This window comes from Homalodisca vitripennis, chromosome 8 (assembly GCF_021130785.1).
Source record: "Homalodisca vitripennis isolate AUS2020 chromosome 8, UT_GWSS_2.1, whole genome shotgun sequence".
NCBI classification, from domain to species: Eukaryota; Metazoa; Arthropoda; class Insecta; order Hemiptera; family Cicadellidae; genus Homalodisca; species Homalodisca vitripennis.
In genome coordinates, this window is record NC_060214.1 from 126,583,891 (window position 1) to 126,704,222 (window position 120,332).

Genomic DNA, 120,332 nt, shown 5'->3' on the forward strand with positions numbered 1-120,332 from the left:
CAGAAACTTTAACTCTGTCTGTCTGTCCATACAATATCTCAAAAACAAAAAGATGTATACAGTAGAATTGAAATTTTTCATAAAGCTTCAATTCTATATAGGCAACACTAAATTCAATGATGGTGCAATATTTGTACATTGCTCTTATGGGCAACCATGATGGCAACAAGAAAATGGCAGAATAAAAATATTTGTAAATAAACTGAGTACAATCAATACAATACAATATGAGATTTTAACATGTGGCATTTTGTTCATTGATTAAAAGACAAAAATAAAAGTTTAAAGCCAATGATTGAGAAAGATTTCATCTGTAGATTTTAAATTTTGCATGAAACTTATTTCTACATAGAAAAGAGTGGGTTTTATCATGGTGTATATCCAATCATGGTATTTGGCTGAGTATCATTGAAGCCTATCGCTGAGTAAACAACAGTTTCTCTCGTCTGCCGGAGATGTAACATTTCTTTCCTGTATGATTGTCTGTCTGTCTGCAGAACATCTTGAGAATATAATGAGCTATAGATTTAAAGTTTTACAACCAACCTGCCAAGCCTGTTACGCGACACACTGTGTGGCATACTTCTGCGTTGTTTTATTGGGATAATAATTTCAAAACAATTTTTTAGGTAGAATACTTCATCAAATTATATTTTTGCAATGTAAATGATTGTATATATGTATGATCCAGAATCTTTCCCTTACATTTTCAAAATTTCTGCAGTTATAAATCTTAAAGCAATTTAAAATGCAGGTAAAATAAAATAATAACTTTTGTTAAACCAAGCAATTTAATGTTACTATAGTATGTAAGTTTCTTGTTCACTTTGCATAGATACAATGGTTAATAATGTTAACTAAAATTTAGTCAAATTTAATCTTAAACATTTCAATATATATTTTTTGAGGGTTCAATATGGAAAATATCAAAAGTTAAAAAAATAATTACATATCACCTATAAAATGCTGTAGACCAGTATTGAAATTGTTTTATGATCCTTATACATTTGCAACAACTTTTGGTCCTCTTGTAAGATTTCAAATAAAGTAACATTTTGTAGATGACAAATCAGCATATAAAACCATTGGCATTTTACATCAAATGTTTTACTTTTATAAGTTAAATCACTAAAAGATTGTTGAACAACTGGTTAAAAAAACAGAATATGTATAATTCTGGATAAACTCAGTTAATGTACCAAATATAAAGATGTCAAGACAACAACAAGCAATTTTATATTTCTTAAGAGTCACATAGATTTATTAACAACATTAAAATAGCAGTAAAATATTATATCTTTAGCCACAAGTATGTCTGTAACAGAATTGTTTGTGATGTTGTATAATTAAAATCTAAAATGTTATCTAACCTGATACACAGCTGCCAACCTATATAGTTATATTGGTCTATTATCAGGGATTAACACCTTAATGTTTTACAGTGTTGCCACTATCTTCTATACTTGTAAAGCCCTTGACAACACCTTTTGTAAGTTTTTTACTACCATGCAGTTGTCTAACCAACAGTATTTTCTTCTAATATTAAGTACTTTTGATATCTAGTGTTACAAATGGGGTAGCAAATCATTACATACTAGGAATCTAATAATCTTCTTTTGCAGAGTCAGTATGGATTCAGAAAATATCATAAACTACTTCTTGTGATACCATACTTGGATTTTATACAAGACTATTTAGATGGCCTTGAAAAACATTTTTGACCCTGCTAATTTTTTTGACGTCTCAAAAAAATGCATGACTCTTTATAGTTGTTAGTAATATATTATGAACACAAATACCCATGGTCAGTGACCTTCTTTCAAGCCCGCCACTTCACAACATTGGAATTAGATTTTGTGTTTCATAATTATGTTTATTATTAAATTTATCATACAAATTTGGGCAATGAACTAAATTTCAAAATTATACAAACACGGCAGTGTGAGTATTTGCATTCTTCTAAAAATTGGGTGAAAGTTTCTTCTAAAGCCAGCCCTTGTCCAGGTTCGTATCAAAGATTTTAAAGCAATAAATATTTTTTTGAAATTAGGTGAGAGGGACCTTACCAAACAGAGAACAATACCAAACTTTAGAGTTGATTGTATGTATGTGAAACATACCATTTTATAAGCTGATTTGGTCACGGAATTAACTAAGACGTTCATTGCAAATCTAATAGCATTAAGATTATTTATTAAAATTTCAATGTGGTATTTCCAGTTAAGATTTTTATCAATATCCACTTCTAGAAATTTATGAGAATCAACTATTGTACAAACACGTTTTTCTAAACACTTCTTTGGGTTATTTCTAGCTTTGATGTGTAGTACATCTTATATGTAAACACAGTGAAACAAGAGAAAAGTTACAACTATTTTGACATCCCAATATTGTTAAGATTAAGAAATGGTCTTTAATAATTGTTGTGTTGGAATAAAAAGTTAAAGCCCCTCCCCCTCCCCCCCACTTTTCCTGGTGTGTGGAGTGGTCTGCAGTCTCGAGTACAGGGCGAGTCAGATAACAACGTCATATCACCTTATCAGTGTATTACCTGGCAGTAGTGAGGTGAGCAGATGCTTGCACACAGAGAGTGACTCAGTTTCACTATGAATTAGTGCTGTAGCCTGTGATTGTCCCACACACTGTGAGAATGTGGCCCTACTTGGAGTCTGAGGACTTCAGTGTCCTTCCCCCGGACCAGAATCGCCGGTGAGTTCCATTTTGATTATATTCAAATATTATGTAATACTCCAGAACCAAAATAAATACTGGTTTTAAATGTTATAATAAAGCAATGTTTCCAACACTGTTCCCATAAAGACCGACTGATGGTGTATTAATACAATTGCATCGTTTGTGATCCTAAAGATTAACGAGTGTTACGGATAGTGAAGTTTTGTTCCCATTGTGTAGCTTTCTAGGGAACTGCTGACGTAAATTTGGTATGCGTGATAATTTTTACATCATTATAAAATTATCCATATGCAAGTAACAAATGCTGAAATGATTGAAGTGAATTCCTGAACATACAGACCAACATGCTGGACTTTCAAGTTTTGCTGGGTCAAGAAACAGGATAAAGGTAAAGAGAGACCCAAAGCATCGAGCACATAATTAATTCTTATCTACCAGTTCAAAACTGACTAAATTTTTCAAAAACCTATTCAAGTTAGAAAGACAGTAGAGTTGTACGTTTCCTCAAGTAGGAATTCTCAGATTTAAATGTTTGTATAAAAGCTTCCTCAAATATATTTTTCCAAAACGATCTTCTTTTTAATATTGTTTTGCCAGTTAACATCCGATATAAATTTACACATGTGGTGTAATGCACACATACTCACTTACACATCGGCTTTACAAGGTACCAAGAAACCTTGGAACAGCCGAATAATAATAACAACTACAGAAAAGTTTGCAGCAATTAAAATGTTTTGAATATTGGATCATAATACGTCAAATTTCATACATATTGTTTATTTTAAAACAGACTTCGGAATAAGTTTAAGATGAACACAGCTAATAACTGTTTCACGCTCAAAACTACTTTCAGTGTCCGAGGGGAGTATTTGGAAGTAAACATTTATTTTGATAGATATCACACTTGCACTCACCATGTGTTCTTTCCATGTATTCTTAATTATTTTTGTGAGCCCATTTTCAGATAAACATCAAATACAAAATTTGATAGACTATCAGTTCCAAATATCAGAAAAGGTTTAAATCATCACTCTTGTATCAGTGTTTTATGTTTTATATAATCGTGTTTGTGTTATTATGACTTATACAATTATATACTACTCATTTCAGAATTTGTACTGTTCTTCATGTGTCATTCCTCTGAGAAAAAGAGTTACTGAGGATACATAAAGTAGCATCCTAGTAAACCACTATTAATGTATCCCAGAAATGTGTGAACATATTGAGTGCACACACACACCTGTTTTAATAACCGTTCAGTACTTGTTTTAAACTCTAGGTTGGTCTAGGAACCAAGAACCAATTTGCACAGTATAAGCACGTACAAACTGGTTTTTCTTGGAATCAATAAAAACAGTTTTCTTGAGAAAGATATCGATCATCAGCCACTTGTTGTGTGCTTATGCGTTGTAAATTGGCTCTCAGATCATGTATTACCACGTACATTCTCTACAACCAAGCTTGGATGAGGAGAATTACAGTAGCTTATATTCTTTGTATGAATTCACTAATAAGAAGTAAAAACGTTTTGTCACTTGAAAAATTTAGATAATATAAATACCGTGGAGTATTGGTAAAATTAAGTTGTAAATGATGTACATGATGCTGGTAGTAATAAATGTTAAACATCAACAAGAGGAGGATATTTCTACAAGGAAGAAATAAACATTAGTAGGCAGCTTAGTCTTGATTATCAGCAGTCAAGGTCAATTGCTTCATTGTGGTTGTTGGTGTAACTGATATAAATCAAGTGGCTGTGATAACAGCTCCATAGAAATCATTTATTCATGTAATTTGTTTGTAACATGTGTAGTAGCTGCATCCCACATATGAGTATGTGTAGCAAATAAATGGATATTCCTAGGGATACAGAACTTCATTTTATATTCTAGGATTAATCTCATTACTCTTTAATCTAGTTAAATTCAAAAGTTTAGAACGGATGGGATTCACCTTATCATCTCCTTCTCAATCGGATGCACACACAATACATTGCCAGAGGTGTAACTTAGAGCGACAGAATCCCCTCAAAAGTCCTAAGAGATTTTAAAATTTACGTATCTCAGCAATCCGACTTGTTGAAATACAGCAGTTAAATATTTTACTTTGAGTTAGTGCTATACAATTTATTAAAATTTAGATTAATTCAGATTAAGTTCATACCCCTCTGGTGTGGTGTGCTCTTCTATTAGAATCTTCCTGCTTTAAAGTCCTAGTTACCGCTTTGTCAGATCATCTTCCATTAGAATGTATAAGTCCATAAGTTATGTATTTTTCTTATTTATTTGTAAAATTAGAACATTCAATTTTGACTAAGAAGAGGCATTTGAATAAACATTTTATTTATAGCAATTTTATGATCATCAATTGAATATAGCAATCAAGCGTCATCAATTTTTGTCTTCGTCAGAATGGTCATGCGATGCGACCTTCTGTCTTTGCGGATGATGCCCTTTTAGAGGATACAGATTCCACAAAGTTTCTGGGGATGTTCCTTGACAGAGGACTGACCTGGAATAATCATGTTGATAGCATCTGTGCTAGTGTTACCACAGGCATATTTGCCCTACGGCACCTAGCAAAGTTCTGTACCCTAGAGGTTCTAAAAACGGCCTATTACGGCCTAATCCATCCACATCTTGTGTATGGATTAAGACTCTGGGGAGGATGTGCCAAAAACAAAATGGAACGGGTTTTCAGGCTTCAAAAAAAAAGCAGTCAGGATAATTTTAAAACTGAATTATAGAGAGTCGTGCAGGGCATCTTTCGGGGAGCTGGGATTGATGACATTGCCCTGCCTTTACGTTTTTTGAGGTGATCGTGTACTGCAGATCGAGATGTGCCTTGATAAGTGGCAGGGGCGTTCACCAATATGAAACTAGAGGCAGGGACAACTTGCGAACTCATCAACGCAGACTGACATTATCGCAACACCTCCCTCAGCAGGTGGGTGTCAGACTAATCAACAAGCTCCCTGAGGATATCAAAAACTCCAACAACCTCAATCAATTCAAAACTCGTCTCAGACGCCTGTTGGTGTCTAAAGCGTTTTACTCGGTTGATGAATTCATGACGAGCCGTTGGGATGATTGAAAATCATGGATCCGAAGTCGGTGTGATTGTGTCGTGAGAATGCTGAGATGTAAGTATGACTGTGAGTGAATGTGTAGTTAGGAAATATTTTATGATGCATTTGACTATTGCAATACAATGTTATATATTGTCAAACACGCAATAAAGAGATTATGAATTATGAATATGACTAAAAATTTCATTTTTATAGTGTCTTACGAACTGTTGGTGAAATTTTTATGTTCCAAATTTTACTAAAGAACTAAAATGCTTATGTTCACCAAATAAAAGGCGGTCCAAAAATTACTTAACCCACAAGGTGAGGGGGAGCTTTTGGCAGTATTATGCACCGTTACGGAGGAAGATAGGGGTGTTCGACACAGTGTTACGTAACCATTAAACCTCAACTATTACTTGCTTGAATTTGATCACAAAATTTGCCGGGTTGCCCCCAAATATTTTAAAGTTAGTGTTATATTTTTCTCCCATAAAAGCAAATGGAAAGAAATCTGAATCCTCCATCCAAATGACTCCCTAAATGGTAAAGCATTTTGTTTAGATCTTGTTGAACATTGCATTGGCTGGAAAAATCACTATCTGACTGAACGGAACCTTTGAAGAAAACACGTGTTGATTGAGTCATCAATCTTTTACATTGCTTTATAATACGAGAATACATGTTTTGTTTGAAAATGATATTTCCATTAGGTGTGTAGTTCAGCATAACGTTCATAAAGTATCAATTCCAATACTTTTACTGAGCCAATACACATGCATGTCGTTCTCCCCCGGCTCAGTGGCCTACGTGACGTTTTCACACTGGATGATTTTAGTTGTTTGGGTGCTGTATCTAGCAGTGTGCGTTCAGTTTGATTTTAGGTTGCATTTTGGCGGTGACTTCAGTTTGTGTGTTTCAGTGTTATGAAAAGAATTGACGCATGGCAATTTTGATAACTTCAGTTTACAGTGCAATTTATCAAAAGATGCAACTGGCATAAGAAAGTAATTTTTACAAAAACTGTTAGTCGTCATTTCTTAGGTTTTCAAATAATACATAGAAAGTCCCAACTTCCTCACATCTCTCATTAATTGGATGAACCCAGAATCGATTGCACCTTTTTATTTTCTGCTGACGATACAGTAGCCATAATGCAAAAACTTGATTACGATCCAAATTAACAGGACAGAACTGAAGTGTTGTTTTCGATTTGTCCGATTGTCTTTTTCCTGTTCGGGTGGAATCGTGCAGTGTGAAAATCAACAGACCATAATTTAGAACCGTACAGTTTTTCTCAGTATGGGCAGAATCGTGTAATGTGCAGAGAGCTTTTGGCAGTACAGTGAGTCCTGCGTAGTACAATTGTGTAGTCATTATCTTGCTACGTTATGGTTGCATTTAGATTTTAGTTCAAATGTCCAAGAATGTAGTCAAGCAAAAACTGTTTTAATTGTTGATTTTTAAATTACAATAATGCATATACAGTTCAAAGCTATGTTTTAAGTTGCAATGTTATACTAACAAAGCTATGTATTCTAATACTGCAAAGCACAAAAATATTAAGAAATTGTAAAAAATATGTGAAGGTTTCAATATACCTGGGTTGAATTATCACCCTCTCTTGTGAAGTTGCTTATGATGATAGTTACCATATTACCTGTAAATAAATAGTGAAAACACAAACTGTAACATTTTATAGTTTAATACATTTAAAACTATACTTTAATTTATAATCTGAACTCATAAAACTTTGATTGATATCTTACTAACTAGTAGAGGGATAAATCAATTGCATCAGTATTTAAAGTAAAACACAATGGTTTTTGTCACTGCTTACATTTTTCAGTTTACAAAACTATCTATTAATAAACAGTGTTATTTATTAAAGAATGTGCAACCTTGTATGTTTGTTAATGTGATTGAAATCGTTGACAATCATAAATTGAAACTTAAACCAAAGGATGTTGACTTTAATTCTACTTAGTTGACCTTGAGTTGTACAGTCATTGGGTAGTCCAAGTCATGGATTGTGTAACATCTTAAACTGATCAGAGTTTGTAATTTATGTCTTGGAATTTTGTAATATAAAATGTTGAAAAATAAATTGTTATGCCACAAGATTGTTTTATTTATCTTAAAATTGGAATAATATTTTAAAACAATACATCTGAAACAGATATTGCAATCTTAGATTCCAGTGAAATCTCTATGAGTTAATACTATAACTTATAAGTAAATATTAATTTTAAATTTGTGCAGTTTTAAACTTTGATTTTAACTACATTAATCTACAGCAAAAATATAATTATTAAATTCCATGTAGTTGTGGCTTTTATCAAGGATACAAAATTATTAAAAAAGTTAATGAAAACATTAGGCACCTAAAAATCAGGATACGAAAAATCAGCCATAGCAGAATACAATTACAAACCTAAGCATTGAGTAGAATTATAATAAACAAAAAGACCAATGAATCCAACGATAACAAGATAAACGTCGAAGTAATAATGAAGGAAAGTAACTTTAACAAAGTCAGAACAATATTATAAAAAACCTATCAACCTGTGATGAAGAAGCTTTACTGTGTTGATTGGTCATTGTGATCACTGATTGGTTGAGCTGCGGTCAATTACGATAAAGCTCCACCCCCTACAATCATTTGTATAAGCAGATGTGCATGAGTGCATTACTGGCTCTGCCAGTGTCTGACACTTATTATCTGGAATTGGTTTTCTACAAAATATCTCAACATTTTAATTGTGTGTTGTAGCAAGAATATTTTGATACAATGTAATTGTGTAACATCAATAATAATAATTATATATAATTAATCTAACAGATGTTTCGAATGCATTGAAATGTGAATACTCATAATGTGCGCTTCTGGGGATCAGCAAATCTTCACAAAGTGGTACAGTTGCAATGAGAATCTCCAAAATTGAATGTTTTGTTTTCCATATCATTACCAAGACCTAAAGTGTATATGGGTAATTATTTTTCAGTTTGGTAACTGTCATCCTCAATCAGTCAATCGATAAATCAATCATCTTTATTTACAGTAACATTAAGAAACGTATTGGTGTCAAAAATATTATACAATCAGTACAAATAATTAAGAATATGTGATTACAAATTACAATGTTGAAATTATTTCTCTTTACTGATGTGTAGCATCAAAGAATTCTTCCAATGAATAGAGCGGTCTTGTCTTGAGCCAGTTATGAAGTCCTGTTGTTAGTAGTTTCCCTCTGAATGCTTTTTAAGATGTGGGCAGAGCATTGTATAACTTGCATCCGATGTAACTTGGGAGATGAGATGGAAGGGAGAAGTCAGTGGCATACCGGGTGTTGTAGGAATGGATGTTTTCACGTCTTGTATGTAAGTCCCAATCTCTTGTTTGAAGTATGACAGTTTGAATGTAAAGAGCCACAACTGTTAGTATTTCAAGAGATTTGAAAGTATTCCTGCAGCTGTCTAGTGGTTGCAAGTTCGACAAAACTCGAACGGCTTTTTTCTGCAGTACTAAAATACTATTAAAATTGCTCTCAGAAGTCCCTCCCCAAACAGCTATGCCATAGCGGATGTGTGATTCTGTCATGGCATAGTAAGCAGTCTTTGCTGCATCCAATCCTGCTGCCCAATATATTCTTCTGACCACATATACTCCAGTGCTGATTTTTTTACAAAGGCTATTAATGTGGCTAGTCCATCTGAGGCCAGTATCAAGAGACAAACCTAATAATTTTGTTTCTTCTTCGGAGGTGATGTTTGGTAAGTCTAAAACAGGTTCTACTAGTCTACTGAAGTTTAAGTGCACTGTCTTGGAAGCATTTAATGCTAGGTTATTTTGGCTGCAGTAGTAATTACTTTGTCAAGTGTGGATAATGAGTCTTCATAAATGTCTTGTGCTTTGTTGTTTCTCAGAAGGAGAGTAGTGTCGTCAGCATACATGATACATTTTGTGTTTCTATTTCCTTCGATGATGTCTGGCAAGTCATTAGTAAACAAAATGTATAGTAATATTTTAGAAAATGGAGACATTAATGAAATTGGTCTATAGTTTTTTATTTCAGTGCGTGAGCCTTTTTTATGTAAAAGGTAAATTTTGGCAATTTTTAGTGAGGCTGGAAACTGACTGAGTGCAAAAGACTTGTTGACTATGCCAGCAATAGGAGCTGCGAGTTGCAGAGCGGAATGCTTTACTACTTTCGCTGGCATCTCATCAATACCACAAGAGAGCTTAGGTCCTCACAATACTCATTTATATTGTTCAAAATCCGAAGAAAAATATTTATACACATATAGAGGACAAGCTCTAATGATTTTATATATATATAAACCAGTTATAGAACTGGCAGCAATTTGATTGTAAATATACCAAAATTTCACTCTTGCATTGTAAATGCCATGCATCACTTGCTTGTCATAAACCAGAGGTCCTAGTTTCCGGCACTTAAAATCTGGTATCAATTTCAAATTTAACAATGTATTGCTTCTACCAAATTATAATTATTATTTTGACTTTAATTTACATACACTTACCTTAAATTGTTTAATTGTAGCTCACAGTGTGATTTAATAGTAATGGGATATGAGGACAGAATTGCCACTTTTGTAGCATAAACACACATTTTTTTAATTAAATAATAGTTTTAATACATATGGCAATATCTATAAATTACCCTAACCCCCACCTATAATTAATGTAAAGAATCATATTCATTAATAACATAATGATAATATTTTCAAATCAATAACTTAAGTTAGCCAATGAGACAACCAGTACTATAAAACATTTATAGGAGTAACAGAGAAGCATCCCATGCTAAACTTAAGTCTGGCAAGCATTTAACCTTATAATAGTTTGATCTATTCTATCAAAAAGATGTTAACATTTTTCATAAATTATTTTATGTTGTTAAATTTTTTACACAAAAGAAGTAATTTTGTATACAATGGACAACCACGGTTGCAGAATAGACACTTCCATGACTACTATATTAGACACGGTATATGTTAACACCTCTACCAGCTCATCATCTCTCCCTATATGAAAAGATGCTCCTACACGAGCATGAAGCTGCACAACCTTCTGTTAAAAGAACTGAGATACTTCACCAAGAGAAGATTGAAGACTACTCTTGCTTCTGGGTTGATCAACAATCTTTACACATTCAATAATTCATTGAAAGAAGACATTGTCCAGGGCGCTCTGCAAAACCTGGCAGTCGTGGAAAGATGTTACCTCAATGAAAAGCTTAATGTCATCAGCAAATAGCAGTAAGGGACTACCAATGACTTCCTTGAAGTCATTTATGTATATCGAAAAGAGAAGAGGACCCATATGGGAACCCTGGGGCACTCCAGAGCTTGCAACAAAGGAACAAGATAGGTGATTGGCAAACCGGACGAACAGTCTTTGATCAGAGAGGTAGCTCTTGAACCATCGCAGCATCACCCCGACGACCCCATATCCCTCCAACTTAGCAAGAAGGTGCCGGTGACTTATTTTGTCAAAAGCCTTGCTAAAGTCTATGTAAACTGCATCCACTTGGATTCTGCGGCTAAGAGCGTCCATCACATAACACTGGAGTGAAAGGAGGTTTGTTTCCGTTGACCTTCCTGCGAGGAAACTGTGCTGCTCATCAATGATAACATGCTTGAAGAGAGGCTGCAGCATGTCCAGAATGAGGCTCTCAAACACCTTACTCAGGACAGATTGTATCACAATCGGTCTGTAGTTAGTAGCGTCACTGCAATCGCCAGACTTCATTATAGGGATCACGAATCCATCCTTGAGAGCATCAGGGAAAATTCCAGTGGACAAGCTGAGGTTGAACAGAAAGCGGAGCAGAGGAGCCAGTTCAAAGTGACAAATTGAGGACCCCCGGAGTAACCTCATCAGGACCACATCCCTTAGCAGAGTCAAGAGCATCAAGTTTTCCGTGAACGGCATCAAGTGAGACAGAGTAATCAGAGAAGACAAATGAGGTATTGAAAGGTGGAACAGGCAGAGCTTCGGAAGATGCAGGTGTGTATACAGAGGAAAATGAAATGAAAAGTAGGTGGCGAAGATCTCGCACATCTCAAAAGGAGTAGAGACCTTAATGTTGCCAAGTCTAAGTGAAGAAGGAGTGGTAGATGTGCGATTGAGGTCATCCACGAAGCTCCAGAACACCTTGACGTTCGAGGAGATAGTAGAGTTGACGTAACCCACGTAGCTAGCACGGCATTCCCTGGAGAGGGTCCGGCAACACTCTCGGATTCTGCATAGCGAACGATAGTCCATCTCGTGAGATCGTTTGAACCTCTTGTGAAGTATCTTCTTAAATATGACTAGCTCCTTCAATTCTTTAGAGAACCACCTAGGAAATACAGAGGGACCAACACGCTTCCTGGGAGAGTGGGGTCTAATGCAATCCCCAAGTTGCTTGCAGAAGCTGGAGAACAGCAGGTTAACATCATTGCAATTATAATCAAGTCGAGCTATTCCATGCTGGAGATCACATCTTACCGCTTCTAAGTTACACCTCCCAGTATTCCGAATATATGTGGGGTGGTCAGCACGAGAATTCATTGTGCAAGAAGCAACACTGTACCGCCAAGGGCAGGGTGACATGGTTCATATGCAAGAAGCGGATCGTCCTCCAAAGAGACAGTAAAAAGGTCAGACGGGCCAAATATCAAATCCAATTGGACTCCCCGAACATTGAGGACATCACTGATCTTTGATAAATCCAGCTGAGAAGCAAGGTCCAGAAGAACTCTCACAGGAGGAGGAGCAACGGGTAGGTCCGGGTTAATCCAGTTGAAGCCAGGCAAATTGAAATCACCGGTAATCAAAACCACATCGAAGTTGTGGCAAGTGGAGATAGTTTCAGTGAGCGACTCAGCAAAAAGAGAGTAGATCCCTGTTGGAGACCGTGGAGGTATGTAAACAGCACAGATCAGAATCTTCAACAAGGGGTTAAGTCTGACAAGTACACACAGAGTCTCAACCGGCAGATCAGGCTGCATGATCTCAGAAGAATGAAGAGTCCTGTTAACAGCTATCAGGATGCCACCACCACCCTGTTTACTGCTGGCAAGGGCTGAGCGGTCCTTGCGATAGACAACAAAGTCATCAAAGCCAATCTCCGATGATGAAATAGGTGAGTTCGTTTGTTTCAGTAAAGATAACAACATTATATAAACAAAAAGGGATGACAGCATGCAGAGAACTTAACTTAGATCGAATTCCATTGACGTTTTGATAGAGTAAATTAAGTTGTGTAGTGCCGTTGGAGATTATCCGTTTTTTGTCTGTACAATCTTGGGATTGCCTTTAATGTACTTAATTGTGAGGTTACTTTCACCCGAGTCTGATCGACGAGCCAACTCAGCTCTAAGGTGCTTGAGACGCATTGCTTCGTTCTTGGTTCTATCACGTCCAACAGATACTTTGGAAAAGTCATCGCCCAGTCCCGACATTATATCCTTGGTGGCAGCCCTTGTAATTTTGTTAACAATAGCCTCGTGCCCGACGACAACCTTGATGGGACGAGGTTTGATGCCAGAAGTTTTGCCCACTCGGAAGAACTTGAATTTATGGACATCAATACCAGGATTGATAGCTGCAACTATAGACTATAGAAATCTTGTCTTGTCGTCCAAGATCTTGTCCTGCACAGACCCTTTCTTACTCTCGCTAAGGCCAAACGCCATGACATTTTTAGCACGAAGGGTCCTCTCATTCATTTCCTCAATAGCCGAGTCCACATACGATTCCGCAGAGGGAGGGTGACTTTCCAGTTTACATAATCTGGTTTCTTGAGAGATGGCCTTTGTTTCGAGATCTGCCACGCGAGGCTCAAGTAGAGCCATGCCAGTCTTGATGTCAGACACCTCGGATTTAATCTCAGCTACATCCCTAGAAATACTCTCAATCTGGTTGACATTCCCGATGAGCTCATCCAGCTTCGCAATGACAGAAACCATTTGTGCGCTGAGCTGGGTAATAGGAGCAGCCGGGGATGAGGTGCAATCTTAGATTATTAAATTAAATTATTATATTAAATGAGCAAGTCCTGTAGACGTAAGCCCAGCGTGAATAATGTGAAAATCAATTCTAGGTTAGATCTATAAAGAGCAGAGGAGGTTTTTAATGGGTAACTCGTGGGTTCCATCTCACCGCTTATAGGAGTCCCACACTACAGGCTGGCCACCTGTGTGCATAAAGCATTGTTCCAACTCTCACAACAAATTGTCTTCAATTTTAGGCTTACTTTGACTCCAACAGAAAATTGACCAAACACATAGTTTGCACTCCCATTTAAAGAATTTTCCTGGAGTGTTGCTATTATCTTGTAGTGGGGATCAATATTACTATCCTAGATTTATTAGCATCTCTTGACAAAGGCAAGGAACAATTTCAGGTGTGGAAAAGGCGGGAAGAGGGAAGACGTTAGAGGTTAGGAGGGGCGTGGATTTGTGCACCGGAGATTGGTATTCGTGTCTTTGTTTCATATTCACTAATATTATAATGGCATGTCTTATTATTTACATATGTAGCTAAGTGAAATGTAAAAAGATAATTTACAAAAAAAAGAAAAAAAAACAGTATAAAAACTAATGTCTCTTTGTTACGAACTGTAGACCACTTTCTCTCACATCCTCCTTTTCTAAAATATATGAATGAGTTATGCTAAATATTTTGAAAATAATAACCTTACAAGAAACATGGTTTTAGAGAGAAAACCACTGAGTTCTTAGAATCAATAATTGAATGTCACTTGCTGTTAGTAGTGAAAAAGTAATATGTTTCTTTCTGGATCTAAGGTAAGCTTTTAATAGTGTCTGTTATTTTTAATAATTTGAAATCCTTTTTTACGTTGTTTTAAATTGTACTTAAGTGACAAGAATCAATTTGTTGAATTAAATTATTGAAAAGCTAATAAGCTAAATACCTTCTACTCTATAAAAGTCTGCTATGTAGTTCCTCAAGGATCTCTTTTACGACCACTAAATAAATAAGTAAATATTGTATTGTCAGTTTACACAAAGCATTGACATAGTCATGAATAATTCTAAAAGATAGAGCCTGAAAGATACTATAATATATACATTATATTAATATTACATTGTATGTTCTGGTAAATGAAACAATGTCAAATCATACAATGATGTTATATGAAGCCAGTTAAGTTATACAGTTTAGTTGAAAAAATGAGTCATGTAGTAATTAGATTCTAAATGTATTATAGATATTTAATGCATGATATGACTATGTTGTTTTATATTTAATATACATTGTTCTATTACAGTATTGTCTTTATTTATAGTAGTATAGTTGTGCAAATTATTTTTTTTAAAACAAGAGATGTAATATTTCGTAGTAAATATAATATTGAGTCAAAAATATAAAGATTAATAACAATTTGCAAATCAAGCTTAAGCTTTTATTAATAAAAGAATGGTTTTCAATGTCAGGATGTTGTGCTTATTTATTAACTCTTTTGCTGAATGAGGATGCATTGATATTCTTATTCTGTATCAATGGAATTTCCATATATTCTGAATTGAATAACTCTGCATTTGCAATTTTTTGAGTAATTAATATTTAGTGTAGGTAAATTTATTGTTAATTCAAATAAAACAAATAAATTAAAGTTTCTGCTAATACTATAATATCCAATGTCTCAAAAAACAAATGTTTTGTGTTTAATATTACAATATTAGTATAATGAAAATAAAATAAATTTTAAACATCATCTCTAACTCACCTAATTAGGTGTTTATTTTGGTTAGTAGATGTATTAAAACAAAATCACATTTAAATTGTCGAATTTCACTTGTATGTAAGTACCAAAAATGTGTAAAATTAGACTCTGACCTACTTGATACAGCCTTCCTACAAAGATTTGATTCATGGAGAGGTCTTTTAAAAAATTTCACGTTTTTTGAACCATTTCACCTTAAAATGTTCAATAATCGATTTTGATACTGTGAGAGAAAAGAACACTACAGGTAAAAGAGTAGAAATAAAACAAAAATGTTCTATATGCTCAATGATATAAAATAGTGATTACTAATTATAAATACATATAATACAGTAGAGATTCATATATGTAACCCAAAATAGCTATTTTCTATGTTTTTTTAACCATAAATAAATCACAATATATTATAATTAATAAATCCCCAAGATTATAAATTTGAATAAGATGGACTACAAACTTTCATAGTTCCCTCCTTTATCTTTTTGTCCACTACCTGACGTCAGTCTTTCCACACCTGTCGTCAGGCGATTCAGATAACAAAAGCAGTAATATAAATTAAGCATTTCTAAAAATAATGTTTGAAAACAATATTACTATTATGATTAAAATATGAGTAATTTGATAATTACAAACTACTCTTGCTGTACTATAATAAATATTGGTTAGACTTTTTTTGTTTCCAAAGGTTCTTCAGATGACTTTAGTATTACATATTATCGTAGCCATATTTGATTACCGTCGGTGTGGTCAGCTGTGGTGTTTCTGTAATATGAACTTTTAGCAAATTAAATTTATCTTGCTTGTGTTGATCCGCTAACTATACGGATTTTAAGGTAAGATTAAAATTAATAGCTTTACTTTTAGAATAGATTAATCGTTGTTTACTAGGAAATATTAGTTGTGTCATATCTTAGACTAACCCTCGCCCCTTGACACAGGTAGGTGACATGGCTCAATTGAATATTTTGTAAATTAATTTTGTTTTCCTGAACCGTACCTAATATCTTTTACCCTTTAACTTGAAAATAATGATATCTCTTTAACTATTTATGGGTTTCCTTATTGGATCTTAACACTAACTGTGACCATGTTTACCCTTATGTTTAAAAGATACTAGGCTAATTGGATTAGTCTCAGCCTATGAGTTAGACTGCATTAAATATAGTTCATCATAATATTCTCAGTAAGTGGCTAAATATCAACAAATTTAAACTTAAAAGTATCTTGTGGCAATTAATGTGACCTAGTAGTATGTAAATTGTAAATATTTGTTAACTTATCTAAGGTAGAATAGTGTAAGTTTATTCTAAGGGGAAGGTTAGGAAGGTTCATATTAAGCAGATTGCCAGTGTTGTGAATTCTCTATGGGTTCCCAAAATAATTTCTAATGAATAGCCTATTAGTTAGATTTTAAAAAGATGCAGTCATTGTATCAAGTCACCCCAAAATGTAGCTTAACTTATCTGCAACATCAATATCTAAATTTTAATAGACTAATACATTTTTTTACTATCAATATGTTGCTTGGTTGTATATATTTATGTTTGTGTCTTAATAGACACAAATATATAATCTGGTCTTATCTGCGTTACAATGTTTATTTGCATTTGATTTGTTAAGTTTTTGTTTGCTTGATTGTCCTGAAGGGTGGGCTAAGTTATTATGTAACACATAATCAATGTAACAAACTGGCAATTAGCTTACTGGTGAGGCACTCAAAATTAACTGTGTGTAATTATTTTTAAAATAAACTACCAAAACTTTTGTAGAGTGTAAATTTGTGCAACTTTAAGTATCAATTTAAGTTAGGCTATAAATTAGCTGGCTGTTTAACAATTGGTTTTTATTCAATAACGGTATATTTGATAATGAGACTCTAATCATATATTAACAACCAAAAGGGTAGAGTATGATAGGCTAAACATAGCCGGATTTTTATTTCGATTAGTATAATCATCGACACATAATATTCGTATTTATAATACAAGGCTATCAATCAATATCAACATATCTATAGTCATAATAACAATCATGTTTGAAATCAAAATAATTAGTGACAATCTCAAATAATAAAGGAGCTATAAACGATCAAACAATTAGATCTGGAAATAAGAAAAACTTAAAAATAATAATGAAATGATAACAACTTAACAAACATTTATAACAGAAAATACAAAATATGTGTTACTATTTATACTTTTCTCCTGGGTAGCAATAATTAACTGCTTTCAAGAAGTTATTGAAAGCATCCTCTCCAGAAAACTTTGTTTCTCTTCTATACAAATAGTCACAGAGATGATATGCAAACAGGTTGGCTGTTATGTCACTTATTAAACTTCGTTTCATGTACCTTTATGACTCTGTTATTGTCTATAAAAAAACAATGTTTATTATCTGAAAGTCTTTCTAGTTGATATGAATTAGTTATGGTTCAATACTCAGTATCAGTTGGTTATATCAGTAGTTATAATTAAATAATATAGTTTGTCAATGTCAATATGAAAAACCAGGCCCGTTTATCGTACTGTACCCGCAAAAGATTATACTTTACTATGTGGTTAATATCTATGTGCTTTTCACGACAGGGTACAAGTACATATCAATTAAGTTAATTATCCATAACACTTTTTTTATTTAAACAACTGACATTAGCCTATTTGATTGTAATAGTTTTTGAATCATGAGTTAAAAAGTAAATTCTATTTGTCATTGAGTCAAATTGGTTAAAATTCTATATATTACGCTTTAAAAATTGTAGGCCTAATGAGTTTTGGAGATTTTATTGTAGTTATATTTGTAAAATTGTTCTTCAGATTTCTAAGCATAGTCTAAAAATTAAGGATATGCTATTTTTGTAAATACAATCTAGCTTGAGCATTAAATACCAACACATAATCGTTGAATGTTGATTTATTTAGATCTAAAGCCAGATTCATAAATAAGCATTAATATTTAAATAAAAGGTTAATTGCTTTGATTTTCAAAATTCAGTTTAAATGTTTTAACCACAATATAATCCTTAAGGCGGCATCTGTCTAATAAGTGAGCAGTTACTGGATTAACTTATATTTCTTTCATATTTTAGTGTGACAATCAGACATTCCTTATAAAGTAATGGGCATAAAAATTAACCCTGTAAGTGCTACGAGTCGCAATCGTGATGCATTAGAGTGCGGCCAAAGTGACAAGTGAGTGAGTGCTGCTGGAACGAAATTGTAAGTGAGCTGAGCTATCTGCGTACCCAAAACATCGTCAGAGTGGCTGTGTGGTCTAAGGCGCTACTCTTGGGTGCAGAAGTTGGTCTTGGAGTCAGGGGTTTGATTCTTACACCCGACTTAAGAGATTTTTGCGGTTTGGTGTGCAGTTATGAAAGTCACTGGTCTGTTGTAAACCTACCAGGAGGACCTGTTGTAAATTAACGGTGGTTGGCTTGGGTGGAAGTTGGTGGGATCTGTGTATTCTGGTATTCAAATGAACTAGACCCAAAACACCCATTTTGCATTTTTGTCTTTACTATTAAAAAACATCTACGAGATTTGTATTATTTTATGTTTGTAAGATATTTATTATTGAATCATAACCATAATAGTAAGTAAGTAAGAGTTAAAATACCTTTTTATTGTATTTTATTTTGGTATAAACAATTTAAACCTTACCTAGCGATAGGAAAAATTATCTGCAGTTAGAGGGTTAAGGTTAAAACCTAATTGTTGATCTTATCCAAGCGATAATAAGGTCCGTGTGCTGTGCCCTTCTTATCTCATCTATCCTTAATAGGGGTTAAGTTGCTTATTTTTTTTTCAATTTTACATGACAGCTACAGGACATGATATAGCACAAACAAAGTACAAAACCTTCAATTCCCAAAACAGCTATCCTAACTAAAATTAATGTACTCTTAATATGAACTTTACATAACAAACTAAACTAAACTGCTGGCAGTTACACAAATTAATATTAAAATTTCTTTACACAACATAAATAAATGAACTCTATACAATTTAAAAAAATAACAACTTGCTTTATTGTACACATACACTTCTACAATGAACAATAAATTAAATCAAAATTTATGTGATCTGAACTTGATTTATGGATACTATCTCGAGGGATGTTTTTATTTTTGTTTGATGTGGCACCTGGGGTACCACCGAAATGTTCATTTTTGGTCAAGGGAATTTCCTATGATCAGATCATGTTAAATGATTTGGCACTAGTAAGTACTGATTACAAGTGCCCCTGACCATTAGTGCGGACGATCTTGGCACCAACTCACTTTGCTGTTAGTGAATCTCGATCGGTATTGCTCCCACTGAAATATTAATGAAAAATGTATTTATTTATTTACATTCTGTTGTAGGCTACATTATCATAGAGATAAGAACAAGGGTCATGGAAGTCTAGTATGGAATATTTTGTCAAGTTAATATAAAACTGTTAGACTTTCATTGTTATTAGTCCACTCATAAAATTCTTTCAGTTGGTAAAACAGATGCTCCAGTAACCAGTTCTTCAGTCTTTGTACAAACTGCTGTTTTTCAGTCTTTCTAAGGTGTTCTGGGAGGGCGTTCCATAACTTTGCTCCTGCATAGGTAGGTTTCTTCTCTGTCATAGTGAGTCGGTGTACTGGGAGTTGGTAGTTGGTGGCATGCCAACATTTTTACATTTTTATGTATTTATAATATATATGTATTAAGTTATACTCGCCATCACGCATAGGTCTGATTTGATCGTTACCTGCATACCTGTCATAATGCTTTTACTCTGAACCATTTTATAGCTCGGCAACACTAACAAATGCTTTGTCGTACGTTAAAATAAATTTTCACATTTATTACTTTTTAACACGTTCGCGACGACGTGTCCCACCGGTGGGACATGTACCCTTACACAAAAGATGGTGTGTCCCACCAGTCATTAAGGCTCGTCATGTCCCACCGGTGGGACATGCTACAATGCTTTTTAAACTACACCTGCGCTTCTTACGGCTGTAATATAACACTTTTTTGTGAGTGAACGGCCCTCTGGAGGTCTAGTTTATACTGATTTTAATTTACTGACTTAATTTTTACTGATTTTATTACTATTTTAGGTAATTCTAAGCAATATATGGGTCAACCTCGATTTTTCTCATATTACTATATAATGTTCCAATAGTCAATTAGAAAAGGAAATGACTAGAATTTCTTGCCGGAAAGCAGTTATAGGGAGCAGGCAACCGCCAGACGGTCATATATTGCTTAGAGTTACCTATTAGTGATCAGGGGCACTGACGTGATCTGGGCTTAAAATTTGGAACTACTCGAGTTAATTTTTTTTTCTAAAAGAGCAAGCAGCGCGCAGGCATCGTGCTGATCCTTTTTTTTATTAAAAATTTCTAATAAATTGTTATTACATATTACAATGTAATGTAGGTAATGTATGTAAAACAATTTTAAACACATAATTACATGCTGGAAAGCAAAGTAAAACCAATATAATCCGCCCCAATACAAAATCTCCGTAAAAATCTGGTAAAGGAATCTGTGTCATTCCTTTGGCCTGAATCAATTCAGTATATACGAAGATCACGCACGATGCTTGCCCGCTGCGCAGCGCTTCGCGCTGCTTGCTCTTTTAGAAAAAAAATTAACTCGAGTAGTTCCAAATTTGAAGCCCAGATCACGTCAGTGCCCCTGATCACTAATAGGTAATCCTCGCGGTTGCCTGCTCCCTATAACTGCTTTCCAGCAAGAAATTCTAGTCATTTCCTTTTCTAATTGACCATTGGAACATTATATTGTAATATGAGTTGCCTGCTCCCTATAACTGCTTTCCGGCAAGAAATTCTAGTCATTTCCTTTTCTAATTGACTATTGGAACATTATATTGTAATATGAGAAAAATCGAGGTTGACCCATATATTGCTTAGAATTACCCTATTTTAAATGGAAAAAGATGCACATTACGCACATTTCTAATAAGGTGTTAACTAGGGACGTCATGTCCCACCGGTGGGACATGATAAAAAGTTACCAATAAGCACTTCTAACAATTTAAAAATTTTTTTGGTACTCATATAGTCTTTTAAACATTATTTTTAACGTATTAAAGTAAAAAAATGTACAAATTTTTTGAAAACTTCATGTTAGTCCGTCATTTACAAAAAACAGCAAATTTCTGTCGTCACGAACGTGTTAAGTTCTGTCTGATCATCCTGATAAAATATGAAAGAATTTGAAGTTGATCCAGTAATTAATTGCTCACTAATTAGACAGATACCGACAAACTAGGTTCAAACTAGGTTTAGTGTTCAAACTAGTACAGGTATGCGTACTTGTTATATCAACAGAAGCTAAGAGTGGTTGAAAAATTTATTTTGTCAAGGAAATTACTGATACTGCACTGTTCACTCTAATACTCCTTTATTTGATTTTTTATACAAAAAATGCTAATCTAAGAAAGTTACAGTTGGGCTTTGGTGTAATTAAAAAATACTGTTAGCCTAGCAGCTTATAGTTAATATCTTCTAGAAGACTGGTAGATAACTGGCACTTAGCTCCTGTATGAATATTCTTTTTAATCTGTTTGTAACTTGACCAGGCAATAAGTTAAATTTGGTAAACATGTTACAAAAAAGCTCATACATGATATATGACATACTGTATGCAGTAATTGCTTTCAGCAAATTTCAGTTATTGATAGGATATAATAATCAAAAAAGAAAATTGTATTCCTTTGTGAACAGTGTGATATTTACCACTGTAAGCAGCCAGTATTGTAAAACATCTTGTAATATGGAAATAATTCAGACATAGTTCTCATTAATCTCTCAAATCATGTGTCCCTAGAACACTTCAAATTAATCTTAATCGGCTTTATCTCTAATAAGAAACAATAACAGGCTACGTATGAGTTAAATTTGAATAACTATTTTGACACAATCATACAAAGATTAAAAATGTTATTTTTTAACAATAATTAGTAAAAACATTTCATTTCAATTAACTCAAGTTTCAATAGAAAAACATAATCTGTCCAGTATAGGTTAGATTACAAATATTATAACTAGTATATTAAAAAAGTAGTGTTGTAGTTCAGTGACAACACAAACTAGACGCTTGCCACTTGTTTTCTTGTTAACATTTACTTATGTTTGAAAACGTATAACCGAATATCAGATGTGAAAAATTCCACTTTAGGTCTACTCCAAAACCACTTGCTCATATGAATTGTATAAGGTATTAAATATATATCAACTGAAACAAATTTGGTTATAATAAGTTGAAAGTGTAATAATCTGAAAAATTTGCACCATACAACTTGGTGGATCCAACATATTTTAAGTGTTTTTTTTTTTTTTTTTTTTTTTTGCAATACAATAAGATAATGTTTTTTTACAATACAATAAGATAATGTGTATATAACTGGGCTTCTAACAGAGTTGTTTTAAAGTCAGTTAGAACAATATTTTAAACTTCAATGTTCAATAATATTTGCTATTTAACTTTGTTTATTTTATTAAAAGCTTTAAAAGTAAAAAATTTTTATTATAATTTTATTGGGTAGGTGAAAATAACTTTTTATGTGGAACGGTAAAAATAAACATGTAGTTTTGGACATTTTTGCTATAAAAAAATCTCTTAGGAAACCAAGTACTGTATATCTAATTTACAATCCTGTACTGTACAAAAATATAAGATTTCACCAAGATAACAATTAAAATACTATAAGTTAATGATTACACAAACGCTATGATAATAGAAAATTACTATTTATAAATAAATTATAGGCTGTATTACTTTTAGTCACCTTCTGTTAGTTGTTTAGCTTTATTGATATGCCATGGATAGACATTAATAACTATTAGAAATGCAATAAAAAGAATGCATTTCTTTGATTTAGCATGTAATTTGTAAAACTGTGCATAATTTTGAAGCTCCGGGTTTACAAACAAATCTGTAAATAAATAAGTTTCTGTAAAGATTGTTAAAAATCACTTTGCATCACCTGTGCAGAAAAAAATATATTGGTGATTAAAAAGTAACTCAGGGATGTTACCCACACGAAAGTCAGGCTATGCTTCATAATGAAATAAGCACTTTACACAAATATTTCAATAATGAAGAAATTAAAAAAAATTTATGTTGTCAGTTATAATTTTGAATCCCTTTTGAAGTAACAAAAAAAAAAAAAATAGTTGCACAGACAGCAGAAAAATCGTATATTTCCTAGGCAGTGATGCATTGTGGGGCTGGTCCTTTGGGGGTTTCTATATATTAGATTGTGTGCCATCTTCAAACAGTTGAGTGTCTGGAAAGAAGCACAAATGTTTTTATTTAATTTGAACAGGTAGGCTTAATCATAGTAATAAACCATGCTGAATTGAAATGTTGTAATGTATATTTGTGTATTTTAAGGCATTGAACTAAGGAACAATCCCCTAGAGTTACAAGTTGATGTGTTGTTGTTGAACTTGTGTGCGTGTGTAGCTTGCTGTAGAGTGTGTGCTCATCTGTTACAGTCATATCCTACCTGTTGTGTACTTAGTCTCTACAAGAGGACCCATGAACTCGTCCGATCACGGGTCTGTATGCTTCCTCTACGCCTGCCACTAACACAGCACAGAACTTAGTCGCTAACAAACTTTACGTTCCACAAAATCCCGTTAATTTCACTCACATGTAGTAGTGCATTCAAGCCCCCGGCAGCCATGTTTTATTTGTCAGTTCAGACCGTAGTGCTTTAAACGCATGCTTATAAGTTACTGGTAAGGGGTGGTATGTGTAGATTTTTAGCAGATTTAGTTTGTATCGGAATGGGTTGTTATTATCACAAAGCTGGTGACAACTTTCAAGTGGGCTGCAGGTTTCATAGTTTTACTCTTTTTTTACTTTGTTCTATACTTAAACTACAGTAAGTACATATAAATGACATGTGATCGTCACAATCGTTTCCATAAGTGTCCTGTGCATTCTGTAGGCAATTCATCAATTGGCAGAACATAGAAACTGTTTCTTTTAAAACTTGTTGTAATCTTATACGTGCAAGTAACTTTTACTGCTGCAAAAAATGGAGGCATGCATACAAGGTGTGTATAAAACCTTGTAAAACTTCTGAAAATTGTATTCCAGTTATCAAAATGAGGGGTTTTCTACCAATGGACATGCGTAAACAAATCTAGCTACAGAGTCTTCAGTTTGATGACAGATGTATTTTTTGGTGCTGCATTCAAGCTATTCCTGATACAAAAAACATTTAGTAACTAGAGATATTTTTACATACAAATCTTATAGGGATGTTTTGGCATTAATGATAACGTTGAGGAAGAAATCTTGTGTCAAAATGAGATAATATATGTAATTTTTGTTGTACTTTTGGTTATGAAAGAAAACCAAAAACTTGTGTTTTTATATTTTCTGCAGCAAAGTGTAATTGAAAAAAAGAAAAATTGAGTAAGTTTGAAATTTTAATGGTGGTTAGTTAGGCGGTAAACTAGGAACAAGATCTTGACAACCATATTGCCATTTTGTATTATACTAGAAAAAATTATATTTTCATGAACGGTTTATTATAAAAAGTTTGTATACTTCCACGAATTATTATTATTATTATTATTTTACTTTTATTACAAAAAGTTCAAATTATTTTCATTTTAGTATTGAGTTTTTTCTTTTCTTAAATGAAGAGCAAAAATTAAAAACCAATTTGGCAAATTACATAGTTTATACAAATGAAATCTAGAGTTGCACTTTAAATTATTCCTTATCTAAATTTTGCGATTTTATGAAATACATCCCAGTGTTATTTGTCCATTTACTCATTTAAGATGTTGCACGACAAGTAATTATCAAGTAATATAAGTAATGTGTAGTACTCCAGATACTATCTACAGTTGATCGATTCTTACAAAGATTCATTGTTAAATAAGACGAATAACAAGGGAAGTAATTAGTCTTCAATTTAAAATAGAACAGCTATCTTACTACTGAATATGTAATTCACATCTTATTGCCGTTTTGTTCTTTGTGGAAGTTCAAGGCAACTATCTGATGTACTTTGCGGTACATTCTCCAGTCTGATTATCAGTCACAACTTTGTTTTGTTTGTTATACTTGACAGAAAAGGCTGATATTTCTGTGATTGTTAACGAACCACTTTCTTTGGTTTTGTTACTAACACGTGCACAACGTTTATTTGTCCCAAAGTTTGTCTTTTATTTCTTTTTGCATCATGAATGTTTAGCAGACCTTCCCAAAACAGTCCAACATTTTTTCAATATTTTAGGGTTTCCTTGTTGATTACACCAATATCTTTTTACTGAATATTTTAATTTGCAATATGTTGTACAATAATGCTAAATACATTTTAATAACCTTTCTCCTCATTATTAGATATACAGGATGTTTAGTAACATGTTCCAATACTTTTGGATTTTGTTGTACACATAACAATTAGCAAAAATGTTCTTATGAAGGTATGTCCTAAAACCTTTAGTTTTCCATCTATCTTTCTGTATGTGTTTTTTATAAAAAAATTACATCTTTTGAACTCGTTATGAAAATTATCAAACTTGAGAATAATTGTATTAACTTTTGGTAGACCTGTTTGAAAATAAAATATTAAAAAAATCGTTTACCTGTTTCAGATGATGTCTGTTTAACATTTTTAAAGTCAAATAACAAAAAAAAAAAAAAAAACTGGTGTAGTTAAAAAAATGCGTAGGATACCAACTATTTAGTCATTTTTATACCAATTCCAACAGTACCTTTTTCAAAGAAATCCGTCAACGCAAAAGCAAGCACAATCACTTTATATAGGTATGCTTGCACAAGCCAGTAGCAACTAAGATTTGGTCTTTTCATATACAAATTTTAAAAGATACGAACTATTTTGAAATTTTTATGACAATTCTAATAGACTTTTTCAAACAAAATCCGTCAACGCATAAGCAAGTACGGCCACTTTAAAGATACACTAGTACAAGCCAGGAGCAACAAACAACTGATACCTCTCAACTGGGACATGTTTGGAAAATCAAAGTATTGGAACATTTACTGAACACTCTGTATACTGAACTGGACAATGCAGAAGTCACTCTACTTCCACTCTTCTCATCCGACTGAAACCAGCTTTAAGTAGTAGTATAAATTCTAATGGTTGCATTTTTTACAGTTTTCTCCATTTATAGCATAAATCTTCTATTGGGACTATTTGATGAATGGGCTTGCTAGAAAAAGGTTTTTTTGTAAGATCTTGTAGTGTTTTCTAGTTTTAAATTATCTTGAGAAAAATAAAATAAAAGGTTAAAATGGGGAAAAAATTGTGGATTCCATTTTGCAAGACTTGTTTTCTTAACTAAAAAATACAGCTTTGTAAAGAGTTTACATTCAATGTAGAAGTGAAATAAAGGCTATTTGCCAGTCCAAGAGAACTTGGGAGTTCAGTATTATTTGTATGTTTGAAAATTAGCTCCGATCACATCTCACCAGCTCCAGACTCATTACTTTTGTTTTGGCGATGGTTCTTGGATTTATTAACAGTGCAGCATGTTATTGTAGATCATTGCAAACTTGTGATAGGGTGTAACTTTATTTGTCACAACTTTTGTTCACTTCCCGTCTACGCATTTTTTTTAGATCCTGCTTCTTGTTGTTATTCCTTCAACAATAAAGCCCTAAAAATGGGAATTGTTTGATAAACTCAATAAATTTGAAATAACAAAATTACTACCTTGTTCCAAAATGATGGAGGAAGGTAACTTGAAAATTTGAAATATATATTATATAGCTATTAATATATACCCTATTATTTTTTTTTCAGTAAATTTGGATTTATCACGTAAAAATAAAATATACTTAAAATTTTTTTATATTAGATGTTAATTGAAAAGAAAACTGTTCAGTAATTTAATTTACTATAAAGTAAAGTTTTTCATTGTTATTACATATAACTGAAATATTGACGTTTAGACACTTTATTTATGCTAGAGAAATGATCCCGTGCCTGTACACACAGTTGCTTTGCACCTTTAGTCTTGTAGTAATTATGTACACTACAGTGTGTTCTGTGAGGAAGGGAACAAACAACACTGATACAAACCTGTTATCAGTTCACCGTTGTGAGTTGGCTTGGCTCTACCTAGTTTCTTTCACTTTTACACGAGTAAAATGTGCTTATTCATTGTGTAATAACTGTTGTGATTCCTGACTCACGCAGGATGAGTGGACAGAGCCTCGGCGAGAAGCTGGTGGACAGGTGAGGAGGAAGCTGGTGGCTTGTACGCCGTGGTTATCAAACAGATGTTCTCTTGCTTTATTACTCGCTAATGTGAATTGCTAATGTAGCTCACTTTTATTTTCTAGAATGCCTCAAAAGTTTAGATCTGTAGAAGAGTCCCTCTAGATGAAGTGTTGACATTGTACGCTACAACTGTTTAGCGGAGGTTTAGTTAACAAAAACAAACAAGTCTACATTTAAAGTGTTTTTAATTAATGATAGATGTCATAAAAACATGCAAAAATGTTAGTGTAATAAAATCCAATTTAAATTGGAATTCATTGTATGAAAAACAGGTTTTGATCTACCACAAGAACACTACTGTATTACAAATAAATTATTGAAGTGAAAATAAGTTCTTTGAACTACATTGAGAGTGCTAACTACTATTATTACTAGCTCTCAGTGGTATCTACATGTAACACTACAGGTCACGTCCTTTCTTAGAGTGGGTGGGAGGGAGGGGGATTGTTATATATCTTAGTAATAAATATTTAATAAATAAGATTGTGTAACTTGTATTCTTTTTATCAGATAGGTTAGTATATATGAACGAAATCAAAGGAATGGTTTAAAGAGCTGAAAGATCTGACTATATTTAAGTGACCTTGAGATTTGTCATATAAGTAGGTTTGTATAGATAAAAAAAATCAAAGGAATGATAAGTAGGTTTGTATAGATGAACGGAATTAAAGGAATGGCTTTAAGATCTGAAAGATCTGAGTATATTTAATTGACCTTGAGATTTTTCTGTTAAGAATAAAACCCAACCATAAATAATTTTTACCATTATATTATTTCTTAGGTAGTGTCTACATCAATAAAAAAAGCTTACAGGTGTTTTACAACACATGGGTAGTTTTTCTCATTAATCAAGTATTAAAAAAATAAAAACTTTGTGGTATTTTTTTTTGAGTAGCTGGATATGTACAATCAGTACTTAAAGTCTTAAAAATAGCTCAAGCTATATTGAAGCAACAAAAAATCATCAATACCACCAAAAAATGGTGAATTGAACAGAATTAAAAAAATTTTATCACTTGATGAATCAACACAAAATCCACCAAAATTGAAATGTAATGAATTACATTTGGTAAAGTTTTAGATGAGAATAAAAGTGGAATGTACAAAGTTAACTGTGCAAATTGGGACTAAATATTTAAGAAGCAAAATAGATATAGCCATTTCAAAATAAAAAGGTCAGCTATAAGCAAAGAAGAACTCAATGTACGAGCTCTTCTCTTATATAAAATATTATATATTGAAAAACAAAAATATATAAGGAACAAAATAGGAATAGCCATTTCAAAATAAAAAAGTCAGCTATAAGCAAAGAAGAACTCAATGTACAAGTTCTTTTCATACATAAAACATTATATATTGATAAACGTAAATGATAAAATAATAGGTAAAAAGTGATTTTGGACCAATTCATTAACTTAATTTTAATTGATCCAAAATTCTGTATGTTTATTTGTTGTATCTTTACTAATACAAATAGTTTAACAGGTTTTTCAGCCAATAAGTGTTTTTTGACTGTTAAAAAGGTTAAGTAATTTAAAACTGTTTGGACTCTAAATATTTCATTGTTTAAAATTGTTTTGACTCACATTATTCTCTCATTATGGTGGCTTCAATGTAGTTGGAAAATAAGTTTGAGGGTTTCTTTCATTCTTGTTTTTTATTTAAAACATAAGTTAATGTTACTAAAATCTATTATTTCTATGATATGAGATACAATGTAATTTCAACAAATATTTAATCTAAATTAATATTTTCAACAATAATTTGTAAATAAATATTCTGATTGTTGAGTTTTACTGTTTGACTTTGAACTCTAAGATTACAACATTTGTATTTAACTGAAGTTAACTTTTTAAACTTTTTCTGCTTTACTTTTTAACAATAATGCATAAATTTGTGCAGTAAGAAGTATTATAGATTTATTACACTGGAGTTTTTGGAGCTTATGTCTCTTTGAACAAATATTAGTTAAATTAGCATATTCACTAATCATGATATATATATATATATATATATATATATATATATATATATATATATATATATATATATATATATATATATTTATTTAAAATTTGTCCTGTTTAAAGGAATAATTGAGCAGTTGTTTTGTGTGTGTGTGTATTGAGTTGGACATTAATGCACCGTATGGTGTATTGATATATGACACAGTAAAAAATGCAAATTGTATTATGCAACTTGTTTGGTCAGTCAGTAGCTGTCAGAGTTGATGACACACAACAATAATTGTGTCGTGTTGTGCACCTGATCACCTGGCCTTGTGTGTAGGATGAGTGTTTCACTTTGCATCCTCTAACTCAAAATTATCTTATTAAATTACAAAGTCAAAATGTTAATTATATTGAACATTGTAGTTACTTATTACAAAAACACACCTGTATTTCCTTCAAGCATGTTGTGGAACAGTGTCCTTGTTCTTTTCATTTTGAATGTACAGTTTAGGCAATATTGAGCAATGAAATTTAATAATCCCAAAAGAATCTAAAAATTGTTTTAGTAATAACAACTCTTTTCCAATTTAATTTTTGTTGTAATGAGGCCTTTAGAAATGAAATGGTCCAAAACTAGTTTAATTACGTGCAATTGCTTCAAGATCTTGAAAAGAATCTGTTAATAAAACTGTATTTTTACTCTGTGACAACTCTTCGCCACCACAGATACTTTATCTGTGCCTTCACTAATACCAGTATATTAACTCTAGGAAAAACAATTTTCTAATGTTCTGTGTATTTTGTTTTGTTATAGTATAACACTAATATTTTATAATTTATATTCAGTATAAATCTTCCCATAAACAGTTCTATTTTGAATATAAATTATAAACAATACATATTAACAGATAAGAAAATGTTAACAATTCATTAGAATTGTGACATTAAAATCTAAGTTTCTGAAGTGAAAAATGTATGGATTTGAGATGATTTCCTATTTATGACAGTTTTCAACTTTATAACTATGTTAAAAGTGGAGCTTTCACACGCTCGGCTGGCAGCTAACTAGCGTGCACTTTTAATGTCGGGTGAAATACAACTGAAACCTTATAAGAACTTGTGATAATTTTAATAAAATTAGACTTGTAAGACTGTATTTTATAAATACTTGACACCTTACGTATTTTTTTAGTTTTTAAATGATTTAAACTTCAAATATCTCATGACTTTTAACTAAACATTTAATTTTTAGTATAATTATATCACTTTTTAGGTCTGCATATTTATATGAAAGGTTCATCATTTTTATATTACGTTAAATAATTAAAAATTCCTTAAACAAAGTCTTCATGAAATTTCCTGTATAAAAAGAATTAATCTTGATTTTGTCTGTGAATGCAATTTTAGATGATGGGGCCCAAGTTATGTTTCATCCTATTATTTCTATAACACTGTGGCAGTGTTGAAATGAGGACATTCATAAGGGTAATCATATGGACCCCTTTTAAAATCCGATTCCAGTTTGTCAAGAAAATTTTGGTATTTTAATATGAAAATATATATAAAAAAACAAAATTGTAATTCAGGATTTAAGTAAACTGGAAAATATATTGGCTACTGAACATACTGACATCTAAAACTATCTGGTTGTAATTTGTTTTTCTACCTGTTCAAAGTCAAAAAATCTTTGTTTACATTAACTTTTAAGTTTAGTAATGGCTTCAGTAAATAAAGCTTTAATATTAGTGTAAGGAATGCTTGGTAACATTACCCTTTCTCAAATGTGTAGTTTTGGCGTTATTAATGTAATCATGATTTTTTATTGTTTTTAAAGCTTTGAAGATTACATTTTGCTTTTTTCTCTATGAAATATGTACTGTGCACATATCTGAAATTGCTAGATCTTCATTGATGAATGCAATTTACTGTCTAATGCCAACAAAGTGATACTACCATTCAGATTTACATGATAATTTAGTTTTGTATTGACCAGCCTGATGGCCATGTACATAACTTCCATGGCTGAGTGTGTTTGTACTAACAGCACCGTGTGATGCATGTTTTCCAGGTTCAACCCTGCCTTCAACATGGCTTCTCTGAAGCAGGTCGTCAACGATGTTGTCGAAAGAGGTCAGTCTTAGTGCAAATGTAGGTTATCTGTGTATTTATAAGGGGAGAGGACTGTACTGTAGATCATTCTGTAAGTTTTGAAATTCATGCACGTGAAAAATAATTACAATGGTTTACTGTAGGTTTGAAAACTTGCAAAAAGTGCTGTAAACTTCGATTTTCAAAAAATCTTAAGTATATAAACATTTCCAAATAAAAATTTAAAATTGTGTGATTTTAACTTAAATATTTACTTACCATTAGATTCTCAATGCGATCTTAGACTGCAAGAATAGTTTAACTGATAACAGCCAAACCGGTAAGAACACGCGATGAAGTAATGAAGGGGGTTCATGTAGTGCCTGGAACCTTCAGTCTACTACTGTCCGCTGGGTAGGTTTAATATGTGTTTGTTTTGGTCGTTTATTGTGCAATCTGATCGATATGTGTTTTAAAAAGTATTTATTGTTTTACATTTCTAACTATTAGAATTTGACGTTTTGGACTAACATTTTCATGTTTTAACACTGAAGATAATCTTTTCTTGAAACATAGTGGATACATACATATTGTTTGAAATGTTTCGCAAGGTCTAAAGTAGATCCAGTAACATTTGTTTTTATAAGATTATTTTCTATTGCAGTTAGAACTTGTAAAAAGGTATTTTGTATGGAGGATACAATCCTCTGTTTAATTTTAATTTGCCTATTATTAAGGGCCATAGGCCAGTGTGAGGATCTTATCAAGCAGAATGAGGTAAAGAATGTGTAAAGTTCGGGATGGCAGAACTGCTTGAAAGTTACAATTAGGGCAGGATTGCAACTTTAATCTGCACTGTTTCTAAACAAGACTTTCTCCTGACTGAGCCTTATTCTAGATTTTACTTAATTTTAGTTACATCAAGTTAGTGCATTTTATTCATATAAAATGTCTGAAATTATCTTTAAAAAAACTATGTAATTCATCACTGGAGGTTTGAAAATACATAATTTTGCAGCTTGTCTTTTATTGTGGTTTAATAGGATGACATTTTTTCTGGGTCCATATCATCGAGATGTCATAATATGACTTTAATTGTTGCAAGTAAGTACTTTTTTATTCTGGCCTTCAGTATCTAGACTACTGTTGTGTATTTTCTTAGTTGACATGCCTTTTAGAAATGGTATCATTTATTCTTTGGCAGTTTTGCATCAGAATTATATCAGGTTGTCAATATAATTATGTTATAGTGTATTTTATCTATCAATCTAATTTTGTTATGTGCCAATAGAAATATTTGTCTGTTCAGAACTATTGGTCTGATTGAGATATAATTACAGTTACATATCACAATGCTATAACCTTAAGAAATTATCACTGTACATGTTCTGTGCAAAACTGCCGAGTAAATGAGCTTCTACAAATATATTGTTCAACATTCTTCCAAATAATTAATGTTATCGATTCACATATCATTTATTATTTAAATCTCTCATTACCTTAAGCCTGTAAGTCATCATAATTGAACTTGTAAAACACAACACTAAACATTCATAATATTCTACCTATTAGACAAATTTTACATGACAAAATTGATCACAATCTGTTATACTGGTTGGCCTGATGAGACTGACTTTGGCCTTGTTATTATAAACATTTAAGCCAAATTTGGTATAATTTAATTTATTAATTTTCAAGATATTAATTTTTGTATAAAAAACACATACAGACAGACAGATGTGAAACTAAACATCAGAGACCCATGTTCATATGGTGAAATGTGTTTGTCTTGACCTGAGCAATAACGTGGTATACTTTTGTACAGAGAGTTATGGGACACCCTGTATATTTCAAACGTACTTAATACATGTAAAAGATGCAAAGTCCAAAATTTGTTTTGGTATTGACAGTGCCATGGCCAACATCAAGGAGATGGTAAAAGTATTCAAAAATGTAAAAACATGATGTAAAAAAATGTAAATTTGAGTAGCAGAGCCCAAGTAGTTGATGGAACAGCAGTTTTGTCTAGTATGATGTCATTAGACTCCTATTAAGAGAGTTGGCGGCAATCGTAAGTTTATGTATTAGTTTACTGGTCTCTTTCAGTGTAGAAGGTTGACTTGCCTAGTAGAGATTCATTACAGTATTGATGAAATGCTTGGCACATAATGTGGAAGTCTGAATATTATGGTTTTGTTTATTCATAGGGCAGAGGAAATGCTTTTCAACTGGTTAGTACAAAATATCTGATATAATCTGAGATCTATCAGATCTGACTCAGGTCATTTCTTTTTCTAAACCACAAGAGTTTCCTAATCTCACAGCTGTTATTCGTTTATTATTGTTTAAACATTATTATTGATTTAATGTTAAAAAAAAATTCAATTCAATATAGGTAACGTTAAAGAAATAATGTTTTCATCATGTTTGCTAATAAAGTGCATGAATCACTAATTGCCAGTATTATGTACACTAAAATGAGTCAACAATACTATTAGTATAGTCAGTTTAGTTACTATCGTTTAGTCAGTTTGAGTAACGTTGCACAAGTTGACGATAACAAAATTGATGACATCCATCAACTTCGGTTGTAACTCAACCTCCAAACCGTTGACAACTCAAGTAGACACTCCATCTCAACATTTGCCACATGAGTCGCTTACACACATCATGCTCTCTACTCCTCCACCAAATTATTTTGCCTTTGGTGGTAAGTAAAACTGTATATTATTTATTATTGTTATTTTATTAATTTTTAATATTTTGTCTGTAAGATTTGTAATACATTTTCTTGCTTGTAAATTATAAAGTACAAGTAATTACATTTTTATATGTTCTAATATTCTTTTGTAATAGAACTCTTACCTCAAAGTTTTATACCTTCAAGCAGTCTATCAAAGTGTAGGTTTTGTCCATTTACTTTAATTAGTATTAGTTAGTATTGTTTCACTTGAAAACAATAATCCCTCCGGCTCAGTCGGATAGAGTAGGTAGATTTTGTGACAACTGAATATACTAATTTATATCTCATAGGATTTACATGTACTCAATATTTTAAAAAATGTTAAAAAACACTTATATAAAAAAAATTGTTTTTTAAAGCTTAAAGCTTAGGAAATGTTATAAACATTCCTACGTTTTTAAATAAAGGAGTTATGAATGTGTATAAAGTTTGAACAGCTGCCATAACAATTTGTTGTATCCATTTTTGTATTAAGTTTGTCCCAAGTTTTAACTCCATTGAGCCTTTTTTAGGATTTAGGTATTCAAATTAAAAGAGGCCCCATTGCTCATTAGGTTTCACATAATATTTATTTTTGGGAAATACATATATTTGTGTGAAACGGGTTAAATATTATTTCTGATGTTGGTATGACTGGAGCTGTAGTGGGGATGGCTGTTTATTCCCCGTGTATTGCAATTGAACCAGTGAAGGTCAAGCATTGAAGTTTGAAAAAAGTGAGGTTAGGTTTCATATTAGTGTATTGTTGTTTAGTAAAATGCGCTTAACTGTTGAAGAATGTGTATTCACGATTGAAACTTATTTAGTGACTAAATCTCCTGCTGTGTGTTGGCAATGATTCATGGAAAAATTTGAAAAATAAGAACCAGTTAAAAGTGTAATTTAAAAGTTAGTTTAAAAAGTTTCATGTAACAGGTTCAGTGTTAGACAAGCGTTGTGACTCCGCAGGTCGTTCAGGATATTAGAGCATCAGTTACGAGATCTCCATTTAAATCTTTGCGAAGACTAAGGCGGGAAAAGAACATTTCATTAGGTTCCGCCCACACTGCTGTGAGAAGAATACTGAAGTGTTATCCATACTGAGGTTTTCCGTGAACTGAGGGATTCTGATAATGTTCAAAAGGGTTCACTACTGCCAATAGTTCAAGACATTCATTAGAGGCAACATTGAGGTTACATCTTGGAGGTTATGTTAATAGCCAAAACTACGTGATCTGAGGTGCTGACAACTCGCACATTTTCATTGAAACTCCTCTACACCCAAAAGATGTGCGGTTTCAATGGGAAGAATAATAGGACCTTTGTTTTTGGAAACAACTGTGAATGCTGTTCTCTACCAAGACATTGTCCAACAGTCCATAGGCTTATTGCAAGAGGATGAGCATTACTGCTGGCCTCAACAGGATGGTGCCACTTGCCATACACCTCGCTCTAGTGTGGAGATGCTACAGGATTTTTTTTATGGAAGAATAATTTCAACAGGATTGTGTCCACCACAATCCCATGATCTGTCTGGTCTTGCCTTCTTTTTGTCGGGCTACTTAAAAGAAATTGTTTACAGGAGTGCTCATACCCTAGAGAAATTGAAGACAAACATTACCAATGCAATTAATGAGATGGACAGAGAACAGCTAAGAAGAGTGGTAAGGAACATGTTAACAAGTGTATAGAGATGGATGGGTGACAGTTTCAACATTTGTTGTTATTCAGTACAATGTCACTGTTAATAAATTGTTATTTACACAGATTTGGGGCCTTTTTTAAGTTAAACACTCCGTAGAATGGGAGTGGTTTTGGACTGTGGGGGCATGTTAATGCAGACATTTTTGTTAAATGCAGTGATTAGGGCAATTGCAATAGGTTGATTTTGTATTCATCAGTTCAATTTGTGAAGTTTTGTCTTTTTTTATATCAGTAGACACCTCCATAAGTGACAGCAAGTGCAATAAATAATGTTAGGTGTGAGTTTTATTATGTTTACTAGCAGAGGTTACGGTTGCAGTGTTTAGTGATACTCCAACACTAGACAATCCCAGAAATATACAACACTGTGGGGTTAGTGAATCCACCTGAGCTCAAAACAATAGCAAGATAATCAAGGTCACTTGTTCATGTGTCAGCAGTGATAAGAAAATGTTAGTAAGTGATATTTTTATCATTGCTCCCAGTAATACTGTTTTTATAGCGAGTTACAAACAGCACTTTAGACTAAATGAATGTAGAAAGTGAAGGTACGATCTAACTTATAATTATTACAGCTTGTAATAACTATAGAGAATATGATTAACTATTTGTTGCTTTGTGGTAGCTCATTCTTAAGGTCAAGATATCATTTTTGCCAACTGTTCTTTAAGAAAAACTGCAGCTTAGATCTTACTTTTATAAGCAAGGAAACTTGTAACCTGAAATGTGTGATTCCAGTTGGTGTTCTGGTTAGTTTTACTCTTGAAGCAAGAACTTTCGAGTAATTTATTCCTCATTAAATTAATATTTAGTTCAAATATAGTCAAATTCAACCCTTTTCTCTGTAAGAGTGCCTTAAAAATTAAGTTTTTAAAATTTTTAATTTGTGGTATTTTTTGGGTTTTCTGCAGGAGAAGTAATTTAAAAAAACTTAATTTAACATATTTGAAGCTTTTTGTGTATTTATACATAAATTATTATGATTATGCACAAAAATTATTTTATTTACAAAATATGAATATAAAATTAAATGTCAGTATTTTGTTATAAAACATACAAAAGGTGAATTGGCAACATAAAAATACAACATATATCAGATTTAATAACAGAATTGTAAAAAAACAGAAATAGAATCTGTTGATTACTTGAATTAACTGATGGAACATTGAAAAGAAATAATCAAAAGAGTAACTGCTCCCCAGTGGGAATGACGAAAACCATTGAGAGTGCTTCTTATCCATCATGAAACAACATGAAACATTTATTCTAAAAACTGTTTAAAACACAACATCACTTCCCACATTGTGGTCGGAATTACTACAGTTGGTACGTACTGCGCTCCCAAGTTCACTGTGGGATTACTAGTCAAAGGGTTAATGAGGTTAGAAAACTTTTTATTTTTGTACATAGTAATATATTTTTAAATATGTAATTTTTTAAATCTTAGGCCTACCGAATCCAAATCCTTGTATTTGACACATTTGTGATGACAAATATATTAAAACAATTGTAAATAGTGCTGAACACTAATCATAATTATATCCAAAATCTCCATTGAGATTATGTTAATATGAAGAACATCTAGGACATAAACTTCCGCAAACGAAAATTATAACATTACTGGTTTATTTTGTAATATATATAGAATGAGAAATATAAGTCAATATACACATATTTATAAATATTAATAAATGTAAATAATACATATAATTTCCAATTTATTTATTTTTTGTGCAAGGCCTTTCAAAACCGAAGGTTTCCTCATCAGGCGACTCCACAAATAAATATTTACATAATTTTGATTACAATTAAAATACAATTTGGTGTAAATATGTAAATACAAAGATTTTGGAAATATTTCAGCCAGTATGAAAATTAGATATGGCTACGGTGTAATTTTTGAATAAATTGAGAAGAAAGAAGATTGGAATTTTCAATAAGGCCCTCCTTATTGTTTATGAGTTTTTCTTTATTTATGTTTATGTGTAGTGTTTTCCAAGCATTTAAGTTCATTGGTTTTGTTACTTCTTTTATTAGTTTTAGATTTTGAATTGATGTTCTGTGTCCTGATTCGATACAGTGCTTGGCTACAGCAGATTTTTCAACTCTTCCATATTTATTTGTGGAGTCGCCTGATGAGGAAACCTTCGGTTTTAAAAGGCCTCGCACGAAAAATAAATAAATTGGAAATGATATGTATTATTTACATTTATTAATATTTATAAGTTTTTCCAATTGCTCCAAGAGTCTTCAATAAACATATTTGTTCTTGCAAAAATCAGAAATTTTCTGCCGTACCGTTATGTCACTTTCCATGTAGGGGTGTAGAATGGTACTTGTCTATTGATGAGTGGGCATGCTGAGCTATGGTGGTTTTATTGCTCTTGTCTGCGTACCTTGACTCGCTGGCAAGCAGATGTGATATTGTTATTGAGTGCCATGAGTGGGCATGCTGAGCTAGGGTGGTTTTATTGCTCTTGTCTGTGAACCTTGACTCACTGGCGAGCAGATGTTATATTGTTATTGGGTGCCGTCAGTATAATATAAGGATTGCTGTGTGCTCAAGTTATTTATTCTCTGTAGATTCTTAACTCTAGGCCAATGGAACTGTTTTCACCACTTTTCAAGCGGTTTCCAACAACCTAGATTTTTGATAATTGGGGTTTTAATGTAGTTATTGTTTGAGGAATACCAAACATTTGAACAATATGCATTTGTGGTCTGTTGTTGGAGAAAGAGCTTTTATTGTTAAACAAAATATTAGAAAAAATATATATATTCGTTTCAAGCTCAGTATTGACCTTCTTGAATTAAAAATGATAATATAGCTGTCAGTTTATCACAGAATCCTTTGAAAATCTTTTAAATCCTGAGAAATATGATTCTTCCACTTTGGAGACAAATAATACTCATTAATTCAGAATTGATATACAAGGAGTATGTATTTGTATGCAGTATTACTAATACGCATACAAAACTGTAAACTCCTTAATGAAATTAAACAGCTCAAACAATATAAAAGCAAAAGGAGCCAAGATTTTGAACTTAAAGTACTAAAAAATATGGAAACTCAAACTGCCGAGACACATGAGAATAGTTCAAGTTTTGTCCTCAACGAACTAACTCACCTAAAGAGGAGACAAGAACAAACAGATGAATCCATCAAGAGAATGGAAATGCAAATTCATCAGCTAAAAGTTCCTACATCTCTCAACAACCCTACCGACTCTCTCTACACTACTGACCCAGAGCTTAAACAATACCTTACACCAAGCACCGATCAACTTTTTAACCACAAATATGGAGAATAAAAACTAACCAAATTACCCCAGGAATCAGCCAAACCTGTAGTCAAAAACTGTATTACAATGAATTCGACTGTCAGACAAACAGCAGACAAAAATCCATCCCAGACAAACGGAAGTATAAAAGTCCACTGACATTTGGCAGAAAGGGGAAAATATGTTCAGTGTATCTCTCCAAGTTGCAAAGCATGCAGCTAACAATTACAGAAAAATAGAAAATCCCCACCTTTCAGCAACAACTCGAATAGCAAAACCACCCTTTAACTGCAAAAATCCGTGACAAAAATGAAGATATAGAAATCTTTTATGACAACTTACATAGACTTTTTACAAAAAATTATTAATACCCATCACGCAAATAACTCAAACAGACAAGCCTCAGAAACACAACTCTGTTTCCCAAACATTCAACCAACTCCACAAGTAAACAGAAATTTTTTAGGGTTGACAGAGAGACTAAAGTCCAAAACCTAAATTGCTGTTACAAAAATAATAGACAGGAAAAGGACAAGATCTGACAAGCAAAATAAACCCTCTTTTTACAATATTTCACCAAAATACAGACAGAGTATCTAATAAAATTGACAAGCTAAATACACTTCTTAACTCAATTGAACCAGACATTGTAATTCTAACAGAGAGCATGGACAAAAAAAAGGAGACATTAGACAACACAAGACTCTTAGGATACTCATTGGTGGCAGCATACTGTAGGGAATTACACACCAAAGGAGGTGTAGCTCTTTATGTTAAAGAAGAACTAGAAAACAAAACTGAGATTGTTGACACACAAAACATTTGTGCCGAGATGCTCTGCGAAGTGGCAACATTAAAGATTAACCTAAGCAAGTCATCGTTCTATATCACAGGAGTTTATAGAACAGGAAATAACGTTGGAAGAAGGCCTGGAGATCATATCGGAAAGCTCTTCAAGGGATTGAAGCAGAAAAACACCCAACACTCCTCATCGGTGATATAAACATAGACTGCCTCAACAAGAAAAAGGACTCTAGTCAGCTGACTGACACATTAGCAGCATTCAACATGTACAGAATTGACTTACCTCCAACCAGAATAACACCTACTTCGATGACCTCAATAGACAGTGTGTGTACCAACCTCGGCCAAGAAGAGATCTATGTTTGAAGTTTTAAATACCGGTATCTCTGACCATACAGGACAACACTACGTACAATATCCAGAAACAAAAACACATCCTCACCCAAAATGACTGTAGAAAGAAGAAATATGAGCAACAGAAACCTACTAAGGCTCAAAGAATTACTGAGGCAGCAAGAGTGGGAAGATATCTACAATACTGATGACACAAACGAAACGTACAACAAATTTAATAATGTCCTAAACCAAGCTTTAAATCAATCCTGTCCAGTAATAAAGTCAAGATATAGTAAGCAGAAAAATCATTACCTTTTGAATGACCCAACTGCTCTACTCCTAAGACAAAGATTTACATCAGCTCAAACTTTGTATAAACACAACAGGTAGAGAGGATGACAAGAGGAATGCTGCATTACTAAAAAAAGACTATGACCTAAGACTCCGATACCTAAGACAAAAAGATACTGCATCTAAAATTGCTGAGGCTGACAATAAAACAAAGGCACTCTGGAATATCATAAACACAGAAAGAAAATCAAAAAATGAAAATAATCTGCCTATTAAACTTGATACAGGAGATTGAAGTTACAACTAACCCAATAATAATGGCAGACTACCTAAATAATTTCTTTATTGATGCGGCTAAAAGATTATAGACACGAATGGACTACACAAAACTCACACACTTCTGTCACCTGAAAAATGTAAACTTAACACCATTACTACTCACCGCCAACCAACAGTTTAGAAATGTCCAAGATTATTAGGTCATTAAAAACAAAAACATCAGCTGGGTATGATGAAATCTCATCAAAGATAAGTTAAGTTATGTGAAGACGAACTAATACAACCCTTAGTTAATATTACTAATAAATCATTTCAATCTGGAATCTTCCCGTCTGCATTAAAGTTGGCTAAAGTTTACCCTAAATTTAAGCAAGGCTGCACAACACAAGCACTAAACTACAGACCAATTTCTCTTATCTCAACCTTTTCTAAAGTGATTGAAAAAGTAATGTTAACTAGACTTATTGAACATCTGGTGACCAATTCTTTACTAACACCTGACCAACATGGCTTCTTAGCTGGAAAATCAACAACAACAGCCTTGATTAGTCTTACGGAGTTCATAATAGACCAACTTGAAGCAGGCAATACATGTACAGCTATTTTACTAGACTACAGTAAGGCTTTCGATTGCCTCTCTCATAAACAACTCCTTGAGAAAACTGTCAACACTTGGCATACAAGGTACTTTCAAAAACATGGTTCACCAGCTACCTGACAGGACGAAGCCAAGTGGTTGAAATAAATCACACAAGCAGAGGGAGTATAAAAAAGATTAGATCAGTACCTAAATTTGTCTCACGTGGAGTCCCACAGGGATCGGTATTTGGGTCCAGTTTTATTCATCCTCTTCTCAAATGACTTTCCTAACTATATACAAGACTATAGTAAAGGACTTATGTATGCTGATGACACAGTTCTATTACTAGGGGAAAAATTACCAAAAGATCTCGAAGTAAACGCATTTATAGCACTCAACATGGCCATTCAATATTGCCATAGAAATGAATTGGTTGTCAATGAAAGAAAAACAAAACAGTTAGTACTAGGAAAATACAAAGAGGATACAGGGAGGCTGACTGAATTAGAAGAAGTCACTTCCACTAAATACTTAGGTATAACTATAGACGATGACCTCTCATGGACTCCACACATTGATTCTGTGTGCAAAAAAAATCAGCACAGCACTGTATGTAATACGGCGAGTGAAAAGCATAGGTGACTTAGTTACAGCAAAAGTTGCCTACTATTCGCTGCTTGAGACACACCTCCGATATGGAATCATTGTATGGGGAGGCACCACAGCAGGAAACATACAAAGGTTACTGGTGCTGCAAAAACGAGCCATAAGAATTCTGGGAAAGTCTTCAATACAGGGGAAACATGCAGGGATTCCTTCAAACAACTTAGAATACTAACTGTTGTAAATTTATACATCCTAGAAGCTGTGATGCATGTTCACATCAAAGCACCAGAGGCAGCAAGGACCTATGCACAAATGCATCAATATAACACAAGACATGCATCTGATTACTGGCCTGCCTCGCCATAGGCTCACAGCAACTGAAAAGAGTCCAAGCTATGCTGGCGCCAAGATGTGGAACGCACTTCCTGAAGACTTGAAAAAAATAGACCGGAAACACTTCAGACTAACCTTAAGAACTGGCTACTGGATCGACCATTTTACTCGCTAAAACGAATTCTACGGAAGGAGGACCTAAGACCAACAAGACAACTAGACCTAAACCTTTATTTGTTGACACAATTACTAAACTTAAAGTTTATGTAAATAAAGATGATTTGACTTGACTTGACTTACGCTGAGTATGTGTTGTTGGTGCCACTTCTTGAGCTGAAGAAATATTAAGTTCTGAAATTTATTACATTACATTGAGTGCTAGAAAACTCAAAATTGATATTTATTGCTATTGTCTGTATTAATGTACCTATAACTGTTAGAGCTCTAAACTGACACTAGATGTTTGTAAATATCATGATTGGATTCTGTTAATTAATATAGGCTACACAAATAAATAATGCAGTGAGTTGTACCAAGTTCAAAAAAATAATACTTTGCAATATTTGAAACCAAATCATTTTTTTATTGTTTGCTTGAAAAGTTTAGTTTTTGATAACATGTAAATGTTGTTAATATGTTGTTACTTTTCCGCTTTGCCTTTGTCATACTGAATTTAGTTTTGTGTACTGTAGTATTATAATTTATGAATAGCAAATAACACATAATAGCCAGATAAAGTGTGTACAGTGGATCATCACAGGCTATAAATAGACATGTTTTAAGATTATTTAGGCATTGTTCCAAATTGATATTAACTAAAATTATATGTATCTGTTAAAAATCTAGTATTTTCAGGGGAATGTAACATACTGGTTATTTATTTAAATTACTTATAAGCCTGATCTAAGATTTGTTAATACTGTTGTACCTGTATTGGTTGGCTAATGCAGGTCGATTGTGCTGGTGTCTGTACCCAGTGATAACAGATGGCCAGCATTGATATCAGCTCAGTGACACAGTTGAGCAATATTTTGATAAGATAACAGGAAAAATCCAAATGAAGGCATTTTAATTGCCAGTTAGGAATTACACTTCTATGTTGAACTATCCCGAGATCTGGTGTGGTGAGTGTTATAGCTACAAACACCTACAGTTTATAACGTAATTATGTTTTTGTGATGTTTCACAAGGTATTTACTTGTCAAAGAAGAACAAAATTAATATTTTCAGAGAGTAATCCAGCCATAAGTGATTACCTGTATATAGATATAATACATTTCTTTTATGTTATATTTTTTAAGTGTCTTGTGTTTTTTATTTTTAAATATTAAAGTTCTTTTACGTAGAATATTACTACAGGTGAAAAAATTTGATCTTTGAATTCTTCCTATAATTAATTGACTTCATACTTTAAATAAAACCTTTGGCAATTTGACAAAATTACATAATGGAAATGAAAAACCACAATAATTTCCATCAGATTTTCAACTAACTAAAACAACAGTACAGGATATTTCATATAATTTAGTGAAAAAACCATTTTTTGTTGAAACCTACCTCTGGTAGACAAATATGTGACATTAAATTACAAACAAGTTAAAATAGATAAACTTGCCAAAGCATCGTGGTTGAAGTAAGAATATATACCATGTATTTTTCAACTCCAACAACAACAGAAACAGTATGTGCTAAATGCATAAATTATTATAAAGTATGAATTTATATCCTTCAGCAAATTTCCATTTACATAAACCACTTCATCATTTAAAAATCAATTTTAAACAATTCCAATAAAGCTTTACTATTTACCTTGTGACAGGCACATTCTAATCAGCACAGTTTTCACTGATATTTTATGTTGTAGTGCGTACTCCCACACCGATGAGGCTGCGTGACCTGATACGTCAGATACGTGCCGCACGCACAGCGGCAGAAGAGCGCGCTGTCATCAACAAGGAGTGTGCATACATACGCAGCACATTCCGTGAGGAGGACAGCGTATGGCGTTGTCGTAACATAGCCAAGCTGCTCTACATACACATGCTGGGGTCAGTAAGACAGTTTCTAATATTTAGTTTAGATAGATAGTGGACAGATGTTTGGTAAAACCAGTGTCTTCAATGTGATTACTGTGAAATAAAATAGTGAATGAACTAAATGAAATTCCAGCTTTCAATTTCATCCATGTCACTATTATTTCATATATATCTATCATTTTATATATATATATATATATTTCATTTGCAGTATTAGTATTCTTACCGCTGTTTGACTAATTTTTATTGTAATAATTAATAATAATATTATTAATTTAATAATTATTTATATAATACAACTAAGAGGAGGAGAACTTACAACTAAAGAGTAATAAAAATGTTAATCTCATTTTTCAGCATTATGCAAGAGACTCAGGTTTTTTTTAAGGCGCACTAGCGCAATCTGTGGTATTTATTTACATTAGCGTGACCATGGAAAATGGACTTTTTTCATGGGTTGGGCATTTATAGCTAAGTATTATTATCACAGGTGCATATGAACTGGGGGGAAAGTATATTATTGTATTATATTGATGCTTTTCGGACATTATTGCGTTAAGGAGCAGGGGCTTCACGTGATCTGGGATTCGACTTTTGCGAGCTCGAGTTAATTTTTTTTTCTAAAAGAGCAAGCAGTGCGCAGGCATCGTTGACAGGATTAACGTATTAGTCAGACTCGTCTTTACGAATTGCTTCCACGTGAGATACCGAACATCCAACACAAAGGTGTGCCATTACCACTACTGAACTAGGAGGTTAAGAATAGACGTGGAGGAACAACGGTAGTTCAAAATGGCGTCCCTTCTTTATTTGACCAAGTAATACCAAACTGTCAAATATGGATAGTGTTGCCAGAGGTATGATAATTATCGTAAAGGTACGATAATTTCATTGATTTTATGCGCCGGTAAGATACACGATGGGTAGTTATTATCGTACCATGAAAGATTTTTGACAATTTATACAAGTAAAAAACCAAAAGTTAATTATAACATAATTTATTATACGAACATAACATACTTTTTCATTAAATGTGTTTGGTACGATTATTTTATATGAAAGTACGATAATTTCTCGTTGTTGGTATGATAATCGGTTTTTAAAATCTGGCTATACTGAGTTTGAGCAGACGTGGAGTTATAGGAAACTGTCAAAAAACGGAGTTTTCAGAGGATTTAAAAAAATTGTAGCTCCTTTGATTTTTGTTGCCGACGAATTTTTTCTTCAATATTGTTTTCAGGAAAAAAAATGAACATACCTTTCCATGGTCACGTTAATGTAAATTGATACCCAATCTGTAATAAAAGTTAGATTGTAACTGCTTGCTATCCTTGCTATCTGCACTATGTTACTGGTCAAGCACTGTACACTTTCTAAACTCATGTGACTCTTCGGTGAACTTCAGCTGAAAATGTCACTAGCTGTTAAGCGCCAGTTTAAGTTAGATTATGTTTCATAAATATTATTGTTATTTCCTTATACCATATGCTAAATGACTTAAGGTGGCTAAAAACGTCAACGTTAACAATATTATTAATACTTTTAAAAGACAGATTCTTAATTCGTTCGATATAATCTTTATAAAAATGTGTAGAGTACCGATTTGGTTGTAAATTTTATGTAAAAATAAATTTGATAGGGTAAGAAGAGTAGGCTTACCTAAACCCCTTGTTGTTTTGGGCACAGTAAAGTAGAAAATTGAAAGAAACCTTTGTACTCAAAATAAATGTGTTGTAGCCACAAAAAAGAGGTTAGTTACAAAGAAAGGGAGATTGGCTGGTTAACCATTTACAGTGGAAAAGTGTTCAATAAGCAAGTCAAGTAATATTCTGTCTGTTATGTTATAGTACGCTAATATTATGATGTGCTTATCCAGCAGCTTTGTGGTTATAACCTCACTTTTGCCCTCCGTAATACATATCTCAGAACACTCAGTGTGAGCTGTCATTGTGAGGAATTTCTACATGTGTGTATCATAAAGACAGCAATAAAATCAATAATCTAGAATAAATGAAGTACAATTTCATCAATCTTAGGATTTAAAATGTATAATAAATAGTTTGTTAGCAATGCACATGCCATATATAAAACCTACTTGAACTGTTTAGCTATAAGGCACACTTCGGGCAGTTGGAGTGCCTGAAGCTGATCGCATCGTCACGGTTCACGGACAAGCGGATCGGTTACCTGGGCGCCATGCTGCTGCTAGACGAGAGACAGGACGTCCATCTGCTCATCACCAACAGTCTCAAGAAGTGAGTACCTACAGGACTATTTAAAATATTAAATAAAACTAATTCACTAATGTAACACTAAATTGATCATATTAGTTCCCTATCGTAGCATAAATAAAAAATATAAAGATCTTTATCAGTGAGGAAATATTTTAGTTTTGTCTTGAACTATGACGAGACACCCTCTTTTTTATTTCTTCTGGTAATTCTTTATCGTAAATTGTTTCCATATATTAAGTCAAGGTGGTGTGAAGGTATGGCCAAGTAGTCCTGATGTCTTGTGTTGTATCTGTGAACTTAACCGAGTTGGAGTAAACTATTCAATCTACGTTTCTCAGATATAGTTTAACTACATGCTTTACAGTTTTAGTGTATGTAATTTTACAAAGTATAAAGCATAAATGCCCGAAGTAGCTTGAGCAAGAACATTCTCTAAATGAGAGCCTCAATCTAGATTTTCATCCATTGTTAATAAGAAGTTTGAGCAATCTGAATGTCTTTTTTTTCATAGTTTGCAGAAGCAGAAAAAGTTGTTTTCATTTTAGTTTATGTAAACAGTTATTAATAAAGACATACAAAAAGACATTATTTTATACTGTTACTTTTTAATCTAACAAACCTAAAAAAGACCAAGTATCAGTGATTGGAAGTTGAAATGTAGCCAAACTCAGCATTCACATAGAGTGGACTCTTCCCACCATTGCTACGTTACCTGGTGTGTGTTTCAGTGACCTGAACAGCTCAGTACAGTTTGTGGTGGGGTTGGCCCTGTGTACTCTAGGAGCGATAGCCTCTCCGGAGATGTCCCGGGACCTGGCCTCTGAGGTGGAGAGACTGATGAAGTCACCTAACGCTTATGTACGGAAGAAGGCGGCGTTGTGTGCCTACCGAATCATCCTCAAGGTGCCTGAGCTTATGGAGATTTTCCTACCGGCTACGAGATCGCTGTTGTCAGAGAAGAACCATGGTTAGTTTCACCAATGTTTCATCTGTTATAATTATTGGCAATATTATTATCTGTGCTAATTAAATCTGAAGGTACGTACGGTTGAGTCTGTGCTTAAAAAATTGATACCTTAATGCTGCAGAATGTCTTATTGACTAGTTCAGTTAGATATTGAACTAATATTTAACCCTTAAAGCGCTAATTTAAATTACTGTCAAATGCCAAGACATAAAAAAATATTTTTTTAAAATTTCCCAATGCTAATTTTTGTTTCATATTCCTTGGTATTACCTTTATAAGAAAAAATAATAAACATGTAATATTACTTATTTTTGAAAATTTTATACGCACGAAAACATTTGAAATTTTGAGTAAACTGCATTGCAGGATAATGTACATAGGAACAATATTTGACAGATTACATTACATTTATACAGGTTATTTATAATGAGTAAATTGTAACTGAAGTTTCTGTATAATTAGTACATAAAAATAAATAAGTTCAGTATAAGATTTTGAAATGTAATAATATGAAATTCAACACAAACTTATTTATACGATAGCCTACAAGGGAAATGAAACAAATATTGTACTGGTACTTATAAACCTTATTTATTTAGAATAAATAAACTGGACTTTTATGGTGAAACTGGTATAAAATACAAAACAAATAATTGAAAAAAAATATTGCACATAATATACCAAAAATGCTCTCAAACTACGTTGTTCGTAGTTTGGTAAAAAATTATACTAAATGTTAGTAAAAACAAACTAAAACACTATTAGAATAACAACGGACTGATTCAAAACACTTTGCGTCACAACGTCCACCAACAGTGACAAAGCGTTTTGTCTAGTTCCGACAGTCGAAAGGAACATCGACCTGCTCTCTTACGAAAGTTTTAACAACTAATTCTTCGCCATTTCAAAAGTAAAGCTTTTGCGTTTGTAGAAGTTATCCGCGTTTAACCCTTATAACGTCACAGACGCCGTATGGCGCATAGACAAACTATCTCCAAACGGCAAAGACGCGGTACGGCGCATCGACACAAAACTGCGTCTATAGCAAATTTAAGTTCCTTTTAAATCCGATCAATGTCAATAACGGTATGCGTCAACCATGTGTGTGTGTGTTATTGACCTATGTCAAGCGTCAAAATATAGCTGTCGCGTTACATTGTTTGAAACAATAGACGCAGTGTCTAGACACTCTCCCCGCCACACGGCACAGACGCCGTACAGCGCGCGCACTTTTGTTTGCAGTTTGGCTTCAGGTAGTGCGTGTCTAACCATCGCTGAGTTGGTTTCCTTCGTCGTGTTTTCTGTTTATATGGTTTTTATTTATTTGTTAAAAGTATTGATATCTTAGTTTTAGTATTCATTTAGTGTTTTTAGTGTCATTTTAGTGTTTAGTGTCACCTATTTAGTGTTCAGGTACTTTGGGATTATACCGACCACACCAGTATGAAGAACACAAAAATATAAATTTATAGCTAAACAAACATGATAGAACGAAAAAACAACTCTTTAATTACAAAATTACAAGCATTTCCAGGCATTGTGATCGGTATTGTTGTCGCTGTTATCTTATCTTTCTCGAGAATCCCGATTACGACAGGCCACGCGTCATCACATGATTTGCACGGTACATAATTGCCTTTCCATTACAATTCAATTTATATTTCTGATCAGATCCTCTAGAATTTGATATTTTACTGATAGGTACTATCTCGAGGGATGTTTTTCTTTCGCTGACATCAGCGAGAAGGCATGGCACTTGCATTTTGGGTGGCGGAGTATGATCAAGAACAAAAACAAGTTTTGAGTGTTTTTTCAATAAAGAGTTTAGTTTTAGTTTGATCATGTTTGTTTTTATTGAATTTTTGTGTTTGGAGAAATGTAGAGGTAAAACACGGAAGTACAACAAAGCGACGCACCAGCTGAACGGGTGGCGAGACTCTGCAATCACGTTATCTACTAGACGCTCGACTTTGACCTCTGTCTCTGATGGGGAGGGGTTTGCGATAAGACAATTCCTGTTTTATATTGACGAAATATTGTTCTACGCTAATCTAGTAATCAGTAGAAGCAAAATGTCAAATAACGATTCATGTCTGGGTGTGGTCGGTATAATTCCAAAGTACCGTGTTCATTATTAGTGATAAACAACATGTCTTGTAACATTGAAAATCCTGAGTACAGTGACTTTATAATTTTAAAATTTTTACTTTTTTATACTTACCATAATTATAGAAAGTAAAAATAAAAATGAACTTTACACATTTAAATTTTTTTTTTAATATTGTGCCGTTTGCTGGAAGTCGTGAAAAGATATACTGACGTTATAAGGGTTAATGCATCGGCAGTTCCGCGTCTATAGGCGTTAGCCACGTTGGAAGGGTTAAAAAATAAAATGATTTTAACTGATAAAATATTGGCATCAGTTGAATTTGTTCATTCAAATTTGGTCCCGTATATAAAAAATGATGGGCTGGGAAGAGATTTTTTCGAACTGTAATGAAATTAAAGAAAAAAATGCCTAACATATCAGGGTATATGTTATACACATATACACAAGTACTAATCACAGAGTAATATAATGTGTGGATATAGGTATCAGTTTCTGCTAGATATGATAGTAACCAACAATGATCTCAGTACATGTCAATGCAGCTATCTCCCAGATTTATCGGAGACAGATCTGAGTGCTACATCTATATATAATCCATTGATGTGTAAGTAAAACATTTTAAGTTCCTTAAGTCTTATTGATTTGTACAAATCAGTTAATAAATGCTTTGCAGCCAATGTTGAGCTATGAGCTAGTAAAGTTGTAAAGCAATACCACTAGACAACATGCTCAATGTTAATATTATTCTCTATACAAAGTATAGAAAACGTCATTTCTTTTTTTTGTGTCCTAGGTGACAAATGTTGTTATGTGCCTGCGGTTTGCTGAACACTGGTGTCACACTATCAGAAATGTGCGAGAACAGCGTTGACACTGCAACAGGTGGACTCATGAAAGGTTTATAAGTCCTTGTTAACAAGTGTTGCTATGTGCCTGCAGGTGTGCTGATCACTGGTGTCACACTGATATCAGAAATGTGCGAGAACAGCGTTGACACTGCAACAGGTGGACAGATCACAGTTTTATAAGTCGTAGTTGACAAGTGTTGCTATGTGCCTGCAGGTGTGCTGATCACTGGTGTCACACTGATATCAGAAATGTGCGAGAACAGCGTTGACACTGCAACAGGTGGACTCATGAAAGGTTTATAAGTCCTTGTTAACAAGTGTTGCTATGTGCCTGCAGGTGTGCTGATCACTGGTGTCACACTGATAACAGAAATGTGCGAGAACAGCGTTGACACTGCAACAGGTGGACACATGAAAGGTTTATAAGTCCTTGTTAACAACTGTTGCTATGTGCCTGCAGGTGTGCTCATCACTGGTGTCACACTGATAACAGAAATGTGCGAGAACAGCGTTGACACTGCAACAGGTGGACACATGAAAGGTTTATAAGTCCTTGTTAACAACTGTTGCTATGTGCCTGCAGGTGTGCTCATCACTGGTGTCACACTGATAACAGAAATGTGCGAGAACAGCGTTGACACTGCAACAGGTGGACACATGAAAGGTTTATAAGTCCTTGTTAACAAGTGTTGCTATGTGCCTGCAGGTGTGCTGATCACTGGTGTTACACTGATAACAGAAATGTGCGAGAACAGCGTTGACACTGCAACAGGTGGACACATGAAAGGTTTATAAGTCCTTGTTAACAAGTGTTGCTATGTGCCTGCAGGTGTGCTGATCACTGGTGTCACACTGATAACAGAAATGTGCGAGAACAGCGTTGACACTGCAACAGGTGGACACATGAAAGGTTTATAAGTCCTTGTTAACAAGTGTTGCTATGTGCCTGCAGGTGTGCTGATCACTGGTGTTACACTGATAACAGAAATGTGCGAGAACAGCGTTGACACTGCAACAGGTGGACACATGAAAGGTTTATAAGTCCTTGTTAACAAGTGTTGCTATGTGCCTGCAGGTGTGCTGATCACTGGTGTTACACTGATAACAGAAATGTGCGAGAACAGCGTTGACACTCTGCAGCACTTCAAAAAGGTATGTTGTCAACGTTCACTTTCTTTTTCTTTGCCCTTATTATTTGCTTATAATATTTTAAAAGCATATGTTTTTGGCAAGCAGAGTTTTTCTGTTTTTTTAGCTAATCACTTCTAATATGCCTTTAAACAGTTGGAGTATAATTGTTTAATAGTAAAATTATCCAGTACCATGGATTAGGGTTGAGACATAAATGTTAGGTTTACTAAAACTATCAAAACAGTTAGTATACTTTAAAAATGAATGTAGAACTTATTGTATACTCAAGAACCTTCATCTCCTCATCAAAGACCAGGCTGCTATTTTTAATGTGATGGAAATGAGTGATTGAATAAAACCAATAACCACAATATAAATGAAATTTGTATAATTATAAGAAAAAGTGTTGTTGAGATTCTTAATAGAGCACATTAAGTTAACCATGTTCATTATGTATATCAGACCTGAAAAATTACCTTAAAATTTGATGTAGAAGCAGAGAAACTAGAGTTATTGGTACATTGCTAAAAACATTAATACTTGTAAGATATAAAACAAAGCAAACAAAGGGAAACCCATTTGTTTCAAAGTTTTTTCGCTGTAATTATTCTATATTTACTATTGTACCAGGAAAGAAAGTGCCACTGTAAGGTAACAGAAATGCAGTCAGCGTCTGTGGGGGTGAACCTATTTTATTATCCTTTGGCTAAATTGTGTAAACACAGCTTATACTTCAATGGAAACATTTAGTAATCAATTTGATATTGACTCATAAGTGTAGCACATTGTTCTGGGTGAGTTAAACTCATTGTATGGATACACTCTGTTAAGTTTTTGATGGATAAAGATGAAGGGATGGAACTTGGTACACCATTCTAAGAAATAGAAGTGAACATTTTAGTCACTGTTACAACTTTGAGGGGGGGTGGCTAAAAATATTTAAATGTAAAGACCTGTTTAGTGACACCTCATTTGGAAGGTCTTAATAAGGGAATAAGAACGGTGGAAACTAGAGCTTTCTATCTCAACCCAGTACAAAATGGCAGCTCATTGAAATTAATTGAGGCAAAACATGGCAGCCATATTCAGAAGGTAAATAAGTTCAATAAATACAACTTGCTTTACAAACCAGTTTTACAGGGCAGGCCTCCTTCATCTTATTAGTTTTGAGGAAATTTAGTATCATGTTCAGTTTTTGTTTGGAATTAACAAAGTTACGACGTATTTTTGTGATACTTAAGTTGAAATGGAGTGTTTAAGTGAACAAGAGTGTATTATGATCATGATGATGCGAGGCTACGGAGACCGGGTGAGATCTTATGATGAAGTGAGGGATTTATTTAATGACCATCCTAATTGAAACCCTGTATCTAAATTAGGAGTTCAAAAACAATCCCAAGTTTCCAGGAAACAGGCAGCATTAAAGACCGCCCCAAATCTGGACGACCACAATCGGCTACAAACGAAGCATTGTCACTTGACGCTGTACAGTCTGTTGTAGAAGATCCTCACGCCTCAACAAGAAATGTTTCTCAAATATTGGGTATATCTCAGACACCAGTTTGTACAGTTTTACATGACAGTGGTTACAAAGCGTACAAAATTCGTTTTGTTCATGAGCTAAGTGAGGACAATTTTGATCGTCGAGTAGAATTTTGTGAAATAATGATGCGGAACATTGATGATAATACAATTAGATGAAACAACATTGATTTCTCAGATGAAGTAACTTTCGTGTTAAGCGGGAACGGTAACAGACATAATGGTCGTTACTAGGCCGATGTTAACCTCATTGGATGACAGAGCAACTTACCCAGCACCCTGGAAAATTAAATGTTCGGCTTGGCATTGTGAGGGATCAACTTTTTAGGCCCTTTTTTTATGGAAACCTTAATGCCGTGGTATACCATGAAATGTTACAAAATCAGATTTATCCAGCTATCCAAGTAGCAACCAACAACTGTAATGAAATTTGGTTCCAGCAGGATGGAGCATCTCCACACTATGGCCTGCATGTCCGCGAGTATTTAAGCAATATATTATCCAAATCGCTGGATAGGCAGAAGAGGAAGTATCAAGTAGTCACCGATATCACCAGTTCTATCTCCACTTGACTACTTTGTGTGGGGTCACATTAAACACGTCTGAAACAAAACCCCAGTCATTAATAAACTTAGGGACAGAATAGTAGTGCAAATTCAAAAAATTCACCTGTGAATCCATACAGCGTGCCGTTTCAAGTTCCTACAACAGACTTGGACATTGTCAAACTGTCCTGGAACAGTAGTTCGAACATCTGATATAAAAAACATAGGTTTAGTCAGTTTGTAACGTAACTTAATTGTAAATACCAGTGCTACTGTAACTTTACATTTTAAAATCTTAATTTCAATGAGCCGTGCCTTTTTGTATTGGGTTGAGATAAACAGCTCTAGTTTCTACTTTTCATCTTCTTTTATCAAGATCTATCAAATGAGGTGTCACTTAATGGTCTTTACATTTAAAGATTTTGAGCCGTCCCTTAAAATCCCATTTTTGGGGGAATGGGTAAAGTAACAGTGACTAAAAAGTTCACGTATTTCCTAGAAAGGTGTCACGAGTTCCATTCTTCCATCTTTATCCATCAAAAACTAAACAGAGTGACTTTTAGCTCACACTGTACAGATTTTGTTGTACATTTTACTAACGTTGGTACCACTGGCTCATAATAAAACTGATTCAGTGCGATACCCCAAAAAAAGAAGCAAAATGGCTAAAAACAAAAACGTATTGGGATGCTTATGAACATAACAAACTATTACAGACAACGGCTGCAGCTGTCCTCGGAAACAGTGAGTGCTTTATTTATCTTCAAAAGATATTCTCAGGAAAATTTGCAAAAGTACATATATAATTGAGTGGTGTACAACAATATCTAACATTAAATAAATAAACTTGAAAAATATTTTTTAAATAGAAATAATTGTGACCCAAACGGAGGAAAAGGTGTAACTCAATGTGACACCATTAAACAAAGGCGCCATTTGATGTGGAATGAAAGATCTTGAACATGAACAAAGGCACAAAAAATCAAGAAATGGATGATTAATTAATTTTATAAATCAACTTTTTGTGTAATTTCTTGACCTGGAATGTACAGTTGTGGTGAACAATCAAGACAGTAACTTTGCCACAGATGTAAGCAGATACGAATAAAAAACCAACTGTTGTTTATTATTAATTTGCAATCATTTTCCGAAGGATTGTTGGAATTGAAAACCAACTCTAGAAAGTGACATTGATGTCTCTAATCTTAATATGTATAAAACAAAGTCCATTTGTAAAATTGTAGATAGTAATAATATTACTACATTACGAGTAGCAAGTAATTTCTAGTGACTAGAGAAAATCAGAATCAAGTATTAAGTCTTCAAAAAGTATTGACTACTAATTAAAAATTTTGCAAAGCAGCCTATCTTTAATTCAATATATAATTAATTAAATACTATAAATAATTAACTTTACAATGTTGATTTTGATAAGCATTCAATTTTAATGTGGATGTCACAAAAAAACAAAAAAAGTCATATGGCTTTTATAAAAGTTGTTTGGTTTTCAAAGGTTTTATCACTGCTTCTTTTTTTAGTTTATTTTTATAGTAAATTGTTATTTTGTGTGAATGTGTGAATTGTGTTTTTTGCAGTTTAAAATTTTGTTCTAATGAATCATGACAATCAAAATCAGAAAGTAGGTTGGACCCAACATGTGTTAAAATTAACCTTACGTAATACGTTTTGATGGGAAAGTTTTCACAAAGATAATTACTAAAGATCTGACATCTGATACAAAGAATTATTATATTGAACTCTCTAAAATTCTTTTTATTTAATTATGAACTTTTAAATTGTTATTAGAATTTGAGCTGTTGGTGAATGGTACATAATACGACTTATTATGTTTGAAAGAGCATATATATATGTGTGTGTATTTTAAGTTTATATTTAATTTGGAGTTACATTTTCGGCAACATTGAATGATGGAAAGGTTTTCACCGGGTGTGCAAATATAATATTTTTTAAATTGAGTGTAAATGGGGTTTTATTTGACATGAAAATTGTTGTTCAATAATGTCCAGTTTAGTGAAGGGGAACAGAAACACTTTGAGATGCTGAACTAAAACAGAATGCTATTTCCAAGAACATTATTCCTATCAGTCTAATTTAACGTGAGCAAGGAAAGTTAAAACATTCACTCTGGCTTTATGGAAATATAATTGGATAGGAAAAGAGTGAGCTAAGATTGGAAACCATAATTTGTCTTTTTGATATTAAGTAAATGTCTTAGTTTCCTGGATGTGTATGTTCTTCTCTATTCATCTTCCAAAATTCATTTTATTAAAACAACGCATTTCAGTATAAAATAATGATTTATTAATTTGGTTTATGCAAACCATTATTGGTGAATGTATTCCAGATTTAGTCGTTTTTTATGTAGTTACCAAATCAAATAAACTATTCTTTGTTCATCAGCATTACAAGACACACATACAATGGTGTCTAGTCTTAAAATAACAATAAGTTTACTTTATAAAACTAAGCCCCAATCTTAATCTTGTATCATTACACTATTTTTATAGAATTATTTTGAGTATTGATTGAGTCATAGATTTTATATACTCAGTGCATTTAGTTATTGTTTGTATTTAAATGTCAGTGAATTAATAAAGCAGTTTATCTATTAAGTATTGTTAATTTACTTTTGAATTTGGGGAAAGAATTTTCTACTTTTATATTATCTAATATTTTGTTATAAAACAAATTTCCTGTGTACTGAAATTTTTCGCAAAAAAGTATCAATGAGGAGTTGCTAATTAATTCTATTGCTGAGTGTTATATTTATAATAGTTACCATTCGGATCTCCCATTCTGGACTTGACTAAGATATTATTTAATTTGCAAACAAGTATCAATGAGGAGTTGCTAATTAATTCTATTGCTGAGTGTTATATTTATAATAGTTACCATTCGGATCTCCCATTCTGGACTTGACTAAGATATTATTTAATTTGTTTGCTGAATCATGCACTTATAAAGTGTAAAAGGAGTTATAAGTAACTAGTAATACATTATTTAATGTAACTATGAGACTGTGAAACAAAATTACGTGAGAGTAAAATAACATATTTAAGATAATGTAAAAACTCTACATGATTATTGTTATTTGGATAAAAACTGCTATTTGTAAAGAATCTTGTCTTACAAACAAAAATACACAGAATTAAAAATTGATGTTAGGCCAATACCAATTTGATACTACAATTCTGGCTCGATTCCGATTTCTTTGTTACGAAAATAAATAAATAAAGCCAGACACCAAGAAAACTAAGTTGCAATACTGATATTAAAATTGGTCTTGATTCTCAATTCTGAATTCGATACCAAATCCTGTATAAATAATAAGTAAATACTGTCAATGACTGATGACTAAAAGTAAGTAACAATTTTAGATAGGATAGGAATAACAGGCTTATCTGTACTGGACTGGATGGATACTCCTCTCATTCATCACAGAGGTAATAGACTCTGTGAAGCTGCAGAAGAATATCCTGAAGCCTGCTCTTCCTATTCCATCTAAAATTCTTATATCAAAACCTGGCTTTGTACCCTCTTTAATCATGCATAGTAACTAATAACTAAGTGGTTTTGTTTTGTTTATATTTTAGGCACTTCTGTTTATTTTATTCATTATTTTGTAATAAAATACTTTGAAAATATTGGCACCGAAATCAAATGAAAAGAGCCGTGTTGAGATTGTCAGTAACTCGATACCACTAAGAATCGAGGTCGTTCCATCCCTATTGAAAGTATTAAAACAAAATGGAATGTTTCACATAAAGAAATAGATTTTGTATCACTATAAAACAAGCAATACATATAAATATTCTTTAAGTTGTCAATAACGTACTTACTTTCAAAATTTATGTATAAAACATTGTTTTGTTATTTACATGAAAAACAATATGTCTAATAATTCAGATTCTTACAGTTGAAAGCATGATCAGCCATTTTTTACAAGCTAAATCATATCTCAGACAATGATATTGTTTTAAAAATGAATGTATAGCAAATTATTCAAGCAGTATATTCAGTTATTGTGACTTTAAATTGTATTCTTCTAGGAAGATGAAGTGCAGAAATATTAAAATTATACATTGGTTAACCATTTTGTTCCATTTATATTTCATATAAACAATTCTAATTTAGGTATTAATAAGTAGTTTTAAAGATTTTGATGATGGTGTATTAAATATTCAAGGCTTTATGTTTGAAATTCGGAAAAATTAACTTACCAGTGGTATTTTACAGGAGACCAAATGTACGTAGTAAAATGTGCGACAAACAGTATTTTGAGGTTAGCTTGTACCATACATACACTACAATGTATATACACAGTAATATTACTATTATATTACTACTACTACTATTATTATTATTATATTATTACTACTATTATATGTGAAATACAAAAAACTGCTTGACTCCGGAGATCTCTTTAAAGTATAATGCTGTGTACTACACCCGTGGCATAGAGGATTTGGCCGTTAAGTGATGAAACTAGCTCTGGTAAAAGAATTTATTGATCCACTGGTACTTAAGCTTTATAACAGTCTCCTTTCGCTTTGATAAACCGTTGTCAGCAGATTCTCACACCACAGAGGCTATCAGAGACCTATCAGAGACTCTGTAACACCTTGTTGGATGATGGGAAATCTTCATAACAGTGACTTCCATGGATCTCTTGAGCTTTGATAAACCGTTGCCAGCAGATTCTCACACCGCAGAGGCTAGCTTATGTCGGCTGCTCGACCTCTCAGAGACTCTGTAACAGCTTGTTGGATGATGGGAAATCTTCGTAACAGTGACTTTCCATGCATCTCTTGAGCTTTGGCAAAGAGAAAAAGTTGGCTGGGGTCACATTGTGGATAGGCAATGGCTGTGGCAAGATTGCCATAACTGTCTGGGTGTGGGCAGTGTGGACAGGAGCATTAACAGTTCATCTTGTAGATACAAATTATTTGTGAGCCAATTCCTCATTTATTGAGATAAGAGATAGTGAACCTTGTGACTTTACCTTAGATTTAGTTATTCTTTGGGTACAAAAAATGTTGAGGTTTGCCTCTCCGAATTTGCGCCCTTAGTTTCAGGGTATAAGTATAGGAATATACATTTTTTGGTTTTGTTCATCATTTAGAAATTTGTGTTCTATTTTTGCTCAAGCCTTTCTTTCTTTTTACAACTTGGACTTGTTGCTTTGGCCTTATTCTTACCTTCAAATGGAAAGAATCCAGTATATGTGTTACTTTCTCTGTATTTTATCCAAAACACTTGTTGAACTTTGTCCAAATCGCTTGCATGCCTTCAATGATCCTCTGTCTGTTCTTGAATTCACTGGAAAGCCTGAGTCCTTGACTGAGATTCTTATTTGGAAGCCTCTTTAATGAAGACAAGCTTCTCTGAATTGTTCTTGCCGGTGCACAGATGCATCGAACGCTCCAACTTTGACAGCAACTCACATGAGTGTGATTGTCACTGTCTACAACTGTGATGTGGATTGGTCCTGTCCTCACCAGGGAGTGTGCCGCGTAGCAGCCAGTCTCGTTAATTTACAGACAAACCCTGTAATATAGAGAAAAATATGATGATGGTGACAAAAATATTAAATCATTGTGATTGGTATCATAGTATCTGAGTAAAATAAGTGACTTGTGGAAAATTCTTGTATCCACATCCATTTGTGTATGCATTAGGTGTGTGTATCTACCTATTTGTGTGATCACACAAATAGGTTAACTGTGATAAATTTCTCATAGTGTTGTAGAATACTGGGTGGTCATTTTTGATTTTATAACAAGTTAGCTGTTTAAATTTGTTAAAATAAACATATATTTAATAACTGTAACAATTTCTGTTAATTTTTTTAAAATTTTAAGCCCATTAGATTGATTATTAAGGAGTTTGGTGACTATCGTATTAGCAAATAGTGATTGCGGTTATGTCCAGGTAGATTCACACCCATACCCACACACACAGACTCGACTCACAGTGCAGGGGATTAGGACCCGGTCGTATTACCACTCTGTTAATCACCTAGTACGTTTCCCCAATGTTATCCAAAAGTGATTTGTTATGCAATGTATAATACACTGAATATTGTTTACTCATGACTCTAAGACGTTACTGAATAGCACGGGACGGAACAACACGTGTCGGGCTGGCCCAACCCTGCGTTCGTGAGTGTGAGTGTGCATGCGTGCGACTACTGTTACTACTCTTCAGTGACTAGTGCTATAATAGAATAGCACGTGGGACAGTGCTATAACTGTAAAGAGATCCACTGTCCAGCACCCTGCGTTGTATGTGGTAATGCACTAGAATATTGTTTACTCATGACTAAGACGTTACTGAATAGCACGGGATCCACGTGTCCAGCAGCTGGCCCAACCCCTGCGTTCATGTATAAGCGAATATTGTTTACTCATGACTCTAAGACGTTACTGAATAAAGACGGAACAACACGTGTCGGGCTGCCCCAACCCCTGCGTTCATGTATAATCACAGAATATTGTTTACTCATGACTCTAAGACGTTACTGAATAGCACGGGACGGAACAACACTGTCGGGCTGCCCCAACCCCTGCGTTCATGTATAGTCACAGAATATTGTTTACTCTCTAAGACGTTACTGAATAGCTGTATACGGAAAGAGATCCACGTGTCGGGCTGGCCCAACCCCTGCGTTCATGCTGATAGTCACAGAATATTGTTTACTCATGACTCTAAGACAGCTGTATACTGTAAAGACGGAACAACACGTGTCGGGCTGGCCCAACCCCTGCGTTGTATGTATAATCACAGAATATTGTTTACTCATGACTCTAAGACGTGGTTACTGAATAGCACGGGACGGAACAACACGTGTCGGGCTGGCCCAACCCCTGCGTTCATGTATAATCACAGAATATTGTTTACTCATGACTCTAAGACGTTACTGAATAGCTGACGGGACGGATCAACACGTGTCGGGCAGCACCCCTGTTGTATGTGGTATGCTGACTAGCGAATATGCTCTCTAACGTTATGAGACAGCTGTATACTGAATAGAGATCCACGTGTCGGGCTGCCCCAACCCCTGCGTTCATGTATAATCACAGAATATTGTTTACTCATGACTCTAAGACGTTACTGAATAGCACAGCTGACGGAAAGAACACGTGTCGGGCTGCCCCAACCCCTGCGTTGTATGTATATGCACAGAATATTGTTTACTCATGACTCTAAGACGTGGTTACTGAATAGCACGGGACGGAAAACAGATGTCGGGCTGGCCCAACCCCCGTTCATGTAATCACAGAATATTGTTTATCATGACTCTAAGACGTGTTATAGACGGGACGGAACAACACTGTGTCTGGCCCAACCCCTGCGTTCGTGAATGTGAGTGTGTGCGTGCGACTACTGTTACTACTGTTTCTCTTCAGTCGCTAGTGTATTATAGATTTTATACTTTCTGCTAGTGTTGAGACAGCTATATACTGTAAAGAGATCCACTGTCCAGCAGCTGTTGTATGTGGTATGCTGACTAGCGATGGTATGCTCTCTCACGTGGTTATGAGACAGCTGTATACTGTAAAGAGATCCACTGTCCAGCAGCTGTTGTATGTGGTATGCTGACTAGCGATGGTATGCTCTCTCACGTGGTTATGAGACAGCTGTATACTGTAAAGAGATCCACTGTCCAGCAGCTGTTGTATGTGGTATGCTGACTAGCGATGGTATGCTCTCTCACGTGGTTATGAGACAGCTGTATACTGTAAAGAGATCCACTGTCCAGCAGCTGTTGTATGTGGTATGCTGACTAGCGATGGTATGCTCTCTCACGTGGTTATGTTTCAGCTGTTTAAGTTGTGGTGCCTTGAAGTGAGTTGTGAGTAACTGAGCGCGGAGTGCATGCGACGCGTCACCTAGACAAAATTGGCACTTCACAGAAAGAACATTTTTTTAAACAGAACCTTGGCTTTTTAAAAGTTTTTCCATAATGTTTTATTGCATTGAATTTTTAGTGCAAAATAGTTTGTTTTTATGAGTTATGGCTTTTAAAAGAGAAAGATTTGAAGAACTAGTTGTAAAATTATTATAGTTGAATTAATTTTTAGAGATAGTTGTACATTGTAAGCATTTCACCATATACAAAAGTATTAAGTACAGCTTAATATTTTTAATCTTTAGTTTTATTTTTTTGTTTTAGTTTTAAGTACTGTGATTGAAAAGGATAAAGGTTTAGTATTTGTAAATACTTTTGTGTATATAGTGTTAAAAATAAGATTTGGTATTTATAAGTTGAGAATCTAGATAGGATGCAAGATTAAGGAAATTTTAATAATTTATAACCCTTCTGTTGGAGAGAAGCAACAAGTTCTTTTCCAAAGCAATTCTGCTCATCTAGAGTACATCATGTTCAGGGTAGTTAAAAACTATTTCTTACGAGGGCTATTCGGAAAGTAGATTACGTTTTGGAATTAAAAATTAACAAAGTGTAGGAAAAATAATTATTTACACTTGAAAGCCACACTTAAATACTACTTTTCAACATAGTCGCCATTCAAATTTAGGCACTTATCATATCGATGGATGAGCTTTATTGTGAATCAACAGAATTTTCGAGCTCAACTTTCCCCTACGCTTGTTTTGGATCGCGAGGTTGTTTAACGTTTGGCAATACCTTTCTGAGTTGATTGTAGTGCCTCGTCCCAGGAAATCAACAAGAATTCCACCTTTCTTGTCCCAAAAAAACGGTTGCCATAACCTTTCTTGCCGACATCGTTTGCAAATATTTTCTTGGTTTGTGAGGGGAACTTGTGTGTCCCCACTCCATTGACTGCAATTTGGTCTCGCAGTTAACTTGTTTCACCCATTTTTCATCGCCAGTTATGATGCGATCGAGTAGTGATTCACCCTCTTTGTCGTAAGCATCCAAAATTGTTAACGCTGTAGCCATGCGCTGGTTTTTGTGGACGTCGGTCAGGATTTTCGGTACCCATCTTGCACAAAACTTGTGGAAGCCAAGCTTATCAGTGACAATTTCGTATAACAAAGTTCGTGAAATTTGAGGGAAACTAAGCGAGAGTTCCGTTATGGTTAACCGTCGATTTTCTCGAACCTTTGCGTCAACTTTCTCAAGAAGTTCGTCAGTCACTATGCTGGGTCTTCCACTTCGCTCTTCGTCATGAGCATTTGTTCGGCCATTTTTAAACTTAATGACCCATTGTCGCACTCCACCTTCAGTGATAATGTTATTCCCATAAACTTCACACAACTGCCGATAGATTTCTATGGGCTTACAGTTTTTGGCACTCAAAAACCTAATTACTGCGCGCACCTCACAGTTGGCAGGATTTTCAATTGCGGCAGACATTTCAAACAGGCACTGTGACTAGATGCGTTACAACACAAACTTCCCGCTAGCACGGCTGGATAACCACTGAGCGGTGGGACGTCCTGACACCAAGATGGCCGCGCTAGTCCCGCCCCTAGCGGCCACAGCGCAAAACGTAATCAACTTTCCGAATAGCCCTCGTATATAGGCCTAATGTTAAACATCCTATTGTCATACTATAAAAAACAAAACAATAATGTGTTTTTAGAAAATATCAATTAAAAAGCCCTTTGGAATATTATTATTCAGTATGTCCTCACTTTAAAAAATTATTAATTGAATGAGACTAGGTATTGAATTGACGAGAATTTGCCGATGAGATTTTACCAATGTTTTTGATTTCATCATAATGAAATCGCACTTTTATAACTCTAATCTCTAATCACCTTTGACTACAGTTTTGTTATCTCAGTCATAAAAATATAATGAAACATAAAGATCAGCCCTCAAGGGCTGTTTTAAGTCAACTTAAAAGAGTAAAATACTCAGTTGGAAAAACATCATGAATATGAGAAGTCTGCTGGATCTACAAGACTGGAAAACAGTTCTTGAATTGGCTTCTGTATTAGACGCATGTGAAACCTTTTGCAAGATTCTGACAAATGCTTTAGACATAACCCTCCCTGTCACCATGTCAAAAAATGAAGGAAAAAGCAAAACATAACTACAGACAAGAGAGATAGTTCAACATCTTGTGTGTTTATTTCTTGAACACTAACTCTAAAACATGCACTTATACAACAAAAACACTTACATTAAAACTGAACTAAAAAATACAGGTCACAACAGGTCTGCACTGATTGACCAACCACAGAGAACTGACCAGAGGCCAATAGTAAATGATGATCGTCTCAACAGAAACAAGATGGCAGCGAAAAAGGAATGGGAATGGGCTTTAATTATCGTTTCGTTCTAGATGAAATTCCAAAAGTTGTGACTTTTCATTGGTTTATTACACACCCTTATCTGTTTGATACTTTAGATTTCCTTAGTTCATTGTTCAGAACCATTAAAAAAATTATTGATAAAACTATTTAACAGTAATTTAGAATAAGTTAAACATAATAAACTAGTGTAAACAAATACACTTACGTAATAAATTGTGATGGATAAATAATTATTTGTTGTGAAAGGCTATTCAAGTATTGAAAATAGTAAATAAATAATAGTAAATAAAAAATTATATTTTATGAATATATTAATTTTGCTGTAAGATGGGACTTTTCTTATTTTGTATGTTTCAGCAATAGTTACTAACATTCGTTCATTTTATAATGAAATGCATTGTTTTAATAAACCTAAACATTTAAATCTATTTTTGGAGAGAGATGCTAGAGATACATAAAAGTTGAACCCTGAAGAGGTAGACAAACAGTTTGTGTTTTTTTATGCATGCTCTCAATAACAGTCAGGGCTTTATCTGTGATAAATTACATTTGTTCATATAGATTAATGTTTCTTTCATTTTGCGTCTTTTATTAGTTTGTTTGAATGTTTTCAGTTTCACTCAATGATTTATTAATTACTAATTCTTAATTCTTAATTTTCATCTCAAATGTAATAATAATTTTCTTTTTAAATATGGTTGGCAATATTGGATACTCACATTTCCTTAATATGTGTATTAAAATTACTAATTGAATAATTTTGGCTAAATAAGATGGCTGTGTGGCTGTGGTTATGAAGTAATGTTTCCTAACTGGTTTGTTTTCTGATAGGATCCCTGTCACCGGGAGGTAAATGAGGCAACTTTATTATCAGTGTGTTGCTTTCGTTTCGTTTACACGTCGGACGTGCATGTCCTGTCTTGCTTGTCACGCATGTCCGTGCATGCTAACTTCATTCTTCATTTGCATACCTGTACATAACACTGATCTGTGTCAAGCTTTTTGTTGCAAGATATCTCCTACCATGGTGTTAAAATAAACTTGAGAGTATTTCATACTATTTTTAAATAATTTCATCTAACAGGACAGGTAAATTCAGATTGCAACCACCCCTATAATTCATAATTTTGTCAATATATATTTTACTGCAGTTTGCTTAATATATATTAGATATATTTTTAATCTATTATATTCTCTAATTTGTGACTTGATAGTTTTAATATATTAGACAGACATGTTGTGCAGAACTTTATTCTCACCTCTATAGAATATTTCTTACATCACCGGTAGTATTATGTGCTCTAAGATGTTTACTCAGCAATAGACCAATTATTAGTTTGTACAATTATTAAAATACAAAACAGAAAAAATTAAAAAGTAAATACTTGTGTAAATAAGCTGTAAATTTTCGGTGACAAATGGTTGGCCAAAGAATTTTGCAGGTAACAAGTTGTTAAAGTTTTAATTGGTATTTAACAAATCATTAAACACAGAAATGTAATGTTTTCAATTTTTCAACATCCCCTCATTATACTTTAAAACATAGAGCTGGGTTGTACACTTTTAATGACAATTTCTGAAATTTACCTTCTGATCATTCCAATATTTTCATTCCAATATTTGAGCTAAATAAACATTAAATCACCATTAATTTTCCATATAAATTAAAATCCACTAAAAAGCAAAAGTAGATTTCTTTTAGAAAAAATGCTTTTGTACAACTATAGCTTCTCCTCACATCTGTGATCTGGCAGACTTTCCACACCGAGATAGTTTGACATGAGATGCTTCTGTGATTATTGGATTATATGTTTAAATTAAGTGAATACAAATAAAAAAATACATTACACAATTTTAACAAAATATATTGACATTATTCTTGTTACTTCATTTTTTTTGTACTGCCAGCTTACTTACTGCCCTTTCAACATTTGACTTCTGTCTTGTATGAAAATGAAACAAATGACGAATACTTGCATATTTTTTATATACTTTTTTATTTTTATTAAAAAACTACCTTTTACTTGTAAAAATTTATAGTTTTTGAATGATGGAAAACATCTAAGTCAAACTACTAGTCTATGCTTGCTTACGGGCGATAAGGTTTTCTTTTATTATTTGTATTTTAATTTAGTTTTGTCTTTTAATACTTTGTGTTTTAGTACATTATTTGTTCAACTAGATTCAATCTTTCAGCTCTTTTGCTTATTCTAACTTTTCTCTTTAATTTAAATATTAACTAACAAACCGTTGTCTTTGGTTAGATTTAATTTATATTTTATTAAATTAAATACGTTTAAGAATATCAGTAAGAAATACATAAATAATAAATATGAATTATTTTTATAATTTCTTACTTAAAAATTATTTATAAAAATAACTATTAATGTTATCTACCTTTTCATTAATATTCAAGCAAACTAGTATTTTTGTAGATTAATATTTGTTTACAGTATTCTTATATTTATTCAGATAACTGTTTTAAATTACATCATATCGTACTTGCATTAACTTAAAATTGTCATTTATATTGATGCTGTTTTGACAGATTTATAACCTTTAAGGTTTACACAGTGATCACATATTACAGCAGTTTTGACTCATTACAAATGATTATGACCAGGCAGTAATCGATCGGTTTGTCAAGTTAATTAATTGTCCTACCAGATTCTTAACTCAATCTGTTTCTTCAATAGATTCAATTTAGCTACAATTTAAAGTAGCCTGGAATCAGTCTATGGAAAAAATGTATTATGGTAAGAAATTTTACAAAAAAAAAATACAAATGTATTGTTTGAAATGAAATGAAAAAGTCTTTATTAGAGGAGAAGCTAGGACTATAAAGTCCTCTCTACCACTTGTATCCATAACTAAGTGGTATCTTTGTTTGTATCGATAAGTTTACAAGTAAGGGATATCCATGGTCAAATCATCCATAGTATTAAACTACTGAAAATGAATGCTGTTTATCCTAATACACTTAACCTGTAAACAGTTTATGAGATACCGATGCAGTAACTCAGTTCGGTACTTTGTTAATTATATTAGCTTGCACGTGATAGAGATCTGTAAATATCACAGTTTTTGAAGTGTATGCCGGGGTTCAAGTGTATAACACAATACACAATAGTGTAGTCGGAGCACCTACGTACGTACACCTTCACTGCACGGTTTGCTGCCTGTCATCTTCATCTCATTTCATCAAAAATTTAAATAAAGTGTTCATAGTTTCAAATAAAACTTGATCGAATAAATCAATCAGAAAAGTGATAAATTAATAAAATAAAGTAAACTAAATTTAATAACTCATTTTAAACAAACAAATATTTTTATCCCAGTTATTATTTTAATCATGCGCATTTAATTTTATTGCGTATTAATATGTTGTGAAGAACTTGTTTTTCTTGTAGCATTATACACAAAAACTGTTTTATTTTTTTCAGTAATAACAATCCAATCTCAATAATAATTATGTGTACATAAAATAAAATTTAAATGATCAGTTTTAATGAATTCTATTGTATAAAATAAAAATAATTGTAATTTCCTGTGAGTTGTATGCTACGCAGTATATTATACTTCGTAAACTAATTATGGTTCAACTAGAAATATGTTAATTGTGTTTAATATTCAGATACTACTAATACATTCAAATCTTGTTCATTTAAGTCTTTAATGCATTTTGATCATAGTATAATGTTACATAGATGGTAAATACAATGTTGTACATACCATATTATGCTGTACTATACCTACCCAGACCTGTTACACTGTCTAGGTATGTTATACTGTACTTGTAACAAAATAAAATTAAAAGTAAAACTTTTTACATTGTTAAGTTTAAAGACAAAAGAACACAACATGAATTTCATGGACAATTAAGAACACTTTTGTATAAGTTTAATTTTGCGATTTCAGAATCTAGTACCGTATTTACCATACTATCATATGCCATTTTGAATTTCATTGTAACTTGTTTTGCTTTTGCATTTTCTGGGATATTGTAGATATTTAATCTTCTCAACCACTCTGGATGATTTTTTAAATATTCTTCACTACTGTCTGCAAGTTTTTTTAATTTTTGTAAAAATGATGCTCTTAAGCGCTATCATGAAGTTTGTATTATGTATTTGAAAGCTAAATGAGACCGTAACCTATTTATACTTTAAAATTAGTAGAAATGATTTGGGTTAAAATAGTATAATTGCAGGTCAATCCTCAGGTAACATGTATACTATTTTGTCCTGTAGAAGAGAGGTCTCAAGATTACTACTCATCAATATTCCAAATTTTTTGTCAACATTAATACTTTAAACATCTTCATTGTTATTGATTGGAAATAATGAAGATGTGCATATTCTCAGAGTAGTTGTCGTATTTATACAAATAATACAGTTCAAAACAACACAAAATTAAAACTAAACACTCAATATGCTGGCATGAATACTGTGTTTCGATTTTATACCATAATCTTCAAATGTATTGTGTTAATAAAGCGAGATAGGAGTACCCCACACCCCGAGACGCGTGACAGGCTTCGTTGAGATTCATTGCAAAATTTTAAGTCTATGACATTTTATTATTGAAAGATAAAACAACAGACAATCATATGGCAAATAACTTTACATCTTCGGGCAAAACAGAAGTGCTACCCAATGAAGCTCGGCCACATTCCATGGTTGTACATGCAACATTTTAAGTCTATGACATTGTATTATTGACAGATAAAACAACAGACAATCATATGGCAAATAACTTTACATCTTCGGGCAAAACAGAAGTGCTACCCAACGAAGCTCGGCCACATTCCATGGTTGTACATGCAACATTTTAAGTCTATGACATTGTATTATTGACAGATAAAACAACAGACAATCATATGGCAAATAACTTTACATCTTCGGGCAAAACAGAAGTGCTACCCAACGAAGCTCGGCCACATTCCATGGTTGTACATGCAACATTTTAAGTCTATGACATTGTATTATTGACAGATAAAACAACAGACAATCATATGGCAAATAACTTTACATCTTCGGGCAAAACAGAAGTGCTACCCAACGAAGCTCGGCCACATTCCATGGTTGTACATGCAACATTTTAAGTCTATGACATTGTATTATTGACAGATAAAACAACAGACAATCATATGGCAAATAACTTTACATCTTCGGGCAAAACAGAAGTGCTACCCAACGAGGCTCGGCCACATTCCATGGTTGTACATGCAACACTTTAAGTCTATGACATTGTATTATTGACAGATAAAACAACAGACAATCATATGGCAAATAACTTTACATCTTCGGGCAAAACAGAAGTGCTACCCAACGAGGCTCGGCCACATTCCATGGTTGTACATGCAACATTTTAAGTCTATGACATTGTATTATTGACAGATAAAACAACAGACAATCATATGGCAAATAACTTTACATCTTCGGGCAAAACAGAAGTGCTACCCAACGAAGCTCGGCCACATTCCATGGTTGAACATGCAACATTTTAAGTCTATGACATTGTATTATTGACAGATAAAACAACAGACAATCATATGGCAAATAACTTTACATCTTCGGGCAAAACAGTAGAGCTACCCAACGAAGCTCGGCCACATTCCATGGTTGTACATGCAACATTTTAAGTCTATGACATTGTATTATTGACAGATAAAACAACAGACAATCATATGGCAAATAACTTTACATCTTCGGGCAAAACAGTAGAGCTACCCAACGAAGCTCGGCCACATTCCATGGTTGTACATGCAACATTTTAAGTCTATGACATTGTATTATTGACAGATAAAACAACAGACAATCATATGGCAAATAACTTTACATCTTCGGGCAAAACAGAAGTGCTACCCAACGAAGCTCGGCCACATTCCATGGTTGTACATGCAACATTTTAAGTCTATGACATTGTATTATTGACAGATAAAACAACAGACAATCATATGGCAAATAACTTTACATCTTCGGGCAAAACAGAAGTGCTACCCAACGAAGCTCGGCCACATTCCATGGTTGTACATGCAACATTTTAAGTCTATGACATTGTATTATTGACAGATAAAATAACAGACAATCATATAGCAAATAACTTTACATCTTCGGGCAAAACAGAAGTGCTACCCAACGAAGCTCGGCCACATATGCAACATTTCAAACTGCAGATAAAATCTTTCTCAAGACATCTTGCCTCGTGATGCATTTACATTTTTATTCATTAAATTCGGTTTCATATTTTTGTTTAAATAATAATGTTTAAATACTCAGTCAGCACAAAATTATTTTGAATGCGTTGGGATAATTCGGCTACATGTGTTAATAACTTACCTGTTAAAATCTCTTATGAGTGTACTGAATTTGTTTACAAATTTATTTATTCTGCTATTTTCCCGTTACCCTTAAGACCAATGTTCATATTTGCTAATGTTCAGCCAAGTCCTATGGACTAACATGCACCGTAATCGAACGCAGTGTTCCTCATATAGAAATTAATGTTTCTACAATTGTTTTCACAATATCAAGTCTGTAGATCTAATTGTTTTCGAGATATCTTGTGGACTGACAAACAGAAGTAAAACTTTCCCAGCCTCACGAGTATTAAGCTTTGCCAGTGCTCAGCCAATTACACCATCTGAGAAAAAAACAGCTAGACAACTTTGGTATCAAAAGCCATAATGCTGGTGTATATTCTATCTAATTTTTTGCTAAACTATAAAATAATTTATTGTAAAAAACTTGTTTTAGTACTTTTTAAAATACTAAAACACTTCAGATACACTTGAACTATAGGAAAGGTTTTTAAGGGTTTACCTTTTGTATTCATTGTTCAAATAACTTTTCAGAATCAACATTCAATACTGTTCATGATAATAATGTTAAAGTGTGCTTGTTTTGATGTTGCAAATGGATAAGGGGATTCAGTCCTATTTTTGGCAATAACAGTGCTGTACTTTTGCTAAGTTTGACTTAAGTAAACTATAATCCCTGATTTGTCATCAATATCTTCTTGTGATCATGAATATTTGTCCATAATTCTGTGTTCATTACTCTACAGGACAAAATAGTTGTAGGAAATGTAAAATACACCATAGAATTAGAGTTTTGCTGTGCTGCCTTTAGAGGACACTCTGTATAATGATTCCATTGGTGTTTCCAGATTGTTCCTAATCTTGTCAGAATTCTCAAGAACTTAATCATGGCAGGCTACTCACCAGAACATGATGTTTCAGGAGTCAGCGATCCTTTCCTACAGGTGAGTGTAAGCCTTGAACTTGTATTTGGCTTCACATTGCTGTAAGATATATATGGCACATAATCTAGCTATAGCGGGAAGGGCTGATTCAATGTGAATGTTGAGTTAAGCTCCATTCCTCCTTCCACTCACTGCAGTGTCTGTAATATGACATTGTACCTGGTGAGGCAATGAGAACACCTACTCATCTACATTACTCTGGGTGGCTGAGACAGCTCTCTCGTGGTCTAGGTCTCTCTGGTATCAAGGACGGGGACTCCAGATTGTAGGAGTCAAGTTTACACACTGGTCTGAGCGGAAGGTGAAATGGAGCTTAACTAAAAATGTGCATATACAGCATATTACAGTCAGTTATCAGTATTGGTAGTTGTTACATTGTATACCGAGATGATGGATGTATTAAGAATAAAGCTTACATTATGTAATATCAGTGAACATACTGGTTGTGCAACATTTCCAGCAAAAACTGGCTATGTCCTCGGTTCATGATCTGTTTTTATTCTGTTTGAAATTTGTTCACAACCTTTCAGTAGTGATTAAAATGTGGTAACAACCATCACCTCAGAGACCAAGAATGTTGAACACAGCAGCTGATGTTGTTCAGGTAACAACAATACAATACTACAATAGAGTAAGAATAACTATGAAGCATCAGATGCTATAAACAACATCCTGGCGCAAGCGGCAACCTATAGGGAGAGCAGTAAGACTTTAGGTACTGACAACTGACATTGTTGCAGGTGAAAATACTTCGGTTACTGAGGATCCTGGGTAGGAATGATGTAGAAGCATCAGAGGCCATGAACGACATCCTGGCGCAAGTGGCAACCAACACAGAGACTAGCAAGAACGTAGGAAACACAATACTGTATGAAACTGTGCTCTCCATCATGGATATCAAATCAGAAAGTGGACTCAGGGTATGATAGTAGCTACTTTATCTTGGTATACTTATTTATAGGCTTTTTGTCTGAGTGTTAGTGAAGTCATATCACTAGAGGGACTGGGAAAATTTCATTTCTGTCAGTCTGTCTACCTGCATTATATCTAGAAAACAAAATGATCTAGACTTGAAATTTTAGATTTTTAGTGGTGTTCTGTGTCCTGATTCAATGCAGTGCTTGGCTAAGCAAATTTGTCAACTCTTCCAATTTTTTGTGTGATAAATGCTCTTTAAATCGTGTTTTTATTGTTCTTTTTGTTTAAAGAAAAACTCATGAACAATGAAGAGGGTCCTATTGAAAATTCCAGTCTTCTTTCTTCTCAATTTAATCAAAAATTAAACTGTAGTCATATCTAATTTTTCATACTGGCTGAAATACTTAAACAATTTTTGTATTTGCATAATTTACACCATATGTTATTTTAATATTAATTGTAACAAGCATTATGTAAATATTTATTTGTGGAGTCGCCTCATGATTGAAACCTTTGGTTTCGAAAGGCCTCATCCAAAAAATAAACAATTTGGAAAAGTATTGTTTTCATTAACATTTAGTAATATTTAAAGAATTTTCCAATTTATTGCTCCAAAAGTCTTCAATATTTCATATAATTTGAAACAAAAAATCTGTAGTTAGTTAACCCTAGAACTGGCGGTCATTTCATCCTGTAGTGTCGGGCTGTTTTGGAGCTTCGCGCAAGGTTTTTTTAAAAAAATTATTAAAAAATATAAAATAAAAGCAATATAAATAAGAGTATATATTTTTGTGTTCGGAATTAAACGTAGAATTGCACTATATTGTAAAATTAACCATCAAAAATTTTCTAATAAACACTTTTTTTAATCAAATATAAAATTTACGAAAAATATTTCTTAAATTTGGGGGGGACCATACCTAGCAAATGAAGTTATAGTGAGAAATATTTATAAGTGAGATAGCCATTCTGTGTCAAATTTTATCTAGTTTCAGAAAAACATAAACATTATACACATTTATGAAAGCATCATAAAGCTATAGAACAAAAAGCAGCGATGCGTATAAATTCTGAAAATCGGGTGTACACGTAAGACTTTGGTAAAACAGGTTTTGCTAATACATTTATCTATGAATACATGTTATTTTGCATATTTTATTACTTAGAATAAAATAGAATATAGAGTAGTAATGAAATAATTACCATAAATTATTTTTTTGAAAAGTAAAAAAAGTTAAATTTTGCCATTATTCAAAAATTTTGCGAAAAATTTTCATTCAGCAAAATATAAAATAGTTTCTAAAGCTTGTACTGTATCAAAATTTATAAATTTATGGTTTATAAGTAATAGGAAATATTATGTAGTTAGAAAACTATAAATATAACTAAAGATATTGAAAAAAATATAGAATAACCCAAACAGTCATTATACCTATATAACCAAAGAAATTACAGGAAATATATATTTTTATTGTGAAAACTATCTATTTACAAAAAATAAATAGTTACTTCAGAGCTAAAAGAGTGCTATAAATAACGTTTAGTAAGTGAAAACAATAACAAACTATGTGAAATGAATTTTAGCCAAGTCAATTTGCCATAGCCTACACAAAGCCGGTAATTTCTCAAACATATTTCAGTAAATAGAAATTGATTTATTCTAAAATATATATGTTTACACTACTACTACGACATCAAACAACACACTACACATTAAATACGACACTAAAACACGCGTAAAACTATTAAAACTTACAAATATCCACAGCTCGGCACGAAAGTGATACAGAACGGCAGCGGCAATATGGCGGTCACAACAAACGGCGTCGCGTTTTCTTTTACGTTCAAAATAACAAGCTTGCTACGTCATAACCATAATACAAAGAGGAATAAAACTCATCTGTTTCCTTAGCATTTTTCTTCCCGAATCCAATGGTGCATGAATTATATCGATACGTTACCGGAGTATATTATAAAAAGTAATTATACGAGGGAATGTTTGATCGACAAAATTTTGACGGTTAACACCACAAAAGCGGCATTAACCGACATAATTATGTCGATTAACAGTTCTAGGGTTAAACTTGCTGGGATGTATTGTCAGGTCTTTGATATTCTATATATTAAAAATATGTGTCATAAATTGAAAAATACAAAATATGCTTTAATTTATTAAGAATGCTGGACTATTAAAATCAAAATAGTTTACAGATTTCTTGTACCAGCAAATTTAGCATAGTGCTGAACTTAGTCCCTGTTGATTATGACTGTATTTCTGTTTATTTTGTGATACATTTTGTGATAATTGTTGGTTAAGTTGTAATAAAATACAGCCAAATCTGGTTAATAGTATAGTTTATAAAATAATATTTGTATTCCTGATTTCGTTTATACACAAGATTACGTAGAATGTGTTTGTTGTCAAGGTTCTAGCAGTGAACATTCTGGGCAGGTTCCTGCTGAATAACGACAAGAATATCCGCTACGTGGCCCTCAACACCCTCCTCAAGACAGTGTACGTGGACACGAGTGCAGTGCAGAGACACCGCACCACCATCCTGGAGTGCCTCAAGGTAATCGACTCTGCCCTTTCACTTAGTGACTTTGAGTCGATATTAAGTCTTTAGTTTTGTTAAACCTCAGTTGTGTTGACCGGAGTTTCCTGTTGAGTGCTCAATGTATTCGCAGGACCCTGACGTGTCCATACGGCGGCGAGCGTTGGAGCTGAGCTTCGCGCTGGTCAACACCAACAATGTGCGCACCATGATGAAGGAGTTGCTATTGTTCCTGGAGAGAGCGGACCCAGAGTTTAAGGCCCAATGTTCCTCCAACATCGTGCACGCAGCCGAGAGGTTCGCTCCCAACAAGCGGTGGCACCTTGACACTCTGTTGCGTGTGCTGGTTGCGGTTAGTATACATATTAACTTAGTTATGTTTACAACAATATTCAGATGAAGTAAAGGTTTTTAGGGATGTTTTTAACCTCACTTCAGGCTATATGTATATATATATATTAATCTTCAATAAGAATTCTTCAATTATTGTAATAAACATTTTCTATATTTCGGCTTAAGCCGTCTTCAGGAAATTACAAAAATTATATAAATAGGGCTATAAGAACAGAATAAACATAAAACATCAACACAGAAAATGAAAAATAAGAATGAATTATTGTACAATGGTGAACATATGATTTAATTTTATAAATTCACTTTGTTGACTAAGTCACCTTAAATTTAATCCACTTGGAAATTTTGATTTAGTGACGAGTTGATGGGCTTGTTCCATGGTTCTCAGACTGAGTGTACTTAAATTTTGTGATATTTTTCTAATTGGTTTCACTGAAAATGTTTCTTCAAAATTTAAATTATGTATTAAGCCATGTGCCACTACAGGTTGCTCTGTTTTTATGTTTATATGCATACCTGTGCCCAGTCATCCTTGTTCTAAGTGAATTTATCGTTGAACCAATATAATCTTTAGGGCATAACTTGCACTGAATTTGGTAAACAATATTTTTTGATTCACATGTTAAGTCTTCAAATATACTGTATGATTTTTGTGTAGAACTACTTGTAAATGTTTTTGAAGTAGAGCACATGTTGCAAAACTAAACACCTGGGTTTATTGCAAGGATGTGACCCAACTGTCATGTTTTCTTGGTCTTTGTGCTTAGGTAATTTTGGATGGACTAAAATATCTTTCAAAACTGGTGGTTTTCTAAATCTTATTTTTGGAATGTATTTGAATATGTTTTTAGTTGAAGCAGAGCTGTCCAATAAACTGTATGCTACTCGAAGTATATTGTTAATTTTATAAAGTCCTGGATGGTATTTTGTTAAAAACTTTGGATCATTATTGTCAATATATATATACAATACATATATACAATATTATGTTCTTAGTTTGGCCATCACTAAGTCCTTCCATTTGGTTATGCGAGACGCGGGAGTAGTGGTGGGGCCACAAAATAGTTCCAGGGCATACAGGTTGGTTTGTCTAATGATATTCTCTAAAAACACGGTGTCAAGAAGGAGATTGAACCAGTCAATAAGTTTATTGTCACCTGCAATGACTGGGTATTATGCAAGCCAGGTTGACCAGTGAACGGCAGGTCACGTAAACCAGCCATGTCGCTGGCCGTGCCGGCCCACTGGGGGTGGGGGACGCCGCCTTCACTGTCCCTAGAACTGTTCGAACTCGACTCTTTGTCTTCATCAGATGAAAAATTATTGTCAATAATATTATTATGAGTACATACACTTACAAGTCAACAGACACTATAATCCACTCACACAATATCGCAAAGCATACAACGAAAATGGCGAACTGGCGACGAATCGCACCAACTGACTCACCGAAACAGGTACACCTCGCTATGAGTGTTACAGCCTTCCCGGGCAACTGCTCAGCTCACACTGAGGCAATATGAAAGCAGCGGCCTTATGCCAAGCTCGCCCGCCCACCGCCCGGCGCGCCACTTTCGCATGACAAGCATTCTTGTCACTCGTAGTGAATGTATTAAACTCACTGAGGTTACAAAGTTAACACTTTGTACTCTGAGCCCGAGTATAGGTCGGGCCGCGTCGGCAGCGCCTGCTACCGGCGCCCGAGTATAGCTCGGGTCATGTTATTTAATTGTACTCAGCTCAGTCATCTTTTTTTTGGATTAAAACATTTTGATTATGTTCATTTGTTGTCCAAGTTCGTATTTGTTGGTTTTGAGATCCCTGGGTCACGTTTTAGTAATGAAATACAAATACGTATATTTACCGTCGTAATACAAGCGAGTCTAGACAGCTGATCGTAGGTGCCGCGGCTGATCGTCGGTACTGTCAGTTTGCTTTGTAGTGTTTCATGTTGTGTGTTGTTGTGAGTCTTAGTGATGTCTTACAAAGTTTTCTACAAATCTTGCCGACAAATACTGAAGCAAACGTTATTATAATGTATTATAAATGTGAATTTAACTGTTTGTAAATAATCAGAACTTTAGTTTCTTACTGAATGAAGTAAAGGCAAATTCAAGCAGTGTGAGGTTATCCGTGTGTTTTGTTTTGTATTTACACTCGCTTTGTTCTTTCTTCTCGACTTTCCGTTGATTTTCTTTTATATTCTTTACTTATTATTTTCGAGTTTAAATAATATGGGTGATGAAATCAAAAGTGATGCAATTCACGATCTTTTGTTTGACTCCGAGTCGGAAAGTGACGATGATTTTGATACACACCTGGGACCAAATATTGATTTTATGAACGATCTAAACGAAAATGTGCGAGATCCTGTATTTGATTCAGACCATTGTGCTTTAAAAATTACCACACTAAGGCGAACTACCTGAACTAACAAGCCATGTAGCAAAAACTTTTTTTGTATTTTTTACATAACATTCAATAGTATGTAATAATTTTATTTTGAAAATAAACTTTATATTTGTATACATTTAAAAAAGTATGTATCTCTATCTTTAAAAAGATATATAGTATGAGTTTATAACATAATTACTGTAATAACACAGAATTTTTTAAAAGCATCATAAAACCCCCAGGGAGCCACGCCGAAACATGTATTAAGGGCCCAGGGTACAAAGTGTTAAGGTGACGAGTCAAAGCCACTTTACTTGATTCACTGTCTCTCTATGTTATCTAGGATAAATGGTCTTCTCACTCACTGTGATCTAGTATAATATCACTAGTTGCTTATTTTATTAGATTTTTTTAAAGTTTAATGTATATATTAAATTTTTATTAAAAAAATGTAAATTTTTGTATTGGATTCACAGTTTAATTTATTATTAAACTTAACTTTAGTTCTACATGCCAGTTTAAATTTTATAATAGGAATAATTGTATTTTATTTTCGTTAGAATTAATAGGGCTGAAAGCCAGGGAACGTTACTAGTGGATAGAAAAATCAGCAGACTTACCTTGAAAACTATCTTCTAGGGTCCACTGATTGAAAGAACACATAAAAGAACACATATTTTACACATAATTAAAAAAAATTAATTGCACTGCAATCAAAAATATCTAATTATGTGTACTTTTATGTGTTCCTATTTTATTTTCATTATTTATTTTTAGAGGTAAAGTGGAAGAGAAGACTTTAAGTTCTTTAGTTAAGTACAATGATGTGAAAGTTAAGTAAATTTCACACCATCCTAATGTTGTAATTGATAAACTGTGCTAATTGTTGTTGATAAGATATGACTAATTGTGACAGGCCGGCAACTACGTGAGAGACGACGTCGTGTCCAGCACTATACAGTTGATCTCGGAGACTCAGAGTCAGCAGACTTACATGGTGCAGCAGCTGTGGCAGGCGCTGGAGCAGGACACGGCCGACAGGCAGCCTCTCACACAGGTGGCCACCTGGTGTATAGGGGAGTACGGGGACAGTCTGCTCTACACGCCGGACTCTGCAGTCAAGGTCAGTCCCACTGCACTATACTAGAACACTACGACTGAGCCAGCAATCTTATGTGAATCTCTGATAGATGTCGTTCGGGTGATAATGTTACCAGATTGGTTAAAGATTGTGCTGACAGCATGTAGTATTTTATGACAGTGTGTGCTGAGATTGACGATGTGTTCACGAATCCCAACTGATCCCAGGTATCCTCTAACTGGTGTTACCTTGGTTAGTTGTAGCCTAACCCTTATCATGGTAGGTCCCTTATACACATAACTATGCATCGAACAATCAATATTAGTCAACCGATTGTTACAGCTTGACGTTTGGTATGGATTTAATTTTACTTTTTACAGATTCCCATGATTATACAAAAACTATGATTTTTTGTACAAAATTTTTGGCAAAAACATGAATATTTTGTTTTTTTGCTCAAATTTTATTGATATAATATTTACTGCAAATATAAAACTCTATCAGGGATACTGTGGTGGATTATATAGCATCCCAAATACAGTCCAAAGCACATACTTATGAAATCAATACTTGTTATGTTTATAAAATAATCATGTGTAGTTTTGGTTTTATTGCAGGTTACAGAGGAAGAAGTTATAAAAGTGTACCAGAGACTGCTGTGGTCACCCCAGAACTCTGTTATAACAAAGCAGTATGCCTTGCTCTCACTGACCAAGCTCAGTACTCGTTTCAACTGTCAGACTGAGTGAGTCACCTCTCAGACTTGTTACCTTATTCTGTTATATTGCAGGTTACAGAGGCAGAAGTTATCAAAGTGTACCAGAGACTGCTGTGGTCACCCCAGAACTCTGTTATAACAAAGCAGTATGCCTTGCTCTCACTGACCAATCTCAGTACTCGTTTCAACTGTCAGACTGAGTGAGTCACCTCTCAGACTTGTTACCTTATTCTGTTATATTGCAGGTTACAGAGGCAGAAGTTATCAAAGTGTACCAGAGACTGCTGTGGTCACCCCAGAACTCTGTTATAACAAAGCAGTATGCCTTGCTCTCACTGACCAAGCTCAGTACTCGTTTCAACTGTCAGACTGAGTGAGTCACCTCTAAGACTTATAATACCTACTCTAGTAATAGTACCTTATTCTAGTTGTATGACCGAGGCAACTCTTAAAATTGGTTCTGTAGAAAAGAGCCCACATAATTTTGAGATTATTGATGAAGCTGTACATGTACAGTTTGTAAAAGATCCCATTTATGTGGTAGTTCAAATTCTGTACCTCAGGCAAGAAAACCTAGAGTTATACTTCAGTGATTAAAGTCAATGCATACACTTAGTCCAGTAGGCAATGAAAAATGCTCTATAATAAAAAAAAAATAGTTCCTTAAAAGTTACATTAGGGCATGGGGAGGTTTTGTTTATTGCATCTAAATTGCTTTTTTCGTAACATGTTTACATAGTACCTGTCATATGTCATATTATATATTCTTTTATTCAGCATTGTTCAAGGAACATTTTTCACATAATATAATTAAAACAAAAAAAATCCTTACTCTACCTCTTAACCCTTTGCACTCCGCGGTCCGACATATCGGACATCGTAGTTTAGGCTAAAAACTCCGCGGTCCGAAATATCGGACATCGCAGTTTAGGCCATAAACTCCGACGTCCGATATGTCGGACCGTTGATAAGTCGCGTTTACTGGCTACATAAATGATCCAAATGCACCTAATTTGCGATATACGCAATCTGGGATAGTTATAGATTATAACGATGTACGGTAGTAAACTTTGATACTCTATGTTTTTTTTTTTTTGTAATGAATAATGCAACATCACTTTCTATGACGTATCAGCTGAAGTCAGGATATCAGCTGGCTTGTGTATTGCTTTGTTCGCTGTGAGTTCGTGCTTTGTTTGCTGTGAGTTCGTGTTTCAGATAACCTCTTTTTCAGTGGATAAATCGTTTTCAATATAATTAGTGTTTTATATTGTTTATAAACAGTATAAAATAAGTGTTCAGTATGAGTGAGCTTTCGTCTGACGAGGAGGAAATGTCTCGGAAACGGGCTTCACCTGTTAGTGAAAACACGCTGATTAGGAATGTTGTTGCTAGTGGTATGGAATACATCGGCGATCTTAGTGATAGTTTAGTTTTGTTCTGTTTTATAACATTTTACTTTGCAATTTTTGCTGTGCAATACAAACAGTAATAAACGGTTTTGTGTTGAGAAAACATTTTTAGATTTTATAACTTAGCTATTTTTACACATAAGTAAAATTCCATGAAAAAAGTAAAAATGCTATTTTTTCATAATCAGTGTTATCTAAAATTTGTATTCTTTACTTTGCATTCATACAGAGCAAAAGTTGTATGATTTTTATCTTTCGTGCCAAAACATAGACAATATGCCAGTATATCACAGACATTTCACGATTTGTAGAATTTGACACCAATTGATAAAGTGCCCATAACTTTTTGGATTTTCGAGGTAAGTTCATAAAATTTTGAGTGTAGATACATAGTTAGATAAGAATTCCAAAAATAATAACAGTTTATAGGGGGTCAATGTAATTTTAGTCAGTTATAAGAGCTGAAAGTGAAATTTTATAAATATTTTTACATAAATATATATAAAAAAATTAAAAAAAAAAAAACAAGATTTTTGGATCAGCATTTTTTATGTTCTTTTATATGCAGAAAACTTATAACAAACAAAACAAAACAAAATTGTTGGCTTTATGTACTAAAATAAAAAAGTTATGATTTTTTTATGAAACCCTTACACTTTTGATCAAATGGCATTGGAGTTTTTCGCTAGTACACTTGCAATAGCCACTGGAGTTTTTGGCAGTGACACAAAATTTCACTCCGGAGTGCAAAGGGTTAATGAAAAAAGAATTTTTTATAAAAATGAAAAGTTAGTTCAAAGTTTTTGATTTGTAAAATTGTTGTTGTTAGTGATATGCAAAATCCAAAATATAAAAAAGAAAGAGCATTTAATTCTGAGTAAAAATAAAACAACACGTAGTTTATAAGGTATTTATTTCAACATGTGGTAAACGATACAAAAATCATACACTGACATTCGAAAGTGCTGCTTACCAACAAAAGTAAGAACTTCAAAGCTCACTTAGATTTGTACAATCTTGTACCTATTAGTTCATATTAATTTACTATTTTTTTTATTTTTTATTATATATTTTTTTAATTATGTTCTGATTGAATGTCTAAATTGGAATCCTCATCGTTGCTTATTTCATGTTCAACTAGTCATGTTGAATGTCACTTGAACGATCGCGAAAATTACGATCCATTACGTAAACACGCACAAAAGACTTACTATAATTGTGTCATATACACAACCATCATTACAACGAACTCAAACATACAATAAACCAGACAGAACACCATACAGCTGACGAAATAACAATAGCCGAATGAACCAGTTGGCTCATCGCTGCGCACGCAACTAGCGCGGTACGCGGAAGAATATAAACAAAAAGTTGAGAGATTATAAAACGTATATGGACGTGTAACGAAACGATAAAATTATTTATTAGTGTATTATTTACATAAATTGAACCTTCCTCTTTTGATTAGTATCAATACCGATACTCTTTGATTGTGTTTTAAGTACGTAATATTGAGAAATAAACGACATGTTAAAACGCCCGATATCGGGGGCTGCCATCTTAGGATGGGACTTAAAACGCCCAATATCGGGTGTTTGCCAGTTCCAGGGTTAATAAAATTATGACAAAATCTTCCACAAGAAATAAATATTTGTTAGGTCTAAAATAAAACACTCATGTGATATTAACCCTTTGACGTGGTACTTATAGTGTACATGCTAACCCATACGGGGGTACTTTTTTGAACAAATCTGGAACAATAACATAGATGTTTAGTACAAATGCAATATCTCTGCTAATTGTGGTTAAAAACTCATGATTTTTCACAAGAATACACATAAAGAGTTTCTTAATAAGGACATAGTGTTTATTTTATTGGAAAATTATTTTACATGCATGTTAACATATTTATTACCTGTTAAAAGTTGACTTTGGTGTGGTAGTCTTTGAAGCATGGCTCCAAACAAAGCCCTGCCTTGCAGTCTGGGCACCAGAAATAGGAATCCTTTCTTATGATTTTTCTTGCACAAACACAACACCTCTTCTGTGGTTTGTCCTTTTTTTCTGTAGGTGGGATTCTCTCCAAAAATGCCTTTCTGTAAGTCAATGACCGGGGTTCGACTGGGGGGGGGGGGGGGACTCGCCTAGCTACCGCAGCTCTATACTTCTCAAAAAGATCTTTTATAAGTTGCAACCTAACAAATAACTGTTCATTATCTGGCTTGTGGGTTTAAAAAATTATAATAGAATTCAAAACTACAACACAACATCCAACATTCAACATCCTTTAAAAAATTTAATATACCATTTTCGGCCTTTTTTCCTTTCAAGTAAATAACTATGTAACATTTGGTCTCTTTTGTCCACCCCACCCATCTGTTTGTTATAGTCAAACACTAATGCTGGCTTTCATTCTTGAATGCCTGATTTATTTGGTTTTATGACCATATCGTGTGAGTGAAATGAGAATATAAGAGACACAGGTCTTTTATCCTTCCATTTCATTTCCATGACTGGACCTGAGTGGTTAGCAATTATTTGACCCCGTTCTAAATTAGTCTTTTTTACTTCCTCTGGTACATTTTTTCTATTTAGTTTAAGTTCCACATGTGTTGTCAGTTTTTTTAGATTTAAGTACTTGGGAGAGATTTGGTGAATTATACCAGTTATCCATCCATACAGTGGTCCTTTTTCTAGAATGGGTTCTAACAGTCTCAGAACTATTGCAGTAGATTTCAATGAATTTTGTGGTATGATCGGGCATGTAGACATCATCCTTACCAGTATATACAAGGAAAGTCCATGTGAAACCTGTAGATGACTCGCACAATTCAAAAGTTTTAATTCTAAATTTTTAAGCTTTTAGCGGTATATATTGTTTGAAAGATAGTCTCCCTTTCCAAAGAGTTAGAGATTCATCAATAGCAACATTTTGGTCCAACTCCTATGATGGTTTAAATTTATTATTCAGATGATCAATAATAATTTGAATTTTCAATAACTTTTTGGATCCTTGGAGGAAATTGAATTCATTTGTATCACAAAAATTTAAATATTTAGATATAAGTTCAAGCCTCTCAAGAGGCATTGTGCTGGGGGAAATAGGGCTTTCTAGTCATGAGTTTTTGAAATAATAAGACCTTTGAGAAGGTTTCTGACAATGCCCATTAGCATAATGATACCAAAATATACATAGAGTTCATCAACAGTAATGGAGTCCAAGCCCAATCCCGAGACCTCCTACCGAACACAAAACCTATCTTTGCATTCTGCTCTGAAGCATACAAGTTATTGTAGTCAGCAATCTTTTGAACTAGCTCATGGTCAAAAAACATATTCAAAAATATTTACAATATTTTCAGTCGGAATTTTTGGACCTCCATTTCCAGTGAATGTTTCCCTTTTTCCTACATATCTCATACCATATTCATCCATACCTTCCCATAAAATTTATGTTTCTTTTTCTTTAGGCCTATTTCGCCTCTGTGTTTTATTTCTAGAGTTACTTATACCATTAGGACTATTACGGCCTAAATATGTCTCCCTTTCCTATGGTATTCCCTTGCCCTAACTCTAAGTTTCTATTATTAGGTCCAATAGGCCTACCTTGGTCAAACTCATTTTGAGTAGTCTTAACTCATGTTGTAGTAATAACTCATGTTCACTAACATTGTCATCGTCAATATCCAAAAGTTCAGGTACTTGGTTACCTGTAGGCCTAGTTGAAGAGCAGCCAAGAATGTCATCTTCACCACTTTCCTCACAATTTGGTGTTCCTTGCAACTGAGCATAATCAATATCAACACCAAAACTATCATCAGAATCATAGCCCACCCAGCGGTCAATTTCACTATCCCGTGCCGTCATTCTTACAACTGTTGTGGTGTTGATGAAATTCCATCGAAAGTAGTAAAACACTGTGCAACACAATTTAGCAGCCCCACTTGTAAGCATAATAAATAAATCATTTAATCTTGGCCAATTTCCATCTGGTTTTGAAACTCTCCAAAATTTACCCTAAACACAAAAAAAGGCTCCACAACCAAAGCAAAAAACTATCGCCCAATTTCACTGATCTCCACCTTTTCAAAGATCATAGAGAAGATTGCACTTTCGAGAATGCTGGTCCACCTTGAACACTATGACCTAATAACAAAAAAAGTCAGCACGGCTTCCTCAAAGGAAAATCTACAATCAGTGCTATCACAAGCCTTACTGAATACATCATCGACCAACTTGAAGACAATAATTATGTATCAGCAGTCCTGTTAGACTACAGTAAGGCTTTTGACTGCTTGGGGCATGAGCTGATTCTTAAGAAACTGTCCGCATGTCCGCACTGGATTCAAGGCAGAGCAAATGATTGGGTGGCTAGCTATCTCGAGGGATGCAAGCATATTGTTGAAGTAAATAAAACTGCAAATGGACAAAGCTGTACTTACAGATCCAAAACAGCTCCAGTGAATAGAGGAGTCCCACAGGGCTCAGTATTGGGTCCATTTTTGTTTGTACTTTTTACTATGATTTTTCACATTATATCAACACTGACAATGTAAAAACTATTATGTATGCAAATGTACAACCCTTTCTTATAAAAATGACTCCACACTGGGCCTGCATCCAGACATTGTCACATCAACAAACAAAAACTCTGCAGTACTGCCTGAAAAATGACCTGGCAATTAACCCAACAAAGACCACCCAAATTAATTTTAGCAGAAGACAAGATCAAGTGCCTAACGTCGAAAACATCACAATAGAAAAACAATCAAAACTACTAGGCATAGTGATTGATGGCGATCTTACCTGGACTGATCATATTAACAGTTTGAACCAAAAAGCTTGGATCTGGAATCTACGCAGTAAGAAGAATTAAGTGGATAGGAGGACTGCAAGCGGCAAAGACAACTTACCATGCTGTTTTTGAATCCCATATAAGGTATGGTATATCAGTATGGGGAGGAACATCTGCCCATAATCTTAGCAAGATCTTACTCCTCCAAAAAAAGGCAATAAGGACACTGGCAGATCTGGGACCACTTGAAAGCTGCAGAGAAGCTTTTAAGACTTTAAAACTCATGACTGTCATAGCACTGTACATCTACTCTGTAGTTGTCCAGACAGTTGAAATGGAGTTACCAAGAGCTAAGGATACTCACTCCCACAACACCCGGAGAGCAACTGACTACCTCCTTCCTGGACACCATACTACACGGTAACAGCAGGAAACCATCCTACATGGGAAGAAAAATTCTTCAACACCCTACCTCTCAACCTGAAAAAAATCTTGGAGGGAATGAGTTGAAGAAAAGCCTTCAAGACTGGCTCATGGAGAGACCCTTTTTACACCATGACACAATTTTTTGACTGTAAACAGTACATTGTAAAAGCAAGAGACCTGGATTTTAATTCATTGTAAAATTTTGACGCCATTACACTTCTTTATGCTTGATGTAAATAAAGAACTTTTGACTATTGACTATTGAATAACTAATTACACTACTAAAATCACATATTACAATCACAAACACTTCTATCAAATAACTAAACCAGCCAATGTAAAACACAAGCAAAAACGTCCCAGTAAAACGAGTCACGCCGCTTTGTTTACTCACAATGCCATTACTGCAGTAAGCTGACGACAACAGCCTGTTGAATATTGTAAATAATTAGACAAATGAGATAACGAGAAGAAAACGAACAGCAACACATGTTCTTCCACAACGTTCTCACATTATTACTTGGTCGAAATAGTTTGGAATTTGACCGTGGAACCACATGATAGACTGATCCCTTGCGTCATATGAACGTCAAAAACCACAGAGTGAGGTGCCCATGTCCATACAATGTCAAAATTACATCAAAGGGTTAAGAATAAAAGTTTTTAATAAATAACCAGAAAATCATGGGGTGTTATATTAAGGAAATTCAAAGTTACCATGGAAAAAGTGGCTTAAAATCAATCTTTTTATTCCATAAATGACTACATGGACTGTAATATTAGCACTTTAAAGGTTTCAATACAGTTGTCAGGTTGTTGTATGTGTTTGGTGTAGTTTTTAGATAATTGTATAACTTAATGTATACATTTTATTGTTTTGTAACTGTCAAAGCAGTAGTGGTAGCGAAACAAACAGAGTTCAAGTTTTATTCACTCACCAAAATAGGTCTTTAAACAAAGTTTTCCAACTCTTGCACTTGAGTGAGAAAAGCATTTTGTAAAGACCTTCGTAAGATAGATTGTGGAGGCCTAAAATATACAGTGTGAGGCCTAAAATATACAGTGTTAATCCTGTATAGAGTTTGATATGGTGAATATTACCATCTGTTTGATGGTTTGATAAGAGATGCATCCCGGTTTTTGAGTACACCAGGATGTCAGTTTAATTTTTAACAGAATTGGTAATACACCTTTTTGAGAAGAAAGTAATGGGTTTGTGACAACAAGTAAAGCCAAGAAGGAGGTGTTTGGGTCCGACAGAATGAGCTGAGGGCTGAGCGGCAGGAGAAAAGTTTGAATGTCTAATTGGCGGCAGATCAGTGGCACTGTCCTGTCGCTCACGTATGGCGTAGCCAGTGTTAAGAAAAAACACAAAACACACCATGTTTGTATTGTTGCTCTGTATGTACAGCAATACAACAAACATTAAACTTTTAAGTCACCGCTCTAACACTCACCACCCACCGCTTACCACTTGTATCACTTTGGGTTCTTTGGATATAAAACAAACTGGTGTTAACATTTAGTTTGAAATATAAAACTACCACAGACACCTTGAAAAATTAGCTCTAAGCTTTAAATAGATACATTTATCCATTAACACTGACAGAAGGATTGTGTGTTCAATTTGACACTTAGTATTTTTGTTGACAGTAAAATTCAAGAGGTGGTAGAAGCTTTTGGAAGCCATGTCCACATGGAACTACAACAGAGAGGGGTTGAGTTCACCCAACTGTTTGGCAAAGTAAGTATAAACTCGTAATATTTAACTTTAATTTTGGAAGACGTGTCCACTTGGAATTACAACAGAGAGGGGTTGAGTTCACCCAACTGTTTGGCAAAGTAAGTATAAACTCGTAATATTTAACTTTAATTTTGGAAGCCGTGTCCACTTGGAACTACAACAGAGAGGGGTTGAGTTCACCCAACTGTTTGGCAAAGTAAGTATAAACTCGTAATATTTAACTTTAATTTTGGAAGCCGTGTCCACTTGGAACTACAACAGAGAGGGGTTGAGTTCACCCAACTGTTTGGCAAAGTAAGTATAAACTCGTAATATTTAACTTTAATTTTGGAAGCCGTGTCCACTTGAAATTACAACAGAGAGGGGTTGAGTTCACCCAACTGTTTGGCAAAGTAAGTATAAACTCGTAATATTTAACTTTAATTTTGGAAGCCGTGTCCATTTGAAATTACAACAGAGAGGGGTTGAGTTCACCCAACTGTTTGGCAAAGTAAGTATAAACTCGTAATATTTAACTTTAATTTTGGAAGCCGTGTCCACTTGGAATTACAACAGAGAGGGTTTGAGTTCACCCAACCGTTTGGCAAAGTACTGCAAGTATAAACTCACATTTTTTAACCACATTTTTTAATATATAAAAGCCCACACTTTTATCTATATTTTACATATCTAAAAACAACCTTTTTATGTACTGTTTTTGTAGAAGATTGCTGCCTGAATTAATAGTGAATGAATACAAACTGTTTTGACACAATTTGTGGGTAATAATTTGTTGTAAGCAAAATGCTGTGATGAGATCTTGTGTTCGTTTGCCGCATCTGGATGGACAGTACTATACAGCAAAACAAGTTTCTCAATAAAAATGTCATAGAGAACACTTCTTGAAACTTGAAGAAATTTTTCTGATAAAGAAAAAATTGTTAACTGTTTGTTCATTTTCACTTTATTATTCACTTTCTGCATCCAATCGTTGGTTATCATTAAGGATCGTCTACTCCTTTTCTCATCATGAAGATTTATTTTAGACATCTTTTAAAGCTCTTACCCATTTGAATGCTATTCCAACACTCATAATGTTTTGGCCTTACACTTCACTGTTCTGACAGTGAATTTGAACTGCTTTCATGCCTTTAGCCCCAAGAAAACAAATAACAGTACGTACTTCACAGTCTGTGGGATTCTCAATTGATGTGGGCATTACATATCTATTAACAGATATAAAAAACAATCGAATTTTGCCATAATTGTATCTGTGGCAAATGCAGGACACTGACCACAGTGGCGGAATTTCAAAATGGTACTAACTTAACCATTGAATGTTCCAATAATCAGGGAAGACATACAAGCTATCCTGTAGAGGCCTCAATACATTTTTCTCAATGGGTTAAAAAACATGCCTTGTACTATAATTATCTTCAGTCAGATATTAATATTTGAAAATGTGTTTAGTTTTAAATAAAGTTTTGAATAGTAATGTAGTAAGTTTTATAACTGAACATACTTTAGTTTACCCATCCATTTTTGTTTTCCTGCATTAAAAACAGGTCGGGTGAAAGACGTTGTGTCTAAATAATGAGAAAGAGAGAGAAATGATAAAAAAAATAGGAATAGAATAAGGTGAGCAGTCTGTGATGTTGGATCTGAGTTAGAGGTAACGCAGGTTCATATCCTACCTGTGACTGTGATCAGTAGCATTGATCCTGTACTGTATGGACTCTCCCCCTTATTCTGTGTTAGAAGATCCTAGCACAGTCCAGTGGCTCCTGAGGACGGACAGAATAAGTATCTCCTAAACAAAAAAATATAAAAAAAAGAATGGCTCTCGTCACAGACTATTCAAGGCAGTAGTTCTACAGCTGCAATAGTTTGATGCCAGATGGTGAATTACAGAATTACACTGGAGACTATTGTTGTATTGCAAATGTTGGGATTAAAGTTGGTACTTAAATTATCAATAGGAACTAGTCTAGAGTCGACAGTAGTTTTGACCAGATGCCTCAATGCTTGTTTGATGTTAGGGGGTTTCTTTCAATCTGTATTTACCAGGATCAGAGTTATTGACTGTAAGAATAAACACTAAAATCTCTGGTCTGTTCCACAACAGACATGCTGTTAGCTGAGAAGCCTTGATTTGATAATTTATATATATTGTGTGTGCAGTACAATCACCTGCGTCGGCCACTGCTGGAGCGGATGCCTGCCATGGAGGTGTCCCGGACTCACACCTCCGAGACCAACGGGGAGATGGAGGGGGAGGTGCTGCCGGACACCACTCAGCCTCCTGACACGCAGGCGCAGGACTCGGTGAGACAATTGTCACAACTTAGTGTGTACTACATCTTACTTAAAGAACTACAATTTCTGAGCAATTGCATATCTGCCAGGAATTGTTATGTCATAATAACAATTTATATATTCTATTTCTGATAGTAATAATTAATTAGCTTTATAAATGAGTTGTTTTTGTAACAAAAATATCTAGCATATAGATCCATATATTAACCCTTCCCACGCGGCAAACGGATATATCCGTTAGGCCTGATTTTGACCGAAACGTGGTAAACGGATATATCCTTCAAAGTCTATTTTGTGTTATTTAATAAATTGTAGTTGCCGTGGAATCCGCTAGAGTTCAAAGGAGTGTTGAATACTTGTTCCAAAAAGCAGATGATACAGTTTGAACCTCATTGGCGCGTCGCAGAGGTGGGAGGGCGTGGCTTTGTCCCTCTGGGCGTGATTTAGCCTCAGTCTGCGGCGAACCATTACGCGGTAAATGGATATATCCCGGCACAGCATATTTTAGTGTTTAACGCTGTTTTGCCATATTTCCTTATTTACTGTTCGTGTTCCTGTTGTATTTAGTATTATTTATTTAGCATTAGTTTTTTGTAAAAAAATTAATTTTACCTTATTGAAAATATTTTTAGAAACTCAAGTAAAGAGGTTGTTTTTTCAATTTTGTGTAAAATTTGTTAAAAAATATAGGGGTCTGATTATTTTATGATACTGTATTATTTTTTATTCCTAATAGCCACCACTAACTAAAAAAAAATTAGAGTTGGTAAAATGTAAAGAAAATTTTAAAGTTAATTACGCGTTATGAGTCAAAATTGAAAGATAAATTCCGCGTGGGAAGGGTTAAGCCATTATAATGGGTGTCTTAAAAGTCCCGCCCCTCCCCCTCTATTAACTTTCTTATGAATACAGATGGAGTAATTTACTTTGGGGAATGTTTATATGACCAACTGAGGTATTTCGATGTTTTAAAATTTTAGACTCCTCCCTCCCCCCAAAATGGGATAAGTCAAAATGTTTAAATAGAAACCCCTAGCAAGTGACACCTCATTCTAAATGTATTGTAAAAAAAGAACAATGGCGCAGGTATAGTAACTAGAGGTCTCTAATGTTACTTTATCAACTTTGGTGGCCAATTAAAGTTTGAACTTTTCTATAAAACCCATACAGTTTAAAGTCATTGTAAGGCAGACACTCACTAGTTATTTTGAGAACTCAGAACACAAAATCATAAAAATGTTATTACAAGAATCAGCAATCATGATAAACATAGCATTTATTAGGTTTTGTTTTGTTTGACCAAAGCCCATTTAATTAGGAAGTCCTGGGAATACCAACAGCTGGTTTTGCCATATCATCTCTTATTTGTAACCAGTTAGTATGTGAGACACATTCGGTCCACTTTGACACAGTAACTGGTTTATAGACATCCCTCAAAGTAAATAACTCCATCTCTATTCATAAGAAAGTTAATAGGAGGGAGGGGGGAGTGGAGGATGGGGTGGGTCTTTTAAGACATCCGGTAGACTAACTTTGCATGAATTAATAATTTATTCAATAATGTTTCAAATGTTGGCAAACAAATAATGGATAATTACTTATAAGGGGGCTGTATAAACACATTTGCTCCTGTGTTGTAGAACGCTCTGTTGGTGTTGCTCGGTGGAGACACCGGTGAGGGTGACATCGTGAGACCTGTGGAGACCAGCAAGTCTACAGACAACCAGGACCTCTTGGATCTACTGGGTAAATAGTAGAGCAGAGATCATTAACCAGGAACCTTGATTATTTTCCAACAAAGACCTAAAAAACAAGTTTCACGTTGTTTTACATCTCTTACAATAGCTAAGAAATGTTCTGGTAACCATACAGTAACAAGTGAATGTTAACAGTCATAATTTCTAAATCATACAACCAAGTTCGTTTTTTTTTTATAGTGCCAAATATTTTGCTTTTTTCAATTAGTTTTTATATACCAACATTTATATAGAAAGATTTGTGTAATTAATTAAGTCCCTTAAAAAGTTTGGCTCCAGAGAGCATTCTAAACCTCATTTCAGACTTTTCCAAACTGTATACATCTTTATATATTATATATATTTTTTTCCTACACAAAATTCAAGAACACAACACTTGTAGTCAAAAAAAAAATGGTGTTGAAATTAGACTCTTTCGTTTAAGCAAAACTATAATAAGTCATATTGTAGTGTCTTTAAGAGTTTATAACTCTTTGGAGCAAAATATCTGCTCATATCCTTTTGATATTTAAAAAAAATAAGTTATATTCCTGGTTGTTGCAGCCATTTTATAGTTTAAATGAATTCTTCAACTCCAAAAATATGGATTTTCAATCACTAATCAGTTGTTGATAAACTTTTGTGTCTATATTCATTTTGGTTCTTTTTATGTACTTAATGACTTACTTGGCTGTATCAATAAGCTGTACAACGTGACACTGTCAATAATGTTTGTGGCAAATAAATAAGATTATTATTGTTCTATTTTATTGTTTGCATTTATCGTTGTTTTACATAGTTTGTGGATGTGATATTCATGGTCTGTAAGTAATTAGGGAGGCGGCTCCTACTCCTAACCTTACCCTCCACAATATCCTGACACTCCACAATATCCTGACACTCCAGAAGCGATGAGTGATGGTGTTGTGTGTGAATCACTCACAACCAACACTGACATTTTTGTTTTTGGTTATTGATACGATTTGTGTAAACTCCGACTGCATTGTGAGGGTGGTTTATCTTAGTGGAAAATTGTGTTTTTACAACACCAGCATCCATCACTATACTTTTGTAGTTAGCCCTACACAAGTTTGGTAAGCAGTACAATGTCAGTATTTTGTTAAATATTTGAATGCCTCTGGGTTTTATACATCTTTATTACATCCAAAACTTTAACCCATTGCGGGTCACTGACGAGCTGGGCTCGTCACGCGGCGGCCGGGCCTAACGGCACGATGCCGAGCTCAGCTCGCAAAAGCGGTCTGCTTTTAAATTTCCCTCCAAATAGTTCTTTTAATGTCTGATAGATCGGGCGATCGTCTTCACTTGTCAACTAAGAGTATTTAACAACGGTCTACGTTTAGAGTTTTCAAAACTTTGTATAAATATCCTACAGATCGCAGTTGTATGTCGAAGTTGAAAAATTAATCATATGAGTTTACTCTCTGCTTTTTAACGCTTCTGATCGGGTGTTTTCCTAAGTTGTTATTATAATACTTTTGAGGTTAGTGACAACAAATAATCGACGCAGACGTACATGTTGGCGGGTTTAGTCTAGACAATGGCACGGATGTTATAATAGCTTCGCCCGAGCCGCTTTATTTAGACTGTGATTCAGACATCATCCCTGCCATCCCGGAACCTTGCTCGCGTGTTATCGTTCCTACATCACGGATACCCCAGCAGGTCCTTGTTTCATCTGAACGAATACCTTCACAGCTGAATTTTCTAGTATACAATAGCGAGCGATACAATGTGGCGCACCATTGCTGTTCGTGCGGCCGCTGACCGTAAATTAATTCGTGCCCGCGCGCCAAGACAATACGATCCGCAATGGGTTAAAAAAGGGTTAACTTATCAGGCTGGGTAAGTCATAGTTGTACTATTTGATGGATTAACAAGGTATAGAAGTGTTTGTTTGCTGGCAGGAGGTCTGGACATCGGTACCCACGATTCCTTCAACTAACAGCAACAGCAACGGCCTACCTAACAACAACAACAACAACATACTCCTGGACTCTACCCTACTGGACACCACACCGTCCACAGGTAACTGTCCAGTCATATACAGGGTGTAACAAAACTCTCTACACAAACTTACTGTATCATACTGTATCATAGACCAAGAGCAGCTAAAAACTATGTGCAACCAATTCTTTTCATCTGTTACTTTTTGCTTACTATCTGTCTGTATGTTTTTTTAATTTTAATTTTTTATTAAACATTAAATATAGAAAACTAAAATTTGGCTCCATTGTGTTTCCTGCAGACTCAAATCAAGAGAAAAATTAATATTATGTTTTATCAGGTTTCAAGATGGCGGCCGGTTGAAACTTTTAAAGCTTAATACTGTACAAACTAAAAAGATTTTGAAATTTGTTTAAGAATAATAAAAGTTGCTCAGTCTAATTAAAAACATTTAGACACATAAAACTGAAAAATCGATTTGCAATGAATGTAGATATAACTTTTTAACAGTTAAAATGCATTATTAACGATGCCATAAACATGTAGGCCTAAATTATGAAAAATTTGCTGTGCATTACAACAATTAAAAGCTTACATCTATAATATTTCTTGACTGATTCTTATGTTTTATGTGTCAACATTTTTTTTTAATTAGATTGAGCAGAAATTCTTTATACACGTTCATAATCTTTTTAGTTTTTTCGGTATTAAGCTTTAAAAACTGTAGTTGATCGAACTCTATATTTCATCCTGTTGTTGCAGTGTCTGAGCTGGTAGCTTATGAGAAGAACGGTCTGCGGTTACTGTTTACTCTGGAGAGGCTAGGGGAGACCCCCTCCACGACTGTGATCCATTGTACTCTATTTCATCCTGTTGTTGCAGTGTCTGAGCTGGTAGCTTATGAGAAGAACGGCCTGCGGTTACTGTTTACTCTGGAGAGGCTAGGGGAGACCCCCACCACGACTGTGATCCATTGTACTCTATTTCATCCTGTTGTTGCAGTGTCTGAGCTGGTAGCTTATGAGAAGAACGGCCTGCGGTTACTGTTTACTCTGGAGAGGCTAGGGGAGACCCCCTCCACGACTGTGATCCATTGTACTCTCTATTTCATCCTGTTGTTGCAGTGTCTGAGCTGGTAGCTTATGAGAAGAACGGCCTGCGGTTACTGTTTACTCTGGAGAGGCTAGGGGAGACCCCCACCACGACTGTGATCCATTGTACTCTATTTCATCCTGTTGTTGCAGTGTCTGAGCTGGTAGCTTATGAGAAGAACGGCCTGCGGTTACTGTTTACTCTGGAGAGGCTAGGGGAGACCCCCTCCACGACTGTGATCCATTGTACTCTATTTCATCCTGTTGTTGCAGTGTCTGAGCTGGTAGCTTATGAGAAGAACGGCCTGCGGTTACTGTTTACTCTGGAGAGGCTAGGAGAGACCCCCACCACGACTGTGATCCATTGTACTCTATTTCATCCTGTTGTTGCAGTGTCTGAGCTGGTAGCTTATGAGAAGAACGGCCTGCGGTTACTGTTTACTCTGGAGAGGCTAGGGGAGACCCCCTCCACGACTGTGATCCATTGTACTCTATTTCATCCTGTTGTTGCAGTGTCTGAGCTGGTAGCTTATGAGAAGAACGGCCTGCGGTTACTGTTTAATCTGGAGAGGCTAGGGGAGACCCCCACCACGACTGTGATCCATTGTACTCTATTTCATCCTGTTGTTGCAGTGTCTGAGCTGGTAGCTTATGAGAAGAACGGCCTGCGGTTACTGTTTACTCTGGAGAGGCTAGGGGAGACCCCCTCCACGACTGTGATCCATTGTACTCTATTTCATCCTGTTGTTGCAGTGTCTGAGCTGGTAGCTTATGAGAAGAACGGCCTGCGGTTACTGTTTACTCTGGAGAGGCTAGGGGAGACCCCCTCCACGACTGTGATCCATTGTACTCTCTATTTCATCCTGTTGTTGCAGTGTCTGAGCTGGTAGCTTATGAGAAGAACGGCCTGCGGTTACTGTTTACTCTGGAGAGGCTAGGGGAGACCCCCTCCACGACTGTGATCCATTGAAATCTATATTTCATCCTGTTGTTGCAGTGTCTGAGCTGGTAGCTTATGAGAAGAACGGCCTGCGGTTACTGTTTACTCTGGAGAGGCTAGGGGAGACCCCCCTCCACGACTGTGATCCATTGTACTCTATTTCATCCTGTTGTTGCAGTGTCTGAGCTGGTAGCTTATGAGAAGAACGGCCTGCGGTTACTGTTTACTCTGGAGAGGCTAGGGGAGACCCCCACCACGACTGTGATCCATTGTACTCTATTTCATCCTGTTGTTGCAGTGTCTGAGCTGGTAGCTTATGAGAAGAACGGCCTGCGGTTACTGTTTACTCTGGAGAGGCTAGGGGAGACCCCCTCCACGACTGTGATCCATTGTACTCTATTTCATCCTGTTGTTGCAGTGTCTGAGCTGGTAGCTTATGAGAAGAACGGCCTGCGGTTACTGTTTACTCTGGAGAGGCTAGGAGAGACCCCCACCACGACTGTGATCCATTGTACTCTATTTCATCCTGTTGTTGCAGTGTCTGAGCTGGTAGCTTATGAGAAGAACGGCCTGCGGTTACTGTTTACTCTGGAGAGGCTAGGGGAGACCCCCTCCACGACTGTGATCCATTGTACTCTATTTCATCCTGTTGTTGCAGTGTCTGAGCTGGTAGCTTATGAGAAGAACGGCCTGCGGTTACTGTTTACTCTGGAGAGGCTAGGGAGACCCCCACCACGACTGTGATCCATTGTACTCTATTTCATCCTGTTGTTGCAGTGTCTGAGCTGGTAGCTTATGAGAAGAACGGCCTGCGGTTACTGTTTACTCTGGAGAGGCTAGGGGAGACCCCCTCCACGACTGTGATCCATTGAAATCTATATTTCATCCTGTTGTTGCAGTGTCTGAGCTGGTAGCTTATGAGAAGAACGGCCTGCGGTTACTGTTTACTCTGGAGAGGCTAGGGGAGACCCCCTCCACGACTGTGATCCATTGTACTCTATTTCATCCTGTTGTTGCAGTGTCTGAGCTGGTACCTTATGAGAAGAACGGCCTGCGGTTACTGTTTACTCTGGAGAGGCTAGGGGAGACCCCCTCCACGACTGTGATCCATTGAAATCTATTTCATCCTGTTGTTGCAGTGTCTGAGCTGGTAGCTTATGAGAAGAACGGCCTGCGGTTACTGTTTACTCTGGAGAGGCTAGGGGAGACCCCCTCCACGACTGTGATCCATTGTACTCTATTTCATCCTGTTGTTGCAGTGTCTGAGCTGGTAGCTTATGAGAAGAACGGCCTGCGGTTACTGTTTACTCTGGAGAGGCTAGGGGAGACCCCCACCACGACTGTGATCCATTGTACTCTATTTCATCCTGTTGTTGCAGTGTCTGAGCTGGTAGCTTATGAGAAGAACGGCCTGCGGTTACTGTTTACTCTGGAGAGGCTAGGGGAGACCCCCACCACGACTGTGATCCATTGTACTCTATTTCATCCTGTTGTTGCAGTGTCTGAGCTGGTAGCTTATGAGAAGAACGGCCTGCGGTTTACTGTTTACTCTGGAGAGGCTAGGGGAGACCCCCACCACGACTGTGATCCATTGTACTCTATTTCATCCTGTTGTTGCAGTGTCTGAGCTGGTAGCTTATGAGAAGAACGGCCTGCGGTTACTGTTTACTCTGGAGAGGCTAGGGGAGACCCCCACCACGACTGTGATCCATTGTACTCTATTTCATCCTGTTGTTGCAGTGTCTGAGCTGGTAGCTTATGAGAAGAACGGTCTGCGGTTACTGTTTTACTCTGGAGAGGCTAGGGGAGACCCCCACCACGACTGTGATCCATTGTACTCTATTTCATCCTGTTGTTGCAGTGTCTGAGCTGGTAGCTTATGAGAAGAACGGTCTGCGGTTACTGTTTACTCTGGAGAGGCTAGGGGAGACCCCCACCACGACTGTGATCCATTGTACTCTATTTCATCCTGTTGTTGCAGTGTCTGAGCTGGTAGCTTATGAGAAGAACGGTCTGCGGTTACTGTTTACTCTGGAGAGGCTAGGGGAGACCCCCTCCACGACTGTGATCCAGGTCGCAGCCAACAACTACGCTCAGTCTCCGTTCACTGAGTTTCTCTTCCAGGCAGCTGTACCCAAGGTACAATGCATTACACTGATATACAGCTAAAGCTGTCTTTAAAGATAGATAGAAAAACAGATAGTTTTTTGGGCTAAATTATTTTTATTTATTTATAATAAAATATTACTATTTATTTATTTTGTGTTGGTTCAAATTGGCTAGGAATAATATTAGAAGCTATATCTCAAAATGATATATGGAATCTTTAAAATGACTTGGAACTGAGAATTGATTGATGATATTCACTAATCGACTATGCTGAATTTTACTGCATCAGAGATTATTGGATAAAAGGTAAAATTTATGTTTCATCTAGGAACATTTTATTGCCTACTAATTTTTATACATAACAGCTGTAAGTGCTGATTCTAATTATAATAAATTAATTACAAGTAGTTTAATCCTTTGGTGATGAACTCAAGGAGAAATGATGATTTAAGAATGTTGCCGATTGGTGTTCAGTGAAAGAAAGGGTGGTTAATGTAATTATCATAAAATACATACATTTTGGCCGCAAAATTTGAAAGAGTAGAGGGTTTGTGCTCAGACAAAGCTAGACTAAAAGAAGAAATAAAAGAATGTATTGGACCCTAAAAAAAACTGATACATTGAGTTTGTCATAAATAAGTGCAAAAGAAACCATAGAAGACATCTTGAGTCAGTAAATAATGAAAAAGAAAAATTTACTTCCATGGCAATCCCTTATGTGCTTGGGTTATCGGAAAAAATTAGAAGAATAGGATGAAAAAACAACATTAAAACCGTGGTTGGAACCCAAAACAAGGTTTGGTAAAGTTTTAACTCTAGAAGTGGCAGGTGCCGGATATCAGGTGCGGTCGGCCGTCGTCTAAGTGGTAGCGCCGGAATTCCGGACCGATTACGTTGCTTCGCATTACTTTATTTTTGAAGGAGTAAATATAATCTGATTGTGATAAAAATCGTATATTTGGAAAGATGAAGAATTATACTTTACAATAATAACGTATTTTATTAGGTTTTATACTCAGGTCAAGTACAAAATGGAATCCAAGGATAAAAATTTATTTTTTTTAGTTTTTAAAATCTTTTTGCAGCCTCAAAAATTTATGACAAGAAAAAAAAGTTGTTTTTCTGTGTTCTTTTTATGAAAAAAATTATGTATAATATGCTTAGTTTGGAGCATTAATTGAGGTAGTAATATACAGTAAAAATACACGATCAGTTGGCCACTACAAAGAATTTACAATGCCACCTCTAAGGTTAAACCAGCTTCTTCAATGGAACCCATCAAATGACTCAATTAAGAATGCTATATTGAATATTTCATCACTTTTTGATGACTTAGAACCAACTGCGAACATAGATGATTGTTTTTAATCTAAAGATATCGCTTTAACTAAAACAAACTGTATTAATTTATCCAACTACACTTTAAAACAAAATGAAATTGATTTTATTACTAAAGTGCTTAACTTTGCACCAACTCCAAAATTCAACCATATAAAATTGGTTTCTGATGCGTTAGAGTTTTTAAGAAAATCAATACTTTTTAAATAACAATAAAAATGAAGAAGCAGATGAGAAGATACACAAATCTCTCTTGAAATTTAAGCCACCTTCAGATTACAATAATTTAACAAAACTGCAGCAAAAAAAAATAAATTCTTTTAAAAATAGCAAGGACATAATAATACTTTCTGCTGACAAGGGGGATGGGACTGTAAAATGAATATAAAGGATTATATTACTGAAGCAGAAAGACAACTGAGTGACACAACTTCTTATAAAATTTTAAATAGAGATCTTAATGAAGAATTTTGTTAAACAATATCTAAATACATAAAGAACAATGCCTTACAAGAAAACTTAAGTGATCATTCCATCAATTTACTAATAAATAAATCTCAAAAAAACACCAACATTCTACATATTGCTAAAAATCCACAAGAATATTTCAGATCCACCAGGAAGACCAATTGTAGCTTCAATATCTTCTCCAACTGAGAGAATTTCTTCATTTGTTGATGACCATTTAAAAAAATTTGTGACTAATCTTCCTTCTTCTGTGAAAAATAGTAATGATTTTTTGCACCTTGTGAAAAATGTAGCTCAACCTCTTCCTGAAAATACTAAATTAGTAACAATCGATGTTCAATCATTGTACACAAATATTGAACACCAACAAGGAATTGATTCTGTCAGATACTACTTAAACAAACAATCCAAAAAAACACTATCTTCGTCAGATTTTCTTTTAACATTAATAAATTTCATTCTAACTATGAATTGCTTTAGGTTTCAAAATAACTTTTATCTACAGCAAAAAAGGAACAGCCATGGGAACAAGAATGGCTCCTTCTTATGCTAATCTTGTGATGGGCAAGCTTGAATATGAATTTCTAGAAAAACAACCATAAAAACCCATATTTTAAGAACGTTACATTGATGATATCTTCATGATATGGACATATAGTAATGAACAATTACAAAAATTTTTACAATCACTGAACACTTTTTGCAACTTAAAGTTTACGTGGGAAATATCTAATTCAATTGTGATTTTCTTTGATATAGATATTTTTATTGAAAATCAGAAGTTGAAATACAGAAGGGAACCTTGTAGTAAAAAAATCTAAAAAAAGAATTTTTTGTTTTTAATTGTTTTTTATTCTTCATATAATTCTGAACAAAATGATATATAACACATGTATGTTTGGCACTTATTAATAATTAAAATAAAATAATTAACAACAAACAACACAGTAACGAATGTCTGATTTCAGTTGCATCGCAACGAGTTTGACTTTTGCACTTTTATACATAATACTAGTGACACAGAGGTTATTTTACACAATTAGTTTTGTCAGGTTGGCTAATCTGCTTTTAATTTAAAAGCATATGTTTTTATTTTCATGAGTGTTGTGTTTTGTTTACTTATGTAAATGAGCTTTGTTTTCGTTTTGCACTGTGAGTTTTGTGTTGACTTTCTGAATATTATTATATTGTTTGTAATTATTTTGTTGTGAGTATTATTATTTAGTTTCTTACAAAATGCCTAGGGCCAAGAAGTTTGGTAAGAATAGATTCAAAGGTAATCAGTTTACTACTAGTAAGAATAATAGTGATGTACTAAACTCTTCTAACCCTACTTCAGAGGAGAACATTCCTGATAGTTTTAGGCCTAATCCAGAGCCAGAGTCCAATACCTCTGCTTCTAAAATAAAGTGTAAATACATCTCTTTGTGTGCTGATGATATTGAGTACCTTCCTGTAAATAACACTAAGGGAAACTACATAATTAATTTAGAACTTTTGAACCAAAGTTTACTGGCATCCACAAAGTGCGCTAACTGTGGAAGTGCTTCTTTAGAAATTAGTGAAGTTCCTGCTAACCGTAAAGGCCTGGCTGTACAGTTTGTACTTAGTTGCAATAACTGTGGACTAGAAAATAAATTTTATACCAGCAAGAAGACTGAGCAGGACTTTTTTGACATAAATGTGCGTTGTGTATATGGTTTCCGTTCCATTGGTAAAGGTAAGGCTGCGGCAGAAGTATTTTGTTCAGTGTTGGATCTTCCAAAGCCACCAAGTAGGTTTCAAGCCTATAACAAACTTATTCATAGTGCTGTTGAAGAGGTTTCTATTGCTTCAATGAAACAAGCAGCCCATGAAGCAGTTGTAGAAAACGAGGGTAATACCGACATAGCGGCTGTTTTTGACGGAACGTGGCCATACATCTTTGAATGGCGTGTTTTCTGTCACGAGTATGGATACAGGGAAAGTTTTGGATGCTGTTTCACTGACAAAATATTGTTCATGCAATAAAATAACTAAAAACAGCCCTACACACAGAGAACAGTGCTCAAAGAATTATGACGGGCCGAGCGGCGGTATGGAGGTAGAAGCTGCTATTCAGGTATTCAGGCGCTCGGAACAAAACCTTGGTGTAAGATACACAAGTTATTTAGGAGATGGTGACAGCTCAGCTTTTTTGTCAGTACAAAAAGCTAAGCCTTATGGTGATGAGGTTGAAATTAAGAAGTTGGAATGTGTAGGACACGTCCAGAAGAGAATGGGAAGTCGGCTGCGCAGATTGAAGGCTAAGTTGCGTGGCCATAAGTTACCTGACGGAAAACCTCTCTCTGGACGTGGTAGGCTGACAGATGCATTGATAGACAGTGTACAGACCTACTATGGCAAAGCTATACGAGAAAATGTGGATGACGTTGAAAAAATGAGGAAGGCTGTTTGGGCAACCTACTTCCATTTACTTTCAACCGACGTGAAACCTCGCCATGAACTATGCCCAAAAGGTGAACAGTCTTGGTGCAAGTACCAAAAGTCTTTAGTGACAGGTGAGGTATACCATCATAAGCATTCAGTACCTGAGGCTATTTTATTAGAAATAAAATCAATTTACCAAGACCTGTCGGACACTAACCTACTCAGAAAATGCCTGCACGGCCCGAACACAGAACCCTAACGAGTCCTTCAACAACGTAATCTGGACCAGAATTCCAAAAAATACTTTTGTTGGGCTCAATACCTTAAAAATTGGAGTGTTGGATTCAATTATAACATTCAACAGTGGTGCTCTTGGCAAAGTGGAAGTGTTGCAAAAGCTGTGTGGTGATGCCGGAAGCAACTGCGTTGTAGGCCTGAAGCAAATCGACAAGAACCGAGTTTTAGATGCCAACAAAGCAGCTTTGGATGTTACTGAGAAGAAAAGAAAGCAGAAAAGAAACCTAAAGAGAAAAAGAGAAGACAAGGAGGAAGAAGAAAGTAAAAAGTATGATCCTGGAATGTTTTAGCGTGGCTGCAAGGGGTACCGTACAGTTCTTGAGCTCTCCTGAAAAATCACACATTCTGACACGAAGGTACACTTTTCTACTAAACCTTTTTAAGCTATCTGCATGATTTTTTTTGTGTATTTTATTTAAGTCATTATCAAAAGACTTAACCTATTTTATTTAAGATAATTTGCTTTTAAGTCCTGTAAAAAAAATATATTATGTAAAAAAATTTGTGTGTTTTTTTGGTATATTTAAAAAAAAATCATTACTAATATTTTTTTTTTGTAATTAAGTTTAAAATAGGTTAACTATACTTTAAAAAGCATTAAAAAAAGGCATACAAAGTTTCAATGCTGTAACTGAGATAGTTTTCTTTTAAATTGTACCTAAAGTTAATACTTTTAACATGTACGGTATATGGACTACAGGATTCCCTTACTAAAACAAACTGTATTAATTTATCCAACTACACTTTAAAACAAAATGAAATTGATTTTATTACTAAAGTGCTTAACTTTGCACCAACTCCAAAATTCAACCATATAAAATTGGTTTCTGATGCGTTAGAGTTTTTAAGAAAATCAATACTTTTTAAATAACAATAAAAATGAAGAAGCAGATGAGAAGATACACAAATCTCTCTTGAAATTTAAGCCACCTTCAGATTACAATAATTTAACAAAACTGCAGCAAAAAAAATAAATTCTTTTAAAAATAGCAAGGACATAATAATACTTTCTGCTGACAAGGGGGATGGGACTGTAAAATGAATATAAAGGATTATATTACTGAAGCAGAAAGACAACTGAGTGACACAACTTCTTATAAAAATTTTAAATAGAGATCTTAATGAAGAATTTTGTTAAACAATATCTAAATACATAAAGAACAATGCCTTACAAGAAAACTTAAGTGATCATTCCATCAATTTACTAATAAATAAATCTCAAAAAACACCAACATTCTACATATTGCTAAAAATCCACAAGAATATTTCAGATCCACCAGGAAGACCAATTGTAGCTTCAATATCTTCTCCAACTGAGAGAATTTCTTCATTTGTTGATGACCATTTAAAAAAATTTGTGACTAATCTTCCTTCTTCTGTGAAAAATAGTAATGATTTTTTGCACCTTGTGAAAAATGTAGCTCAACCTCTTCCTGAAAATACTAAATTAGTAACAATCGATGTTCAATCATTGTACACAAATATTGAACACCAACAAGGAATTGGATTCTGTCAGATACTACTTAAACAAACAATCCAAAAAACACTATCTTCGTCAGATTTTCTTTTAACATTAATAAATTTCATTCTAACTATGAATTGCTTTAGGTTTCAAAATAACTTTTATCTACAGCAAAAAAAGGAACTAGCCATGGGAACAAGAATGGCTCCTTCTTATGCTAATCTTGTGATGGGCAAGCTTGAATATGAATTTCTAGAAAAACAACCATAAAAACCCATATTTTAAGAACGTTACATTGATGATATCTTCATGATATGGACATATAGTAATGAACAATTACAAAAATTTTTACAATCACTGAACACTTTTTGCAACTTAAAGTTTTACGTGGGAAATATCTGATTCAATTGTGATTTTCTTTGATATAGATATTTTTATTGAAAATCAGAAGTTGAAAAACTAAAATCAATATAAAAAACACCAACACATTCCAACATCTACATTATGACAGTTGTCATCCGTCCCATATCAAAAAAGCCATTTCAAAAGTTTAGCTAAAAGAGCCCAAAATTTAAGCAGTGAAAAAAAATATCACTTAGAACAATATATTGATAATTTACGATCAGCATTTTCCAAAAGGGGTTATCCACGCAAACTTTTAAACAACAAACCGAACACTAAATCACTATCAATTGGAACAAATAAATCTAAATTTGACAATAATGATCCAAAATTTTTAACAAAAATACCACCCAGAACTTTATAAAATTAACAATATACTTCGAGTAGCGTACAATTTATTGGACAGCTCTGCTTCAACTAAAAACATTTTCGAATACACTCCAAAAATAAGATTTAGAAAACCATCAGTGTTGAAAGATATTTTAGTCCATCCAAAATTACCTAAGCACAAAGACCAAGAAAACAGTTGGATCACATCCTTGCAATAAACCCAGGTGCTTAGTTTTGCAACATGTGCTCTACTTCAAAAACATTTACAAGTAGTTCTACACAAAAATCATACAGTATATTTGAAGTCAAAAAGTATTGTTTATCAAATTCAGTGCAAGTTATGCCCTAAAGATTAAATTGGCTCAACAATAAATTCTCTTAGAACAGGGATGACAGGACACAGGTATGCATATAAACATAAAAAGACAGAGCAACCTGTAGTGGCACATGGCTTAAAACATTTGAAGAAACATATTCAGTGAAACCAATTAGAAAAATATAAGAAAATATAAGTACAAACAGTCTTAGAACCATGGAACAAGCCCATCAACTCGTCACTAAATCAAAATTTCCAAATGGATTAAGTTTAAGGTGACTTAGTCAACAAAGTGAATATATAAATTCAAATCATATGTTTACCATTCTACATAATTCATTCTTAATTTTCATTTTCCGTGTTGATGTTTTATGTTGTATTTTGCTCTTATAGCCCTATTTATAATTTATATTTATAACTGAAGACGGCGCCGGAATATAGAAACTGTTTAATTTAAACAATTGAAGATTGGAGATTAATATATATATGTGAAACAAACAACCCAATAAACATTGGTTGGAATTAAAGAACAAATGACAATACAAGAAAAGGGTTTACAAGTCTAAAATTGTTGAATATTCCTGGTCAGAAAATCATCACATGAAGAAGGATGAAACCAAAGTAATGAGAAGAGGAATTTTGTCTAATGTAAACTAATTTTACTTTTACACATCGAACTTGCAGATCAGCCACTAAGTCAACAATTCTTAAAGTTGTACCATTTTGGCTACTAACTGATATTAAAAAAAAATAAATAGTTGTAACACCTAAACAAATTATCACACTCATGGAAATCTCAGCCATTCAAATTTAAACACACACTGTAACTGAGACATATAACGAGAGCACATGGTCTCTTTCATGTCTCTTATGTCCTTTAGTGTGTACAGATACTATATGCAGAGTGTCTGAACAGTATCTTGATAATTGAGATTTGTTTGAGTATTAAATGTTGTGTTGTTTGCAGACATTCCAGTTACAAATGCAACCACCATCTGGCACTGTGATCAGTCCTGGCGGCCAGATAAACACAGACTATCAAGGTCATCAACCCCAACAGGGTGAGTTTGTAATGTATTACAGTATAGTAACTCTTACTCTCTAGGTCCTATGAAGATTAAGTTCAGCAATTCTGTTAGGAACTGGGACCAGTGAGGGATCTTTTTGGATCCATTGTAGGTCCTCTCCAGGACATTATTTTGTACCTTAAATTCGATTTAACCCTTTTAGAGGAACAAACGGCAATTAACTGCTGTTTGTGTAACCGAAGAAACAAATCTAGCAGCAGTGTACTGCCTCTCGACTATCCTAGCTAGTAAACCAAAACAAGATTTTATATGTCTTTGACTCTCAGATGTTGCCGTGGTAACCTCATTCTCAGCTGTGATGCTGAATGCAAGTAACTGTGTTTGTCTATGAGCTGTTGTCCACACTTTATACATTAATAGTAATATTGGAAATGAATTGAACTCTCATAATGAGTTGCTCCCACTGTGAAAGTAGTTATTTTTAATTTTTTTCTTAGTTAATTTTGTCAATTGTGTATAAATTAAATTTTATAAAAAAAATATGTTTCTTGTAATTTTATTTAAAACTTACATAAGCAGAAGGAGCATTTTTATACGAAATATTTTGGTACCATACAGTAAGTATTACATAGAAATTGTAAATAAAATATTTTTTTCTGAAACTTTTACAAAACACATGTTTATTGGTGTACTGTGCAGTTTTTCTAGTAAGTGAAGGTATAAAAGTTGTTTGGTATGCATGTTTATCTGGTGCTAAAAGAGTGTAAATGCATACTCCAGAGTCATTCTCTACAGCAGGCTTTGTGCCTCCCCTCTGCCAACATCACCTTATGTGATCAACACACACCACCATGCATGTACCAACATTTGGGAATTGCAGGTCAGGTTAGACTTGCATGTTTTAAAATTAAATACTTGATACATATTTTACAAAACGTTTAATATTACTTCAAATACATTTTTGAATATACAGTCTTTGCCTACATTTATTCCCACTAGTAAGTCTGTTTAAGACATCAATGAAACAGATTACTAAACAAATCTTGTTTAACAAAATCCACAAAAGTAGTTACTGACACAAAGTAACTTATATCACTTTGTGAGAAGTTTGGTTCTGGTTGTAGTCACAGTTATAACCAGTCACAAAAGCACATCTCAGGTAACTTTCCATGTCGAGTCTTGCTCAACGTTTTGAAATTAGATAAGCCAATGTTGAAGATCCAGACTCACAGAGGTGTGTGGATGAGAATTGTAGTAACAACTTTGCAGCTTCTAAAACCACTTGCGGGTAAACAGGAAGAGATATCAACCAAAAATCTTCAACACCCCTGTATTGAAATTCCGTCAGTACTTGAGAATATCATGTCATGTTGATTGCCTGTTCCGGAATGGATCATGTAAACTTAAACTTCCAGCTCTCTGTCAACATCTGGAACAATTTAATTTTTAAGTAATACCAAATGCTGTGATACAAGGCCTTCAGATTCGTTGTATAACTGCAGGGGTGGATGCAACTTCAACAGCTTTCTCATTTCCATTCGAAAACTTTCAGTACAGTTTCAAACGCCTTGGCCGTGTGGCTTTATACTCTAAATAACATTGCAAATAACACTGAGGTAAATAACAACAGTTTTTAACAATGAAAATGAATCCATATTTAATATAATGGTCACTGTACAATATTTTATTTTGCAATAATTTAGCCAATTTTAGGCCTACTACAACAAACTTCAGTACACTGCTAAAACATTTTTGATTTTGACCATGAAAGCGTCAATAATTACACAATAAACAAACTGACATGTGAGCATTACGAGAATTCCTTGTAGCCGTGTTCTTCAACACTTTCTTATTATTCTAATTCCCTGACGCCTCCCTTGAAAATCTTGTACGCTTATATTTACAATCTTCAAGATTGAAAATGGTGTCACTTGATACAATGTAATTGTAATAATAATTGCAGTCCAGAACTTAGCTTTGCATGGCAAAATTCGGTACGTCCAGAAATTCACTTATGGACGTAGAACGGTTCGTTGAAGCAACCCGCCTTAAGTTTTTTCTGAAAGGTGATTGGGTCAGCTCTCTTGATGATATCAGGAAGGACAATAAAATACTTGGCTCCAGTGTATGAAGGCCAAGTACGATAGGCAAAGACAACTGTGATTAATTGGCAGAGCAAAGTCCCTGGCACTTCTGGTCTGGTAGTTGTGAGTCTCCCCGTGGTGCTGTAGCTGTCGTGAGGATGCAAGGCAGATCACTTCCAGCACACAGGAGTCGGGAACTGTCATTATTTACAATTCTTTAAAATCACCCCTGCAGCTGTTCCTCCAGTCAACCTCTGTGCTGTCATGCTTAACTCTTCTAATTGCAAAGAGGGCACTACTCAGTTTATCAACATGATCTGTCCACGATAATCTACTGTCAACCACAACACCCGAGTGTTCCACTGCATTAAAAAGTCAAGATTGGGAAATGCTGACAATCGATCTTTCGTACTGCGTAAGGACATTTCTTGGTCTTTGATTCGTTAAAAACAAGGTCATTAGCTGTGCACAACTCAACAGCAACATTACTGCGATTCAGTGCCATTTGAGATGTCCGTATCTGGAGACATCTGTCACGATCTTATACCCTGACAGTCATTGTAGTATCATTAGACAGAAGATACTACTCTAGGTTGACTCAACCATCAGAGAACCTTCTTTACTTTGTATTTAGTAAATAAATTTATTTCAAGTTTTATTTTTAAAGAGCTATGTAATTTCTAGCCAATCACGTGTCTTGTTCTTGTGTTGTAGACGATGTTGAAGATGCGTATCCGGATCAGCTACACTTGTGACGGGACTCCTGTACAAGACCAAGCCGACGTTAACAACTTCCCCCCCGAGAGCTGGCAATGACAACTGACACCTTCCGCCTAACTCTCCCCTTACTTGTCAATTACTTGAGGAGAAATACAGGATCATCCGTTTAATTGGTACATAACAGTTATTAAAGTAATACCGACATAATATTCACTCGGATAAACTGTGGTGGCCACTTCTTCAACAGTGGCTTCAATAAAACACAACTGACTCATCATTGTCATATATAATTTATTTATATTAATGATTTGAATCAAGAGATATCGTAGTAATTTTATACTTGTAATAAGTATCTTGTATCTAATGAAATTGAAAGCCTGAAGTAGGAGTATTTATTTTAAGGTTTGTAAATATTATAAACATTTTATATTATTTATAAGTGTGTCACGATTGTATAGTATGAAATATAAATGTTTTCCATGTGCTACGGAATTTTTACTACTTAAATTTATATTTAATTTGTTCAGCTACAAATTCAATTAAAATAATATAAAATGAAGGATTATACAAGATGAACTAATAACACAATAATTAAAAATTATTTTATTTAAAATATAACATTATTTATTTATGGTAATTAAAAAACAAACGTAACTAGTATTATTTGTTTCCAATAAAATCAATTAATAAATATTTACATTTTACCATGGATTTGTATACTTACAAGTATATATTTTCTATGTATTGTTTATTTTTTATACTTATTTCATTTAGCTAAAAGTTGCAATTGCATTGTCATTTTATGATAAAATAAAGTGAAATAGTACAAATTGAAATTCATGAATTAAGTTAAACTTAAATATAATGTGGCATATACTGGTAAATAGAGTATTTAAAAGTTACAGCATAAATCTAATATTAATAATTATTTAACACTACTGGTAACTCGATTTTATTATTACCTAAGTTAGCTGTACCGTGTATGTATTGGAATTAATGACGTTATTAAATATTATCGACCCTTTGAAGACTGACAAAAAAAGTTAACTTAACTGCAAAAAAGGGTGGACTCATTTTATGTAGTTTTGCAATACTACACTGTAACTACAGTAAGAGACGTAAAGCAGCTTACGTTTGGACATATTTGTGGATTGCATTGCAAGCGATGGTTACAGAGTAAACGTTTGTGTGATTAGCAGTTGTATAGAGCAGGGGTTCTCAACCTGGGGGAAAGACAAAAGCTAAGTTTTAGTTGAAGAAAGCTTTACCTGTTTGTCCTTGAATCTATGATGTTTGGTTTCCAGAACTTCAAATAAGATTTGTAGTATTTGCTAAATTTTCTTAGTTTGATCTGCCTTGTTACACAAAGAAGCACTTCTTTTGAAAAATGTGTTCCTTAGAACTTTAACTAACTCAGAACAGCAAAATAAACACGTGAACAGTAAGAAACTTACAGGTTAGAATGAGCAGACAGAAGACCAAGTCATCGGCACCACGCGGTAGGTCCTAAGATATCACACATGCTGATCGTGCTCATCCGCAGGCTTTAAATGCGATCAAAAATGTCATATTTTGATTTCGTTTTCACATTTGGGCCTACGTATTATCGGTGTTACTGTCGTCTTTTTATTAGTGGAAGAATAAATATTTAATGAGGAAATACCATAAAATAAAACCACAACATTTTACATGGTACGAGCTCTAGTTATTTAGTGGTGTTGAACGCCTCGCTCCCTGCTTCAGTTGCAATTTATGGTCGGGGTCGTCAATTTCAGACACAAAAAGGGGGTTGTAGGTTCAAGAAGGTTGATAACCCCTGGTATAGAGTGATGCTAGATATACTTACTGAACTTAACGATACTCAAGATGGATGTGCCTTGAGTTGATAATTATTATAGCACCATTCCTTTATCGTAATGCACTGACACTGTTCCTGCGACAAATCGCTGACTGACTAATCCTGAACACTTCGCAGTGTATCCCAAATAGTTTTCAAAATAAAATACTTCCCTTTAGCTTGATTTCGGAGCTTGCACGGGCAAGCTCGAAATGTTGTTGCCACGAACCCCCCTAAATCAATCTATGCCAATTAGCTGTAACCCTAGAACTGGCTGAATATTCGTAGCGAGTCCTTTCAACAAGGTTCGTTAAAACGTATTTTATTGCATACAAATGTTGTAATCCATGTATCATTGGATTAAGAACGATATGTTGAGTACTTGAATATAAGATACTTGACGTATACATAAACATAAGTTTACTTAATTACATATAAACACAAACCAATATTTAAAACTTTTATTTTGTGAGGCCTTTCGATAGCAAGGCTATCTTCGTCAGACACATCACAAAAATAAAAGATTAAATATTGGTTTATGTGTTTAAATGTAATTAAGTTAACAGTAGCCAATATAAGCTCAACATAAACATAAGTTATAAACTTTGATGAATAATAGCAATCAGTCGTCGGTGATGAACATTTCATATGGAACATCATTTTCTGGCGTCATTATTGAGGTTGAACATTTTTTACTGAAGTTTCATTTTGTTGTCTTCTACATCTCTCTGGCTACAATCTAGTCATCTGTTCACCTGTTGTGCTGCTACATTGTTTATTGTACAACGTAGTTTGGAGAGTTTCTATTTTGGCGAAAGGCTCGTGTACGAGTCTGTTGGAAACTTACAGCACTTTTTGTGGAGGTTATTATTAATTATTTTTCGTAAAACATTTTAAACATGATTGAACAGTAAAAATAAAATAATAAACAAATTTATTCATTTAAATCACTACAATTCCTGTAGACCAACTCATCTTCAAATTGATAACCAAGAAAATTCTCGCTCTTTGGTAATTTGATAGACTTTTACTAATTTAAAATTTCATTTTTACTGTATACAATTAATGCAATGTTATTTGTAATCCTGATAGATGTACATTTTAGATAAATAAAAGAGATTTCGACTAGGAACTTTAGTCCAACAACATACTTTTATTTTCATTCTACTCATAAAAAGTGTGCCTAAAAAGTTACAACAAAGTATGAATATGATCAAAAAAATCAAAGAGTATTTCTTTGAAAAAAAAAACAGTAGCCAAACAATGTGGGGTAACTATATAAAGTCTATTTTTTAAATATACTTTGCAAAGATTCCAAAAATGCTTTGCCAGTTCTACGGTTAAGCTGAGACATTAATTAAAATATTACTTGAATGCGTTATATACAGATTTAATTGATTGATTCAGTTTGCATTTGTAATTAGCTGAAACAGGGTTGCTACAGGAGTCCAATAATGAAATTCCCTGACTTTTCCCTGATTTCCGACCAAATTTTTCATTTTTTCCCTGACTTTTTTCGACGCAATTCCCAGGGTTTTTGGCAATTAATGGGTGGAAAAAAAGCGGTGTTTGAGGCTAACAGGGTGGCAAATATAAAAAAGCAAAAAATAAAGTGAACACAGTGTAATACGTACAAAAAGATTGACTTAAATGATCTGATTAAATGATCGCGGCGGCAGTAAGTTTATTTGTGTAAAGGGATTTTCTATTTTTCCCTGACCAACGTCGAAATTCCCTGACTTTTCCCTGACTTGAGACCGGATTCCCTGACTTTTCCCTGATTTCCAGTCCTGTTTTTTTTTCCCTGACCTGTAGCATCCCTGTGAAATAAATCTTAATTCTAACTCAAAATGCAACTGATTTCTGTTTATGTGTACAGGAAATTGCCTTTTCGCTAATTGTTCCAAATTGATTGTTTAGTTACACATGTTTTCCTCTAAAAAAACAAGGTGCTGATTCTTTGTTTGAAGGTTATTTTTGACGATGGAAGGATTGTGAAGGAAACTCTAAGAAGAGATCAGATTGCAGATCTCGAAACGTAGTGTTACTGTTTTCTTGTTTCACTGAACGATGGCAAATGTCCGGAAAAATCCTGTTTCCTTCAAGGTGCTGATGTTATTGCCTTTCAGTTCCGAGTCTGTCATTGGCGAAATATGTTTTAAAACCTCACAATAAAACTGTATATCAACAATGAAATGTTTTAAATTAATATTTTAAATAATAATTTATAGTGGTAAATAAATGAAGAGTATTAGTAGCTTAGACATTTATTTAAAATAAATATTAAAGACCAAACATCTGTGTACACACATTTATATAATTAATTATAAAATACTGTTAATGTTGACAAAGTTATCATAAATCGATACAACATTAATTTTAAAATCATTTAACAGATTTTACACCAATTTGCATCAAAATGTAAAACATTGTTAAAAAAATAATTTTCAGTTAAAGTAATTGTTATAAGTCTAATGATATCACAATAAATACTGAAAAAATGTTATTCTAGAAAGAAATCTGTATGAAATAAGATTGTGTAAATCTATCTGCCGTATACACCAAGTATTAAACAAGTAAAGAGAAAACTTCACATAACAAGGTTGTTAAGATTTGGACCGTCATTTGTTGTTAGTTCAATTTACTTTTTGACATGTAAAGAACAATAGATTGTGCTTTGTTTGGAGAATGTATTGAGAGCCAGAAATATATTTAAAATAACTATGAAATACAGCCTCGTACACATGTAGCTTTTGTTGTGAAACGTTTATCGGTATTGGACGTTGATAATCTCCGGAAGAACTGCCTTGGGCTTTTGTGGTTTCATTCTGTGGTGCCATAAAATTCTGTGGTCAAGTAAAACTGTTAAGAAAAATGTCCAAAGAGTTAAACTCACAAGCCACCATTGGCCTGGGGAGATTCTTGATAAAGACACGTCACGTTATTAACATAATTAGCTGTGAAATGCCATTTCCATAAGACCAATCCATTATTAATTCTATTTTCGATTAAAATTTAAATTGGCTTAATCCCTCAACGTGGTATGTAACAGTTATCTTAGTTCTACTTATGCCATGTCATTCTGTCTGAGGTATAAAGGTGACGGCTCAGGACAGCGGAGTTGACTGCTGCATGAACAACGAACGTTTCTTTGTTGTGCGATGGTTAAGCTGACAAAAATAATTATATAATATAAATATCATTATAAATTGATTGTGAGTTCCATATGAGATTTAGCCCTTTTAGGACGAGCAGCCAGGCTAGGTTACAAATAGCCTGCACTAGTCTTGACGAAAATAACAACAGAGTAGCTTGTTTTAATATTAATGAGTCACAGAACATTGTAAGATGACGATTCTCTCTGCCAACGTATGTTCTTGAACTTTCTACAAATATGCACTCATGTTGGTAGTATTATTCATTTACATCTTCTCCACATCACGTAACAGCTGTCAGATAGGCGACTGTATCCTTATATTCCAATCAGTCAACATGTAATTTTTTATTCTTATAGAAAATAAATTAAGAAACTGAGAAATGTTCTTTCCAACAGTAAAATTATTTTTTTTTTTTTAGTAAACTAACGGTCAACAAAAATATTTGTAAAACTAAAGTAAAACATTTTTTCATAATTGTGCACACAATCAATTATTATTTTGTAATGTTATAGTTTAGATAATTTAGTTGTTACATGATAAGAAAAATAATATGTACATCTTGTACGTACTTAATAACGTTTTAATTTCAATAAAAATGTTTGCAATTCACTATTTTCACCTTCGTCTTCTTCAGAAAAAAGTATAAATAATATAGTGTCACTTCAAAAGTATGTAACAGAAAATATTACAAAAATATTCGTCGTTCTAAAAGGGTTGAAATATTGAAGATCTGATCGAATTGAGCACCTCTGTGTTTTTGTATATCAGCTTTGGTAAAAACAGTCCTGCAGTAGTGACCACTGTGCACACTGAACTGCGTAGAAGGGTTGAAATAGTGTAAATCATTCTAAAATATGTTGTTTTTGTTTTTTAAACTATTTATTGTACGCAAAGAATGTCCTGTATTTTAAGTTTATATTAACCCTTTAGAGTGCCACAGCGTCGCTAATTTTGATGGTACGAAAAGTTCATAAAGTAAGTTCATAAAGTGCCAGTGCGTCGCCAATTTTGACGTTTCGTATTTCGATAATATATTTATATAGTACAAGATTGTTTTGGCCAAATAACTAGACAGCTGTATTCAATAGGTTCCAAACTATCAATAAATACGAGTTTTATGTTCTTTCTCTTCTATTTTATCTGTGAAAATTATGTTGTTAGGGTACTTATCAAGAAGCCACTATTTTTGGACGAGTTTTCCTTATCGGGGACAAAACAAATTACAGTATTAAAAACAACTGACTTTATTTAACCTATTTTGGAATTTACAAGTTATTACAACAATCAATGAAATCAAAAACTATAATAACAACGTTTCATTATTCGAAAATGTCAGGTCATTCGTGTGTCTATACGATTTTGAGATAGGAAGTATGACTCATCGATTATTTTTCGATTCATTGTGGAAGAAGGAACGTATAATGAAGTTTATTTTGATCTCTGATAAGGAAAACTGAAGTTTATTTTGATCTCTGATAAGGAAAACTGAAGTTTATTTTGATCTCTGATAAGGAAAACTCCTCCAAAAATAGTAGGCTGTGATAATGCCGAAGTACCTGTGCGATGATTTTCTCTTCCAGTCACGCGACGTAGCGGACGAGTACCGTGTTGCGTAACGGCCTTTCTTGTTGTTTATGTGCCGATAACCAAGCATTTGAGTAAATACAAAATAAAATAGTAACTTATACTGTATTTTACTGTATTTCTTTACAAAAGTAATGTAGTGATTTGAGTTGTGTCCAAGCGAAAAACGTTAATTTTCAGTGTAAATCTTATTAGGGTTATTATGTAGTAAATGTAAACTTTTATGTAAATATGTTAACAAGTATTTGTTTCTAGATTTACTAATCATATTTATTTGTGTTATATTGATGTTTTATTAGATTTATTGGGAAAACTACATCATTACTAAGTAATTTCTAAACTCTGACAAATGAAGTACAGTTTATAAAATGTCGGTACCGGGCAGCATTTTGTTAATACATATAATGCCATGTTTTTAAAATTCTAGAATAAGATATTACACATGGGTTTTATTTAGAATTATATGGCCTTTATCATGGTATAAATAAAAGAAATCATAAAAATATCGTATACACTCAAATTAGGTCGAAACTTAACTTTTTATACTAAAGTAAAACAATTTTTTTATAAATACTGAAATTTTTATAAATCAAATTTTATTTGCAACAGTATCATATTCTGCATTTAATAAGAAAAGAAACACTAACAAAATGATGGAAATCTGTTTGGTAGTTATTTTGCAACATCTTTTTTCCTAAAAGCTTACAAATATGCAAAAAACAGCGTGGCACTTTATGCATATGCCTTCGGAAAATACCCGTGGCACTCAAAGGGTTAACAGATAACTATAAAAATTATATATGTTTAGATTTTTAAATTATTAATGCATCATGAGCTACATAAAAGTTACTATTCCCATGATTTATTAGTACCTAATAGAAGTTTTGTCTTTTACCATCGTTAGACACAAAAAGTCTAAATAATTGTAATCATGGGGAAAAGTTTGATCATGTACTTAACTTATTTTAGGCCTTTCCTGTTTTTAGTATTAATGATGTCATTTTGTAAATAAACAACTTCCCTCCATTGTATATTATATTTTAGTATAAATAACAAAACTGTTTATAACTTGTACATAAACATTATCCTGTTTATTATTGCACATTGAAGTTGCAACATTCACTTGTGTTGGCTTATCGAATAAGTGTTGTTTTAAAACTTAGTTCAGCTTGCTTGACTTTCAATTTTTTAAATAGCTGTTTAAATGTGTTAATTGTATATTTTCAGTATTTTACAAAGTTAGGTCGGGCTTGAAAGTGGTTAAACTGTGATATTTACGAGATCACTTTCATTTCAATGGATTTATTCACATTAGATTAAATTGACTGTACATAAAATTAATTTTTCTGTTATATCTAATTTATTTAGAGAAGTCACTAACATTGTATTGATCCATTATTTTTGTTGCTAAGATGTTTATATATGAAACTGTAATAAAGTGAAAACTACTGATTTATTTCTTCTGGTCTACTTCATCAATGGTCCCTCCCCCCCTGTCTACTATCTCTCTCTCTCTCTCTCTATCATGTTACGCCATCTTACGTAATGTTACGTCATCTTGCGTCATGTTACGCCATCTTGCGTCATCTTACGTCACGTTACGTCATCTTACGTAATATTACGTCATCTTACAACATCTTACGTCACGTTACGTCATATTACGTAATGTTACGTCATCTTACAACATCTTACGTCACGTTACGTCATCTTACAACATCTTACGTCACGTTACGTCACGTTACGTCATCTTACGTCATGTTACGTCATATTACGTAATGTTACGTCATCTTACAACATCTTACGTCACGTTACGTCATATTACGTAATGTTACGTCATCTTACACTATCTTACGTCATCTTACAACATCTTACGTAATGTTACGTCATCTTACGTCACGTTACGTCACGTTACGTCATCTTACGTAATGTTACGTCATCTTACGTCACGTTACGCCATCTTACTAATTAGTTTAATCTGTTATTTTTGTTTGTATAAAAGTACTATTTAAGCAAATTAACAAAATTAAATTACCGGGGATTACAAAATGGAATGTGCACACCAGCGACCGGACCACAGTAGAAGGATGGTAGTGGTGTGCTGGTGGCTTGGCCAAGCACCCTGGAAGGGTGTGGGTCCTGGTGCGCACCGGATCCCAGTAGAAGGATGGTAGTGGTGTGCTGGTGGCTTGACCAAGCACCCTGGAAGGGTGTGGGTCCTGGTGCGCACCGGATCCCAGTAGAAGGATGGTAGTGGTGTGCTGGTGACTTGGCCAAGCCCCTGGAAGGGTGTGGGTCCTGGTGCGCACCGGATCCCAGTAGAAGGATGGTATTGGTGTGCTGGTGGCTTTGCCAAGCACCCTGGAAGGTTGTGGGTCCTGGTGCGCACCGGATCCCAGTGGTGTACTGGTATCTTGGACATGTATACAGGTCTTGTATAGGATAATTTTTGAAGTATAGGAATGGATTTTGGGAATTAATGTATCATTTACACAAAATTAAAAAACTATATTACAGATGTAGCCTCGAAAAGTGTTTGATAAATATGTATGTAATCATAAACCTTTTAAAACTTTTTATTTTCGTACAATGTACATTTCAAATTCTGGGAATTTATCTTCAGGTACTAAGGTTAAGTTAAATTATGAAAAGAAATAATTAAAACCAAATTGTCATGTGTTTTTTCACTACGTTGGTGGCTAAATTTGTTGTATTTCATTTTATGTGTGATCAATGTATATTGTTTAAAAGTCTATCAAATAATAAATTTTTTTAGAAATTCTTTGTCATTTAATAATATATTATGATTAATTTTGGCACTTTTGTAAATTTCAAAATGTTCTAAAGTAGACAATATGCAAATTTTTTTGCTTGTGTGTAAAATTTCAAGATTGTTTTCGATGTTAGTGCATGTATGGTCAGTGTTATTTAAATGGTCTGCATATTTTGAATTTGATGATGTTTTCAATGCTTTTATGTGTTGATTAAATCTAATTTTGGAGGATCGGCCGGTTTGTCCAATATAGTGGGATTGACAATCGTTGCAATTTAATTTGTATACTCCACTATTGTTGAATTTTGATTTTGGTTTGTTGAATTGCTTTTGTTTTTGATTAAAAGTCCGAGGTTATTCGGGGTTTTGAAAGCCAATTGATATCCTTGTTTATAAAATGATTTGTCAATTTTGTGACAATGTTAAACACATCACAAAACAAAACATGCAACAACTATCATGCAATCTGACAATCATGTTGGTCAGATGCGTATATAACAGGCAAAAATGTCCTCTCATGTTTCGTAACTAATATATGTATGTGTATATATGTATAAACGTAACATATATGTTACGTTTCAAAGTAACATATCTGATGTGTTTCAAAGTAATATATCGGTTACAATATATGAACAAATATGTAACTATCATATTTCAGATGCATTTATTTACCATTATTAGTCTCTGAAATGTACATGATATTAGAATTTTATGTGAATAGCAAGAATGAACAAGAAAAATTAAAATTAATTATTTTATGTTTAATTACTTGTATAATACCGTTTTTGGCAACTCTAAAACTGGTCTACAAATAAAATTACACAATATCTTTTATCAGAGGAAAAGATTTAATTAATTGAATCACTTGAAAAATTGTTGAATATAAATAATACAGTTGACACACACATACAATGAGGCATAAAATTGGTATAAATAAAAAAAAACAACAAAAACATGTTATTAGATTATTTTGAACAAAAATCATAGTTGAACATATAAATATTTGATAGAAATGTAAAAACAACCACTTAAAGACTATATGCATTAAAAGTTCAATAAATTAACTTACATAAATCAACATTTAGACATATAGCTTTTAAACTAACCTAACTTAGTGGGAACTAAAGAAAACTGAATTAAAACAAGACTGCAGAACATTTCTCGACAAGTGTGAAAACATCAGAAAGTTGGTCTTATGTCATACTAATAATTTTGTTTTTTTAATAATACAAATCTGAACTATGTTATACAGGGTGAGTTTTTTAAAGTGATCCAATAGCTAACTTTTTAATTACACGACTTAGCACCACACTTTAAATTTGGAACTTGCTCAATTTTAAGTTTCACTCAGGGATACACTTTCAAATTTTTTGAAGATGGCCGCCATTTTCCAATATGGCGGTCAACTTTAAAATCTCTTATGGAACACCCTGTATTTTTTGTTGTTTTTAGATTCTACTCAACAAAATAATACATTTTTGCTTTTGAGAGTTTTTCAATATCTCTAATGGTTCAGGAGCTATGTGGACTGGAAGTTTTCATAATTTTTGCCAATATGGCGGCCAACTTTAAAATATTTTATGGAACACCCTGTATTTTATGTTGTTTTTATATTCTACACTACAAAATAAGACATTTTTGCATTTTAGAGTTTTTCTATATCTCTAATGGTTCAGGAGCTACGTGGACTGCAAGTTTTTATCATCAGTCCGAAAAAATCCGAAAACTTACAGTGGACTGTAAGTTTTCGGATTTTTTCGGACTGATGATAAAAACTTGCAGTCCACGTAGCTCCTGAACCATTAGAGATATAGAAAAACTCTAAAATGCAAAAATGTCTTATTTTGTAGTGTAGA

The 120,332-nt window shown here is 34.0% G+C and overlaps 1 protein-coding gene and 2 long non-coding RNA genes across 3 annotated transcripts; all 3 read left to right on the forward strand.

The window, feature by feature from the left end:
• Nucleotides 1-2,546: 2,546 nt before the first annotated feature.
• On the forward strand, nt 2,547-109,611 carry LOC124368365 (AP-1 complex subunit gamma-1-like). The gene is given in 25 exon segments (XM_046825648.1): nt 2,547-2,709; nt 31,828-31,889; nt 44,648-44,831; nt 46,928-47,074; nt 47,782-48,020; nt 52,054-52,130; nt 71,639-71,734; nt 72,475-72,654; nt 75,079-75,225; nt 75,341-75,559; nt 78,872-79,078; nt 80,000-80,127; nt 88,044-88,134; nt 90,295-90,438; nt 92,070-92,175; nt 94,094-94,108; nt 94,896-95,108; nt 95,258-96,070; nt 96,343-96,795; nt 97,064-97,213; nt 97,304-97,757; nt 97,931-98,303; nt 106,263-106,322; nt 106,324-106,356; nt 109,122-109,611. Coding segments are annotated over 25 exon segments (4,752 nt in total). The 5' UTR covers nt 2,547-2,650; the 3' UTR covers nt 109,224-109,611.
• A 3,050-nt stretch (nt 109,612-112,661) lies between these two features.
• On the forward strand, nt 112,662-113,826 carry LOC124368260. The gene is made up of 2 exons (XR_006922938.1): nt 112,662-112,913; nt 113,071-113,826. It is a non-coding gene; the product is annotated as an uncharacterized LOC124368260 (long non-coding RNA).
• Nucleotides 113,827-115,489: 1,663 nt separating this feature from the next.
• LOC124367178 lies at nt 115,490-115,778 on the forward strand. Its single transcript, XR_006922880.1, has 2 exons — nt 115,490-115,580; nt 115,614-115,778. It is a non-coding gene; the product is annotated as an uncharacterized LOC124367178 (long non-coding RNA).
• The last annotated feature ends 4,554 nt before the right edge of the window (nt 115,779-120,332 follow it).